Below are 109,491 nucleotides of genomic sequence, written 5' to 3' on the forward strand. Positions count from 1 at the left end.
TTTTTGCAAACCAGGTCTTATTTCAAGTCTGCATTTATTTAGAGTGCTATGTTTAGGATGGCGGCATGGTGGTGTAGTGGTTAGCGCTGTCGCCTCACAGCAAGAAGGTCCGGGTCCGAGCCCCGTGGCCGGTGAGGGCCTTTCTGTGCGGAATTTGCATGTTCTCCCCATGTCCACGTGGGTTTCCTCCGGGTGCTCCGGTTTCCCCCACAGTCCAAAGACATGCAGGTTAGGTTAACTGGTGACTTTAAATTGACCGTAAGTGTGAACGTGAGTGTGAATGGTTGTCTGTGTCTATGTGTCAGCTCTGTGATGACCTGGCGACTTGTCCAGGGTGTACCCCGCCTCTCGCCCATAGTCAGGTGGGATAGGCTCCAGCTTGCCTGCGACCCTGTAGAACAGGATAAAGCGGCTAGAGATAATGAGATGAGAATGTTTAGGATGACTAATTATTAGTCTGGCTATTCTGACTGTTCACATTTTCTTCAAGTTCATGTTCAAAGCTAGTCCTTGCACATCATTTTTATCAGTCAATTCACTGTTAATTGGAGTATTTATTGTGCAAATGCTCTGTCAAAAATGCAACCCAAAACCACCTAATAATCAGCTTTTCATTTTACCCGTTTCCCAGCTTTTCTTGAAATAGAAATTTCACAAAGTATTTTAAAGAAGCACAAGACAATGCAACCATTTTCACTATCAAAAAGTTACAGAAAAACACAGACATATCTACACTGGTACCATTCAATAAAGACACTGATAGCTGTTGGCATGTTCCTTTCCTATTTAATCTATTTTTAAAAAACCCACTGATTAAGTAAGACAGACAATGAAATGCATGAAAAAATGAACATATTTGAAATAGTAACTGGGTATTTTTGATAGTTATGAACATGAAAACTAAATTAACAAAATAACTAGGGTTTTTTTTTAGAAGAAAAACCCACTTCATCCACTTGTAAAGCTATGACAGAAAGAATCTAAACAAATGGTCATCATTCTTCTGTGTTTACCTTGCCATTAGCTTGTTAGCCCTCTGATTGGCCTCACTGATGCGAGAAACGTTGGTCACAGCCTACAGAAAGACAAAGACTGGAATCTGTTGAATGTTGCTTGTTTGACTGAACAATTATCCAAATGATACAGTCTCTTCTGAAAGCATTGGAATGACAAGGCCAATTCTTTTGTTGTTAGTATACACTGAAGACATTTGGGTTTAAGATCAAAATATGAAACAATAGATCAGAATGTCAGCTTTCATTTCCTGACATTTACATCAAGATGTGTTGAACAACTTGGAACATGGCACCTTTTGTTTTTCAAATGATCAAAAATATTAGAACATGACTGTCAGGTGTTCCCTGTTCGAATGACTGTTGAAACAATTAATAGCTCTAAATGCCTGCCCTTGGTTTGAACCCTGGGTTTTGCCTGTGGTGATTGCATTTTTTGTTAAAAAGGATAAACCAATATGAAGACCAGATAGCTGTTTATGAGAGGAAAAACAAGCCATTTTTAAGCTGAGAAAAGAGGAAAAAATTATCAGTCATTGCATAAGCACTGGGTATAGTCAATACAACAATTTATAATGTCCTGAAAAAGAAAGAAAATCACTGGTGTACCAACAGCCAGACATCAAACAGGTCAGCCAAGGAAAGTCCAAAAACAAGTTAGAAGTTAGTGGCAGCACCAACATCCCCCAGAGGGCAGGGATGAAGGTATCACAATCCACCATTTGAGGAAAATTGAGAGCAAAAATATACAGGCCAAACCACAAAGTGCAAATCACTCAGCTGACCTTCTGATTCTTCCTGCAGACATGAAGTCATAAAGAAATACAGAGAAAAAAATAATATAAAGCTCAAAGTGTGGAGGAAAAAAAAGGATCTACTCATGATCCAAAACATACAAGCTTATTGGTCAAGCACAGTGGAGGTAATCTCATGACTTGGACTTGCATGGCTACTTCTGGAATGGACTCACTAATCATTATTAATGATGGAACTCATGATGGTAAAAGCAGAATTAAATTCAGGAGACTACAGAAACATTCTGTCTACCAATTTAAAGAGAAATGCATCCAATCTAATTGGGATTAAACGGGCAGTGGTGGCTCAACGGTTAAGACTCTAGGTTACTGATTAGAAGATCAGGGTTTCTGTCCCCAGCACCACCAAACTGCTACTGTTGGGCCCTTGAGTAAGGCCCTTAACCTTTTCTGCTCCATGGATGCCATATCATGGCTGAACTGTGCTCTGACCCCAACCTCCTAACAAGCTGGGATATGCAAAGGAAAGAATTTCACTGTGCTGTAATGCATATGTGACAAATAAAGGCTTCTTCTTCTGCAGCAAGACCATGACCGAAAATAGACCGCCAGCATAAAGTGGAAGGTTTTAGCCTAGACAAGTCAATCACCTGACCTCAAAACAAAAACAACTGAAAGAAGCTGCAGTACAAACCTGGGAAAGCAATCACAAAAGAAGAATGCAACAATTTGGTGATGTCACCAGTTTGATGCAGCTGCTTCAAGCAAGGGACATGCAGCCAAATATGAAGTGTTATTTACGTTAAGTCTACCTGTTCCGATATTTTTGCTCACCTAACGTTTCATGATCTGCCACATTCTAAGTTGTTTAACACATCAAGATGTCAATAAGTAAGAAAAGCTGAAATTCTGATCTGTTGTCTCATTCATCTTTCGATCTCAAATGCAAATATATTCATGGTATAGCATAAATAATAGAACTGGCCTTGCTGTTCCAATACACTTGGAGGAGGCTTTATATATAATAAAGGAAAACAAAATACAGACCTTAGACTGAATGCGTTCAATCTGTACATTCTGAGTACCAATTTCATTGCCCATGTCAAGTGCCATGCTTCTCAAATTGCCAAGGATGCTGCCTACTTGGGCCAGGTTCTCCTCCATCTCATCCTCCCGAGCATCATTTGTCACCCTGGTGGACACACCCACAAAATCACTGATGGCTGTTCTGTAATTTATTACAGGCAGTAAAAAACAAAATGTATACTATTTGTCATTTTAAGAAAAGTAATATTTAAGGACCTTCTGATGTATCCACCACTCATTGTCATTTTCTCTCGCTCATCCACAATGCGCGATGAAGGCTGACTAGATACCACTACATCCTGATTATTACCCCACACCTTCTTATAGGCCTCACTCGCTTCAAAGTTCTTCAGCCTGGAAAGTTCCACAAGGGAAGACAGTAAAACATCCATATATCCATCATATTACTAAAACTGGAACATTACTAAAATATTTTCATAACAAGAAAGTTCACAAGCTTAATTTTTCTAATGCATGGAAAATATCTAAAAAAAATATTTAGATCACAGAGATGATTCAGTGTTTCATATTTATACAAAAAGGTACCGTATATGTAGTTTGCTCTCACAGACATTTGCCATCAGGCAGATCCTCAACTAGGTAGACTTTTGCTTTTTGACATGGTGCACAAGAATGGAAGCATTTCTATGGTGTATGTCTAATGGAAGTAGCCATTAGAAGATGGGTAAACTGTGGCCATGATGCAATGCACATGGTCAGTAGCAATACTCAAATAAGCTGTGGCATTCAAGTGTTGATTGTTTGGTATTAACAGGCCCAAAATGTGCCTTCACCTCCATCAGCCTGGACTGTTGACAAGGCAGGTTGGGTCCATGGATTCATGCTGTTGGTGCCAAATTCTGACCCTACCATCTGTGTGCCTCAGCAGAAATCAAGATTTATCAGACAAGGATATGTTTTCCCAGTCTTCAACTGTCTGGTTTTGGTGAGCCTGTGCCCACCTCAGCTTTCTGTTCTTGTCTGATGTGTAACCTGATGTTGTAGTCCATCTGCCTAACTTTCGACATGATGTGCATCCTGAGATGCATTTCTGCACACCAGAATGGTACAGAGTGGTTATCTGAGTTACTGTAGCCTGTCAGCTCAAACCAGTCTGGTCATTCTCTGGTGACCTTGCTCATGAATAAGGTGCTTCAGTCCACAGAACAGCTGCTCACTGGACGTTTTTTCCTTATTGAATCATTCGGAGTAAATTCTAGAGACTGTTGTGCTTGAAAATCCCAGGAGATCAGCAGTTATAGAAATACTCAAATTAGTCCGTCTGGCAACAATCATGCCAAAGTCAAAATCACTGAGATCACATTTTTTCCTGAAGCTGCTGACCTGTAGCTGCATGATTTGCTGGCCTGTATCTGCTGATTAGATAACTGCATAGATGACTAGGTATATAGGTGTTAATAATAAAGTGCTCACTGAGTGTATATTGGGTATGATAGAACACAGATTTTCATTCTTTGCTGAAATCATTAGACATTGCCTGGGTCAGTAGGGCACCCATTGTTATGTAAAGAGCATAATTTTAAGAAGATTTAATCTGCCATTCATAACTGATTCGTGTTTTGCATTTGTACTTTGTTTATAAGATATCAAAAGAATTATTAATTAATTAAACATCAGTTGTAACTATAATAAGCTCAACCTATTGGACATGACTCATCAATAAACTCCTTGCAGGGGAAATCTTTCCTTACATACAGAGATGAGGGGTAAAATATTCCTGATTAAATACGAGTACAGGAGCCCTCCCAACAGCACATACTTATCACATGAGCACAGGCCACAACATTTGCCAAGGTCTGTGAGATTTTTCTCAGCTTCCCTCATATCCTGATTGATCTGGTCCAGCCCCTCTTCGATCCGTTCTAGTTGTTCTGGAATACAGAGTTTTGCTTTATTATCAGACAGACACCATCTCATTTGAATGGGAGAGATTTAAAGAACATGAGAATGTGTACATTTCCATATGTACGTATTTCTGAATGTATCTACAGCAGGTCCAAGAAGAATGAGGGCAGTCAATGATTTCACATTTAAACAGAAAAAGCTGTTGTAGCAATGCAAGAACAAACCTTTTAAATAAAAATAAAAAAATAAAAGGAACCTTTGTCCAATTTTGTGTTTGTGGAATAAAATGTTCTCTTGGGATATGGTCAGCTTTACAATTATTGTGAGATTGCACAAAGGGGTACCAATAATTGTGACGTGGTTTTGTTGAAAAAAAAATTTAATCAAGGTTTTTAATTTTCTTAGAATAAATTTACTTCAAATAAAGAGGTTAGATTTCCTGTTCAGTATGAGATTATACTAATTAACCACAAACTTTTTCTTCTGCAAGGATGCCAATGATTTTGGAGCTGACTATATAGCCATTTACAAAATCTGAAAGAGTCAAGTTTTAGTTGAAATCATTAAAAAAAAAACACCAACCTGTTCTGTTACTTCTGGGATGCATTGTATTTTTGAATGATCACAACTGATAATGTAAGGAAAGTGTGTTTGTAAAGACATGTGAAACAGAAATAAATCACTGTCATTACCGCCTTGTTCATCTAGCATGACCAATGTCCTGATCCCTGCATCTTTGCTCTGTTGAATACAGAAATCAACATAAAGCCACATTAATCAATACAATATATTTTCTTACATTAACAGAAGGCTATTAATTGACAGTAAATGGTGACAGGGATGTTAAGAACACAATATGATTTAATATAGTGTTGTTTTATCCATTAGTATAATAATGTGCGTGTGCCTTTATATAGACATCACAGGTGCATTTGGCCAAACAGCCTGTACAAATGAGCCGTTTTATAGGAAACAAAGACGATGAACCATTGCCCATTCAGTTCTATTATGACAACGTGTCTCAATACATAAAATGACATTTCAGAGGCATGATAATAAACCTTGATTACACACAGGAGGGAAATGCTGTTTTACACCACCTTCATTTTCTGTTCACTGAATATAGTAAGCTGAGCTTCCTGTGAGTGTTGAGATGCTTCAGAAAAAGGTTTGTGGTGATGACAAAAATAAACATCATCAGTAAGAAAGGTACCATCATATAGGTGACAGTAGGTACAGTGTGACGATTAATGAATTAGTCCCTCACCTCCTCTAACAGAAGCTTCATGTTTCTGGTGATCTCGAGTGACTAACAGAGACAGGAGAGAAATGAGAAACTGAGTCTACTTAAAATTAATAGTGAAGACTGACAATGTACAGTGATGCTTGGAAGTTTGTGAACCCTTTAGAATTTTCTATATTTCTGCATAAATATGACCTAAAACATCATCAGATTTTCACACAAGTCCTAAAAGTAGATAAAGAGAACCCAGTTAAACAAACGAGACAAAAATATTATACTTGGTCATTTATTTATTGAGGAAAAATGATCCAATATTACATATCTGTGAGTGGCAAAAGTATGTGAACCTTTGCTTTCAGTATCTGGTGTGACCCCCTTGTGCAGCAATAACTGCAACTAAACGTTTCCTGTAACTGTTGATCAGTCCTGCACACCAGCTTGGAGGAATTTTAGCCCATTCCTCCGTACAGAACAGCTTCAACTCTGGGATGCTGGTGGGTTTCCTCACATGAACTGCTCGCTTCAGGTCCTTCCACAACATTTCCATTGGATTAAGGTCAGGACTTTGACTTGGCCATTCCAAAACATCAACTTTATTCTTTAACCATTCTTTGGTAGAATGACTTGTGTGCTTAGGATCGTTGTCTTGCTGCATGACCCACCTTCTCTTGAGATGCAGTTCATGGACAGATGTCCTGACATTTTCCTTTAGAATTCGCTGGTATAATTCAGAATTCATTGTTCCATCAATGATGGCAAGCTGTCCTGGCCCAGATGCAGCAAAACAGGCCCAAACCATGATACTACCACCACCATGTTTCACAGATGGGATAAGGTTCTTATGCTGGAATGCAGTGTTTTCCTTTCTCCAAACATAACGCTTCTCATTTAAACCAAAAAGTTCTATTTTGGTCTCCTCCATCCAAAAAACATTTTTCCAATAGCCTTCTGGCTTGTCCACGTGATCTTTAGCAAACCGCAGACGAGCAGCAATGCTCTTTTTGGAGAGCAGTGGCTTTCTCCTTGCAACCCTGCCATGCACAACACTGTTGAGTGTTCGCCTGATGGTGGATTCATGAACATTGGCTAAATGTTAATGTGAGAGAGGCCTTCAGTTGCTTAGAAGTTACCCTGGGGTCCTTTGTGACCTCACTGACTATTACACGCCTTGTTCTTGGAGTGATCTTTGTTGGTCGACCACTCCTGGGGAGGGTAACAATGGTCTTGGATTTCCTCCATTTGTATACATTCTGTCTGACTGTGGATTGGTGGAGTCCAAACTCTTTAGAGATAGTTTTGTAACCTTTTCCAGCCTGATGAGCATCAACAATGCTTTTTCTGAGGTCCTCAGAAATCTTTGTTCATGCCATGATACACTTCCACAAACATGTGTTGTGAAGATCAGACTTTGATAGATCCCTGTTCTTTAAATAAAACAGAGTGCCCACTCACACCTGATTTCAATCAATGGGATGACAAACACCTGACTAATTTCACCTTCAAATTAACTGCTAATCCTAGAGGTTCACATACTTTTGCCACTCACAGATATGTAATATTGGATCATTTTCTTCAATAAATAAATGACCAAGTATAATATTTTTGTCTCATTTGTTTAACTGGGTTCTCTTTATCTACTTTTAGGACTTGTGTGAAAGTCTGATGTTGTTTTAGGTTATATTTATGCAGAAATATAGAGAATTCTAAAGGGTTCACAAATTTCCAAGCACCACTGTAAAATTAATATTGATTTGAAAATGGTTTTATTAATTTCATGGAAACCATGTTCACAAGTTCATACAGGAGATGACAGGGTCTGTCATATTCCCTGCTGAGCAGGGACAAGATCAGACTGGTAGTAATCTTTACTTAATGGAGCATTAAAGGGGATGTAATTTCTGCTACATTAGTCAAATATACACTAATGAATTAACCATATATTGACACAGTGGGGGAAATAATTGTTGGACACATCAACTATTTCTATTAAACACATTTTCAGTGCAGCTATTCACATAAAATTTTGAGCAGATATCGGTATTAACACAACGAATGAATGAATTTATTTATTTCGAACATGTATAAAAATGTATGTAACTATTTGTACATATAAAAGAAAGAAAACAAGAAATTAAAAAAATAAATAAAATAAAGAGCTAAGACATTACAAAACACCGCACATTGTTCGAAAAAGGAGTGGGAAGAAGTACAATACTTTTTTAATTTCCCACCCCTTTTTAACTACCCCGAAATCCAAACTACATTAATACACCTATAAAAATGTATACCATATATACACACTTCATGAATATCTATATAAACATATAATTACAAAAATAAATATATACTACATACCATATATACACTTCATAAATATCTATATAAATATATAACTACAAAAAAAAATTATATATATATATATATATATATATATATATATATATATATATACACACATACACACACACACACACAATATACCATATATACACTTCATAAATATCTATTATAAATATATAATTACAAAAATAAATATCTACTACATACCTACCCCTGTAAATATAAATATATAAACTATCCCCATAAATAAATATACAATAAAACTATACAGAAAAGGAAATCATAATATTCCAATCCATAAAAGAGTTATGTGCAATAAAGTGGAATGACACAGGAAGAAGTCTTGAACACAGTAAGAAACCCAGCTGATTACACTAATTAGTTCTCCTACCTGTGCAAACTAGAATCAGCTGGGTTAGTACATGTTGGTAGGTTAGCACTTCCACTCTTTGAAAAAGGGGAACTCCTCTCTGAATGCAAGTAAACAAATCATTTGACACCAAGCTGTCATGCAAGAAACATCGCATGATCCGTATAGGCAAAGAGCTCTTCCAAGACCTTCACAACTAGATTGTTGAGCAGCATAACAATGGCCTTGCACAGGAGCTCCTCACAAGATTTCTGTCTGGGCAGTCAGAATGTTAGTCAAAAGAGAAAACCACTGCAACTTAAACCCAACAGAAAATTTATACAATGAATTGAAGGTCATGATACGCAAATTCATTTAAAGACTGTTTGTGTAGAAGAATGAGCCAAATCTCCCACATGAACACAGAGATTAGTTTCTTCATAAAGGAAGTATCTTGAAGTTGTCATTGCAAACAAAAACTTCTCCACAAAGTATTAAATTAATTTCAGTTAGCTTGTTAACTACAGTACTTTTTTCCTGTATCATTCCACTTTATTGCACATAACTTTTCTTATGGATTGTAATATTACAATTTCTTTTTCTATGTGGTTTTATTGTGTAAATACCAATGTCTAGTCAACATTTCATGTGAATAGCTACACTGAAAATATGTTTAATAGAAAAATGGTTGATGTGTCAAATACTTACAGTATTTCCCCCATTGTATCACAATAACATTCATAAATATTTCACTATGGTAAGTTTATCACACTGATCATGCAAAATGCCAAGACATGCAGCACCTTCTCCATGATGTGATAACACACTAGAAAACACCTTTCTTGAATCAGTTTGTCAACATTATTATGGTGAAATTTCCCTATTCCTGCTGGCATTACCTCATCGGTCACCTGGTTGACTCTCCTGTGGAGCTCCGTTACCTCAGATCTATGGGGGCACTCAGCAGCCATCTTAGGCTTCGTGCTACAGTGAAAATAAGTACAAGGGAAGAACAGTTATTCAAAGAGGGACCTTCACAGTGGTTCAGACTGGGAAGTGTAATTGGCCTCTTAGAATGGAGGAGAGCACAGGATACTTGATAAACTCAATGCTTAAGTAAATAAGTCACCAGCAGGTCTAAACCTACTGCAGTGTCTGACTCTATTACAAACAGCAAGACGACTGCCTCCCACTGCAGTTGTCATTTATTAATTGCAGGGTAAACAATGATGTTGAAGAACCACGAAAGGATCAAGCATGGCAACAACCTTTAATAATCTAAAAACAAAAGTGTTGTTGAAAGAGTGTACGGTATTTAAGCAGCCAAAAGAAAACAAAGGGAAGTCAAGAGAGAATATGCTAAATAAAGTCTCTACTCTAGAGAACATTTGTTGCACACATTTGAGGATATACATATTTATATTTATCATATTTTATATTGTTATAAAGAAAGGAATGACTAAATTGGCATGATAATACCCAGTGAGCTGCTAACTTCCTGACCAAAGAATTTCTTTGAATTATATGATCTCACTGAGCTCAAAGCTCATCACATAAAGATGTGTAACATCAGTGCATTTAGTCTAAAATTAAAAACAGTCCACCTCATTCAGTTAAGAACATATACAGACCAGGCTGTATTACATAAGCAAGTGCAAACAGAGGAGCCGGAGAAGCTGTTTCTGAATGCAGGTATAATTACTTCATAATTACAGACTATGCTTTTACCAAGGCAACGTGCTAGGAGGCGGACTTTGTGTTCAAAAGGGCTGTTTATATATGCTTCACCCAGCAGTGATCTAAATACTTTTGTTTTGCCTCATATTCATCGTTTCATTCAAATCCAGTGTACCATAAACAAGTTATATATATATATATATATATATATATAGATAGATAGATAGATAGATAGATAGATAGATAGATAGATAGATAGATAGAGGGGTGGCACAGTGGTGTAGTGGTTATGGTTAGCGCTGTCGCCTCACAACAAGAAGGTCCGGGTTCGAGCCCCGTGGCCGACAAGGGCCTTTCTGTGCGGAGTTTGCATGTTCTCCCCGTGTCCGCATGGGTTTCCTCCGGGTGCTCCGGTTTCCCCCACAGTCCAAAGACATGCAGGTTAGGTTAACTGGTGACTCTAAATTGACCGTAGGTGTGAATGTGAATGGTTGTCTGTGTCTGTCAGCCCTGTGATGACCTGGCGACTTGTCCAGGGTGTACCCTGCCTTTTGCCCGTAGTCAGCTGGGATAGGTTCCAGCTTGCCTGCGACCCTGTAGAACAGGATAAAGCAGCTAGAGATAATGAGACGAGATATATCAGACACATCATTGATTGTATTGTTAAAAATATAAAGTTGAAAAGCTGTATCTGCTTTGATCTAGAAATCCAAAGTTTTATGGCTCAAGGTTGAAGTTTGATTGAAGGGAATTCTTAATGAATTTAATTCTTAATTAAAAAGTTATTAATTACAATTTGAGGACATTTATTATAAAAAAAATCATGAATATAATTGTGAATGACTGATTCAGCTCTGTCAACATGAGACTTCTCAGTAATGTATGTATCCAAATAAGTTTATTTTAAAATAATATTTTTAAAAATGTCTGTAAAAAAGTGTCTGTTCCATATTATGGACATATGATCTACAGGGCTTTGAAATTTCTGCTAAAAAATTGTATCTATACAAATTTTGATCTCTACAAATATTGAAAATGTATGCATCTGATGAACAACTGACAGTCTAGCTGACCCACAGTTCTAAGGTCCATGGTTTAATGCTAAACTCAGGTTATTGTCTGTGCTAGGTTTTCCATGTTCTCCTTTATCTGCATGGATTTCCATGTACATCCATAAGACGTGTCAGTAGGTGGATTGGTGACGTTTGCCTTTTATTAGCAGCAATCTAGCCAGCTGACTGTGATGATTGGTGTACATTTTCCTCCTCAAACAGTGATTCATATAGTCAGTTTGATTTAATGAGTGAATATGTCTGTATATTGATTGATCTAAAGCAAATACTTACGTTTGTATGCACTGTATATACAGTACAACTTATTTACACAGAAGAAGTGCTACTTTGTTTATTTCTAATGTTGTGCACAGCCATAGTGATTTGAATTACGTTGTAACTCTGTAAACAGGGAAGGAACTTGTAGTTAAAAGAGACTACCATGAGTAGATGAGTTGAAATTTCAAGTTGAGAGGTGTTCTTTGCCTTTAATAGGTTGGCGGTAGAGAAGTGCAAGTTGCAAATTTGAGTCAAATGCAGCATAAATTGCTCCAAGGTGTAAATCAGTGAATGGTGCCTTGCAATGGACTGGAATGTTGTTCAGGAAGTCCTGGGATAGGTTCCAGATCCAGTGGAGTCCTGACCAGAATAAAGCTGTTACTTAAAAGAAAAATAATACCCCTTTTTAAAATAGTTATGAAGATAGATTTTGATATTAACTACTCATTCATGCAAATAATTAAAAATAAGGAGTTCACACAACCAAGACATCCATCTCTGAACATCAGTTTCGATGCAGAATGGACAATTTCATGGATGCTGCCATTGAAAATATTTTAACCGCTCAGAAAAATCCCCCCGATCATTTCCGGCAATGTTCCGACCTCATTTGCGTGCAAAACACGGAAGGTCCGCATAGCGAGTAAGACTTAAAGCTGCCCCTGGCTGGAGATTATTTCATATAAACTTTTAATGAAAAAAAAAAAAAAAAAAAAACTTTGAAATTCCCTTTCTCTAACAAAAAAGTGGAGGGGGAAAGATAATACTTATGTTGCTGATAAACAGCGAGGGAAGAGTGAACAGCTGATATACTCCTACGTGACTGAATGGGGGGAGGCAACTTTTCATATTTATAGCCCCGGTACAAGTAGTGCTGCCGTGACAGCCTCATTCTGCAGACTGTAACCTTGCTAGACTACCTACAAACAGATCTGCATACAATCCGACTTCCCTAAATCTGTCGAAGAGGCAAGTGAGCGAGTTTTTCCACGTTCCTGACAGCATAAACATTCATCAGCATGCTCAGCATGCTCTTGACTCATTCATGAAAAACTTCAAGATGTTACCAGGCTAGCTTACCGTAATTACCAAAGTAGACAGTCCAACCCCTGTGGCAACACAGAAAGAGGATAAACAAACACTGCTTTACTATACAGGATTTATGTGAACATTACAGAAGGATACACTTGTATGGAAAAAGGCGATGTGCAAATGGGCAAAAACAGCACATTCACAGCTTGTGTGCTTGGAACATTTTGAAGAAAATTGTTTCACTCAAAAAAAAAATAACACGGTCGCCTCACAGCAAGAAGGTTCCAGGTTCGAACCCAGCGGCTGGCGAGGGCCTTTGTGTGTGGAGTTTGCATGTTCTCCCCATGTCTGCAAGGGTTTCCTCTGGGTGCTCTGGTTTCCCCCACAATCCAAAGACATGCAGTTAGGTTGACGTGGGGTGGCCTTGGGCTGAGGTATCCTTGAGCAAGGTACCTGACCCCTGACTGCTCCCCAGGAGCTTTGGTGTGGCTGCCCACTGCTCTGAGTGTGTGCGCGCGTGTGTTCACTGCTTCAGATGGGTTAAATGCAGAGGATGAATGTCACTGTGCTTGAAGTGTGCATGTGACGAATAATAAAGGTTTCTTTTTTCTTTCTTTTCAACTCGGATGCACTGGCATTAGGAATACTGTACAAGCCAGCGCTGAATCCAGATGCGGTTCCCACAGTCTTCGGCCAAAAAGCAGACAAGACAAACAAGACAACACGGTCAGTAGTCTGCAACAGAGAAGTTCAAAGGGTAAGAAAACACTTATGGCTTCCCTAAGTTTTTATTAAGCATACAGTACCAGTCAAAAGTTTGGAAACACCTTCAAATTTGATGTTTTTTTTCCCCTACATTATAGAACAATACTGAACTCATCAAAACTATGAAATAACAGATGGAACATATGGAATTATATGGTAAACAAAAAAAAAAAAAAAAAAAAAGAGTGTTAAACATGTTTCATCTTTTAGATTCTTCAAAGTCGTCACTATTTACCTTGATAACAGCTTTGCACACTATTGACATTACCTGAACCAACTTCATGAGGTAGTCGCCTGGAATGCTTCTCAATTAACAGGTGTGTCTTGTCAAATGCATTAAGAAGACAAGAAATTCCATTTTTGACACAATCAATCAGTAAAGAGTAAATAATACAGTAAATAGCCCTGTTCAACAACTGTAGTAATCCATATTATGTCAAGAACCACTCAACTAAGTAAAGAGAAATAACAGTCAGTCAGTCATTACTTTAAGACACGAAGTGTCTTTTAGTTCATTAAAATAAAGAAAAAAACATCGAATTTGAAGGTATTTCCAAACTTTTGACTGGTACTGTATGTTATTTTGAGTTCCTTTGGGCATAAACGTAATAATTGCTGATGCAGCTAACCAGCTTGATATTTGTTGTATGATGGAGGTCATGTTTTGATTTAGTGTTGTCAAAAAAGCCTCGGTAATGACTAATTAAAACAACTATAAAATATTGCTCACTTGTGTGTAACTAATTGATATGGCAATGCTTGTTTTTCATGATCATCATCGTTATTCGTGTCATTGTCTGAAATACTCGAGGAAATCAGTGGAGAAATGTCACTGGCGCTGTGGTCCATTTTGTCGAATATGGCAGTGCATTTTAAATGACGTCACACGTTACGGAAACCATTCAGTTTTTAGGTATACAGGAATTTGTTTGTGGAATAACCGACCTCGATCAGTGCAATCTAGTCAAACGTGAGAATTAAACAGTTTTTATGGAGTAAATTCCAAACCCAGTTTTATGATGTGTATATAACCAATTTTTCATCATTTTGGTGCTATTTCTGTCATCTAGTTGTACTCCGTGATAATTACAGTTAGTATATATTTTTTGTTTATGACCATCATTGTGGGCAGCGTGGTGGTGTAGTGGTTAGCGCTGTCGCCTCACAGCAAGAAGGTCCGGGTTCGAGCCCCGTGGCCAGCGAGGGCCTTTCTGTGCGGAGTTTGCATGTTGTCCGCGTGGGTTTCCCCCACAGTCCAAAGACATGCAGGTTAGGTTAACTGGTGACTCCAAGTTGACCGTAGGTGTGAATGTGAATGGTTGTCTGTGTCTGTCAGCCCTGCAATGACCTGGCGACTTGTCCAGGGTGTACCCCGCCTTTCGCCCATAGTCAGCTGGGATAGGCTCCAGCTTGCCTGCAACCCTGTAGAATAGGATAAAGCGGCTACAGATAATGAGATGAGACCATCATTGTTTATACAACGGTCAATTTATTATTGTCTCATACATTTTATCGTTTCCTGCTGTCAAGAGGACCACATTGGAAATAAGTGTATTTTATACTTTGTGTTATCCTCGGTAATATTTATACTGCATCTTTTACATGTATGAATTTTACCAACTAAAATCCATACCATACCAGCAGCTCGGGTGTTTCCGGCAATAGTTCTGCCTTTTTCCGTACAAGTGCATCCTCCTGGAATGTTCACATGAATCCTGTATAGTAAAGAGGTGTTTGTTTACCCTCTTTCTGCGTTGCTGCAGGGGTTGGACTATATTACGGTAATTATGGTAGGCTAGCCTGGTGACGTCTTGATTAGGTTTTTAAGCATGCTAGGCCTTAAACTGAATGCTTCCAAGTTTGAGATATTATCCTTACACAAGTGTGATGATACTAATATAAGCAATATTCCTATTTAAAAAAAAAACAAACAAACAAACAAAAAAAACCACACAGTTAAATATTTAGGAATTCAGATAACCAAGGATCCTAAAGATAGACTGCACTTAAACTTTACAGGAAAAATGGCTAAAACAAAAAAACATTCTTGATTGCAAAGAGATTTAAGTATGTTTGGCAGAATTCTTTTGTCCAAGGGGGATGGACTCATTTTGTATACCCCGCCCTCTCATTATCCATGACTGATAAAACATTAAAGGAGATTCACAAAATCTTTCTGGATTTTTTCTGGAAAAATAAACCTCACAAGCTTAAGAAAGAGGTGCTCACAAAGTAGAGCCAAAGGAGGCTTAGACTTTTTGGACTTCACTGACATGATTAACTCCTAGCGGATTGGATGGATTAAGATGCCTTGTTCAGTCCAAATCCCTATGGTTTTTCATCCCCAATCATATATTTAACTAGACTGGTGGTCTCTCCTTTGTTCTTAAATGTAACTATGCTCCTACAAAACTACCCATTATGATATCTAAATTTCACCAGCAATGTCTTCTTGCCTGGAAATTGTGTTTCATTCATAATATGCTTATTTGAAACAATGCAGATATTACAATTAAAAATAAATCCCGATTTTACCCCAGATGGTTTGAAAATGGCATTCATAATGTTATTGCTTTGAGAGATCTGGCTCTATATTGACTTCTGAACAATTTGTGACGCCATGGCCTCCCAGTCCCATTTAGGGAGTTTAATTTATTAATTAAAGCCATCCCTAAGATATTAATCCAACTAATTAAAAGTCACCTCTCTTCTGGTTTGCCTACTAGCAGTGCAACACAACTTTTATTGAATGGGATTAATGTGGTAGACAGAAAATGTGACAAACATGTTCGCCAGATCTTTCAGGTCAGAAAAAGAATTGCAGCATGGGGGAAATTTTATTGGAGATCTCGGATTCAGGATATTAATTGGAAAAAAGCGTGGCTTTTACCTAACAAATACTGCATTACAAATAAAGTGAAGGAAGTTCATTTTAAGAGTCTTCACAAAATTTACCCTATTAAATGTTCTCATCTCATTATCTGTAGCCGCTTTATCCTGTTCTACAGGTTCGCAGGCAAGCTGGAGCCTATCCCAGCTGACTACAGGCGAAAGGCAGGGTACACCCTGGACAAGTCGCCAGGTCATCGCAGGGCTGACAGACAACCATTCACACTCACATTCACACCTACGGTCAATTTAGAGTCACCAGTTAACCTAACCTGCATGTCTTTGGACTGTGGGGGAAACCGGAGCACCCGGAGGAAACCCACGCGGACACAGGGAGAACATGCAAACTCTGCACAGAAAGGCCCTCGCCGGCCACGGGGCTCGAACCCGGACCTTCTTGCTGTGAGGCGACAGCGCGAACCACTACATCACTGTGCCGCCCCTATTAAAATATGTTACCTTAGCTAAATATACAGACATAAGCACTGATTGTTCTTTTTGTGGGGACATGGACGAACCATTGCTACACCTTTTTTTGAATGTGAAATGACCAAAAAAAAATGTATCAGTGATCTAAACAATCATCTCTTTAGCCATCTCGAGACACCGTACTCCCTTAGTGATAAAGATTTTATTTTTTATTATAAAAATCCCACAAAATCACTGGAATATGTAGTGAACTTATTTTGCAGACAAAATTTTCCCTTCATTTAAAAAACAAAACACCACAGCCTTCCTTCTGTAAGTTTATTTTGGAGTTAGACTCACTCCTCAACTCCCTCCATGTTGTTAAAAAAAAAAAAAAAAAAAAACCACACACACAAAACACAGGCTACTGTGCCTGTTCCACACAGTCCTAAAAAGATAACTGCATTTCCTCGGTTTTGTTTGCTTTTCCCCCTTATATCTATAAATTGTAATTATGTATTATTGTGCCGTTGCTGTGTCATTCTTGTGGTGTTGTTTTATGTTGGTGTTGTGATATGCATCAATTAAAAAAAAAAATGCTAAGCATGCTAACGAGTAGTATAACAGTTTCAGCCTCATTTTACAGGTAAAGAGTTTGGGTTTGTCCATAAATCAGGGTTGCATCTCATTAATCCACTATTTCAGATGTATAGTGGAAATAAAACAAAACTGTCACCTTAGTAGACTTTTCGTTTTGCCCCTTCAGAACTGAAGAGCAACGCTCAACCTTGCACCCAAATGACGTCATGCATCGCCCTTCCAACAGGCAACATGGCAGCCTACTGGTGGCATTAGAGCAATGATACAAAACATGCTCACAACTTTCTCATAAATGGTCAAACATGCCTGAAACTTTTCTTACAGGCTGTCAATATTACAAGCTACCAATCCATGCATGTATTTACATTTTCTATTCTATGAATGAATCTATAATGTATAAACAAATGCCTTGGTTTGCAATGGCCGTGATAGGCAGAGGCATTTTAAAAACCTCAGAAACACTCATGTACCTAATATTTAGTGTATATACAGATATGTACAATCTCTGTTACTTTAACTGTGGCATGATTGTTGGTCCCAGATCGAATGGTTTGAGGATGTCAAACTGTTAATCGCCTAGGAATTTTAAGCACAACAGTCTCTAGAGTTTACACAGAATGGTGCAAAACAAACACCCATACCTTTTCAGATGTGTATTATTTGTATTCTCTTGCATGTGTTGTCTTGCACTCCCCCCTTACCTTAGACCTCATATCATTTGAATATTGTCAAACTATTTAATTATTCATGCAATGAGACACTTTGTTCAATTTCAAACATCACATCCATAAAATTGAAATTGCCTTAATGTCACTACATTAGAGGGGTCGACCGATAATCGGCCTGGCCGATATATCGGGCCGATATTCTGCATTTTTAGGGTTATCGGTATCGGCCATAATTTCCACCAATATGCTGATAACATGCCTTTTTGCAGCCATTTCGTTCCTAACGCGATTGTCACTGCACATCCTTTCCTGCACTTGCCTCTCTGAGTTCAAGAACACGGTCCCGCCCACCACAACCTCGGATTTGTTTGGCACAAGAGATATAGCCAATCAACACACGTAGCTAACCGCTGTGAACTGTTTCAAGGCGGCCGTACGGGCACTCGGGCAGAAGCAGATCCCACTTCAAGGTAAGGACACGCTGCTTTTGCCGCAATAAGTCACAAACACACAAGTTGCAAAAGCACAACATTATATGTTTACATTCTTCATCTACTACTTGTTAAAATTGTCCATTTGCATCTGTGTAGCCAGGCAAACTTAGCTTACGGAAGGAAGCACTTGAATTAGCCTACAACCAACTAGTCTCGCTGAAACTACATGTAATGTTGTCCATAGTAAGCAGTCCCCAGCATAACGCAGGCTGCAGTCATTTTGAAATCCCCGTCTGGAAACGTTGTGAATGTGTCAGTAGTTCTACTCGAACAGCAGAATGACAGACATACAGAGAGGTGGTCAAGAGAAGACGAAATAAAACGTAGTGTTTGTGTTCTGTTGGCTAGCGCAAGCCTACTGGCTATTTGTTATGGTGATGAGTAAACTTCATGACGTGACTCGTGCTCAAAAAGCGCACTGCATTTGTATATGTTGGGTAACTTTATAAAGCGCTATTTGAACATTTAAACACGCCAGGTGTGATATGGTGCTAGTAGGCTATGTTTGTCAGGACGCTTGTTGTGGGCTCAGTAATTAATAGAGTGCTTCGAGATCAGCGCGCACCCGGCGGTGGCCATATTGGAAGTCAAAGCGCGCTGTGTCAGTGCATTGTTGTTGTCCAGCGAAGCAAAAAGGGGTGACAATGCCGAATACGTGTGTCATTGTTGGCTGTAGTAGCCGGGGGAAAAGGGTGGCAAAAGCTTCTACAGACTCCCTAAAGTCGTGACTAACCAGGGAATTGCAGTACAGGAGAAAAGCGAGCGGAGGAGACGACAGTGGCTGGCTGCCATTAACCGATCAAATTTAGGACAACTTGACTGTATCCGGATTTGTTCTGATCACTTTGTGACAAGTAGGTTAATATTGTCTTGAATTTCATAGTTACTAAAATAGTTATTTTAATTTCATAGTTACCAGTAGCATCCAGTATGCTGGCTGTTGTGTGACCGTCGTTCGTTCTTTCCCTCAGTCTCGTGGCCGCTTCAACATAAAACAACAGGGAAGCAACATGGGAGCAACATTCCCCAAGTCCAGCAATGCAGTTGCAATGTGCACACAAAATAGCATGTCTCTTGTCAACTATTATCCAGGGGTGAAGACTAGGCTGGGATAGACTCTGCGAGTGTAACACTTTCCCTCTGATCACTTTTGTCTCTCCGTCTTCAGCAGTAAACACCGACACATCGCGGACCCAACCGGACACAAATCTATCGTATGCTTCCATGCTCTTGTAGTTCTGGAAATCCTTTAGTTCACAAAATGGACTTGGGTGAAACACTAGATAGTTCACAAGATCTATGTATGTTAAATGCGGCAACAAGCTGGGGTCAGCTTTCCATTCCTTCTCACTAACAGTGTATGGCACTGGCGGCTCGTTAATAGGGGCGATTTGGGCGACGCACTCCCAAACAGGGAGGGAGATTTTTTTTTTTTTAAATCACTCCTACTACCACAGCAACATTAATGTCATTGTCCAATCAGGCTAAGGTCGCGCCTGGTGTAGCCACGCCCTTTTGGGGCGATTTCTGTCAGGTTCAGATTTGCCCCAAACTCTCCCATTGACAGTAATGGTACGTACATTTTTTTCGAAAATCATGCTCCCAATGCATTTTCTATTAGGTTTTATGTGCTAGCACAAGCAGCGTGCTTACGTCATACGCCTGTTGCACCGCGCAAGTGTTGCCAGATTGGACGTTTTTAAGTGCATTTTAGCAGGTTTTGAACATAATTTTGGGCTGGAAAACGCAACTTGCGCGGGAAATGTGTTAACATTCTATGAAGATGGCAAGTGTTGAGTGCAACAATACGATAGCGTCTCTGAAAGAAGTTCCCTTTAGTCGTCGTACCAATGAGGAGAAAACGGCAATCAAACAGCTAGAACCTCCTAGACCGAATTTAAACATCAAGCAAGTGTCTACGAAGGGGGAGAAGACCTACTCAAGAGGTTTTAACAAGAACTGGTACCACCGGAAAACTTGGCTAGCTGGCTGTGATGTAGTCAATGCTCTTTTTTGCTACCCTTGCGTTCTCTTCCACCCTGGAAGCAGCACAGCAGACGGTACAGTGATATCTGAATTTACTAGGCAAAAGTTTTTGTGTGTGTGTGTGTGTGTGTGTGTGTGTTACCAATGGAAGTTGTATGGCAGTTTAACATTGCCATGTTTTTGTTTTACCAATGGCAGTTTAACATTGCCATGCTTGGAATATTTCAGTAGCCTCAAGTTCTCTCTGACTTGGTGTAAATTAAGCATATTTTCAGTTTTTATATATTGTACAGTATGTGTTCATTGGAGCCAGCAGCACCTTACCTTTTTTCCAACTTAAGCCAAGTTGCACTGACTACAAAACCTTGTGTAACCTTGTGTGTACATAGCTAAATAACTAAAGCCTTTTGTGTTCATTGACATGCTTGTAATACTTTAAATTTCCTTTTAAGGCATGGCTTTCTGGAGGAATTCTTGGGAAAAAAAACTGCAGAATTTTAGAATTTGTTGTTAAAATGGTGCAATTCCATATAAAAAAAAACAACAACAACAACAACAACACATAAGCTGCACATGTTTGTTTGATGGTTATGCTTTTCTTCATCTTTTTCAAAACTTAAACAAACACTTGTTTTGGATTTATATCCTGCCACTTTAATTGAATTCTTTAGAATGAAGAAATTAGAATATGTTTATAATTAAGAATTTGTGTCTACTTATTACAGAATACTGGAAAAATATGAGAAAATAAATGAGTAATGTAATATTAATTGATTGTGATGCCAAATGTTTTGCTTTGAAGGCTTCACAATGGATCTTCCTTAGTTTTAGCCTGGCAAGCCAGACTAAATGTGAATATTTGCCACTCGTAGGCAAAAATATTTTTGGCCGCTAGGCGGGTGGGTCTAGTTTACTAGGCTACCTTAGTTTGCCACCTTTAACTTGTTCAGTGTTGCCACCTAGTGGAGAGAAGAGATATTGTCGAAATTGATATCTGAATTTACCAGGCAAAAACAAGTTCGGCCAATTGATTTGCTACCTAGGTCAATTTACTTCAGTCCTGTGGACATTTATGGTCCGTGTAGACATAACGGGGGAAAATTGCCCCCCCTGAAAACAAATTCAGGAGCCGCCACTGGTGTATGGATCTACATTCCCAATGAAACGTACCTTCTAGCATAACGCTCCCGTACCTGCTTATCCAAACTTTCACAGTAGTGCTCCATCACTTCAGATATCTAAATTCTTTAAAAAAATCCAAGCTTTAAAGCCCTCTAACGCGGAAACGAATCGGTGAATGTGTACTCTATGATGGGGACTCTATGAGCGCTCTGGAGCGAGTGACTTCCAAGATGGCCGCGCACGCGCAGTGTTACTATTTTTAGCATCATCTCGGGGCCCTCTATTGTGTCATGGATGCACACTTGCTTGGATAAACGGTAATGAACGAAATATATCAATTAAACTCTTGACTTAAATGTTCTTATGCTGCTTCACATTGCGCTGTAATGCACTCCACTAGTATTTATAATTCCTGCGCAAGTGATTCTCCTCGCTATCGCTTCTGATTCGGAAAGCTATATACTCTTAAAGGAGCAGCCGCTCCTTTTAACATGCAGAGCAACTGCTTCCTTCACTACAATATAATCCTCCTAAATTGGGAATATTAGGCTTGGGCATTAAAAGCATTAGAATGTAGATGGTTACTTGTTAAGTTGTTACATAATAGGGAGTGATAGCCTACTTTGTTTGATTTTACTTTTTTAAAAAATGCTGCAGGCAGCTCCCTACACTTGATTTGTTATTTAAAAACTACTTGAAGTTGGTAAGTCTTACTTAGTTCTTAGTGTAGAAGAATCCAGAGTGTATTTTCATTTATTTTCCACTGAAAATGGTGAGCTGTAATATAGTAGGGAGTGATTTTTTTATTGGTGAATATTTTATTATTTTTTCTCATTTTATTCTAACTAATGTTTGACTTTATTGTACAAATGCTGCTGGCATCTCCCTGCACAAAATTTCATGTTCAATTTTACAATTAAACATACATTTCATGGATATGAAGGTCTGTGTCAGTGTGTGCTATGTTTAATTTCATGTGAATTATAATGTTTACATTTATCGGTTATCGGCATCCCAATTCCATAATAATCGGTATCGGCCCTGAAAAAAAAAACATATTGGTCGATCCCTACTACATTATGATGCAATGTAGCTATGATATGTTAGGTATCCATGAATCCATCCATCCAGGGGGAAGCTGAAGCCAATCCCAGCTGACTTCGAGCGAGAGGCAGGGTACACCCTGGGCAGGTGAGACAAACAAACAACAACTCACACTTACACCTACCGTATGGGCAATTTAGAGTAGCCTGTTGACCTAATCCACATGTCTTTGGAAGAAAACTGGAGCACCCAGAGGAAACCCACACAGGCATGAGGAAAACGTGCAAACTCCACACAGAAAAGATCCAGGCAGCCGTGAAGTTTGAACCCAGAACCTTTTTGCTGTGAAGCAACAGTGCTAACCATTGCACCACCATGCTGACCCAGGTATTCATATAAAACTTATTAATTAATAAAACTTGAAACATTAGTTAATAAAAATTATTTCTGATACCCTATGTAAGGCAGGTATGTAAAAACTGGACATTTATACTTCTGGACATTTTTATATCCTGCTTTCTCCTCATACAAAAACCATCTTCACAGTAAAGTATAGTGGTGGTAGTATCAGGCTGAGAGTTAGCCTTGGTCTCCTGGCTGCTTCTCTGACTATTACCTGTTCACAGAGTCAGTGATTTTGGTGGATGACCTCCTCCAGGCAGGACTGAGGTTATGCCATATTCTGTCCATTTTTAATAATGGTATAATGGTGCTCCATGTAATGTTTGTGATGTAATAATTTAACAAAAAAAAAAGTTTGTGATCATTTTTATAACCAAACCAATTTCCAGAACATTGCCCTGGACATTGCTTCAGTTTTAATAGCTCATTGGCTATGATGCTGTTTATGTACACTGCACTGCCCCCCAAAAAACTTGCACACTTATTTGGTTGGACCACCTTTAGCTTTGATTTCAGCATGCATTTGCCATGGCATGGTTTTGGTAAACTTATGCAATGTCACAACATTTATTTCAGTACAGAGTTGTATTAATTTTTTCACTGAGATCTTGTGTTGAGGATGGGAGAGTCAAATCACTGTGTAAAGTCTTCTCCAGCACATCCCAAAGATTCTCAGGGAGGTTAAGGTTGGGACTCTGTGGTGGCCAATTCATGTGTGAAAATGATTCCTCAGGCTACCTGACCCACTCTTTCAAAATCTGAGCCCCAATTTTATACCTGTGCCATCAGGGAAGAAAAAAAAATGCATTGATGTGATAGCCTGTCATTCAGTACATTCAGGTCATCAGCTGACTTCATTTTATTGCCACATAATGTTGCTGAGCCTCGACCTGACCAACTGAAGCAACCAGATTATAACACTGCCTCCAGAGGCTTGTACAGTGGCCTCTATGCATGATGGATGCATCACTTCATGAGCTTTCCTTCTTACCCTGACACACTCGTCACTCAGGAAAAGGGTAAATCTGAACTTATCAAACCACATGATCTTTTTCCATTGCTCCAGCATCCAGTCTTTATGCTCCTCAGTAAATCGAAGCCTTTTCTCCTGATTAGTCTCACTAACAAGTGGTTTTCTTATGGCCACACAGCTGTTTAGTACTAATCCTGCAAGTTCTCATCATATTGTGCATGTGGAAAATGTTCTTACTTTCACCATTAAACACAGCTGTGAGATCTCCTGTTGATTTTCTCTCTCTCATATCTATCACACACGATTCAACTTCAAGCATTTAGATGATCTCGGATCATGGTCTGTCAGGATCTTTTTCCAATCATATTTGTTCCATGAAGTTGATGGTTCACCACTATCCTTCCAGGTACTTTTGCACCATTCCTTCACTGCCTTATCTTTTTCTCTTTATATATTTTGCTGCTGTAACAATGTACATTTCCCCTTGTGGGATAATAAAAGGCTATCTTTAATATGTTGAACAGCTCTTTGACAAATTCCAGTCATTTCAGCAAACTCCTTAGCTGTTTTCTTTGCTTGATGCAGGCCAATAAGTTGACCCTTCTGAAACACAGTGACATTTTCCATGAGCACAGGATACGTCTTCCGACATGTTTGTTGAAAAAATGAGAAGCTACTTACTGCATCAATTAGGGGTTAAAAAAAAAAAAAATCGTTGCCAGCTGAAACACAATCATTGCAGTAGTTTTCCAATCAAATGCTATTATATATTTGCTTTTTTCAATCCAAATGACGACTTTTTTTGGCTGTGCAGTGTATATTCTCAAACAAAATCTCAGTCCTCTCAGTGGTGCTTGAAAGTTTGTGAACCCTTTAGAATTTTCTATATTTCTGCATAAATGACCTAAAACAATCAGATTTTCACCCAAGTCCTAAAAGTAGATAAAGAGAACCCAGTTAAACATATTAGACAAAAAAAAATTATACTTGGTCATTTATTTATTGAGGAAAATGATCCAATAGTACATATCTGTGAGTGGCAAAAGTATGTGAACCTTTGCTTTCAGTATCTGGTGTGATCTCCTTGTGCAGTAATAACTAGAACTAAACTTTTCCGGTAACTGTTGATCAGTCCTGCACACCGGCTTGGAGGAATTTTAGCCCATTCCTCTGTACAGAACAGCTTCAACTCTGGGATGTTGGTGGGTTTCCTCACATGAACTGCTCACTTCAGGTCCTTCCACAACATTTCCATTGGATTAAGGTCAGGACTTTGACTTGGCCATTCCAAAACATTAACTTTATTCTTCTTTAACCATTCTTTGGAAGAATGACTTGTGTGCTTAGGGTTGTTGTCTTACTGCATGACCCACCTTCTCTTGAGATGCAGTTCATGGACAGATGTCCTGACATTTTCCTTTAGAATTCGCTGGTATAATTCAAAATTCATTGTTCCATCAATGATGGCAAGCTGTCCTGGCCCAGATGCAGCAAAACAGGCCCAAACCATGATACTAACACCACCATGTTTCACAGATGGGATAAGGTTCTTATGCTGGAATGCAGGGTTTTCCTTTCTCCAAACATAACGCTTCTCATTTAAACCAAAAAGTTCTATTTTGGTCTCATCCATCCAAAAAAAAATTTTTCCCCAACAGCCTTCTGGCTTGTCCACGTGATCTTTAGGAAACTGCAGACGAGCAACAATGTTCTTTTTGGAGAGCAGTGACTTTCTCCTTGCAACCCTGCCATGCACACCACTGTTGTTCAGTGTTCTCCTGATGGTTGACTCAAGAACATTAGCCAATGTGAGAGAGGCCTTCAGTTGCTTAGAAGTTACCCTGGGGTCCTATGTGACCTCACCGACTATTATACACCTTGCTCTTGGAGTGATCTTTGTTGGTCGACCACTCCTGGGGAGGGTAACAATGGTCTTGAATTTCCTCCATTTGTACACAATCTGTGACTGTGGTTTGGTGGAGTCCAAACTCTTTAGAGATGGTTTTGTAACCTTTTCCAGCCTGATGAGCATCAACAATGCTTTTTCTGAGGTCCTCAGAAATCTCCTTTGTTCATGCCATGATACACTTCCACAAACATAAGTTATGAAGATCAGACTTTGATAGATCCCTGTTCTTTAAATAAAACAGGGTGCCCACTCACACCTGATTGTCATCCCATTGATTGAAAACACTTGGCTCCAATTTTACCTTCAAATTAACTGCTAATTCTAGAGGTTCACATACTTTTGCCACTCACAGATATGTACTATTGGATCATTTTCCTTAATAAATAAATGACCAAGTATAATATCTTTGTCTCATTTGTTGAACTGGGTTCTCTTTATTTAGTTTTAGAACTTGTGTGAAAATCTGATGTTTTAGGTCATATTTATGCAGAAATCTAGAAAATTCTCATGGGCTCAAACTTTCAAGCACCACTGTTTGTTGATCAAGTGATGCTTTAATTGCATACAGGTTGGCATTCAACTAATTACACCATCTCAGATCTCAGCTGGATGCAGATGCACCAGAACTAATTTAGAAGTTTCACAGCAATGATGGGGTGCATAGTTATGCAATCACAATTTTCATGCTTTTTATTTACAAGCAATTTAGCAAACTATATTGTTTAGGTTTGAGTTATTTAATAGATTCAAAACAGATAACCTCAAGCCCATTTCATTTCCAGGATGTAATATTGTAAAATATTAAAAGGGTTCAAGGGGTCTAAATACTTGTGCAAGGCACTGCATTATTAATAAACTGCAATAAATATAAAGCTCTCAATGTTCTATTCAAGACAATATGAACAAGTGTGGTTAGATCAAACCTCTCTCCTGTGCACTGGGATTTCTGCTAATACCGGTACGTATCCATTAGCTATATGGCAATGTGGTGAATTGATTATACCTCGTTATGGTACACACCCATCATCCAGGAGACATATCTTTACCACAAATACCCGAGAGGAAAGGGCAAGGCGGTATTCCTGTGAGTGTTCAGCATTCCCCATGGCATAACATCTCACTGTATTATTTAACAGGCTGACTTGCACACGACTTGAAAGTCAGCGAGACTTTTAACAACGCTTGATCAAACGGTTTTAGTAGCTAAAGACGATGACGTCATAGACTTTTGTGAAAAGTTGTTACAGAATTACGACGAAGAACGCAACTATCAGTGATCCAGGATCAACCGTGACATCTACAGGAGCTGGGATCACTATGCTGCACACCTGCATGTCTTGGGAGATATGTATCCATCAAAGCTTTTGAGACAAACTAAAAAAAAAAAACCTTCTCCAATCAGAGAAAACCAACTCACACGACCATCTGCGGCTTCATATTCGCCGCTTATCCAATTAGCGGGCAATTTCCAGGCTGCACATTAGAAAGAAAATAATTTTATATTTTGCGTCGACAACTTTTAGAAAGAAATTAAAGGCTTACCTCGGCTGGAAACGTGAAGATTGTGCCCTTTCTCTTCCAGTTTACTCAGAGTACAAAGCAGCTGCTTTGTTAAGCGCCTACGACACCTGTGTTTGCTCTGTGATGTGATTTGTAATATCAGCAGCTGGTTTTCTGCTTCTCAGGTAACTCTAAGCCCCGCCCACTTGTCGGGCCATTCTCCTATTGGCTGTTGTGTTCATCCGCTAACGCTACAATTGGCTGATGACGTGTCAGTTACTGGGCCTGATGGGTTTGACTGCTTTTTTTTTCTTTTCTCGGCAGGAGGAGAAATAGCCGTGTGCAGTCAACATGAATCTACAATTCGTGCTTAAATAATATATTCACTAAACACTCAGGTATTGTCTGTAGAGCATCCACAATTCGCTCAGAAAGTACGAGGCTGGAGGCAAACGGTAAGTTATTATTAAAAGGGAAATCCTTTTTGAAATGATTTAATTTGTTACGTTATTAATCTCGTCTTGTGTATGTTACATATGATCATAAATATCTGTAGAACCTAACAGCCTAAAGTAGCAAACATTTGTTCTCAACTCTGTTTTAGTAGTGTTCATATTGCTTTATTTTTGGGTTGAATAGATAATTTCATAAATGTACATAAATAAAATATAATTCTAGTGAATTTGCTAAAAGTTGGACTCTAATTATACACTCTTAGAAGCTATGTGTAGAAAAATCACACTAATTGTGTAGCACTCGACACATTTTGTGTCAATATACAGTGGTGCTTGAAAGTTTGTGAACCTTTTAGAATTTTCTATATTTCTGCATAAAACAGATTTTCACCCAAGTCCTAAAAGTAGACAAAGAGAACCCAGTTAAACAAATGAGACAAAATATTATACTTGGTAGGGCGGCACGGTGGTGTAGTGGTTAGCGCTGTCGCCTCACAGCAAGAAGGTCCTGGGTTCGAGCCCCGGGGCCGGCGAGAGCCTTTCTGTGCGGAGTTTGCATGTTCTCCCCGTGTCCGCGTGGGTTTCCTCCGGGTGCTCCGGTTTCCCCCACAGTCCAAAGACATGCAGGTTAGGTTAACTGGTGACTCTAAATTGAGCGTAGGTGTGAATGTGAGTGTGAATGGTTGTCTGTGTCTATGTGTCAGCCCTGTGATGACCTGGCGACTTGTCCAGGGTGTACCCCGCCTTTCGCCCGTAGTCAGCTGGGATAGGCTCCAGCTTGCCTGCGACCCTGTAGAAGGATAAAGCGGCTAGAGATAATGAGATGAGATGAGATTATACTTGGTCATTGAGGAAAATGATCCAATATTACATTATCTGTGAGTGGCAAAAGTATGTGACCCCCTTGTGCAGCAATAACTGCAACTAAACGTTTCCTGTAACTGTTGATCAGTCCTGCACACCGGCTTGGAGGAATTTTAGCCCATTCCTCCGTACAGAACAGCTTCAACTCTGGGATGTTGGTGGGTTTCCTCACATGAACTTCAGGTCCTTCCATAACATTTCGATTGGATTAAGGTCAGGACTTTGACTTGGCCATTCCAGAACATTAACTTTATTCTTCGTTAACCATTCTTTGGTAGAACGACTTGTGTGCTTATAGGGTCGTTGTCTTGCTGCATGACTCACCTTCTCTTGAGATTCAGTTCATGGACAGATGTCCTGACATTTTCCTTTAGAATTTGCTGGTATAATTCAGAATTCATTGTTCCATCAATGATGGCAGGTCCAAACCATGATACTACCATCACCACCACCATGTTTCACAGATGGGATAAGGTTCTTACACTCTAAAAAATAATGGGGCCAGTACCGGTTCTTCAGGGCGATGCCATAGAAGAACCTTTTTCAGGGCTTCAAAGAACCGTTCATGCAACAGTTCTTTAAAGAACCATTTAAACCATTTGTTTGAGCAGTGAAGACAGATTTGTGTAAACATAGCCTATGTGCATTGACCAGCAAATGGTAAGAGAACGCCAGGCTCTGAAGAACCATTTCCAATGTGAAGAACCTTTCGCATAATGTAATGGTTCATCACAGAGTTTTGACTCTCCATGGAACCATCCAGAGATTTGAAGAACCACTGAAGCACCTTTATTTTTTAGAGTGTATGCTAGAATGCAGTGTTTTCCTTTCTCCAAACATAACACTTCATTTAAACCAAAAAGTTCTATTTTGATCTCATCTGTCCACAAAACATTTTTCCAATAACCTTCTGGCTTGTCTGGCTACCTCCTGTCTTTTTGTCAGTACCACTGTCTCTAAACCATACAATGTAGCTGCTCTTACTACTGTCGTCTTGTTCACTTTCACTCTTCCTGGCAACCTTCTGTCACAAATCACTCCTAACACTCTCCTCCATCCATTCTAACCTGCTTGCACTCTTTTCTTCACTTCTCCTCCGCACTTGCCATTACTTTGTGCAGTCGACCCCAGATATTTGAACTCATCTGTTTTGACCATCTCTATTCCTTGTAGCTGTACTATTCCACTGTCCTCACTCTCATTCAAGCACATGTGCTCCATCTTGCTCCTACTGACTTTCATTCCCCTTCTCTCTAGTGCATATTTCCATGTCTCCAAGTCTCTAATATATGTAAACGTGTAATATTATATTATATACCATGTAAAGCAAATCCGTCTACACACATTGTATTGAATGCTGTGAAGAAATACACGTTTTAAAATGACACATACAGTGGTGCTTGAAAGTTTGTGAACCCTTTAGAATTTTCTATATTTCTTCATAAATATGACCTAAAACATCATCAGCTTTTCACACAAGTCCTAAAAGTAGATAAAGAGAACCCAGTTAAAGAAATGAGACAAAAATATTATACTTGGTCATTTATTTATTGAGGAAAATGATCCAATATTACATATCTGTGAGTGGCAAAAATATGTGAACCTCTAGGATTTAGCAGTTAATTTGAAGGTGAAATTAGTCAGGTGTTTTCAATCACTGGGTTGACAATCAGGTGTGAGTGGGCACCCTGTTTTATTTAAAGAACAGGGATCTATCAAAGTCTGATATTTACAACACACTTTGGAAATGTATCATGGCACCAACAAAGGAGATTTCTGAGGACCTCAGAAAAAGCGTTGTTGATGCTCATCAGGTTGGAAAGGTTACAAAACCATCTCTAAAGAGTTTGGACTCCACCAATCCACAGTCAGACAGATTGTGTACAAATGGACGAAATTCAAGACTATTGTTACCCTCCCCAGGAGTGGTCGACCAACAAAGATCACTCCAAGAGCAAGGCATGTAATAGTCAGCGAGGCCACAAAGGACCCCAGGGCAACTTCTATAGTGGTGCTTGAAAGTTTGTGAACCCTTTAGAATTTTCTATATTTCTGCATAAATATGACCTAAAACGTCATCAGATTTTCACACAAGTCCTAAAAGTAGATAAAGAGAACCCAGTTAAACAAATGAGATAAAAATATTATACTTGGTCATTTATTTATTGAGGAAAATGATCCAATATTACAGATCTGTGAGTGACAAAAGTATGTGAACCTTTGCTTTCAGTATCTGGTGTGACCCCCTTGTGCAGCAATAACTGCAACTAAATGTTTGTGGTAACTGTTGATCAGTCCTGCACACCGGCTTGGAGGAATTTTAGCCCGTTCCTCCGTACAGAACAGCTTCAACTCTGGGATGTTGGTGGCTTTCCTCACATGAACTGCTTGCTTCAGGTCCTTCCACAACATTTCCATTGGATTAAGGTAGGACTTTGACCTGGCCATTCCAAAACATTAACTTTATTCTTCTTTAACCATTCTTTGGTAGAACGACTTGTGTGCTTAGGGTCGTTGTCTTGCTGCATGACCCACCTTCTCTTGAGATTCAGTTCATGGACAGATGTCCTGACATTTTCCTTTAGAATTTGCTGGTATAATTCAGAATTCATTGTTCCATCAGTGATGGCAAGCCGTCCTGGCCCAGATGCAGCAAAACAGGCCCAAACCATGATACTACCACCACCATGTTTCATAGATGGGATAAGGTTCTTATGCTGGAATGCAGTGTTTTCCTTTCTCCAAACATAACGCTTCTCATTTAAACCAAAAAGTTCTATTTTGTTCTCATCCATCCACAAAACATTTTTCCAATAGCCTTCTGGCTTGTCCACATGATCTTTAGCAAACTGCAGATGAGCAGCAATGGTCTTTTTGGAGAGCAGTGACTTTCTCCTTGCAACCCTGCCATGCACACCATTTGTTGTTCAGTGTTCTCCTGATGGTGGACTCATGAACATTAGCCAATGTGAGAGAGGCCTTCAGTTGCTTAGAAGTTACCCTTGGGTCCTTTGTGACCTCACCGACTATTACACGCCTTGCTCTTGGAGTCATCCCATTGATTGAAAACACCTGACTCTAATTTCACCTTCAAATTAACTGCTAATCCTAGAGGTTCACATACTTTTGCCACTCACATATGTAATATTGGATAATTTTCCTCAATAAATAAATGACCAAGTATAATATTTTGTCTCATTTGTTTAACTGGGTTCTCTTTATTTTTAGGACTTGTGTGAAAATCTGATGTTTTGGGTCATATTTATGCAGAAATATAGACAATTCTAAAGGGTTCACAAACTTTCAAGCACCACTGTAAGTAACTGAAGGCCTCTCTCACATTGGCTAATGTTAATGTTCATGAGTCCACCATCAGGAGAACACTGAACAACAATGGTGTGCATGGCAGGGTTGCAGGGAGAAAGCCACTGCTCTCCAAAAAAAAATATTGCTACTTGTCTGCAGTTGCTAAAGATCATGTCCACAAGCCAGAAGGTTATTGGAAAAATGTTTTGTGGACAGATGAGACCAAAATAGAGCTTTTTGGTTTAAATGAGAAGCGTTATGTTTGGAGAAAGGAAAACACTGCATTCCAGCATAAGAACCTTATCCCATCTGTGAAACATGGTGGTGGTAGTATCATGGTTTGGGCCTGTTTTGCTGCATCTGGGCCAGGACGGCTTGCCATCATTGATGGAACAATGACTTCTGAATTATACCAGCGAATTCTAAAGGAAAATATCAGGACATCTGTCCATGAACTGAATCTCAAGAGAAAGTGGGTCATGCAGCAAGACAACGACCCTAAGCACACAAGTCGTTCTACCAAATAATGGTTAAAGAAGAATAAAGTTAATGTTTTGGAATGGCCAAGTCAAAGTCCTGACCTTAATCCAATCAAAATGTTGTGGAAGGACCAGGAGCGAGCAGTTCATGTGAGGAAACCCACCAACATCCCAGAGTTGAAGCTGTTCTGTACGGAGGAATGGGCTAAAATTCCTCCAAACCGGTGTGCAGGACTGATCAACAGTTACAGGAAACGTTTAGTTGCAGTTATTGCTGCACAAGGGGGGTCACACCAGACACTGAAAGCAAAGGTTTACATACCTTTGCCACTCACATATGTAATATTGGATCATTTTTCCTCAATAAATGACCAAGTATAATATTGTCTCATTTGTTTAACTGGGTTCTCTTTATCTACTTTTAGGACTTGTGTGAAAATCTGATGAGGTTATTTATGCAGAAATATAGAAAATTCTAAAGGGTTCACAAACTTAAGCACCACTGTATTAAAGTGGACAATGCAACATCTGCACCATGATATTTCTGATCTTTAAATTAGACATGGTATAAATTACAGTTTGGGTCTTTTAGCTGTGTCCTTTTAGAAATTTAAAAGATTATTGCATCTGAAATCGGTCATTTGATCTTGGATTTGTTCACAGGTATACAAAGATGGCCCAGATGTGTTATTCCAGGAACAAAATTTGGAACTACTGATTGAAGCTACTGTACCTTCCCCCCCCCCAGGTTGAACTCCAGTAATAGGCATTGAGATTTGCAGTCTCACTGTTTCATGACCTAACTCTGTTTTCATTTTTCTATCGTCTTACTACTTTGTAAAAAACTTGATACACTACACATTTTTAAGGAATATAGTTTTATTGGTTTAATACAAGCTGCAGAAAGGAGACTGCATAACAAAGCAATTATCCAAAAAATAATAACTGGATCCAAGTAATTGTAGTGAAGCACTGAAAGCTGAAGTGAAACAATGGAGATTCTTTTTGCTTTAAGAGTACATCGTCAACTGCAGCCACTGTAAATATAAAACAGGGAAAAGGATATAATAATAATAATAATAATAATACATACACACACACACACACACACACACACACACACGTACAGGTAGTCGTCGATTTACGACTGCGTTTGGTTACGACTGACCAGTCGTAAACCGATCTGGTCGTAAGTCGGCCTATGTTAAATGAACGTAAGTATATTGTGATGTGTAATGATATTGTAATCATCTTAAAGTCTTATTTTATCAACATTTTCTTATTTCATTACCTTGGCTCATTATTTGGTTTAAGTCAAACACTGCATACTACACTGCGTACAGTACAATTCGTTTTAATATGTGCAAAACAAAAAATACGAAATACAGGTGTGAAAAATAGAAAACATTTTAGTTTGAAACATAGCAAAATACAAAATTTAGTGACCATTGGCATCACTGGTGCTTGGCTGTGGGTCGTCTACGTCATCATCAGCTGTTGCAGCGCTCGGGCTGGCGGGAGCATTTGCCCGTTTCATAAACCAGGAGCTGGGGCGGAAACTGTATGACTGAGAGCACGAGAGAGACTGCGCGTGTGCCTGGAGCTGGGGCGGAAACTGTTGTACGCGGCAAGAGGCGCTGCCGGGAGCTGGGGCGGAAACTGTCATACGCTCAGCCAGCTCAGCTGGGAAACACTTGCCAGTCATAACCAGACGGTCGTAAAGTCGATCGGTCATAAAGTCGATGACTACCTGTGTGTGTGTATAGACCCCTTCGCAGTAAACGTCATTCATACGAAAGCGGAAATTGCGCGCGCAGCCTGGACCCAAAAAAGACTCAGAAATGCCTAGTTGTTGTGTTGTCGGGTGTCAGAATCGTAGCAGTGATGGGGTTAAAATGTTCAGAATTCCAGCAGGATCTCACCCATTCCAAAAAAAAAAAAAATCGCCGATGTCTGTCTATGACTACAAGCCATCAAACGTGTAGACTGGGATGAAAGCACTATCAAAAATGCGCGGGTTTGCAGCGCCCACTTCATCACAGGTAAGATCAGGCTATTTATTAAATCTTTCTTTTTTATTCTTTCTAGTCTTCGTTTATTGATGTAGCAAAATACTTTGGTAACGTTTGTCTAATTAGCTGGGTCATAGTTACACAATGTAATGAATATTGTTAGCATGTTAACTTAGCTTTGCATGCAATTTTGTTTGTAGGAGAGGTCTCGCTTGACTCAAGCAGTCCAGATTTTGTGCCATCATTATTTGTGTATGCCGAAAATCACAATTTTAAAGCAAGGATGGAAAGGTAAAATTGTGTGCCCTCACTCTAAATGCCAACTTACGTTGACTGCTCTAACCTAGCTCCCGCCCCGTTCAGTTTCATTTCTGCTCTCTGCCTCTCGCTTTTTACGCAGCTCTGATTTCTCTTAGCTGCACTCTTTACACTATCATTCCTTTCATGCCATTACCTCCTGCAAATTGCTGTTTAGTGTTGGTATTTGCTGTTGTAGCTAAAGCCACATTGCCATCACATCACTGGCATAATTTGATTAAAACAAAATGAATATGAATGGCCCATTGTTAATCAAGTTGTACATGCCCGCATATAACATAATCCTATGCGTCTAAAGACTTGTAGGCACGAAGTTTTTTGTGGGTGTACACTGAAGTCTTGTCAATAAGGTACGAGTATATATCTGGCCATTGTATACCAGGGAACTTACTAACATCGTCCATCCACTCTTTAATTAAATACAGATCCGGTAGGCAATGTCCACTTGTTAGAGTTAACTTCTTTATGTAGCATTCTCGATCTTGTAACGACAATTGTTTGGCATAATCTGACCGCTCATAATGCCGGTCTATGGGCAGCGCCATTGTTCCTGGGTCCAGGCTACGCGCGCATCCTGGCAACGGTCGGTTTGTTTACAAACATGCGAAGGGGTCTATATTTTTATATATATATATATATATATATATATATATATATATATATATATATATATATATATAAAAATATGGAAACTACATTTAATTGAAAATAGTACAAAAACAGCATATTAAATGTTGAAACTTGGAATTTTATTCCATTTTATCTCCGAGCATTCCAGAGAGGCTAAGTCTCTCAGAAGTAAAGATGGGGAGGGGTTCATCACTCTGCGAAAGACTGTGTGGGCAAATAGTGCAACAATTAAGAATAAAAAGTTCCTCAATGTAAAACTGCAAAGAATTTAGAGCTCACATCATCCATGGTACATATCATTTAAAAGATTCAGAGAATCTGGAGAAATCTCTGTACGCAAGGGACAAGGCTGAAAAATAGCAATGGATGTCGTCTGTGAAAATAGTTCATTACTGCATCCACAAATGCAAGTTAAAACCATATATAAACAATATCAAGAAACACTGCCACCTTCTCTGGGCCTGAGCTCTTTTACGATGGACTGAGGTGAAGTGGAAAATTGTCCCGAGGTCTGATGAATCAAAATGTGAAATTCTTCATGGAAATCATGGGCCCCGTGTCCTCTTGGCTAAAGAGGAGAGGGACCATCCCGTTTGTCAGCACACAGTTCAAAAGCCAGCATCTGTGATGTATGGGTGTGCACTAATGCACACAGTATGGGTAGTTGCACATATGGGAAGGCATTATTAATGCTGAATGATATACACAGGTTTTGAAGCAACATGCTGTGATCCAGACGACATCTTTTTCATTTGAAAACATTTGGTGCATTATGAAGCACAACATTTTGAGAAAGGAGACCCCTAAATGTTGAGCAGGTGAAATCCTATATCAGGCAAGAATGGGACAACATTTCACTTTCAAAACTATAGTAACTGGTCTCCTCAGTTCCCAAACATTTTCAGAGTGCTGTTAAAAGTAGAAGTGATGCAACACAGTGGTAAATATGCCCCGTCCCAACTTTTTTGAAATGTGTTGTTGGCATTAGATTCAAAATGAGCACATATTTTTCAAACAATACAATTTCTCACTTTCAACATCTGATGTGTTGTTTTTGTACTATTTTCAGTGAAATATAGGATTTCCATGATTTGCAAATCATTGCAATCTGTTTTTATTTACGTTTTACACAGCGTCCCAACTTTTTTGGAATTGTGTGTGTGTGTGTGTGTGTGTATGTGTGTATATATATATATATATATACGCACAGTAAAACTCGGTTGCTATTAGTTACAGAATTCTCCAGGCTGATTTAAATATAGCACTCATACCTCCTTCAAGTTGACTTTGACAGAACCAGTACTGCTCTTGTCAAGTGTCTTAAAAGCACCTGCATATGCACATAAATGACTCTTAGTTAGTCATGTCCATAAAATCCAGATTAAATGTCATTCAATGCAAGAAGACTGACTTACGGCACATTGCATCCAGTCGAACCAGGCACCCAATATAGTTGTCAAAGTCCATGTCGCCGTTGTCATCACTGTATCTGCGAATAATCATCTGGAAGAGCCGATCACTTAGAGGAAAACCTGGGACAAGAGAAGTTGTACAAATGGGAGAAGTTGTGTAAAGTTGTGAGCTGTGATAAATCTAAAATGTAGGCATAAAAACTATTATCAGATACTTCATTCCTGTTGACTGCCATACTAACCTGCTGCTCTGAAAGCATTGGGCAGCTCACTGGCCCCAATCGTCCCAGAGCGATCGGCATCAAAATTCTTATAGACGGCCTGTCCCAGACAAAGCCAAGTTAAACTTCAGTGCCATTCTATACATCTGTAAAAATGTTTTTGGTAGCTTGTACAGTATATGGATTATGGTGCATTGCATATGGATTACTGGATATGGTCATAGCACAATCCACTCTATAATAACACAGCAAATTTCAATCATTTAGTGAAAATAATCATTACATGAAATGAATCAAAGAAAATTAATAATAACTGAATAAAACATGAAGGGGTAACGTAGAACAGTTTAATAAATTAAACAAAATGCAGTACAGAAACAATCAGTGAAAATAAATTAAAATATAGAGACTTGTGGGATTCAGCAAGCCAGCAAAGCAGAATCTTGTGGCGGATTGTGTCAAAGCCTGCACTCAGATTCAAGACAGCTAAGATAAACAGGATATCTAAGCATCCATTCTCTCTCAGGTCATGTATAACCTTGTGAAATGTCATTTTAGTGCTGTGGGTGGCCTGAAGCCTAATTGAAATATTTCATTAAAATTTCATCATTTTAATTAATAATAAATTTGTGTTGATTTAAAAATATTTTAAATCACCCAAACACACAAAATATATCTTGACAACAAATGTCACAGAATAATCTATAATTATTGAGAACTAAGCTGTTCTCTCACCAGAAGCCACAAGACCAAGACAATGTTATAAGACTATGAAAAACCCATGTCATAATGCATTTATGAATATTCTCAGTAAGTCAGAAGATAATGAGTTCATAACTTGCTTTAAAACACAGTAGATAAAAGTCAATGAGAGAGTTGCAAGATCAGCTGCTGAGCAACTGGACTAATTACCTCAGCCAAGGAGGTTATGGGTTTGGTGCAGTTTTTGTCTGTCTGTTTGTCGGACTCTAAGGAGGATTGTGCATAACCTACTGACCCGATTTCCATGAAACTTGGTGCAAGGGAATAGCATGGACCAAGGAACACCTGATTTAAATTTTGGAGCAGATCTGAGTCACAGGGTGGATACACAAATTTAATTTCTCTTTTGCTAACTTTGTGAGATACGGCATTTGACCTTGGCAGAAATCTGCCCTCAGCAATGCCATGTATGTAAAAGCGTAATGTACAGCCTTGTTTCAGAGCACAGAAAAATTGCTTTTTGAAGTTTCACACAGAGCGAAATCTAATTATACGAAATACATGATATGACATGACACACTACATGATACAAACCAACATCTGCATCAAATCCAATATGTAAATATGTTTCAAGATTTTCCTCCCTTTTTGCTTAAGGATTTGTTGACATTTTTAACAAGATTTTGTGATTTTATATTGCTCTCTGAGTATTGTCTGATATGTGCAGTCATAATTTTCTCTGTGATTCTGTACCATTGTTGCACAGCATTGCCCTTAGGCAACAAAAATATTCTGGGGTGTGGGAGAGGGTCCAAACAAATTTAAAAAAAAGTTATCATTAAAATGTCACACAATAAACCAGAAATGTGGAATCATTTTTATCATGTACCTGCAAAATGTATGCAAGAAAGGGTTAAAGCCCAGTAGATGGCAGTACAGTGACAAAACATAGCCAGTGTAGAAATACTATTACTCCATGTCACAATCCACATTCAGGGGTACCAGTCATTAGAGGTCTGCGCAGGACAGAATTTTCAGTCCCGCTCCCGCCTTGTGCAGTCCCGCTCCCGCAAGGAATTATGATTTTCAGTCCCGCTCCCGCCTGCCATATTTTGTCCCGCTCCCGCCCACAAATCCCGCATGATGCAGACGTTCGCGTTATTTCTCACGAAAGTTCTTGTCATTGGCTTGGGGAATTAAACATGCTGAGCTCTCCACTGACCGATCCTTCACCTAGCGCACTGTGAGCTTCACTAGAGGAGCTCTGCTCTTCTGCCATGATCGGAGATCTCAAATACGGAACAGCGGAAAGGAATCGGAAACGTACGCGAGATTAGACCACATCCGCAAATTTAGGCATCTTAAAATGTTTTTATTAATGCCAAATAAAATATCCAGCACAAATTATATATGATAGACATAAATTAATAATTTATACATTTTATTTTAAACACGTTTTTAGTTAGCGGGACTGCAGCTTATCACCTCTCCTGCCCGCTCCTGCATTGTGCACTCCCCCTCCCGCCCGCGCCCGCAACGAGCTTTCAAAATTTGTCCCGTGCCGCACTGCTTTGCGTTGGGTCCCGCGGGAGTGCAGGGCTCTACCAGTCATCCTCTGGGACACACATGTAGGCACATAATTCACATTGTTTTGGAAATGTATCCAGATACAAGTTTGTTGTGGTTGCAGATTTGTAGAAGAGCTGACTAATGTCCTTGGAAGTGCTGCAGTCTCTCATAATATTAATTTAGTAAAATATCATTTTGATAATTCATTAATATTTGCACAGAAACAACAAACTGACTGAATTTTCAGTCAAGCAGTCAGTAATTTGATCGATGAGTTAATATATACATGTTAATACTACTACTGTTTTTACTATTTTACTTTTTGTGATTTTTCAGCTTTTGGTCCACTTACCTTTTATTTCAATACGAAATATTTTGAAAAAGCTTTTAAATAGATTACCAGTCATGTGATGAGGGACATGGATTGAAAAAGACAAATTTTTTATCTGTTGCCTTAATTTGTAACATGTGAGGTAGAGAATCCGCAGTGAGTTGATCTAGCAAGTGGACAGGGAGGGAAAAGGTCCTGCAATATATAGAGAAAAAACAGTCCTCCAAGAGCTTCGCATAATACAGTGGTGTTGAAAGCCATTATAGACCTAGGGCCAATAGGGCAGGTATTACTAAAATTTCAGTCACTGGAGCAGTAAACTGCATTAACTGTGTAAAGCTTCACAATATATGCTCAACCCCACAATATTTTGTTCAGAACACTGGGTCTTACAAAACTACATCATGCACTGTAAATAACATAACACGAATAGAACAATATAAATACTGAAATCAACAAAAAGGTACTTTCTTAGTTGCCTAATTACCCAAATTACTCCACAATGCAGTCATGTAACTTACAGTCTCCTCCCAGTGTTCATCTCTGACAGTTCAATGTCCTTTAGTCAAATTCAATACCAGTGGCGTTGACTGGGATACCATCCACCACTAAAACATCTAGTCTTTCTTGTTACTAATTTGTATACCAGAAATACCCTTAAAATATGTCAAATGTGAAGGAACCTATTTAAGAAAAACTAGTTCAGAGATTAGATTTTACTGTGACCTTGATCCTGTTTGGATCAATTTTAAAATCGATTCAGTTCATCTGCTCATTACAATGATATCAAGCTAATGAGAGTCTCAGATGGGTGAATAGGTAACCTGAAAACATATCACCTCCACCACTCAGTGGCAGAGGAATAAAAATGTGCACATGGCACAGGGTTGAATTTGTAAAGTTGATGGTCAAGTTTCAGAAACTGTATTGATGCTTCCTTTGCTTTTTAGTCAGCTGCCTTTTTTCATCATATCCATTATGTGTGAGCACATGTGAGTGATACTGAAGTACACGTGAAAGTACACTATTATTACTAGTCACCAACTTATCATGGAAATGGTGATTTTATTTTTAGAAGGGAGGTGACACAAAGAACAATCACTCATTAAAATTATTCACAATTATTACTTTATATAATTGTGTTTTTTTTTTTACTTAGACAGAAAAGGCAGAGATTGCCAGATCTGCACAAATAAATCCCTGAACATAAGCACTCCAAATCTGAGAGATGTCCAGATCCTGTTCTTTTTGTCCTCAATCAACAAATAATATATAGATTTAGGCCCTGCCTAAAAGCACAGTTCCCATCTGTTTCTGGGTTGTAGAATTTTCTTATACCACAGCCAGCCTCTTTTGTTTTATTTCTTTACCGGCTATAACACTGGCCACTAGGCGGTGTGTATGACTGGTAATTACTAACACTGGCCACTAGGCGGTGTGTATGACTGGTAATTACTAACACTGGCCACTAGGCGGTGTGTATGACTGGTAATTACTAGCACTGGCCACTAGGCGGTGTGTATGACTGGTAATTACTAGCACTGGCCACTAGGCGGTGTGTATGACTGGTAATTACTAGCACTGGCCACTAGGCGGTGTGTATGACTGGTAATTACTAGCACTGGCCACTAGGCGGTGTGTATGACTGGTAATTACTAGCACTGGCCACTAGGCGGTGTGTATGACTGGTAATTACTAGCACTGGCCACTAGGCGGTGTGTATGACTGGTAATTACTAGCACTGGCCACTAGGCGGTGTGTCTCATCTCATCATCTCTAGCCGCTTTATCCTTCTACAGCAGGGGTGTCAAACCTGATCCATAAAGGGCCTTGTGGCTGCAGGTTTTCATTCCAGCCATGCAGCAGCACACCTGACTTGGCTCATTCAATCAACTGAACTGTCTTCACACAGTCAAATACTTGCAGCCACACCCACCCTTGATTAAAGGGTGGGTGTGTCAGTTGATTGAATAAGCCAAATCAGGGTGCTGCTGCATGGCTGGAATGAAAACCTGCAGCCACACGGCCCTTTATGGATCAGGTTTGACACCCCTGTTCTACAGGGTCGCAGGCAAGCTGGAGCCTATCCCAGCTGACTATGGGCGAAAGGCGGGGTACACCCTGGACAAGTCGCCAGGTCATCACAGGGCTGACACATAGACACAGACAACCATTCACACTCACATTCACACCTATGGTCAATTTAGAGTCGCCAGTTAACCTAACCTGCATGTCTTTGGACTGTGGGGGAAACCGGAGCACCCGGAGGAAACCCACGCGGACATGGGGAGAACATGCAAACTCTGCACAGAAAGGTCCTCACCAGCCACGGGGCTCGAACCTGGACCTTCTTGCTGTGAGGCGATAGCGCTAACCACTACACCACTGTGCTAGGCGGTGTGTATGACTGGTAATTACTAACACTGGTATGGTGGAAGGCACGCACAGGACCGAAACTATCAGAAAACAACTCGATGGGTTTCTTTATGTATCCATGCTCTATGCCTTTGGGGCTCCGCTCGCAGGAACTCCACTACAATAATGCACTGCCATCTTATCTTACCTACAGGACAAATTCACAATATTTTGAACAATTGTATGTTAATCTGCGATATAAAGACTACTTGTGTCCCACTTGTTCTGGAAATAATCACTTCAGGATAAAAGGGAAGAACATAGCACAGCTCTCTTACCTGCCATCTCTTGATATTGTTCCACAGGTATTTGAATTCAGTAAAGCCCAACTTTCCAGAGCTGTCACTCTGTTTGAGGAGTGTTAAGGTAATAAAAAATATATTCACACCAGTAAACAAAGAAATCTTTGCTCACATTGCCATATTCTGAAATATGTATGATACTTCTATTATAGGGTGACTAGACGTCCCCGATTTCTGGGGACAGACCCTGATTTTAATGACCTGTCCCCGACTGCACCTGTCCCTGAAAATGTCCCCGATTTTGGCCGCGAACCCCCGATTCTGATCAAGTGACAGAGGTCTTTGAAAGTAGCCTAGGAGAAGACATGCGTGGGTTGCTTTGACAGTAATCCTATTTCAGAACGACACTGGCTTTCAAGTGCCCCTATAGGTGGATCACGCCATGTGATCATTACATCAGATAATGTTTAATAGCATTTGACAGAACCGCATGCTTCTAGAGATCCTCGTCTTGTTAGGCTACTCGTCATCCTGGTACAAGTTACAGGTTGTCTTCATAGACCGGTAGGTGACTCAGTGGCTTTTCTCGTGAGTGTCTATTTTGCGTTTGTAATCTCTCTCTTTTTTTTTTTTTTCCCATATGACACATGACACAAAAGCATGGCATAGCCTACATCGATTAAATGAAACCAATCCATTCAGGTTGTTCACAAGAAGAGCTTACGTCTTGTCAGTGGAAGGACTGTGTTGTTTGGTCTCGGCATTTTTCCCAAGCACTCATTAAGTTCAATCAAGTCTTGTCTGTTGTAGACAACATAATGGCTATTATAGGTGCATTTAGCCTATGATTTTGCAACCATTGCAATAGTAGGCTACTGGTCAAAATAAGTTTTAAAAGCCACACATTTTCAAATAGACGTTAGTCTAGGGGTGGTCATTCATTCCGGTTTTCCAGCCCTCTGTCTGGATCATGAAATAGGCTAATCCTCATTTTAGGCGTTTGTCTGGATTTCTGACAGTTTCTTAACGCAATCACAAACAATATTTATATATAGTGGTATTGAAAACAATGCGTTCTCTGCGGTCAGGGATCTGCATTTTGGGGGCAACAGTGAACATCAGCCGGCGCAGATGCACACTGAACTGTTGCGACACTTCGGATGCATAATGCTCCGAGTCAGTTTTCTAGTGGGGAATGCTGAAACGTGAAAGGATAGATTGCAAAGTTATCTTATCTTACATATTATGTCACTCTGGGTCTTAACCCACTATCCTTATAAAGGAACTACAGACATTTCTATCCCTTCATCAGACTTTGTCAGTTATACCTGATAGCATGTTTGTTTGTTTTATTTATTTATTTAACAGATTTTAAAGACTTTTATGGAAATATTCTTAAATTACTTATTGTTAAACAGTTATAGCTGTCTGGTAGCCTAATAATTTTGTAAGTTATTTCTTTACATTTTTTTTTTGTTTAAAATAGCTCAAATTGTGTGCATCCTTCAGTGCATCCTCTTATCACCTTCACATCTTCATACAAATGCTGCTGATAAATCAAATAGGCTAACCTTTAATTTCATTGGTTGGAGGGGATGTCATGGTTTGGGATTTAATTTTTTAAAGCAGTTTTTATGAGCGTCTGTGCTGCAGCTGACTTATTTTAAGAGTCATCTCATAGGCCTACAAAAGATTTTGCTTTGCCCAGTTGTGTCTGATATAGGGCTATTCAATAAACTAATCTCATTCTCATTATCTCTAGCCGCTTTATCCTGTTCTACATGATCGCAGGCAAGCTGGAGCCTATCCCAGCTGACTACGGGCGAAAGGCGGGGTACACCCTGGACAAGTCGCCAGGTCATCACAGGGCTGACACAGACAACCATTCACACTCACATTCACACCTACGGTCAATTTAGAGTCACCAGTTAACCTAACCTGCATGTCTTTGGACTATGGGGGAACCCGGAGCACCCGGAGGATACCCACGCGGACACGGGGAGAACATGAAAACTCCGCACAGAAAGGCCCTCGCCGGCCACGGGGCTCGAACCCGGACCTTCTTGCTGTGAGGCGACAGCGCTAACCACTACACCACCGTATACGGAGAGGAAAAAAAAATATACAGGCCTATGCTTCCTATGCTATTTATGGACAGACTACAAAAACAGGAACGCTAAGACCAAAAGAGCAAAAAAAAAAAGCAAAAAAACCTGAGGTTCTAGTTTTATTTTCCCCGCCGAACGCCAAAATGTCCCCGATTTTTCTCCCAGAAATCTGGTCACCTAATTATATTATGAAAGGATACATCCATTACTGCTACCATGCTCCTGCAAGACTCAATAGAGAAACCATCAGTCTTTAGGTCAGCATCTAGAGATGGGGATAAAAAGAAATTATATTACACATTTTGTGGACCATGGCAATCATCTTCATCCTTATAATCAGTAGTGCAAGAAAATTCTCATGTAATTTCAAGCACTTTCACAACTGCTTTAACACTCGTTACATCATCACTCAACCTCTTATCATACAATTCGGATTTAATCTATTTCTACTAATGGAGTCATTCAGCATGACATACACAACACACAACATGACACCCAACAGGCTCCACACAACATACTTTGCCATGCGTAATTATGATAGTGTTTTTGCAAGCTTATAAGTTTGCCCCTGGTAATACTTAATTTTATCCATGATCATTTGCCAATTTTACTGACTAAATTTGGATCGTAAGACTCTCAACTGTTTGCTGTGTCAGATAAATTTAAATCCTGTCTTGCTACACACGAGAATGTTTCTCTCTACTCTTTCCTTTGCAGCAATAGTAATAACTAATAAAAGCTGATATACAGGTTTAAATTGACAATACACTTACGTTTGGTCAGAATCTTGTTCAGAATAGACATCAGCTCATTAGGGCTTACTTCCATGTCCTGGAACAAGAAAAATGAGGAGTAAATATCAAGCCACACGAAGGGCAACTACTCCCTGAAGACACTTGTTGTTTGGTGAATCACTTATTTACGACAACCTCAGTTCCAAAAAAGTTGGAACACTGGGTAAAATGTAAATAAACTTCTTTTTTGTGGTGAGGTTTCCATCATACGGACCCCAGTTACGGACCTCTGGAGACTCGCTCGTTCACAACAACAACAAACTTAGTAGAATTTGTGGTCAACATTTCTCTTATTTTTTATAAGATTTGTTTATAAGATTATCAAAAATCTTAATTTTTGCCAGCATTTCTCAGAATAGCATTAATTTTACATCATGGATAGTGATAACAACAGTGTTCACAGCGAACCTGAGGAAGAAGAAATAAAAAAACATTTCAGGAGAAAGCTAAAAACCTCTAACTTGCTAACGCCGAGCAAAAACATGGCTGAATCCTGAATGAGTCAATTTTGTATGAATAGGGGACTACATAAAATGTAGTTTGTTTTTTTTTTTTCCTGCCATGGAAGTGCACTTGTATACCGATGAGGAAGCAATTTGCATTACAGCCGTGAATGAGGATTCAAAATGGCGGCTCGGCTCGGTTTTCCCTTTCGGGCGTTCTCGTTTTCTGTTAGAATTTGATAAAGAAAAAAATAAATATGTTATTTACCAGCTTAAGGTCAGTCCGTATGGTGAAATACCGTCACCTCGGCCTTGAATACTGACCTCGGCCCAGAGGGCCTCGGTCAGTACTTTCAAGACCTCAGTCACGGTATTTCACAATACGGACCTCCCAGCTGGTAAATAACATATATATAATCTTGGAAACCCTGTATTTCATTGAAAATAGTACAAAGACAACAGATCAAATGTTAAAACAGAAATTTTGTTGTTTTTTGTAAAATAAATGAATCATTTTGAATTTGATGTCAGCAACAAGTTTCAGAAAAGTTGGGACGGGTCAACAAAAGGCTGAAAAGGCTGTGTAATGCTTAAAAAAACAAACAAACAAAAAAACTAATTAGGTTAATTGGCAACAGGTCAGTAACATGATTGGGTATAAAAAGAGCATCCCAGAAAGGCTGACCCTGTGTCCAAAAATCGCTCCTTACTCACTATATAGGGCACTATATAGTGGGGACCCCATTTTATAGTGCTGTCCAAAACAACAGTGAGGATTATTACACCTTATACAGTACACTCAAAGTATCCCACAATGCATCAGGAAAAGTAGTGTACAATCGATGGTCACTAGCCAAGCAATTATATACCATCATGCATTGCAGTCACGCTGAAAAAAAAATCTAATTAAAAGTCTCAAATTTAATTTAATAAAAGGCAGCAGCAAAGAAGAAAGTATTCAGTCTTGATTTAAAAGAACTGAAAGATGCAGGTACTTTTGTATTTATTAATGTGGGAAATATGCTCAGTATAATGTGTATTTATCATAAAAATACTAGTGCATCTCAAAAAACTAGAATATTGTGAAAAAGTTCAATATTTTCCATCAGTTATTTAAGAAAGTGAAAATGTTATATATTATAGACTCATTACACAAACTAAAATATTTCAAGCATTTTTCCATTTTAATCAGTATGGCATACAGTACAAAAACAAAAAAAATCTCAAAATATTAGAATATTTCATTTCAAGTTTGAGTAAAACAGTATGAACACAGTGTATCTCTTGGTCTTGTTCAGTACACACAACCACAATCATGGGGAAGACTGCTGACTTGATTGTTGTACAGAAGATGATCACTGATGCCCTCCACAAGGAGGGTAAGCCACAAAAGGTCATTGCTGAAAAGGGTGGCTGGAAAAGGTACACAAGCAACAGGGATGGCCGCAGTCTTGAGAGGACTGTCAAGAAAAGTTGATTCAAGAACTTGGGAGAGCTTCACAAGGAGTGGACTGAGGCTGGTGTCAGTGTATCAAGACCCATCATGAACAGACATCTTCAAGAAAGGGGATACAACTTTCTCATTCCTAATATCAAGCTACTCCTGAGCTAGAGATGATGTCAGAAGTGTCTTATCTGGGCTAAGGAGAGAAAGAAATAGACTGTTGCTCAGTGGTCCAAAGTCCTCTTTTCAGATGAAAGTACATTTTGCATTTAATTTGGAAATCACGGTTCTAGAGTCTGGAGGAAGAGTGGAGAGGCACAGAATCCAAGGTGTTTGAAGCCCAGTGTGAAGTTCCCACAGTCTGTGATGATTTGGGGTGCCATGTCATCTGCTGGTGTTGGTCCACTGTATTTTATCAAGTTCAAAGTCAACACAGCCATCTACCAGGAGATTTTAGAGCACTTCATGCTTCCATCTGCTGACGAGCTTTTTGGAGATGCTGATTTCCTTTTCCAGCAGGACTTGGCACCTACCCACAGTGCCAAAACTACTACCAAATGGTTTGCTGACCATGATATTACTGTGTTTGGCCAGCCAACTTGCCTGACCTGAACCCCATAGAGAATCTATGGGGTATTGTCAAGAGGAAGATGAGAAACGCCCGACCCAAAAATACAGATACACTGAAGGCCACTATCAAAGCAACCTTGGCTTCAATAACACCTCAGCAGTGCCACAGACTGATCACCTCCATGCCACACCGCATTGATACAGTAATTAATGGTAAAGGAGCCCCAACCAAGTATTGAGTGTATAAATGAATATAATTTTCAGAAGTTGGACATTTCTGTATTGTAAATCCTTTTTTTGATTGATCTTAGGGAATATTCTAATAATTTGAGATACTGGATTTCTGATTTTCATGAGCTATAAGCCATAATCATCAAAATTAAAACAAAAAAGGCTTTATTTCACTTTACATGTAATGAATATAGAATATATGAAAGTTTACCTTTTTGAATTAAATTATGAAAAAAAAGGAACTTTTTCATGGTAATCTAATTTTTTGAGATGCACTAGTACATGTATGTATTTATTTTGAAAACCCACCAGCCGACTGATCTGGCACGTTTTAATTGTGCAAAACCATATTCTGTATCCATAACAAAGGCATTGCTACAGACCTGCTTGCAGTCCAGACCTGTCCCCAATAGAGAATATGTGGCAAATTTTGAAAGGGAAAAAAAATAAGACAACGACAAGCCCATACTGTTGTACTGTTTCACACCTTAAGACCTGTTTGCAGGAAGAATGGGACAAAATAACACCCAAAACGCTTCATCACTTGGTGCCTTCAGTCCCTGAACATCTTTTAAGTGTTGTGAGAAGGAATGGCAACATTATAAAGTGGTAAATGTTTTACTGTCCCAACTTTTTTTGAAATGTATTGCAAGAATCAAAATTGAAATCAGTGTTTATTTTGAAAAACAATACAATTCATGAGGTAAAACATCCAATAATGTGCTACTGTATTGTTTTGAATGCACTGCAGGTTAAAGATTATTTACAAATCATTGTTTTCAGTTTTAATTTCACTTTGAACATACTGTCCCAGCTTTTTCTGATTTGAGGTTGTAAATTTATTTAGTGGTTTATTTACGATTAAATCACATTTTAAACCTTAAATATAAAATCACAAATTAAGTTTTTACACATATGCCTAGGCTTTCCAGTGTGTTTGTACGTTAAAAAAAAATCAATCAATAATAAAAAAAAATTCCGATTCAATAAATTGATGACAGGCATTCGATACCAAGGCTTCATCACACACAAACCCATCCATTTTTTAACAACAAAATTCTCAGCGTTATTAAATTGCTCTTTGTTACAGTGGCAGGAATGTGCTACACAGAAGGAACCAGTCAAGCTTCATAACCACAAGGGTCACTGAGTTTTTACATACTCGTCACTCCCTTTGTTTCTAGGATGAAGATCAAAAAAAAAAAAACTTAGAAACAAACACAAAAAGAATGCATAAACATGTGGTGCACATCAGTCTTTTATGGCCCTTTTCCACTACCCTTTTTCAGCTCACTTCAGCTCGCTTCAGCTCACTTCAGCCCGACACGGCTCGCGTTTCGACTACCAAAAACCAGCACGACTCAGCTCGCTTCAGCCCTGCTTAGCCCCTAAAACTCGCACCGTTTTGGAGTGGGGCTGAAGCGAGCCAAAGCGAGCCGACTGAGGCTGGGGGCGTGAGCAGACACTCCCCTGTGCACTGATTGGTGAGGAGGAGTGTCCTCACATGCCCACACACGCCCCGCGAGCGCGCTGGGATCTGTAAACACCGCAAACCCGGAAGGAGAAGAATTACGAATTACGAGAATTTCTGAAGCCTTATGCGCCGCCTCGACTCATCTATACGCTCTTGCCAGTATCTGTTGGCGTTGTCGGTGACAACAAGCCACAGCACCAAGACCAGCAACACTAACGACTCCATGTCCTCCATGTTTATTGTTTACTATTCGGGTTGTGAGACTACCGCTTAAAAGATCACTGATGTCACTGTTTGCGCTGCTTAACGACATCACGTGACGTCCACCCACTTTCGCTAACTCCACCCAATGTGTCCACCCACTTCCAGCCAGCACGGTTCAGCGCAGTTGTAGTCGAAATGCAACTCCAACAGCCCCGCTCAGCCCGACTCAGCACGGCACGGCTCAGCCCGACTCAGCCGCGTTTGTAGTGGAAAAGCGGCATTAGACACCCCCCCCCAAACAAACCAGGAATGAATGGCGCAACATTTGTACAACCCCCATTCTAACTGGGACAATGTGTAAAACATAAAAACAAAGTGCAATGATTTGCAAATCATGGAAACCCTATAATTCATTGAAACTAGTACAAAGACAACATATCAAATGCTGAAACTGAGAAATTTTATTGTTTTCTTAAATATATTTGCTCATTTTGAATTTGATGCCAGCAGCACATTAAAAAAAAAAAAAGACAAGGGCATGTGCACCACTGTTTTGCATTATCTCTACTTTTAACAACACTGTAAACGTCTGGAAATTCAGGAGACCAACTGCTGTCGTTTTGAAATGGAAATGTTGTCCCATTTTTGTCTGATATACAATTTCAGCTGCTCAACAGTTCGGGGTCTCCTTTATTAGGGCCCGAGCCCTATGGGCGAAGGCCCTATTGTTCTTGTAAGAGTTCACTATTATTATTCTTCCGTCTTCTTCTTCTTCTTCTTCCGTCTTCTTCTTCTTCTTTATTTTTCTCCGCTGTTGGGCCATTTTCGGGGCGCTTGCCATGGGCGAAAACGCACGAAATTTGGCGCCAGTTCCGAGAATTGCCACCGCTACTCAGAACCAGAAGCCCAAACTTGGCCGGGGCTCAGGGCCTCTATAGCGCCCCCTAAGTCGTTGTGATTTTGGCCTCCCGCATTACGGTGCCTGGGTGCCATGTAGTTTGTAGTGGTGGCATGCCATTTGGTACGCATATGTATCTCACTAAGCCGGACAAAAATGTAATGCCAATGCATTAGCCACGCCCAACAGGAAGTGAGGTAATTTCACTTTTGTGCGAAATGCATGGCCACGAAGACGGTGCAACTCCTCCTAGACCGTTCATAGGAATGTCACCAAAATTGATACACATCATCTACAGACATGGCTGACAAAAGTTACTAAATACGTTTCACGTAGGATAAACCGTTCAGAAGTTATACGTCAATCAATTTTCACTTCAAAATTTTACATGCTTAAAAATTCATAACAAATCTTCTGATTGCTCAAAACTGCTCATACTTCACAGGCTAATCACTCATTGGGCTTCTGACATGTTACCCAATTTCTGTGACATTTCGCCACTGGGGGCGCTATTTTTGGGCAAAAAATCCAATCTTTCCTCAAATTTGGTCAAACTTCACGGCCACCCTCTTACTACCTCCCATGTCATGTATACCACATTTTGGAAATTTTCGTCCATGGGGGGCGCTGTTTTTGGCCGGCGCAATTTCTCCAAAATGGGTTTTTGGTTAATAATTCCATAATGCTTTTCCTTCACACCACTACCTTGTGATAGTACATTGCTGTTGTAGACACTTATTTTTCCAACTCATAATCGCTCATGTACAGCATAGCGCCACCTACTGACATGGGAAAAACCAAAAAATTTATTCTTCAAAAATCTATATCTCATCTTCTATTTACTCAATTTTCATCACACTTCATAGGCAAACTCTTCATAGCTCACCTGACATATACGCCAAATTTTGTGCACTTTCGCCCCTGGGGGTGCTGGTTATGGCAGAAATGATATTGCAGCTTCTGATTTGTCAACCTTGGCAAGCAAACTCTTTACAAGACCCTTATTGGGGCGCTTGCCATGGTCGACAACGCTCGAAATTTGGCTCCTTTTTCTTAGACTGCCACCGCTACTGAGAACCAGAAGCCCAGATCCAGGCGGGCCTCAGGGCCTCTATAGCGCCCCCTAACGTGTTGTGATTTTTGCCTCTCGCATTAAGGTGCCTGGTTGCCATGTAGTTTGTAGTAGTGGCATGCCCTTTGGTACGCATATGTATCTCACTAAGCCGGACAAAAATGTAATGCCAATGCATTAGCCACGCCCTACAGGAAGTGAGGTAATTTCACTTTTGTGCGAAATGCATGGCCACGAAGACGGCGCAACTCCTCCTAGACCGTTCATAGGAACGTCACCAAAATTGATACACATCATCTACAGTCATGGCTGACAAAAGGTGCTAAATACGTTTCACGTAGGGTAAACCGTTCAGAAGTTATACGTCAATCAATTTTCAATGCAAAATTTTACATGCTTAAAAATTCATAACAAATCTTCTAATTGCTCAAAACTGCTCATACTTCACAGGCAAATCAGTCATTGGGCTTCTGACATGTTACCCAATTTCTGTGATATTTCGCCACTGGGGGCGCTATTTTTGGGCAAAAAATCCAATCTTTCCTCAAATTTGGTCAAACTTCACGGCCACCCTCTTTCTACCTCCCATGTCATGTATACCACATTTTGGGAATTTTCGTCCATGGGGGGGCGCTGTTTTTGGCCGATGCAATTGCTCCAAAACGGGTTTTTGGTAAATAATTCCATAATGCTTTTCCTTCACACCACTTCCTTGTGATAGTACGTTGCTGTTGTAGACACTTATTTTTCCAACTCATAAACGCTCATGTACAGCATAGCGCCACCTACTGACATGGGAAAAACCAAAAAATTTATTCTTCAAAAATCAATATCTCATCTTCTATTTACTCAATCTTGATCAAACTTGATACGCACACTCGTTACAGGTCACCTGACATATGTGCCAAATTTTGTGACCTTTTGCCACTGGGGGCGCTGTTTTCAGGCAACAATTTATATCTCGGCTTCTGATTGGTCAAACTTGATCAAACTTGAGAAAACAACTCTTCATTGGTCCCTTGACATGTATACCAAATTTGGTGAACTTTCACCACTGGGGGCGCTCATTGCGCTGTAGCAGTTGCAGGACAGGTGTTTACAATCATGAGGCACCAGGAGTATGTTGTTTTGGTTGCCTTAAACACACATGACTTGTGGGGAATGGGTGGGCAGTCGGGAGCAAGTGTTGTAGCGTTACATACAGACTAATAGATGTCTAACAGAAGACAATCCTATGTAGCTACAGCTTGGTGACTGATGAGGTAAATACATTAATTTGGTTGGGAAGCCATGGCATAAAATGTTCTGTCCATGACAACATCTCAGCGCACCGTGTACTCTGTGTCCATTTCTGTGCTTTGTCGCCATTGTGGGAGTAATGTCACTTGCCGAAGAAGCTGTGGAAGGTCTTTCGCGGGGACGCATGCCCCCGCCCCCCCTTGGCCGCTGGCGCGAGGGCCCGTAGAGGCCGCTTGCGGCTTTAATTGTATTTTGCACTTCATAATACACCAAATGTTTTAAATGGGAGACAGGTCTGGATTGCAGGCAGACCAGTTTAGCACCCAGACTCTTTTACTATGGAGCCATGCAGTTGTGATATGTGCAGAAAGTGGTTTGGCATTGTCTTGTTTAAAGAAGCAAGGCCATGGGTAGTGCCAGAGATTTTCTTTTACTGGTGCCATGGGGTTGCTTGACTCTTCAGTGAGGGTGTGCTGAAATTTAGGGCTTCCCATTAATCAGACCCTCCAGGATTTCACGATGTTGCGATTTGCAACTTCAACGCAAATTCAACCAATCCCCGCGAATTCAGGGCGGTGTTGCAATTATATCCAATCACCGCAACTTTCCCGCAAATTTGACCAATCATTGGCGTCGTCTTGAGGTGACGTTGACAAACTACCTTCCGCGTTACAGTACTTCAAGTGTTGCCAGATTGGACGGTTTCAAGTGCATTTTGGTGGGTTTTGAACATATTTTGGGCTGGAAAATGTCAGCAGTATCTGGCAACACTGCATGATGTGCGAGTCAGTGTTTATGTAGGCTTAAATTCTGTTACTGAAAGTGTGTTATGTTTACAGTGAAGGACTGTGTGCACTTTACTTTTTTTTTTTTAACTTAATGCAAGAAATTAATGGATGCCAACAGTTTTGCCAAAATGGTATTTTATTTTCCATTGTTTACCCTGGTGAAAAATAAATGTGCTAAGTGTACTAAAATTTAGCATACTTTTGTGTACTTGAAGCCACACTAATCATCAATATACTTCGTGTGTTTATGATTAGTTAACTTGAGGCATGCTATTTTGGAACAACTAATTTTGTACTAAATATATTTTAATTGTATTTAAATTGTAGAAAAGTGCAACTTGAAGTGTATTTAGTGTACTTTTATGTGCTAGTGGAACAACTTAAAGTATATTTTGTAATCTTTAAGTATATGACTTTATATATACTAATATATGCTTAGTCAAATTAAAGTGTACTTTGTTTGTATTATAGTACACTTTAGAAATTAGTACACTAAGTACACTTTAGAAATTGCACATAACTTTCATTTAAAGTATATTTTAGTATAATATTTCTATAAAGTGTAATATAGTATAATTATTTTAGTGTGTTAAAAGTGCTAGCATGAAAGCGTGATGTTAGTATACTTTTTATATATTTACAAAAAGTACAATTTGTGTAAGTACATTTTCAGTATACTATTGAAAATATGAATATACTTTAAATACAATAAAAGTACTTTTTTTTTTTCGCCAGGGTAGGCAGCTTCAGCATCATACTGTGAGGTTCTGTTCAAATTGTTTTTTTCTTCTATGAACCCTGAGCCATTTATTTTATTAGTTTATAATTATTGTTTAATTTAGTCTTCAGGAGAGACTGCCTGCACACAGTACTAGTATTAATATATTTTTTTTCTTACATGAAAGCTGAATCATTTATATTATATTTTAAGGTAACTTCATGTTGTGCTGTGAGGTTCTATGCACTTTAACTTTTGAACCAACAGGTGCATTTGGATAAGTAAAGCCTATTTTTCTGCATTTTTGTAGTCCTGGTAGTCTTTTATATTGGTAAAGTTGTTTATAGGACCATTTCTCAGTGTCTGTTTTTTTTAATCAATAGTTTTTCAGTAATAACTTCATATTTAACATACCACTCAATTTTAATCACACAAAGAGAAAATCGCAACAATTTCTCGCAACTTTCACTTCTTCCCGCAATGTAATCGCAACAAAAACCTAAAAAACACCGCAACTTTCATCGCAATTTTTTGGAAAAAACCCCGCAACATCAGACATTGTTGCAGGCTAAAATCACAAAAAAAGGCCCGCGAAATCCTGGGGGGACTGATTTAATGTGTCTGTTGACACAGCTTATTTACCTCTGCCAAGGAGGTTGTGCTTTCGGTTTGTTTGTTTGCCTGACTGTAAGCAGAATTACACAAAAATTGAGTCAGTAGTTTTCATGAAACTTGGGGGGAGTGTAGCATGGGCCAAGGAAAAACCCATTCAATGCTAACAGCATTTAGCTTTGGCAGAGATCTGAGCTCTCAGAGTGCCCTTATTGAAACACGCCCAACACATGTACACATACGCAGTACAACAAATACACTGCCAATCTGTGTTAAACACAAGGCAAAATATTCAGCTCACAGGATACAGATGTAAGGTTCACAAGAGAGCCGACGTAAACACAACTTTGAATCTAAAATTTCAAACATTTAAGCCATGGCCAGGGCTTTAGCACAAGCAGCAAGCACCAGACACAGGTTTGTGCACATTTCAGCCTCCGATTCTGAGATCACAACCTCATGCAGCTAATGAATGAACAGTATTCGGTTCTATAGACCTAATGTTATCTGAATGAGAATTGCACGGAAATAACTATAAGGAGTCAGAATTTGTGCCTCAACCGCCAAATGCATTAAATTCATAATTGACAACAGAGGGGGGAAAATCATGCACTTACAGTGGTGCTTGAAAGTTTGTGAACCCTTTAGAATTTTCTATATTTCTGCATAAATATGACCTAAAGCATCATCAGATTTTCACACAAGTCCTAAAAGTAGATAAAGAGAACCTAGTTAAACAAATGAGACAAAATATTATACTTGGTCATTTATTTCATGAGGAAAATGATCCAATATTACATATCTGAGTGGCAAAAGTATGTGAACCTTTGCTTTCAGTATCTGGTGTGACCCCCTTGTGCAGCAGTAACTGCAACTAAACGTTTCCGGTAACTGTTGATCAGTCCTGTACACCGGCTTGGAGGAATTTTAGCCCATTCCTCCGTACAGAACAGCTTCAACTCTGGGATGTTGGTGGGTTTCCTCACATGAACTGCTCACTTTAGGTCCTTCCACAACATTTTGATTGGATTAAAGGTCAGGACTTTGACTTGGCCATTCCAAAACATTAACTTTATTCCTCTTGAACCATTCTTTGGTAGAATGACTTGTGTGCTTAGGGTTGTTGTCTTGCTGCATGATCCACCTTCTCTTGAGATTCAATTCATGGACAGATGTCCTGACATTTTCATTTAGAATTCGCTGGTATAATTCAGAATTCATTGTTCCATCAATGATGGCAAGCTGTCCTGGCCCAGATGCAGCAAAACAGGCCCAAACCATGATACTACCACCACCATGTTTCACAGATGGGATAAGGTTCTTATGCTGGAATGCAGTGTTTTCCTTTCTCCAAACATAACGCTTCTCATTTAAACCAAAAAGTTATATTTTGGTCTCATCCATCCACAAAACATTTTTCCAATAGCCTTCTGGCTTGTCCACGTCATCTTTAGCAAACTGCAGACGAGCAGCAATGTTCTTTTTGGAGAGCAGTGGCTTTCCCCTTGCGACCCTGCCATGCAGGGCTGGCTCTAGGTCTTTGGCTGCCCTAGGCGAGATTGAGTTTTGGCGCCCCCCCCCCCAGAAAAAAAACCCTCTAATAACATCTAAATAACACTTTAATCTAATCACTCTATTCTATTACTATTAAACAATGTATGGTGCATGGACAATAAACGAAGTCATTTTTTATCTTTTTCATTATTGTTATTATTGTTATCATTATTCACAAAGTGTCAAAGTAAAATGACCACACACATTTCAATACATATCTCCATATAATGGGCAAAAACTCTTCCGCACCCTGTTCAAAGTGTAGTGCATGGACAATAAACAAGAAATTATTTTTAGTTTCTTTTTTGCTATTAAAAGTTAAGTCATCTCTGAAGAATTAAATTAAATGAATAAAAAATTCTACAATTCTAAATTGTGCAAACTTAAGCACCCTGTTAGGACATCAATGGGCTGTATTTTCAAACAAAAGTGCTATTATGGGTACTTTGTTATTGAAGTAACATTACAATGGGACTCGTCTGGTCTTCCTAATGGCAAATTCCTTGATAATATCATCAAATGATATTTCTCTTGAGATCTCTTGGTTGATGCTCATTAGAGCAAGCCCATTCAGATGTTCTTGACTCATTGTTGACCTTAAGTATGTCTTCAGCAGTTTTAATTTTGAAAAGCTTCTTTCAGCAGAAGCTACTGTCACAGGTAGTGTAACAGCAGAGGTAAGGAGTGTGTATTTCTACATCCCCAGCCGCATCAGAGGTGTTGTAAAAAAGGTTTTCAACCTTTCATGAGCCAGGGCGCACTTTTTTCAATGAAAAAATCTCAAGGCACATCACCAATAGAAAATGTTGACTGAAACTAAAACGCTGTTGCCAATATTTACAATATACAGTCATTCTATAATTTTCCATGGTACACTTGGTTATCTCTCACAGCACACTAGTGTTCCGCGGTACTAGAGTTCGGCAGCACAGTGGTTGAAAACACTGTACACCACTGATGCACTTGGTAACATCTCCATTCAATAACCCATCCCTCCTTTTTGGTGGGGTTTTGGTTGCCCTTGGCGCCCCTGGGCACACTTTGCGCTCTAGACAATTGCCAGCGCTGGTAAAGAGAACACATCTGAGTGCTTGTTTCGTTTCCCTGCAGTCTTGACGCACTGAGATTGTTTCTTGTTTTCAACGCGTTTATTATATTTTCCTCCAGGAAGCTCTTCGCAACATGGTTGCTTGAATGAGCTGCTAAACTGTCATTTTAATGAGAACACAGATCAACAAAGCAACTTTGTTTTATTTAAAAAAAAAAAAAGTGCCAGGCACCACTGGAATATCTCGCTGCAAAACGTGTTCGGTGCATAAAAGACCTTTACTTCAGCCCAGACTGCTCAACGACACCGACAGACTGCTCCAAGTGCAGCCATATTCAAAACAAGCAACAGATATGTCAGTTATCTACGTTATGCAAAAACACTCTTTAGCCAACAACACTTAGGCTATTACATGGCCAAAACAGAGAACAGCCGCGGATGCGCACTTGAGCACTTATTGTTTCATGATTAACAACCACCACCACACCCCGCTTTTTTTGACAAATCGCACCCTGACTACATGCTTTGCTGTACAATTAAATTAGGCTAAGACATTATAATGCTGACTCGTTTTCAGAATAGTGGAAGTCATAATTTTTCCTCACCCCGTTTCTGCGCCCCTGGATGGACGCAGCGCCCTTAGCATTTGCCTATGCCACGGGCCGGCTCTGCTGCCATGCACACCATTGTTGTTCAGTGTTTTCCTGATGGTGGACTCATGAACATTAACATTAGCCAATGTGAGAGAGGCCTTCAGTTGCTTAGAAGTTACCCTGGGGTCCTTTGTGACCTCGCCGACTATTACACGCCTTGGTCTTGGAGTGATCTTTGTTGGTCGACCACTCCTGGGGAGGGTAACAGTGGTCTTGAATTTCTTCCATTTGTACACAATCTGTCTGACTGTGGATTGGTGGAGTCCAAACTCTTTAGAGATGGTTTTGTAACCTTTTCCAGCCTGATGAGCATCAACGCTTTTTCTGAGGTCCTCAGAAATCTCCTTTGTTCGTGCCAGGATACACTTCCACAAACATGTGTTGTGAGGATCAGACTTTGATAGATCCCTGTTCTTTAAATAAAGCAGGGTGCCTACGCACACCTGATTGTCATCCCATTGATTGAAAACACCTGACTAATTTCACCTTCAAATTAACTGCTAATCCTAGAGGTTCACATACTTTTGCCACTCACAGACATGTAATATTGGATCATTTTCCTCAATAAATGAATGACCAAGTATAATATTTTTGTCTCATTTGTTTAACTGGGTTCTCTTTATCTACTTTTAGGACTTGTATGAAAATCTGATGTTGTTTTAGGTCATAAATATGCAGAAATATAGAAAATTCTAAAGGGTTCACAAACTTTCAAGCACCACTGTACCATTGGATATATTCATAAAAAAGAATGCATCTATTGATTGAGTCTTCACACATGGACATTTATGAAGTGTAAAAAAAAAAAAAAAATTGTGATATCGCTGATGCTAATTTACAAAAAAAAATTGCTCTCTGGTTCACAGGAAGTGAATGTACCACAAGGTCAAAAGTTCAGTGCATGCTGCACCCATTGGCTGAATCAGATCACCTGTGTTGATTGTTATTTAGTCTAAAATAATAGGTTTGTTTTATTAATGTATTTATTTTTCAAAATAAAAATTATAGTATTCACACATTAAAAATTCTAAATAAACCACAGAAATTTCTTGGGGGCGGGCTAAAGGGGTGCTATGGCTAACCTAAGGGTAGCTACAGCACCCCTCATGAGCAAGGCCTTCCCTGAAAAAGACACTGTCTTGATGGCAACATGTTGCGTCAAAACCTTTATATATCATTCAGCATTAATAGTGCCTTCCCAGATGTACAAGCTACCTATACCATGTGCACTAATGCCCCCATACCATCACAGATGCTGGTTTTTGAACTGTGCACGGATAACAAGCCAGACGGTCCCTCTCCTCTTTAGCCTGGAGGACATGGTGTCCATGATTTTCAAAAAGAATTTCAAAGTTTGATTCATCAGAACACAGGATAGTTTTCCACTATTCCTCATCCATCATAAATGAGCTCGGGCCAAGAGAAGGTGGTGGTGTTTGGTGTTTCTGGATATTGTTTATAAATTGTTTTAACTTGCATTTGTCAAGTCAAGTTTATTTGTACAGCGCTTTTAACAACAGATATTGTTGCAAAGCAGCTTTACAGAAAATTAAAGACTTTAAACATGAGCGAATTTTATTCCTAATTTTTCCCTGATGAGCAAGCCTTTGGCGATGGTAGGAAAAACTCCCTCACATGACATGAGGAAGAAACCTTGAGAGGAACCAGACTCAAAAGGGAACCCATCCTCATCTGGGTGATTACAGATAGCATGCTTATAAATAACTTGCTTCCATGACTGTGTCCTATATAGTTACAAAGAACAACTGTGTAACCAGGAAATTCATTATAGTTTTAACATGAAGAAAATTTTGTTGAAGTTATCAATTGTTCATTGATGGAGACTCGAGTGCAAAACTGTTCATGATAACTGCAGTCCTAAGGTTACCATGTCATTTGTAGTCCTCAGCCATCATAGCAAAACTGTAAGTGTCCAGAGCCATCTTTCAAGTGCGACTTTCGACTGTCCATATGGGGCCATCCTCCCCCATCCCGCTTTAACAGGCCAGCTTTGCCCATTTGTAGATACAGTGACAAACTGTGTTCACAGATGATGGTTTTTGTAACTGTTTGAGTCCATGCAGTGATTTTCACTACAGAATCATATATGTTTTTAATGCAATGTCACCTAAGGGCCGGAAGATCAAGGGCAACCCAAGTTGGTTTTCAGCCTTGTCCCTTGTGTACAGAGATTTCTCCAGATTCTCTGAATCTTTTAATGATATTATGTACCATGGATGATGTGAGCCACAAATTCTTTGCGATTTTACATTGAGGAACTTTATTCTTAAAGTACTGCACTATTTGCCCACACAGTCTTTCACAGAGTGGTGAACCCCTCCCTATTGGCCCTTTTCCACTACCCTTTCTCAGCTCACTTCAGCTCGCTTCAGCTCACTTCAGCCTGACACGGCTCGCGTTTCGACTACCAAAAACCAGCACGACTCAGCTCGTTTCAGCCCTGCTTGGCCCCTAAAACTCGCACCGTTTTGGAGTGGGGCTGAAGCGAGCCAAGCCGTGCCGAGTGAGGTTGGGGGCGTGAGCAGACACTCCCCTGTGCACTGATTGGTGAGGAGGAGTGTCCTCACATGCCCACACACGCCCCGCGAGCGCGCTGGGATCTGTAAACACCGCAAACCCGGAAGAAGAATAATTACGAATTACGAGAATTTCTGAAGCCTTATGTGCCTCGCCTCATCTATACGCTCTTGCCAGTATCTGTCCGCGTTGTCGGTGACAACAAGCCACAGCACCAAGACCAGCCACACTAACGACTCCATGTCCTCCATGTTTATTGTTTACTCTCCGGGTCGTGAGACTACCGCTTAAAAGATCACTGATGTCACTGTTTGCGCTGCTTAACGACATCACGTGACGTCCACCCACTTTCGCTAACTCCACCCAATGTGTCCACCCACTTCCAGCCAGCACGGTTCAGCGCGGTTGTAGTCGAAATGCAACTCCAACAGCCCCACTCAGCCCAACTCAGCACGGCACGGCTCAGCCCGACTCAGCCGCGTTTGTAGTGGAAAAGCGGCATAAATTTACTTCTGAGAGACTCCGCCTCTCTGGGATGCTCTTTTTATACCCAATCATGTTACAGACCTGTTGCCAATTAGCCTGATTAATTTTTTTTTAACATTATACAATTTTTCCAGTCTTTTGTTGGCCCTGTCACAATTTTCATTGAAACGTTGCTGGCACTAAATGCAAAATGTGCAAATATTTTTCAAAAAACAATAACATTTCACTTCTGTTTCCAGTTCAGAGTATGCTGTGCATGTATTGGCTGCTGCTTCTCCCTGGAGCATTTTCTTCTTCTTTTCCCCCCTCTTTTTTCTTTCTATGTTGGTATGGTTTAATGTTTGTTCTTTGTTTGAATGTTTTGCCTGCCAGTTGTGGCGTAGCTCCAGACCCAGTTTTGGGCGTAGGTTTCCTCAGGCCTTGGTTCACCGTGGGTGATGCATGTTCTGCTCGCTATGGACTGCAGTGAACTCCGTGTTCTCTTTAACATTGGAGTTGCCCAGCGCTCTGTGTGGCCATGCTTCTGTGCTCGCTTTCTGGATTTGTCCACAGTAATTGGCCTACCAAGGCTGTTGCGGTTACTCTGCTTTACATTGTTTTCTGGATCCATGGCACGGTGTTCTGAGCGCTGTTGCCGGGTGGTGTCGTGGCAGCTGTGCAGGTGGTGTGGGATTTAACTTTGTGCATTTTTTGGTGGGACTGTGGCCAGCTACACCATTGGAGTTACATCCTAACTTCTTTTGGTGGATTTTTTTTTTTTTTGGCACTTGTAAAGCAACCTTGGGTGTGAGAAAGGCGCTATACAAGTTAAACTTATTATTATTATTATTATTATTGTTGTAAGATTTTTCAGTTTCAACATTTGATATGTTGTCTTGGTACTATTTTCAATTAAATATCTGGTTCCTATGATTTGCAAATCATCACTCTGTTTTATTTAAATTTTACACAGTGTCCCAACTTTTTTTGGAATTGTGGTTGTATTAAATATCATAAACTTTACTGTTTGAATATGTCAAGGTAAGCAAGTTGTCTTGTTTTTATTTAACAAACCGTGAGTCTTGCCTTTACATGCATGAAAATTAGCAGCCAGGCTGTCTCTGTGTGGTTTGAGGGCATGTTAACACATGCAGTTGATGTGACTACGTAGGCTGATAATTGCATATAGTTCTATGAAATTAGGTACGTATACTTGGAAACAAATTCTAATCCCTAAACAAAGGCATGAAGTACTTACATCTCCAGCAAGCTGCTGAAAAACTTTGCGGAACTGCCTGTCTTCATCGCTCTCATTCACAGAAGCCTGAACAGATGTTATGGGTCTTCGGGGAGGAGGCTGGGACACAGGCAGGAAAGCCACAGTAAAAATCACATATACACTCTCTAAGATTGAGTCGGGCAAAAGACAGGCTATTTGCTTTACTTAAGTAAATAAGTGACTTTAGTACTGTATTATAAGGGTGTATCTGGGTTTAGACTAAATGGTAGATTTGCAAATATGACAAACTAAAGATGAGTAAGTCTATGATCACTTACTGGAGCAGAAGGAGTAAACTGGGAAGGATCAATATTGCTGTGAAATGTATGTTTGGAAAAAAGTTTTGTTGTTAGACTGAAATGCGTTAAAGAAGAAATGACTATCAGAGTATGAGTTTAAAATGCATTTATGGTGAAGGGTGAAACCTCAAAACATGCATGCTGACTTACCTCACAACATCCAGAAGGCCTCCTATGAATTGTTTGACCGAAAACATGGTGGTGAAAGTAGCAGTTCAGGAGCAAATCTGGACAACATTCATTAATTAGTATTTCTAAACCTGTAGTGTTGGTGGTTTCAGTAAATGAACTCAATGACGTCTAAAAAAGTCAACAAAACAAAAACTATCGACAGTCTGTTTTCTGTCCACTCTGAACATTTCATTTCCTGTTTTAAAGGGGGCGCGAATGTAACAAAGTAGTTAAATATACTGCTGCATCGGGGACGTTTAAACTCTATTATGGCCTTGAAAAGAATAACGGACCGCATGTAATCATATCGCATTAACTAACCAACTAATTAACTGTGTTCAGCTCAGACAAACATGAGAAACCACAAGGCACATAATCGAAACACTCTGTAAACGAATGTAGCACAAGCTTTTGTCATAATAATCCAACTTCCTGTAACGCAGCGACGACAAAACAGAAAGCAGCATAATAAAGTATTAAAGCATTTGTATTTCACATTCATGTAAAACTTACTGTAACAGACAAAGACGAGCTCTTCCACCCAGCCTCGTGTTGTGCTGTTTCGTGCCTGTCTGGTGAAGAAAACTAGCTCACCAAAATCTACCCCACCCTAAAAAAAAAAAATTCTACAGTGAGGGAAAACCAGGATCCTATCACCACACACTCTCAACAACAGTTCAGTACTCTCCTGTACAGACTAAGTGAAGGCTATGAGCTGAGAAAATGTAGAACCTTTCAGAGATTTCCAGTCAAAGGTTTTATGTAACAACTGAGTGTTGTGCTGTTAGGATCCAAGAGGAACCATTTTTGGAAGCTAAGGATGGTTAATTATCCAACCCAGCCATCAGTTGTCAAAAGGCACTGGCGCCTGTCCCAAGCCTGGATAAATGGGCTTTGGGACCTATTTATCCGGGCTTGGGACCGGCACCAGCACCTTTCGACAACTGAATGAAGTGAAGAGGAGGGTAGACTCTGGGTGGAGGAACTGGAAGAAAATGACGGGGATCCTGTGTGACAAGAAAGTCCCAGGGAAAGTTAAAGGGAAGATCTACAGCATGGTAGTACAACCAGCCATGCTGTACGCAATGGAGACTGTATCCCTAACAGGAAAACAAGAAAAATAACTTGGAGTAGCAGCAATGAAGATGTGTAGGTGGGCATGTGGATGGACAAGATTGGACCATGTGAGGAATGAGAAAGTGTGAGATGTGTTGGGAGTGGAGAGTATTTTGACCAGATGCAGAACAGCAAGGCTACGCTAGTATGGCCATGTCGAGAGAAGAGACAATCAGTATGTGGGGAAACAGGTGTTGTATATGGCAGCATTTCTCAACCTTTTTTCAGTCACGGCACCCTTCAGAAGTATGCAAATTCTCAAGGCACCCCCATATAAAATGTATGCAGTCACGCTGACCATACGCTGACCCCGACAGTGACAATGTGACATGGGAAAGGGGGTCGTGAGACAAATTTTGATGATGCATGAGGCAGCGATGATCTGCATTAGTGTAACTATCATTTTTTGGAATTTTAATTCTCATCTCATCTCATTATCTGTAGCTGCTTTATCCTGTTCTAGAGGGTCACAGGCAAGCTGGAGCCTATCCCAGCTGACTACGGGCGAAAGGCAGGGTACACCCTGGACAAGTCGGCAGGTCATCACAGGGCTGACACATAGACACAGACAACCATTCACACTCACATTCACACCTACGGTCAATTTAGAGTCACCAGTTAACCTAACCTGTATGTCTTTGGACTGTGGGGGAAACCGGAGCACCCACGCGGACACGGGGAGAACATGCAAACTCCGCACAGAAAGGCCCTCGCTGGCCCCAGGGCTTGAACCCGGACCTTCTTGCTGTGAGGCCACGGCGCTAACCACTACACCACCGTGCCGCCCGGAATTTTAATTCATTTTATTTATTTCAATGTTAGAATATATCATTTTTTGACGGCACCCCTAACGAAGCCAGACGGCACCCCGGTTGAGAAAGGCTGGTATATGGCACCACCAGGAAAGAGAAAGAGAAGGAGACCCAAGAGGCAATGGAGTGATACTATCAGAGATGATACAGAGGTCATTGGAGCGGTGAAAGAAGACACATTAGACCGCGGGCATTGGAGAAGACTGACTGCTGCAGCAACCCCACAGAGAAGCGGGAGCAGTTAGAAGAAGAAGGATGTTTCATTATCCAACAAACCCTTAAAGAGCACACAAAGAGCCATTTTCCTCTATAAGAGTGTATATACTAGGCTAATCTTCTTAACATTTTAAAATTGAGTTATATACAGTGGTGGAATGTAACTAAGTACTTTGCATCTAGTAATGACTTTATATTTTCAGAAGGTTAATAACCTTTTTAGCTTACACTAATTTCACACTGGGTCTTCAAGGTTCATAGGTTTTACACCGGATGCCCTTCCTGACGCAACTTAAAACTACTTAAGTTTTAAAATGTTAAGAAGCTTAGCCTAGTGTCTACCCCAGGGGTGTCCAAACTGATCCATAAAGGGCCGTGTGACTGCAGGTTTTCATTCTAGCCATGCAGCAGCACACCTGACTTTGCTCATCAATCAACTGAACTGTCTTCACACAGTCAAATACTTGCAGCCACACCCACCCTTGATTAAAGGGTGGGTGTGTCAGTTGATCGAATAAGCCAAATCAGGTGTGCTGCTGCATGGCTGGAATGAAAACCTGCAGCCACACAGCCCTTTATGGATCAGTTTGGACACCCCTGATCTACCCTCTTATAGAGAAAAATGGCTCCCCCATCTATCTGGCTTGGGACCAGCACTAAGCATGCATTGTCTTGTACAAACCCAGTGGCTGGGTATTTTATCTAATCTGCATGTCTTTGGACTGTGGGAGAAACTGGAGCACTTGGAGGAAACCCATGCAGACACAGGGAGAACATGCAAACTCTACACAGAAAGGCCCCCGTCGGCTGCTGGGCTCAAACCCAGAACCTTCTTGCTATGAGGCGACAGTGCTAACCACTACACCACCATGCCACCCCACACAAGTATTGTACTTAAGTACAAGTTCACAAATTTGTACTTTATTTTCATTTTATGTAACTTCTACTCCAGGGGTTCTCAACCTTTTTCTGCTTTGAGACCCACCTATTCATACTTGTACCGAGTCGGGGCCCATTAAAAAGATCCCCAATTATTTTGGCTCATCTATTCTATTAGAATTGAATAATCTATTGTAAAGTGTATTAATGGGATGCAACATCACTCCCTCTTACAGATGGGAATTTAAATAAATGCAATAAATTTTTTTTTAGATTATAGGTATTGTATTTAAAACTGTATAGATGTGCCAGAAGCCAAACCATGCATGCAAGGCATTCTCTGTCAAAAGAGATTAATGATTTAAAAGTAGAGTCTGGTCCATTAACGCAAGAACTTATTGCCATGTTTGTGTACAGAAAACAAGCAAGTTATTAAAACCAAGAAGTAAGTACACTCAAAAGAAGCGGCTATAGAAACTAATCAGTGGGATAGATCCTTACACGCCAACAAAGAAGGATTTTTCCTATGAAAGTAAAAATTACTAGCTAAATTTGACATGAGTAGAATAAATTTTGATCCTATTGTAGCCATAACTAAATACAAAGACAATAGTTATGTATACTATTAATTAACTTAATATGAAGATAATTAACAGATAATCAACAGATTTAAATTTTTTTTTAAAGATTGTGGATATTTTTAGTCTTTTGTATTTGTAATTATTTATATCTGTACGTGCACGACCCCACCAGCTCTGCTGATCAACTTATCATGTTTAAATATTCATTCATTCATTATGAGTTGGAAAATTATCCATCCATTGAGTTCCCCGAGGGCGGCACGGTGGTGTAGTGCTTAGCGCCGTCACCTCACAGCAAGAAGGTCTGGGTTCGAGCCCCGGGGCCGGCGAGGGCCTTTCTGTGCAGAGTTTGCATGTTCTCCCTGTGTCCGCGTGGGTTTCCTCCGGGTGCTCCGGTTTCCCCCACGGTCCAAAGACATGCAGGTTAGGTTAACTGGTGACTCTAAATTGACTGTAGGTGTGAATGTGAGTGTGAATGGTTGTCTGTGTCTATGTGTCAGCTCTGTGATGACCTGGTGACTTGTCCAGGGTGTACCCCGCCTTTCGCCCGTAGTCAGCTGGGATAGGCTCCAGCTTGCCTGCGACCCTGTAGAACAGGATAAAGCGGCTAGAGATAATGAGATGAGTTCCCCGACATCTCAGACTACCTGGTGCTGCAGACATTGTTCTACACGGACAGACAGATGAAAACCTGGAAGAGCATGGAGGCGTACAACTTTTTGTATGTACCTGGGTTAAAGATCTGGGGATCAGGACAGTACAAGATTTGCCTGGGTAAATCTTGGAGTTTCTGGGCTTTTGGTCCCCGTCTTTGTGATGGTTGCTAGGACACTACAAGTTTTGGTATTGGATGTAAACAAATGACAGCCGCTCGATTTCCAGTCCTCCCTGCTCTTCTTTTCCAGTAGGCATCACATACTGTATCCATAGAATTTACCCAAAACGTATTTCTGTGTGCGCATGCGCGTGCGCTCACGCGAGGGTTAAATGTAGAGGAGGAATGTGATAAAAATAAAGGCTTGTTCATCTTAATTTACCCACAAATGTATTTATCCACTTGAAAAGTGTTTGGCAAACCAGCTACCGGATTTTGGACACTACAACATCCTGAACTATTTAGTATTTGGCTTCAAACTTGAAAAAAATTTGCAGCCCAGTGGTTGAGAAACTCTATTCTACTCTACTATACACTGAGACAAATCCTACTTTTTACTCCACTACATTTGTCTGACAGCTTTTTGTACTACTTTTCAGATTACAATTTTTCCTCGGCCTGCCCTTCCTCTTCCAGCGAAAACATCTCCAAATATGGTTGTAGCCCTGTGGGACTTATTTGTTTTGACTATGTACATTGTGGGTGGTAGAAAAGGGCAACTGGACTTGCTTGAAGATTCTTGAAAACGTTTCACCTCTCGTCCAAAAGGCTTCCTCAGTTCTGTCTGACTAATAGGGAGTATCAGATATTTATCCTCTCCTGGCTCAGAATCAGAATCAGAATTCTGATGACCAGCTCATCTAAGGTGTCACTGAGGCATCATGTTGGTGTGGGTCGCTGGAGGCTGGGTGTGAATGGCGAGTCATTAGGGTGATCAAAGGATTGCCCGTTAGGGTGATCAATGGCAATCTGACTCTCTCTGTCCTCCTGTGAGTCCCCGAAAACAGCTGGGTCCTGGCGTACACCCAGCCGTCTGGGAAGAGTGTCCAAGACCACCTTGTAGATGGTTGACAAATGATGTCTTAGACCCCCACCTCTGTTCAGTGATGGCCGTTCCAGGTTTACAAAAATGGCTTCTTTGACTCCTCGCTCATACCAACGATCCTCTCTGGCTAAAATGCGTACGTCACAATCCCGAAATGAGTGTCCTTCATTGTTAAGATGAATGTAGACAGCCGAGTCCTGGCCTGAGGAGCTGGCTCTCCTGTGTTGGGCCAAGCGCCTGTATAGCGGTTGCTTCGTCTCCCCAATATACGAATTTGTGCAATTCTCACTGCACTGAATTGCATACACTACGTTGTCCTGTTTGTGTCTGGGTATTCTGTCCTTAGGGTGGACCAGTTTCTGCTTCAGGGTGTTATTGGGTCTGAAATGTACTGGAATGTTGTGTTTGTAGAAGATCCTCCTGAGTTTCTCAGATAGACCAGAAATGTAGGGAATGACAATGTTCTTGCGTTTGTTCCTGTTATCATCCTTGTCAGTTATGTTCCTTTTTATGCTCTTTAGGAAAGCCCAGTTGGGATAACCGCAATTCTGAAGTGCTTTCTTGATATGGTTCTGCTCCTTCTCTTTTCCCTCTAATGTTGTAGGAATGTTCTGAGCCCTGTGTTGCAAGGTCCTAATGACCCCCAATTTATGTTCCAGTGGGTGGTGAGAGTCGAAAAGTAGGTACTGGTCTGTGTGTGTGGGTTTCCGGTAGACCTCGATACTAAGGCTTCTGTCTTGTCTAATGTGTACATCACAATCCAAGAAGGCTAGATTATTCCCACTGACATCCTCCCGAGTGAAGTTGATGTTGCTATCCACTGCATTGATGTGTTTCGAGAAAGCTTCCACCTCCTGGAAGAGAAGGAGCAGAACCATATCAAGAAAGCACTTCAGAATTGCGGTTATCCCAACTGGGCTTTCCTAAAGAGCATAAAAAGGAACATAACTGACAAGGATGATAACAGGAACAAACGCAAGAACATTGTCATTCCCTACATTTCTGGTCTATCTGAGAAACTCAGGAGGATCTTCTACAAACACAACATTCCAGTACATTTCAGACCCAATAACACCCTGAAGTAGAAACTGGTCCACCCTAAGGACAGAATACCCAGACACAAACAGGACAACGTAGTGTATGCAATTCAGTGCAGTGAGAATTGCACAAATTCGTATATTGGGGAGACGAAGCAACCGCTATACAGGCGCTTGGCCCAACACAGGAGAGCCAGCTCCTCAGGCCAGGACTCGGCTGTCTACATTCATCTTAACAATGAAGGACACTCATTTCGGGATTGTGACGTACGCATTTTAGCCAGAGAGGATCGTTGGTATGAGCGAGGAGTCAAAGAAGCCATTTTTGTAAACCTGGAACGGCCATCACTGAACAGAGGTGGGGGTCTAAGACATCATTTGTCAACCATCTACAAGGTGGTCTTGGACACTCTTCCCAGACGGCTGGGTGTACGCCAGGACCCAGCTGTTTTCGGGGACTCACAGGAGGACAGAGAGAGTCAGATTGCCATTGATCACCCTAACGGGCAATCCTTTGATCACCCTAATGACTCGCCATTCACACCCAGCCTCCAGCGACCCACACCAACATGATGCCTCAGTGACACCTTAGATGAGCTGGTCATCAGAATTCTGATTCTGAGCCAGGAGAGGATAAATATCTGATACTCCCTATTAGTCAGACAGAACTGAGGAAGCCTTTTGGACGAGAGGTGAAACGTTTTCAAGAATCTTCAAGCAAGTCCAGTTGCCCTTTTCTACCACCCACAGTTTACTATGACCTGGATGATTGAGAATCTTCACAGACTATGTACATATGTTTATTTTGTTTATTTTTATTCATGTGCACGCAATTCATGTATGTTGTTCATGTGTTAAAATGTTTTAATAATACATTTTAAAATATAAAATACGTTAATGTTTTACATTCAACCGGAAGTTAAAAAGATGAGCCAATCAGATGTTGGAGAAGGAAGGACAGGAAACGGAAGGAGAGAAGAACAACACGAGGCAGAAAAAAGGGTTATGTTAGAGAGAGAGAGAAAGAAAGAAAATGTAACTTTGGACGCACACCGGGTTATGTAACAGCAAAGGTTAAGAGACACAGAAAGTGACTTAAGAGTTGTTGCTGAAACTGTTAGTTTTGAGGACTTGTGGAGACTGGCTCAGACTCTACAACGCGCGCTGTTGGCAGGTCAGCCAGCTGAAGCATCTTTAAACGGTAGCCAGCACGGTTGCTGTATGAACTGCTAACGGAGCCGAAGCGGAAAAAACACCATTGCCGTCCTCATCCTCGTCTTCTATGGCACGGACATCGCTTTCCAAACCCACGGACAATGCTTTAATCGGGAAAATTCGACCAGACCTGCACCTAAGAACTCTAACATAGGGTTGGGTATTTATTGTATTTCATTTCCTTTAATGTACTTTTTTATTTTCTGTGCCTTTCAGTGCAACTGTACATTTTAAGTTAACATTATACTTGCCGGTGTCACGGTCTGAATTTACCACCAGTCTGAATTTACCAGTTAAATTTAAACTGTAGCAGCCATGGTCTGAATTTACCACAGTATAAATTTACCAACTTGGTATAATTGGGCCTAGTCTGAATTTACCAGCCTAATATGAGATTTATGAGTTCATACTTGAATTATTTACACTTTATCTTGATGAATATTGATTTGTTTAAGTAAGACTCCTTATGATTATAATAACTTAGTTATTCTCTCAAATTTACCAACTTGGTATAATTAGACTGCTGTCATTGGGCCTAGTCAGAATTTACCAACCCAATTATTGAGAGATTTATGATCATACTTGATCCACAAATTATTTTCACTTTATCTTGATGAATATTGATTTGAGTGAGACTCCTCATGATTATAATATAGTTATTCTGTCAAATTTACCAACCTGGTATAATTAGACTCCTGTCATTGGACCTAGTCAGAATTTACCAGCCCAATATGATATGGGATTTACGTTCATTTACGTACGTGGGATTTACGATCCACAAATACATTTTCACTCTATCTTGATGAATGAATGCTACCCGTGTTTTAGTTCCAGTTTATGCACCAAGTAGGCTGATCAGGAGCAGCCAGGAATGATGAACTTTATCTTCATGAATATTGATTTAAGTATATATGAAAGAACGAAGTCAGAATGTAAAGTGTTTTGAACAACTTTATTAACTTCATTTACACACATACTAATAAAATTCAATCCAAACCATTCTTGTCTACTGATAATCAAATCTCACAATTGTAGTCACAATTCGCGTTCTATTAGTCCACAAATGTGCTGAAATGCTCGGTACAAAATCGTAGCAAGAAATGGTAAATTTAGACTTCCCGGAAGTTGACCGGGGAAAAAATCGGTCTGCGCATGGTAAATTTATACCAGCGCACGATCAGACCGTAACACCGGCTACTAATCCAGGTTTTCCAGTAGCTTGTTTGAGTAGGGAAATGAGTATTTAAATGTCAACGGACGTTGAACTGAAGTGTAACGCTATTGTTTCACGAGCGTGTATTTTGTTTTATCTATGTTTTTGTATTTGCACTGAAACTCGTGTGTGTATATTAGTAAAGAGTTCATATTTTTGTACTTCTGTTGAATTGCGAATTTTTTAGACTTGACGTCAAAGAACCTGGGGAGCGCACCCCATATTACTGCCAGGCGAGCAAGGGGGCGCTACACGGTGATTTTTGAATGTGTGAGATAAACTGAAAGATTAAGTGTTCTTTTATAGGTTGGGGGTTAGGTGCCTTGCTCAAGGGCACTTTAGCCATGATACAGAGGGAGAGGAAGTATTGTTCATTTGCTCAACTCTCCTCACGTTTTTCCTGCCAGTCCCGGGAATTAAACCGGTGACCTTTGGACCCAAGGCTGCTTCTCTAACCTTCAGGCCACAGCTGTCCCCAGAGCTCTGTGAACTTGTTACGAATTAAAATGAATTGTGTATTCATATTTCTTCTGTTACATATGAAAAGTATTATGTAATCTACTACAGTATATTGCATTATATTACATATTAAACATAATTGTAGTATAATATATACTTTAATACATATTTCATTATCATGTTCTATGGCATTTTTGATATCTAAGTGAACTTTATTACATTTTAAGTGTACACTGCAAGAGATTTAAGAGCTGTATCAGAGTTACTGTCAGCTGCTCAACATGGATGAGACAAATTATATAAAAAAAATAATAATTTTATGCCAGGGTAATAACAAACAAGTTTTGGTTGCGAATTAATAATGTCCTGACTAGTTTATAATAAAATATAACACCCAAAACTAGGACTTTTGTCCTACTGTTTTGCTTAATAAATTTGAGTGTCCCAAATGATCCCAGTATAAACACAGTAAAAGTAAAGATGGACAATTGTGTTTGTTCATTATTTCACAGAATTCACACTTCTGACTCAAATTAAAATTAAACCCCTTCATCCTGTTTCATTGGGTAGATTCTGTCTAGTATTTTTGAAAGACACTTCTTTCACATTATCAATGAAGTATCTATTTGTAATTGTCCAAGCCTTCTTTGTGTACTGTTATTAATGATGATCAAACAATGTTGTTGAACACAATTAAAAAAAAAAAAACTTTCCTGGGTGAACTACTGCTTAATTCATGATATTCCCACAGAGCTTGAACATTCTGCTGAGATCACTAGATTGTCATTTGTGCTCTTTTACCTTCAAAATAGTCATGGCATCTATGATGATGCCAAATTCTTTGTGTTTTATGGGAACATTATATTTTCTAAGGAGTTCTGTATACACTCACTGAGCACTTAATGAGGAACACTTGTACACCTATTCAATCATGCAAATATCTTATCAGGTGATTGTGTGGCAGCAGGGCGATTGCATAAAATTATGCAGATATGGGCCAGCATCAGAATGTAGAAAAAAGTGATTTTGTTGAGTACTTCTATAATTGCTACATTTCTGGGATTTTCACACAAGTCTTTAGAGTTTCCTAGGAGTGATGCAATTAAAAAACAAAACATTCACTGAGTGGCAGAATCAGACTGGTTTGAGCTGCCAGCAAGGTTACAATAACTTGGATAACCATTCTGTACAATTTTTGTGAGCAGAGAAACATCTCAGAATGGATGACACATCAAACATTGAGGCCACGCCCAGTTCCACTTCTGTCAGCCAAGAACAACCTTGTTTTTTTTTTGTCTGAAACGTGTCAGTTATGTAATATGCTGCTTACTTTACTGACCTGCAAAACTATCCATCTATTATCTGTAGCTGCTTATCCTGTTCTACAGGGTCGCAGGCATGCTGGAGCCTATCCCAGCTGACTATGGGCAAGAGGCAGGGTACAGAGAGAGCCACCAATGAACCTAACCTACATGTCTTTGGGGAAAACCGGAGCACACCCACGCAGACAAGGGGAGAACATACAAACTCCACACAGAAAGGGCTCGAACCCAGAACTTTCTTGCTGTGCGGCGACAGTGCTAACCATTACACCACGGTGTGGTGTAGTGTAATGTAGACGTCATAAAATAAAATCTATAGCAAAGCCCAAAAAATTAGCGTGTCTAAGACCTTTGTACAGTATTGTAGTACTTTATATGATTCTTTAATTTCATGGACACCCAATGACAAGGAAACATAGATGGATCGGATCCTGCAGCACTTCCGCTTGTTACACTCTCAAAACAAATGACCCGCCTACTGACTGACGTCACAATAACCACTATACCACACAGGAAGTGATAGTAATACTCGGTGAAGTTGTCACTGAAATCTAACAGAAAATGGCAACTTTTAAGACCCACTGTGCATTCTCACCAAATCGGAGAAATGTTTTCCTTATGCTGGCTTTCATTTTAATATCCATTCCGCGGTTTAATGCCATATTAGAGCGGGGGCAATGGAGACTCGATGTGGACAGCGTAAGTTGAGGAGCCTTCCTGACTCTACTAGCCAGAGGTTTGCTACATGGAGCTAAGAAACTAGAGAGCGTTTTACTATAGTGTTATATTATAGGTTTCAGTAATTCGATGTACGTTTTAAGACATTCAGACTAACAAATAATTTCTACAATCAGTTGTAATATCAAACGATTTCCTGATACTAGCAAACTAGCCTGCTAGTGTGGGTTATCTGTTTAGCAAGCTTTTAACTACTGGTGCTAATTATTTTAATGCGATGACCTATTACTGTTTAAGTTTGACACGAAAAACAACTCCAGCTACTAACTCTCTTATTTTATTGCATTTCTTATATAATGGTTTACGATGTGTTTTGTTCGCGAACTGGCAGCTGAGATGGATCTAATATTTGTAAAGTGAACTTATGTACAGTTGTGGTCAGAAGTTTTCATACAGTAACATGAATGTCATCTTGGATATGAATATCATGGCAATATTTGGGCTTTCGGTAGTTTCTTTGAACTATTCTTTTTCTGTAGCAGGATGTATAGCATACATCTTTAATTAAAAAAAAAACACTAGCAGGGCTAGAAGATGCAAAGCTAGCAGATGTACACAACTCCAGAATGTCTCTTGGAACCATTTCTAAACAACTGCAAATTCCAAGATCAGTTCAAACAATAGTATGCAAGTTACTGGGAGGTGTAGTCACTTTGCCAAGCCACTTTTTGCTTCAAGAAAATACAAACTGTCACCCTCAGCTGAAAGGAAATTGGTTTGGATGGTCAGGAACAACCTGGGAACCACCATGGCACAGCCCTGCCATGAACTGGAAGCTAATGGATCACTCTCTACAGTTCAGATCACCATGGCCTAAGAGGCTGCTATCCAAGAAATAATCCCCTGCTCCAAAATTGACATCAAGCTTAACTAAAGTTTGAAGCTGACCACACGGACAAAGAAAAAGCCTTCTGGAGGATAGCTGTATAGTCAGATAAGACAAAGATTGAGTTGTTTGGCCACAATGATCACCATGTACAGAGGGACACTGTACCAGCTGGTGGTGGTAGACTCCTCATGCTCTGGGTCTGTTTTGCTGCCAGTGGAACTGGTTCATTGCACAAAGTGGATGGAATAATGAAGAAGGAGGACTACCTCAGAATTCTTCAGCATAAACCATCAGAAACTTGGAACACAACTTGGGAGTTATAACAAGACAATGAACCCAAACACATATCAGAACTGGTTGTGGAGGATAAAGCAGGCTAACATTAAGCTTAAAACAAGCCCTGACTTCAAACCTATTGAAAATATATGGACCGTGCTTATAAGTAGTCTCTATACCAAGGGGGAAAAAAACAAATTTAATTGAACTCTACCAATTCTACCATGAAGAGTCATGAAATATCCAACCAGAATTCTGCCAGAAGCTTGTTCAGGGTAAACAAAAATGTTTGGTCAAGGTGAATCTTGTGAAGAGACATTTTACCCAAATATTAGGTGTGTTGTATGTATATTTATGACCCTGTATGTATAATTTTGACCTGTACTGATTTCAGAAAACCCAAAGAAAATTAAAACTTGTCCATCAAAATTTTTTTTAAATTAAAGATATATGCTGTACATTCTGCCACAGAAAAAAAAAGTTCAAAGAAATTACTGAAAGCCCAAATATTGCCATGACATTCATGTCACTGTATGTAAACTTCTGACAACAACTGTAGCTAGATAAGGAAGTGCTGGTGAATCTTTTTCACACCCATATTATTATCCATATCCCTGGCATGCTAAAGTTTTCTCTCTGTCTCTTTCGCTCTTTGATTTTCACTTTGCAGGAATTGGTAAAGAAACAAAACTACTTCTATTTCTCAAAGACAATGTTTAATAACACCCTGATTGCAATCAAATGTAAGTATACAATTAATATGGTTTTGCCTTACTTCAAACATTTTTTCCCCCAGTAAACAGTCTTAATAATTTCTGGCCTTTAAAAAATGAAGGTACTATTTACACAGACAACATTTGAAACTAGGGTAGGTCACTTTTTTGTTATATTTCTTGAAATTCTGTTTACATCCCAACAGCAGTGAATAAATCAAATGCTCTGACAATAAAAAGGAAAAAAAGTCAGTCGTGGAAGATGCAGGGCTGTAAAAAAGCTTGTCTAATCATTCGGTCCGAATGAACTGGGGTGGGAAAGCCTCTTAACGCTAAGAGCATCTTAACTAGGAGAGAGTGTTTTTATTGTGCTGCTCGCTCTACCATTTAATGATGATCTTTGTGCTGCAATACTTTTGGGAAACTCAGGCCTGATTGGATGATGTACATGTCCATCAACTTACTTACCTCTGTACATTCTGCCTGTGCACTCATTGCATGTGACCAGAGACTTCTACAAGGCAAGGCAGACATATTGCTAAAGCTAGCGAGTTAGTTGACAGCTGTAAGTTCTAACATGTTCGTTGTTTACATTCATTATGAAAATTTTAGGTGTTTTCTTACATTAGAATGAGACATAATTTAGATGGATATGACCAAGATGTGGTACGCTCCCCCCCCCCCCCCCCCCCCCCCCCCCCAACGTGCTCTCTCGTCGACTCGTCCTCCAGCAGTAATCGGGCAGTGCGTGTTCATGTGTTTTTGAGGAGTGACATTGAAGGGAGGGGATGGGATTTTTCAGTTGGATTCTTTCAAAATCTAGCTTATTCTTGGTTTCTCCATAATGACCTACCCTAAACTGTTCTTTCATGCTGTTTCAGGGCTTGGAGAAGAATGCAGTCCTCCTGTAAACCTGTCTATATCCTGGTATCTACGTAGCTGCCGGTGCTTTGAAGAAGCATTTGATCTGAATGTCAGTATACTGCTTTATTTGTTGGTTACAGAAAGTTTGATGCATTTATTAATACTTTTAAAGTATGTCTGTATGAATTTGCTTCTGTGATTTGTGTCTGACAGCCTCAAAGAGCACAAGCGTACTTCAACAGTTCTGTAGTGTCTAAGAGTGGCGATAGTGGTTACTATATTATTCACAGCTATCAGATTAATTGCCACCAGCACGTGACGAAAAATGAGGTATGCTGACTTTTATTTTATGTGAAGATTCAAATATTACTGCTTTCTAAAATCTCAGCAACATGATAGCTGATTATTAATGATAAGCATTTTGTTTGTAGTAATAACAGATCAGTGTGCTTAGGTTATATGATGGGGTACTGAGTGTGCATACAAGATGGGCTGTCTCTTTAATCATTTGACTCATTTGGCATTCCTTTTTTATGTTTACTTATTACAGTTGGCACTGTCGGAGTTCATTTTGCCTATAGAGCTGAAAACTGAAGGGGTGAGATGTATATGTTAACTAAATAGTTGTTTTATATGATAAAAGAAACTGTACCTTATTCAGTCTTTTTCAGATGAGCTATTGAATGAATACTTTGTTTTTATAATACACAAGGGAAGAAGGAGGTAAAGGAGTTGAATGATGGCACAACATATCAAATAAGAGTGTTCCTGATGATAAAGTTTTTACTCTGTGTATGCTCAGACCACATTTTTTGAATGTAACGGTCTGAATGTATTAAGAGGGCAGAGACAACTATAGTTATCTATAATTATGATTAACAATTATTTGCTGAAGGCAAGGTGAATAATAACCGAGAAGATGTCTCGGTTGATATTCACTGAGCCTGAGGCGGATAATTGTTTTAGTATAAATACTACATTTATTTTTATTTATTTAATTTATAAATTAAATAAATAAAAATAATGGATTTATTTTTTAAAAAATCGTATTAAAAAATAATTTATTTTAAACTTCAAAAGTGACATAAAAATGTAAAGCATGCAGGCTTGTCACTTATCTCTGCCGACTCACATAAAATACTTTGTTTTGAAATAAAATAAATAAATCACAGTTCCACCTTACCTTTTGAATAGTTTTAGACCAAACTTTGTAGCATCTTTATTGTGTTTAGGAACAGCATTTTCTTTCATAATTTATTAATTCTTCCTCATTTGCAGTGACGGTGATTGGCAGCCATTTTTATGAGTCACTCGAGGTGATTATCAAGAAATAGTCAGAATTTCTCGATCATTTGGCGCGCAGTTTTCTATAATCACCTCCGTATTTATAGTAGAAGTAATTATAATGTACTTTATATTCAGGGGTTGGCATATGGGAAAATAAAAGTACTTTTTCATGATATTTGGAGTCACATACAGTATGGAGGTGTTGTGGAAGAAATGAAAATATTTGCTTTATGCTCAGAAGGGTGTATTGCAACATTATCACTTAATTGCAGTTATGTTTTTTATATTTTGATTTCAATTAATTTCTAGTTTCCCCAGTCATCTCTATCTGTCTAGTCATTAGGCACAATATTTATTTTCAGTTAATTCATGATCAAATCATGGAGTTGTTACTTTGACACACCCATTAAAATACACTGTAATTACTACTTTGATGTTAATTATTGTAATTAGTAAATTTGTACACTGTTGTACTGTAACTACGGTGTATTTCAGCTGTGTGTGAAAAAAAATTATTTAAAAAAATATATAAAATTTTACATTTCATAAAGTATTGATGGATATTGTTATTCTTAGTTGAGCGGTTCTTGACATAATATGCATACATGTCAACCTTTGGTCAATCAAACCTGTATAACCAACCTCCAAAATCCTTATTTCCCTTATAAAATCCTTATAAGATGCAAATGAAAATAACTTACCTAAAATTTGAATGATAATTAACAATGATATATCCCAGTTACTTTTAATTCAATATTAATAACAATAAACCTTCAGAATGAATACAAAGCTCCAATGTTTGACAAAAACACAAATGCCGCTTTTCCACTACAAACGCGGCTGAGCCGTGCCGTGCTGAGTCGAGCTGAGCGGGGCTGTTGGAGTTGCATTTCGACTACAACCGCGCTGAACCGTGCTGGCTGGAAGTGGGTGGACACATTGGGTGGAGTTAGCGAAAGTGGGTGGACGTCACGTGATGTCGTTAAGCAGCGCAAAGAGTGACATCCGTGACAGTGGCGGAACAAGTCAGAGTCGGGCCGGGAGCGGGGCAAATGACCGGGCCCTTTTATTAAAGCTTATCATAACATCATTTTAGGCTACAAAATGTCCGCAACTGCGGTGTTTACCAATTTCAACACTACCGGGTGCAACTATGTTATTTAGTACATCAAGTCCTTCAAACGAACATGTAACTCAGAAACAAAAAACATTAGGATACTGTACATGGCTCATAATAAAACATCAATAGCCTATACTGCGCACATTATTTGAAGGGCATACGAATGAGCGCTCAGAGGTTGCAACGGTGACAGGAAGAGTCAGAAATAAAAGGAGGGCGGTGCAAACCTCACTGAATGCACTGTGTTTACCAATTTCAACACTACGGGGTGCAACTATGTTATTTTGTACATTAAGTCCTTCAAACGAACATGTAACTCAGAAACAAAAAAACATTAGGTGACATACTGTACATGGCTCATAATAAAACATCAATAGCCTACTGCGCACATTATTTGAAGGGCATACGACGAGCCTTGCGCTCCGCGAACTCGTCCACGATGCTCTGTATGTCACTGATTCAGTGATCTTTTAAGCGGTAGTCTCACGACCCGGATAGTAAACAATAAACATGGAGGACATGGAGTCGTTAGTGTTGCTGGTCTTGGTGCTGTGGCTTGTTGTCACCGACAACACGGACAGATACTGGCAAGAGCGTATAGATGAGGCGAGGCGCATAAGGCTTCAGAAATTCTCCTAATTCGTAATTCTCCTTCTTCCGGGTTTGCGGTGTTTACAGATCCCAGCGCGCTCGCGGGGCGTGTGTGGGCATGTGAGGACACTCCTCCTCACCAATCAGTACACAGGGGAGTGTCTGCTCACGCCCCCAGCCTCACTCGGCTCGGTTTGGCTCGCTTCAGCCCCACTCCAAAACGGTGCGAGTTTTAGGGGCTAAGCAGGGCTGAAACGAGCTGAGTCGTGTTAGTTTTTGGTAGTTGAAACGCGAGCCGTGTCGGGCTGAAGTGAGCTGAAGCGGGCTGAAGTGAGCTGAAAAAGGGTAGTGGAAAAGGGCCAAAAGTGTCACTCTAATGTTCTGAATTGTACTCCATGACAGCTTTTTTAGCAGTCTGCACCAATACCTCACTAGGCTGCATGTCACAGCAAGTGTCTGTGTTGATCTTACACTGCAGTAGGCCAGGTCAGTGTGTCTGCATTCAGGTTCTTTCTGCTTTCTGTGTGTATCTTCCTGACTTGAGAGAAAACTCTCTCACAGTCAGCATTACTGTGGGGTAAACAGAGCACTGCCTAACTTGAACTAAAACGCCCACTACCTTGTGTTTTCTGTCTTTTCCGGTTGTTGGCATATCAGTTTTTGAGCGCGCAAATACTGTCATCAGTGGCTGATTTTGCCTTTGGCTTGCATTCCGCTGATGTAGTTTCGATTTGAAATGTTCTTTCACATCATACACTCCTGATGCTGCAACTTTGATGTCACGCGCACGCAGTGTGTGTATTCTTCGTTTTTGGAGGCTGCCGGTTGGATTATGCCATTGAAAAGGTCCTTCCATTCAGGGAGAAACCTACCGCTGTATTGTGTTTTGAGTTTCTTTGCCGGAGTGCCCATTCAGAATCTTTTCAGTCGCTATTGAAAGTCGCTCAGGTGTAAATACGCTTTTCAAACAAAATGTTACTTCATGGTTGGCGGGATTCTCGCAATGCGGTGTGCGCATGATCAAAAGTGGAACGAAGTCTCGCTACCACAAGATAACGCGATTTCATAAGACTCTTTACTGGCTGGCTGTGCTTTCTGTGGTGTACAGTACGTTTGTAAATGTTATGCGCTCTTTTATCATCGTGGGAATTGATTATAGCTCTAAATAAATATTGAAGTTTTTTTAAAGAATCCGTATAACTATTTGTACGCCCGTATACTACGTTTATTGAATCAAATCCGTATAAAATATGGACATTTCGTATAGGTTGACATGTATGAATATGGATTACTACAGTTGTGGAATAGGGCTATTTACTGTATTTTTATTATTTACTATTTACTGTTGGATCTCAAACACATTAAGAAGTCAAGAAATTCCACTAATTACCTTTTGACACAGCACACCTGTTAATTGAAAAGCATTCCAGGTGACTACCTCATGAAGCTGGTTAAGATAATGCCGGTAGTGTGCAAAAGGTCATCAAGGTGGTTACTTTGAAGAATCTTAAAATATGCAACCTTTTTTTTTTTTTTTAAATAAACACTTTTTCATTTCCCACATAATTCCATACATGTTCCATAAGTTATTTCATAGTTTTGATGTCTTCTGTATTGTTCTACAATGTAGAAAATAGTCCAAATACAGAAAAAGCTATGAATGAGTAGGAGTGTCCAAACTTACTGGTACTGTAAATGATTTTAAATTGCATTTGTGGATGAACTGTGTACACAGATGATGGTTTTCAGAAGTGTTCCTGAGCCTGTGATTTCCACTATGAAATCGTGTCTGTTTTTAATGCATTGTCACCTGAGGGCCCAAAGATCACGGGCATCCATTGTTGGTTTTCAGCCTTGTCCCTTGTGTACAGAGGTTTCTCTGGATTCTCAGAATCTTTTAATAATGATATGTACCATAGATGATGTGATCCCCAGATTCTTTGAATTTTACATTGAGGAACTTTATTCTTAATTTATTGTATTGTTTGCCCACACAGTCTTTCACAGAATGGTGACCCCCTCCCCATCTTTACTTCTAAGAGACTCAGCCGCTCTGGGATGCCTTTTTTTTTTTGAGACCTGTTTCCAATGAACCTAACTAGCCTTTTTATGAACATTTACAGAACTTTTCCAGTCTTTTGGTGCCCCTGTCCCAACTTTTTTGAAACCTGTTCCTGGCATAAAATTCAAAATGAGCATTCAAAAAACAATAAGATTTTTCAATTTCAACATTTTTATATGTTGTCTTTGGACTATTTTCAATGAGATGTAGGGGTTTCCTGATATGCAAATCATCACATTCTGTTTTTATTTACCTTTTTACAGTGTCTTAACTTTCTTGGAAGTGGGGTTGTACAATGTTCTAAATTACTGATCTATATCTTTTCTCTGAGTCTCTGCAGGTCTCAGAAACCAAAAGCAAGAGTCAACCAACTGTCAGAGATTCAGTAAGTTAGTTTAGCGCAGGTCCAGAGCTTTCTCTAGCCTTTAATTCAGAGTTTCTTGTTATATAACCCATTTTTCTGTTGTTGTGCCAGAAACATGCACGTGACGCAGTGGCAGAGACATGGGAGGACAGTCCTTACATGTTCATTATCCACATAAGAAATCCAGGCACAGAGACAAAATGGAGCATTACGTGTAAGATGTACAAAAGATAACTGTGGAGTAATAGCACAGAGGTACGTGAATTTGGTTAGATTTTTTGCTGAGTAAGTTTACTCTGTCCACAGTGGAAATCAACATGTATGGGCCTCATCAGTATATCTCAGCCTCAGAGTGGCCTCTGATGATTGTAAGTCTGGAAAATCATTCTTTTGCCTGGCATAGTTGTTGTGTTCATCCTCATTGTATTATAACATCCTTGTATTTTATGGGATTCCTCCTTCAGTTCTACATGGTGATGTGCATCATTTATGTGTTGTTGGGGGTGCTGTGGCTTGTTCTCTCTGCCTGCTACTGGAGAGACCTGTTGCGTATCCAGTTCTGGATCGGAGGCGTCATTTTCCTAGGCATGCTAGAGAAGGCTGTCTACTATGCAGAGTTTCAGAGAGTCTGCTATGATGGCTTCTCGGGTAAAATCTTGTCATCCATATTTCTGATGAAAAACATTAGAAAGCAGCAAGTCCTCATTTCTTTCAGACCATGTTCTTTTGTCATCCAAACTTCACATTAATGCAAAGAAGAAAAAAAAACAACTTCTTCATATCAATGTTTAAGTAAAGCATTGAAATATTATCTAATTTTTACTGGGTCATTCCATGTCAATTCAACCAAATTCCAAAAAGTTACATCAGTGTCTTCAAATTACTTCAGACTTATTTTAGGTTAAGACTGAAGTTTGGTGGAGAATAATGGAGAATTACCAAGTAATGCTGATCAGATATTGATACTTCACAAAATATAGCCAGTTTTATATTGGGGGGTTGCTGTCTTAATTTCTACAAAAGATGCTTTTTCCACTGTTTGTTGGCTTTTATTTGAATGTTCCAACAAAGCTGTGCTCTTGTATTTTGTAAAAATTTTCTAGTCAGAGCTGAGATACTTCTCAGGGATACTAGATAAGGTCAAAGCTCTATCTGTCTTTATTGGAAATCTGGGCCCTTCAAAAGGCCAAAAAAAAATATTCACTTGAAAAAATAATTATGAAGCACAATTCAGATGGTCACTAAAAGGGCAATGTTCTACTTATTGACTTACAACTAGCTGGACACTTGCAGTAGTTCAGTCTGATGCCACTGATACTTTTATGGATTCCAAATAATGCTTCTACTCTGAGTTATAATTTTTCACATTTTAAAGAAAATCAATTGTACTGCTTGTGACTAGTGTTTTGAAAAATTAGCAAAACATTTCCTTACTATATAGTATACCTTAATTTTCTTTCTTGTAGCTTGTATTATGTCATGTGTAATGTATCCACAAAGTTTCATTTGGAAAGTGCTGCTAGGTTCACAGACTGCATATATGACTGAAATTGCTAAAATTGGGGGGGGAATTTTGAGAGCCATAAAATCCATTTGACGAGTAGCTACGGACCTGAATTTGTGCATGCTTAACCCCTTCGGACATAATGTGTACAATTGTACACATGAAGTACCATAGCAATTTTTTCCTTGTGTCTGAAGGGGTTAAACTTTTATCCTAGTACTATACGTATGTCCCCCAACATTTCATTTGCCAACAGGTTTAATATTATGAAAAAAAATTCAAGATTGTATGTGTAAAATGGCAGTGTTTATTCACAAATGTGCATTTAATTAACAAAATCTAACATGAAAGTACTGAAGAAGCATTAGTGCAGAGTAGCAAGTGGCATCTTGGGCATAATTTCATTTCAGGTTTTATAGCTGCATTTGTTCTTTTTGCCAAAAGATCTGCTAGTTCAGTTGAAGCATCAGTGTCCAGTCTTTTTGTGTTTTGAAGAGATGACTCATACTCTTCAAATTGTTTGAGATAAATCATTCTGTGTTAAATGCTAATGTCATCTTTGGCACCAAATTTACATAAACCTGTAACTCTTTTGATGAGCTTGGTAGTGTAGGTAATTGTGGAGAAACCAGCAAGAGTAAACTAGATTTTTAAATTATCCAAACAAAAATCCCACTCCCTCCCTTCAACCCTCGCTCCAAAGTCACCACTCCTCCTAAACACATGAATGCACACTGTCTGACTACTGCTGGAGGACGAGTCCATGAGGGAGCACATTGGGGAGGAGGAACATAGGGCAACATTGTCATATCCTGCGTCATGTTGCATTCACATGTAAGAAAACGCCTGACGTTATTATAAAGAATGTAAACAACAGGCATGGCTATTGTTAGTACTCTCGACTGTCGACTAGCTTGCAAGCTTTAGCAATATGTCTGCCGTGCCTTGTGGAAGACTCCAGTCACCCGCAATGAGTGCACAGGCAGAATGCATGCAGGTAGGCCTAAATAAAATGATTGGACAGGCTTTCTATAGCTCTGCAACTGCCACAGATTTTTTTTTATTTCATTTATCTTTTGTCAGAGCATTTGATTTATTCATTGCTGTCAGGATATACAGTGGTGCTTGAAAGTTTGTGAACCCTTTAGAATTTTCTATATTTCTGCATAAATATGACCAAAAACATCATCAAATTTTCACACAAGTCCTAAAAGTAGATAAAGAGAACCCAGTTAAACAAATGAGACAAAAAATATTATACTTAGTAATTTATTTATTGAGGGAAATGATCCAATATTACATATTTGTGAGTGGCAAAAGTATGTGAACCTCTAGGATTAGCAGTTAATTTGAAGGTGAAATTAGAGTCAGGTGTTTTCAATCAATGGGATGACAATCAGGTGTGAGTGGGCACCCTGTTTTATTTAAAGAACAGGGATCTATCAAAGTCTGATCTTCACAACACGTTTGTGGAAGTGTATCATGGCACAAGCAAAGGAGATTTCTGAGGACCTCAGAAAAAGCATTGTTGATGCTCATCAGACTGGAAAAGGTTACAAAACCATCTATAAAGAGTTTGGACTCCACCAATCCACAGCCAGACAGATTGTGTACAAATGGAGGAAATTCAAGACCATTGTTACCCTCCCCAGGAGTGGTCGACCAACAAAGATCACTCCAAGAGCAAGGCATGTAATAGTCGGCGAGGTCACAAAGGACCCCAGGGTAACTTCTAAGCAACTGAAGGCCTCTCTCACATTGGCTAATGTTAATGTTCATGAGTTCACTATCAGGAAAACACTGAACAAAAATGGTGTGCATGGCAGGGTTGCAAGGAGAAAGCCACTGCTCTCCAAAAAGAACATTGCTGCTCATCTGCAGTTTGCTAAAGACCACTTGGACAAACCAGAAGGCTATTGGAAAAATGTTTTGTGGACGGATGAGAAAAAAGTTAACTTTTTGGTTTAAATGAGAAGCGTTATGTTTGGAGAAAGGAAAACATTGCATTCCAGCACAAGAACCTTATCCCATCTGTGAAACATGGTGGTGGTAGTCTCATGGTTTGGGCCTGTTTTGCTGCATCTGGGCCAGGATGGCTTGCCATCATTGATGGAACAATGAATTCTGAATTATACCAGCGAATTCTAAAGGAAAATGTCAGGACATCTGTCCCTGAACTGAATCTCAAGAGAAGGTGGGTCATGCAGCAAGACAACGACCCGAAGCACACAAGTTGTTCTACCAAAGAATGGTTAAAGAAGAATAAAAAGTTAATGTTTTGGAATGGCCAAGTCAAAGTCCTTACCTTAATCCAATCAAAATGTTGTGGAAGGACCTGGAGCGAGCAGTTCATGTGAGGAAACCCACCAACATCCCAGAGTTGAAGCTGTTCTGTTCGGAGGAATGGGCTAAAATTCCTCCAAACCGGTGTGCAGGACTGATCAACAGTTACCGGAAACGCTTAGTTGCAGTTATTGCTGCACAAGGGGGTCACACCAGATACTGAATGTAAAGGTTCACATACTTTTGCCACTCACAGATATGTAATATTGGATCATTTTCCTCAATAAATAAAATGACCTAGTATAATATTTTTGTCTCATTTGTTTAACTGGATTATCTTTATCTACTTTTAGGACTTGTGTGAAAATCTGATGATGTTTTAGGTCATATTTATGCAGAAATATAGAAAATTCTAAAGGGTTCACAAACTTTTAAGCCCCACTGTAAAGAGAATCTCAAGAAATATAATGAAAGTGCTTCTAAAAATTACCTAAACTAATATTAAGTTTAGTTGTTCCAACCTTATGGGCATGACTTAATTTGTCTTCTTCAGAATTTAGAAGTCTGTCAACAGAGCAAGGCAAAAATAGATGGCATGATTGCTAGTGCGCTAGACGAAATGAGAACTTCACAGACACAAGTGTGGGCAATCCCAAAGTTCTTGGGGCATCAGTTCTATAATTAAACAATACTTCTAAGTAGCAGAAAGTTTTAGTGATAACTGGTCTATGGAGCATTCTAGGACCTTGGGGGTATTCGCATTCCTTCCAAGTTTATGATGTCAGCAATATATTCGATATATAGGTTGGTGCATGGCAATTTGGGTTCTATTAGTACTAGAACTATTGCTCATGCACGCTAAAATTCACATCTCTAGCATCGTGACCGCTGACTTTTGATGCTTTTTCAAATTGTACATTTTTTTTGTCAGCAGTATTGACTGACAAAGTATTGAGCTTATGTCATTGGTTTTGCTCTCCACATAGCACAGTGCAAGATAGAGAGAACAGAGGTATGTAGTATAGCGAATTCTCCAATTCTTCAAAATACTAGTTATGAGTAGTAAAATAGATTTTCTTACATTTGAAACCTTAAAATAAGAGGAGAAGCAATATCCGGTGTCCATAATGATGACAGTGTTTGTCAAACCCAACTTCTGCAATAATGCAAGTTTCAAATCTCACAATAATGATCTTTCTGAAGTACTTTTTAGATGTTCAAAGAATAACAAGTAAGATTCAGATAAAATAATAAACAGCAAAAGTGAGTGAATGAGATGCTCTGCAATGTCGGGTGACTAAAATTACTAAGTGCCAACTACATAGTTTGCATGCCTGCTTGGTAACCATTTTGTTAGATTAATTTACAGTTATTTGCTGAAGGTGAAGTGAATAATAATTGAGATGAAGCTGAGGTTATTCAGGTCAGATGAGCCTGAGGCGGATAACTGTTTTAGTATAAATACACAGGTGATTTTTATAATTAAAAAAATAATTTATTTTAAACTTCCAAAGCGGCATGCAAATATAATAGCGCAGCACAGGGTTGTCACTTTTATATACTGACTCACACAAAATACTTTTGTTTTGAAATCATTAAAATAAATCAGTTCCACATCATCTTTGAATAGTTTTAGACCAAACTATGTAGCATCTTTAGTGCTTTTAGGAACAGCATTTTCTTTCATAATTTGTAATTCATCCTCACTTACAGTGATAAAGCGATTGGCCGCCATTTTGCAGAGTCATTCGAGGTGATTGAGAAATGGTCTGAATTTCTATAATCACCTGCATATTTATACAAAAGTAGTTTAGTAAGCTGACTGATTAATATAATGACCTGTAGCAGACGTGTAAACATTTAGCTAATATTAAAATACTTCAGACAGCAACATTTTTTTTTATATTGTTCAGTTTTCATTCGACAGATATGAGTTTTTCTTTCTGGGTAGTAGAAAACCTTGGAGGAGGTGGGTGTGGTTCTTGGTTGTGGTATGCAGCTTTACAAGCAGAGCAACTGCAAGATTCATGTTCATGACACATCAGCAGTTGGCCAGCATTCACTCATTAATTGCAATCTCTGAACAAGTTCAAAGCTAAATTTCTGAGTGGGTGATGGAATGTAGGGTAGTCAGAACACAAAATCTGCCCTAATGTTAACACTTGACCTCCTTTGTGACTTCCAGGCCCTTTTCAGCTAAGTACATTTAAGATCTTGTAATGACGAGGTTCTATCACAGTCATATAATTTGAAGATATTGATTTTTAATAAGGACAAGTTGATTTGTAGTGTGTCAGATAATGCACCCTGATGCAATTGCTCTGAATCAAAGTTTTGAAACAGGGTTTCCTTCTAACCCAATGGTTTTTCTTTATTTTTATTAAGACACTTCATGCCTTAAAGTAATGATGGATGTCATTTCTTTTTACTTAGTTGAGTGGTTCTTGACATAATGTGGATTTGTTTTAGGGATATCTTCACCAAGTACAGAAACTCACAATTATTTGATTAAAATTCCCAATCCTGGTTCATTGAGCAATGGATCCTGTCCAGTGAAAGAGCTAGTATTTATTTTGTTTTGTAGTCCAGGGTGCGGTGGTGTTTGCTGAGGTATTTTCTGCTGTGAAGAGAACTCTGGCTCGAGTGCTTGTCATAATTGCCAGCCTGGGTTATGGTATTGTCAAGTAAGTGGCTTAATTTTTTCACAGTCGTGACACTTCTTGGGGTTTGGGTTTTTTTTTTGAGCATCTTTTGTTAACTGTTTTAAGTACATCACTGATCAATTTGGAATATATTCATTACCAAGCTTCAGTAATAATGGAGCTCATCAAAGCATAACCCTTATTTAGTGATATTTCGTTTTTGCAGACCAAGGCTTGGAGCATTGCTGCACAGGGTGGTAGGAGTAGGACTGCTCTATCTCGGCTTCTCCGTTGTTGAGGGGATTCTCAGAGTCAACTCGGTAAGGAGTGTCTCAATCAAGTGACTTACAATCTTTATATTTCAGAATTCCCCTAGTAGATACATTACTAGTTCAAAGTTTGGACACCCCTACTCATTCATAGGTTTTTCTGTATTTTGACTATTTTCTACATTGTAGAACACTACTGAAGATGCCAAAACTATTAAATGACATAGATCATATATGGAATTATGTGGTAAACAAAAGAAGTTGTGGGTGCATTTGGGTAATTGAGTGATCAATCTCATTAAATCTGAAGGTTAATAATTAAAATTGAATCAGTCTCATTTGAATCGTTTTCAGTGAATCATTCATTGAATCAGTCTCATATCATTAAATCACTCATGGAATCAGTCTCATTAATACCATTAATTTTGGTGCTTAATAATAAATTACCAAACAGCTAAATTATGGTATATTCCAAATTATTATGATCACTTACCATATTACATAAATCATATGCACCTTTTTGAATTCTTTGGGAGATTGGGCAACTTCAGAAATATTGGAACACAAATAAATACACACAGTTTCAATAATAATGGAATTTATTATAACAAAGATAAAAATGGATAATAGCAGATGGAATCATTATATACAAATATGATATGGTGGGTGTGTGAGTGTGTTGTGGTGAAAACAAAAGATTAGCTTTGTGTGCCAATTAAGATGTGCTTGTGTGTGTCAGGCCTGGTGAGGCCTAGCTTGGTTGCTAGCTAAGGCAAAGGAATGTTATCTAAGTAAAACAAAGAATTAGCACGTGTTGCTAATGTGTGCTTGTGTGTGTGGCCTGTGTGTGTGAAAGGCCCTATGGCCTGAGCAGAAGGCTAGCGTGGGATGCTATCTAGGTATGTGTGTGTGAGTGTGTCAGGCCTGGTGGAGGTGGTCAGGCGTTGTGGAGGTCTCCGTGAATCGATTCCGTGGAGCAGAGAACTTCTTGATCCGACGCGTGGTCGCTCGTGATGAAAAGAGAGTCTCTGATTAAACAATGTGCACAGCTTTTGAGTTAAAAAGGATCCAGTCGCTTTTTAACTTTAAAATAACTGCCTGGTTGCAGTGTTGTACGCACTTATAAGGAACAAATGAAAAACTGGTTGTAAACTCAAGCTGAGTTTGAAATTGTGTGATCTTAGAGTCTACCGTGGCCAAAGGTAAACAAGGAAAAGTGCGAAACTCTGATTCTTGCAAGAAAGAAAAGACGTCTTTTTGGGTTTGCTCGCGGAGCGAGCGATTCCTCCTTGTGTCTGTGTTGAATCACGCCGCCAAAAGAGGAGGAGCTAGGAGTTCCCGGGTTTCTTATGCTTTCATGGAGGATGCGGCGTTGGTGATCCCGCCCCCGCGTGACGCAGGTCAACGCGGAAGCTGGTGATGAGAGTTGTACTCCTTAAAGGGACTGTTGTAGTTCTTAAACGGACTGTGTATTGTACCTACAAAGTGTTAAACTTGTTTCATGTTTTAGGTTCTTCAAAGTAGTCACCGCTTACCTTGATGACGCTTTGCACACTATTGGAATTATCTTAACCAGCTTCATGAGGTAGTCACCTGGAATGCTTTTCAATTAATAGGTGTGTCTCGTCAAAAGTTAATTAGTGCAATTTCTTGCCTTCTTAATGTGTTTGAGATCTAACAATAAATATTAAATAATAAAAGTACAGTAAATATCCCTAAAACAATCCACATTATGTCAAGAACCACTCAACTAAGTAAAGAGGACCCCCATCATTACTTTAAGGCATGAAGTGTCTTAATAAAAATAAAGAAAAACCATTGGGTTAGGTGTGTCCAAACGTTTGACTGGTACTGTGAGTCACCTACTACCCTAATCATATCATTTACAACTGTAAATGTGATCAGCAGTTCACTTCCAATTTTCAGCACAGCAAGGAAGCGCATGTTCTACACAATCAATTGATGGATTTTTTTTTTTCTTTCATGCTGATCTCTGCTCAATTTCAAGAATTTAAGGATACTAATATGGTTCTGCTGTTGAAGTTGTTGAAAGCAAACATGTCTTTCTCACAGGAGCAAGGGAGCTCCAGCAGACTACTGTGTGACATTGTTCTGGCTGTCACTGACTCTTGCATTGTGTGGTGGATATCCTTTGTGTTAGCCGTCTATTGAATCCATACTGTGTGTGGGTGGGGTTCCCCCCCCTTTTTTTTTATCTTAATTTTTTTTAATGCAGAGCCACTGCACAGTTGATATAGGATCAGATATGCAGTAATTCATTTAATGTTTAAGAAGACTTGGCTGCTATTTTTTATTACACAATGATCGAAACCTTTTACGACACTCCCTATAATTTCAAAGGAATGGAATAATGTTAGCGCGATTAGTACCCGGTTGGGCTGAGTGATATGTCAATATAATACCAATATCATGGTAAATTATGTTACAGTACACTGAGATATTGTGTATTTATTTATTTATTTATAAATGATTGCAAACTGACTGGAACTGGTTGATCTGATAGTGTGGCTGAATTGTTTAAATTTATTTTCTGTGTATTTTAATATAAAAATTGAAAATGCATTTATTATAGATATGTTGTTAACAAATTCTTCAGTATTTATAACACTTATGTAACAATACTGTATTGCTGCCCGTTTGTGAGCAAACCTATATTTTGTGATGCACATCATAGGTCTTAGAAATATCTTTGGGAAATGTGACATGATATTTTTGTCATATCGCTCACCTCTAGCAACAGGTACTTTTGGTAAGTAAGTGCCACGACTCATCGTTGTAAATTATCTACCCACACTATAAATCAGTGCAGTGCTAATTCACACAGTGCGTATACAGTTGTTTTGTTTACATTTCTGTGTAGAGAAAATCCAGGACATATTATGACAAAACTAAACCATTAAAACCATAAAAGGAGACTGAGCAGGAACCCAGCAATTAGTTCAGATCAGGTAGTCAGTTTATGTGTAAGGCACAAGGGAACACACACTGAGGTTCTTCCATCTCAAACCCAAGGAGTGAAATGAATACTGCTTATCAAAGCAGCAGCATCAAATCATTTTACAGTTTTGGTAACGTATACGCATATGTTTTTTTTCATATGATTTTATTTTTGAACAGTAGTAAGTGCACTAATAATGTGAAAGTCAATATTTCACTTAAATATTATATAGCTTTGTAATTTTTGAAAAAAAAAACTTGTCATTATTTGATGTTATAGAAGATAAAAACAGGGCAGCATGGTGGTGCAGTGTTTAGCACTGTCACCTCACAACAAGAAGGTTCTGGGTTTGAACCTTACAGCTGATGGGGGGCCTTTCTGTGTGGAGTTTGCTTGTTTTCCCCGTGTCTGTGTGGGTTTCCTCTGGGTGCTCCAATTTCCCCCACAGTCCAAAGACATGCAGATTAGGTAAATTACCCAGCCACTGGAGTTGCACAAGCCAGTGCATACTTAGTCCCGGGCTTGGGACCAGCCCGGATAGATTGGGGAGGGTTGCGTCAGGAAGGGGATCCGGTGTAAAATTTATGCCAAATAAAATATGCGGAACCTAACGGGAGCAGCCAAAAGATGGTGATTTAGAAATGAATTGCAAAATCTGAAAAACACACATTTTGGGGGGGATGGCACAAATTCCTTTGGACCCTCTATCCTTATTGTGAGCTGCATCTGTTTTGTTGGCATCTAACTTTGTAATGGTGGTTTATCTTTTCCTTTGAGCTTACTTTGCAAACTGCACACTGCTTACCTGTTGGCTTGGTCTGAACTGTGAGTGTATACACAACTGTGGTGGTGTCATGGAGCTGCCCCTCTTGTTTTTTCCTCTTTTTCTCCCTTCTCCATCGTTCCTCTCTATTATCCTGCCAGGCTGAAGATGACCTAGTGTTGCTGGCTGCCATTCCACTGGCTGTGCTCGACTCTACCCTCTGCTGGTGGATATCCTGCATTGCACTGTCTGTGTTTCTCTCCTCCCCCCCCCCCCCCCTGAACTTGCTCCCTCTCTTAATGGCTATGCAATGCTGCTTTTCTGTATGTGAGTTTCTAAATGGTCCTTTCTGTTCTTTTGTTTTTGCTCCATTTTGCTATCTCCTTCTTTTTTTCAAAGCTTACAGTAAATGCATAGAGTGTTTTAGGCACTTTCCTTTTGTGGTGATTTTGTTCCAGAATCTGAAAGTAAACAGTGAGTTATAATATGCATCTTATCTCAACTGCATATTAGGTTTATTTTGAGACTTTCTGTAGGCTTTGCAATACCCAATGGCCTCTGCAAAGCTCTGCTAGGAAAAGAGTGTAGTATTAGTAATGTGTGAATGTTTTTTGCACTCAGGATTATATGTGAAATGTGTGATTTAATTTAACTGTAAGCTCACGATTTTGTCCTTGACACCGAGTCACATATTCATAAGCTTGGGACAGACCATGAAGCTTTTGCGGCTTAGGAGAAATGTGGTTAAGCTCTCCCTTTACCGCCACTTCACCAACACTCTCATCTTTGCAGTCATAGGTGAGATCCTTTTGAAACATTGTGATTATGAATTAAAATGGTCCATTCAAATAAAATACTTAAGAAATATTCTTTTCTTGTTGTTGTTTACATTACAGCTTCAGTCATTTTTATCATTTGGACAACAAAGACCTTCAAGTTATCAAACTGCCAGTCTGTGAGTGTAATTTAATTATTTTCAAATAGAGAAGGATAATAACTAGACATGCTCGTATCGACAAATATTTTACAGTATTTTTATTTTTCAGTATGTCTAACCAGTTGCATGCTTCATAGCAAAGATTAGACCATTCATAGAGAGCATGTTCATACCAGACAGTGGGGTCACATTGTTGTATTAAACTGCACAGCAACAAGTAGCTGATTGGATGGTAACCTCATTGTGCTATTATCATTTTTAACCAGTTGAAATGTCTCTCATTTTCATGATCTATTTTATTTATTTTGTTACCAATAGCTTTTTTTTTCATAACAATACTAACGTGACACAACTGTTGTCCTGTCCTGCATTGTCTGTTCTCTTGGGCGCTTTTTTTAAATAAATATTTTACAAACATTTTATTGTGATATATCTGTGTATTAATGCTATGTTGCTTATCCTAATTGTTTATGCATCATTTTGTGGACTATTCTTTAATGATCTGTGCTACTCCGTACTGCATGTCTCCTGCAGGACTGGAGGGAGATGTGGATAGATGATGCATTCTGGCGTTTTCTCTTCTCTACTATCTTGCTTGTGATCATGTTCCTGTGGAGGCCATCTGCCAACAATCAGAGGTGAAGCACGCAACAATGTTTTCACAAATTCTAAAAGCAAACTTGAACTATAGCTTTTTAATCTGTTGGGTTTTTTTTCTTCTGCTATATGACTGGAATGTGTGAAGATCCTCAATCAAATGTTTGCATGGTGTGTTTTTGTCAGATCTTTGATATCTTATCAGAGGGTTACAAAATTTGTTCTATTGCATTTAGAATTTTGCAGTTTTTGTGTCAAAATATTTTAAATTATTTTCAGCGGGGGAAAATGATAGTTTAGTTGTCAGACTGTAAAACATGCCTCTTCACCAAGTCTGAAGAGACTGCAGTCAGATGTTACATTACTTCCTTGTGTCACTTAAGGGTAGAAAGGGCACAATTTAAAATAAAATAGCTTAATGGACAGCAGTTAAAACTAACTAGGGTAGTGCACTCTGACTTGCATCATGATATAAAAAATAATGACAACTGGGATTTGTCATCATGCAAGCCCATATTTAATAATTTTATGATTTAAAATGATTTAAATGATTTAAAATGCAGTCAGCTAAGATGGCTGTATAAGTGGGCTGGTTAGTCCAGCTCCATAGATTAAATTGTTTAAAATGGATGACCTGCTTATTTTAAAGCTAGATTTACGTGGACTTTAGTCTTAAAATCATTGAGGCTCATTCATATGTGGACAAATTTTGCATAAACGTCCATATACAGTGTCTTGCAAAAGTATTCATCCCCCTTGGTGTTTGTCCTGTTTTGTTGCATTCCATGCTGGAATTAAAATGGATTTTTGGGGGGTTAGCACCATTTGATTTACACCACATGCTTACCACTTTAAAGGTGAAAATTGTTGTTTTATTGTGACACAAACAATAATTAAGATGAAAAAAACAGAAATCTGGAGTGTGCATAGGTATTCACCCTCCAAAGTCAATACTTTTATAGAGCCACCTTTTGCTGCAAGTCTCTTAGAGTATGTCTCTATTAGCTTAGCACATCTAGCCACTGGGATTTTTGCCCATTCCTCAAGGCAAAACTGCTCCAACTACTTCAATTTAGATGGGTTGTGTTGGTGTACAGCAATCTTCAAGTTATGCCACAGTTGGATTGAAGTCTGGGCTTTGATTAGGCCATTCCAAGACATTTTAAATGTTTCCCTTTAAACCACTCCAGTGTAGCTTTAGCAGTATGTTTAGGGTCATTGTCCTGCTGGAACGTGAACCTTCATCCCAGTCTCAAACCTCTGGCTGACTCAAACAGGTTTTCCTCCAGAATTTCCCTGTATTTAGTGCCATCCATCCTTCTTTCAATCCTGACCAGCTTTCCTGTACCTGTAGATGAAAAATATCCCAACAGCATGATGCTGCCACCACCACCATGCTTCACTGTAGGAATGGTGTTCTCAGGGTGTTGGGTTTGTGCCACACATGGCATTTCCCATGGTGGCCAAAAAGATCAATTTTAGTCTCCTTTGACCAGAGAATCTTCTTCCATGTGTTTGGGGAGTCTGCCACATGCTGTTGGGTAAACTCCAAACATATTTTCTTAAGCAATGACTTTTTTTCTGGCCACTCTTCCATAAAGTACTGCTCTGTGGAGTGTACGGCTTAAAGTGGTCCTATGGACAGATACTCTAATCTCCACTCTGGATCTTTGCAGCTCGTTCAGTGTTTTCTTTGGTGTCTTTGTTGCATCTCTGATTACTGCCCTCCTTGCCCGGTTTGTGAGTTTTGGTGGATGGCCTTCACTTTTCAGGTTTGTAATGGTGCCATATTCTTTCGATTTTCCTATAATGGGTTTAATGGTGCTCCCTGGGATATTCAAAGTTTGGGATAATTTTTTTATTTATTATTACTATTTATTTATTTATTTATTTATTTATTTATTTTATAACCCACCCCTGATCTATACTTCTCCACAATTTTGTCTCTGACCTGTTTGGAGGCTCCTTGTTGCTTGTATGTCACTTGCTTAGTAGTGTTGCAGAGTCAGGGTCCTTCCAGAACAGGTTGATTTATACAGACATCATGTGACAGATCATGTGACACTTTGATTGCACACAGGTGGATCTTAATCAACTAATTATTTGACTTATGAAGTGAATTGGTTGGACCAGCTCTTATTTAGGGGTTTCATATGAAAGGGGGTGAATACCTATGCACACTCCAGATTTCTGTTTTTTCATTTTATTGCTTGTGTCACAATAAAGCCCAAAAAGCATATGTGTCACAATAAAGCAGGCCCGGCGCCAGGAACAGTTTACTAAGGGGGCAATTAGAAATCACAAGGGGGCAAATATTTTTCATATAGTGTGTAGTAGTGATGGCGGTCTGACAACGTGTTTCAAACAATTAACTGCGCCAACCGCAAAACCACGGCCCCGAAGGTTGCTTTAGTACGGGAAAATCATGTGACATATTACCAGGGCAGTTGTGCTTTATCAACTCCCGTGCCCACCTGTTAACCCTCCCCTCCGATTTTCTCACAGACACGCGTTACAACCGGAAAGATGCCAAACATAAAACAACACACACAAACCTACAGGCAAGTCCTTTAAATTTAAAATACATACAAATAGCTCCGCGGCATGAAAACAAAATGTCAATGCAAGTCTAAGGTACTTGGCTCGGCGGCCAAAATCATAATTAAAAAAAATCAACAGACCCCGCGGCTGCACCAGTAATAGCCTTCCTGACTCGCACCGAGTCAACGCTAACCACTTAATCCGCGATCCCAGCTTAGGCGTGTAGGGGACAAAACACTCTGAAGTGATGAATTTTCACCCCCGCTGCATGGGGGGTGACGTCAACGACACATATTCTTACGCTATTTGCGCACAAAGTGGACCATATATGAACACATATACACTAACATAAACAGAGATAAACTTAGCCTACAAAGAAAGAAAATGGATTCACAATATTGTGATTGAATTCGTTTAATTCGGTGGGGGAAAGACTACTCCCGTAAACTTGACTGCATATTACAGGATATTGCAGAGACAGTGCACTTGTAAGTGTACATGTAAAACCCCCGCCCGCACGACCCCTCCCCTTGTCCTTATCACAGGTCTGTGTGTGCGCGGCTGTGTCAGCATTACATATCTATGTCTAAAACGGGTGATTTATGTGAAATGTATTTTTGTGCAATGCGCAACCACTTAATATTTCGTATTTGAAAATGCAAATTATTAATACGTCTATAATACATTGTATTTTCATAAGAAAACAATTAAGTGATCTGAGTCTCCGTTGAGGGGGCGGGGCTGTAGCCACGAGTGGGTGACGCCCCCTTTCGCCCCCCCACGGCGCCGGGCCTGCAATAAAGCCCAAAAAATTAAGATTTTTTTTGGGCTTTTTCCACCTTTATTGGATAGGACAGTGTAGAGACAGGAAATGAGCGGGAAAGAGACGGGGAGGGATCAGGAAATGACCTCTGATCAGAATCGAACCCAGCTCCCCGGATTTATGGTATGGCGCCTTATCCACCTGAGCCACGACGCCCCATAAAATAACAATTTTCACCTTTTAAATGGTAAGCATGTTGTGTAAATCAAATGGTGCTAACCCTCCAAAAATCCATTTTAATTCCATCTTGTAATGCGACAAAACAGAACAAACACCATGGGGGATGAATACTTTTGCAAGACACTGTAGAAGTAATTACAATTAAACAGTGTAGATTGCTGTGTACTTTATATACCACTGGTTTATTTAAATCTTAAAGACCAAAAGCAGTCTGAGTATTTGATGATTCCCTTACAGGACTAGAATAAATCTGGAGAATATGATGTAGCCTTTTTACTCCTATGAAAGATTTTTGAAGATCAAGACCTTGATATTTAAAATCAAAACTATGTAGGCCTTGTGAAGACAGAGTGCTAGATATTGAGTTATGCTCTTTTAATTCCTCAGGTATGCTTTTAGCCCACTGGTGGATGAGGTTAGTGATGAGGAGGAAGCAGAGCAACTGGTGAATGAAGCCTTTGGTAAGAATCAAAACATGTTTCCTGGCTTTTATTATAACATAATACAAACCTTCTGTATCATATTTATACCTGTTTTTGTACTTTTATTAGCCTTGTAGGTAAAATGTGAACTGGGTAATTTCATGGATTTGTCACTGTCTCATTTTATGTTGTCATCTATTTCCACCTTTATTATTATTCACAGAGGGTGTAAAAATGAGGGGTTTTAAATCGGAGACCAATGGAAGTGCGAAGCCTAGTAAAGTGGTAAGAAACTTTTCTTACGTAAGCCCAAAAAACACAAATCTGATCTTGAATATCATTACACATAGGCTGCATTACTTAGATGAACATTATGGGCCTTGACCAGTGAATGAATAAATTAATAAAAATAAATGTGGTTTCCTCAGGATGAAGATCTGAAATGGGTTGAGGAAAACATCCCCTCTTCAATGGCTGATGTGTAAGTCTTATGAACACCACAGATGATGTGATCTTGGACATGCACATTTAATGTTGTATGTATTCACTGTGCCTTGATTCATACATTAACATATGTCAAAGTAGTAATGCATTTCTTTTTATACATTTAAAATTAAAGTTGTCAAAAATCTATCTTGTGTACTTTTTTTTTTTAATGTAGTGCACTGCCCCCTCTGTTGGACTCGGACGAGGTATGTGGGACTTTATATATACCTGCCACGTGAACGAATGCTTTTAAAAAGGGCCTAAATACTTAATTAATAAAATGTTCTTTGAGTGAATACAAAAGTCATGTGTGATTTATAATGTGATACACGTAGGTCAGTAAGAACAGCAGTACACTTTGGGTCACATTAAGGAGTGGTCTTCAGCTGACATAGGAAATTTTAAATAAATGTATATCTGTAATTTATTTCCCGGGGGGAGAATGTCAATGGTGTATTAAGTCTTGTGAAGGCTAATGTTATTTGCCTTCCACTAGTTATTCAATATACAGTATATTGTGTAATACCATGTGAGGCCAGATGAGGGCGAACTCTGCATTCCTAACGTAGAGTATAAAGAGATCAGCCAACCACATCACGTCACTTAACCTTGCTCTCTCCCGCTTGGTTATTTTCTTTCTGCTGAGAAAGAACAATGAAAGCACAGAAGCTTTGGTCCTGTTTGTCTGACTAATAACAGCTTTTTTAAAGCTTGCATTAGCGGTACTCCTTGCTATTACTAAGTCTGTAAAGTCTTGTCTGTCAGAAGAGGAGAATGCACATTGCATAGTGCGAATAAACACTATTCTCTGGGGAACAGTGCATTTATGCAGTAATGTATGCACTATTGTGTAATGCTAATCAAATATACCATGCACTGAGAGGCTCCGGTTGAAATTATGCATTCTCTGAGGTGACTAGCATAGGATGGCGTCCTCAGGAAATAGTACTATGCCAGTCACCGAAGAGAATCCATAATTACCGATGCCTCTCAGTGTATGGTATATTTGATTCATATCCCTCATCAAAAAATTACAAACGAAAAATGTTAAGATTGAATCTCGGTGCAAACTTGATGCGTAGATCCACACACACAGAAATGCTTGCGGAGCCACAGCTGTGACTTGAGTCGGCTGTATAGCTTGAAATTATGATGTCAGTTCATGGTATATCCAGGACATACCATGACTGACTCACACCATATCCCTTTTTTTTTTGGGGGGGGGACATCAAGAGATACATTGCTTAATGGATGGTGGAACTATTTTTTGTTATGTGAACCATCCTTGGCCAATCCCTGCATGGGAATTTTTTTTTGATGAGGGATATAAAGTTTATTATTCCATCCAGATTCACTGGATATGAGCAGTCGTGTGCTCTGATTGGCTACTCTACTACTAGGCTATCGGCTCCTATACTGTGAGTAGAGATAAACAAAATGGCGGAGTGTGTTGCTGAACCAACTGAGGACGAAATAAAAACTCTACTCAAAAACAACCCCCCCCAAAAAAAAATGCAAAAAAGCAACAAAATATGGAATAAAAGTATTTGATGGTAAGAATGTATCTTTTTGAAATTATTTTTCAAAATTTGTATTATTATTATTATTATTTATTATTATTATAGCAGCATTTTTCACAAATTCCTACTGTCATTTCACCAGTTTGTTTACGTTCTAAGTGGAAATGGTTTTATCGGCTGTTTGGTATAAATTTTTTATATTTATCAAATTTGTAAAAACAAAAAAATGCTCTTTCTCAAAATCCAGTGAATGAGTGGAATAACTGTTGTTATATCCACAATCTTGTCGTACATGGCTTATAGCCGACTCTGCACTATGTGCCTCGTCGGCTATCAGCTCATGTACAACTTGATTTTGTGGCATGACTGTTATTCCTTAGATTCCATGTTAAATTATATAATACTTGTTTGAACATTTTTGTCTTTTCCAGAAAGTTTTTAATAATGTCCTTGTGTCCTCCTTTTTTGCAGGAAATCATGACTACAAAATTTGAGATGTCAAAAATGGAATAGAATTATGGCACGTGTATGTTGTAAATATTGAGTGTCTGTGACCTATACACGCTTATTTTATCTTGAAATATAAGTGATGTATGTAAATATGTAGGATGTGAATAATGAAAGTACTAGACTGATGGACAGTTATTGTTTTGCTTGTATTGCCTGTTTGTATTTATATTTTCATTGGAAAGGTGTTTTGCTTCTTCAACCCAAACTCTAATCATATTTGACATTTGTTTACATATCTGAAATACAAAATGTGATTAAAAGCCACTACTTTATACTTCTTAAGATGAGTATATTTTCCACACTAAATGCCACCTTTAACATACAGAGCACACGAAACAATGGCTTTGCTTAATGTATTTCTAGTTAACATGGCCATTAGTGTCATCTGTCTGGTCTCAAACTGATCGCTTTTCAAGAGGATTTTATCTAAAGCGAGTTAAACATTCCATGAATTATAGCTAATACACACTTTTTTTTGTTCCAGGGTATCTGAGAATAACAGCAGTAGATATGTTAAGCTTTATTTCAGTGATGCAAAGGTCTGAGCTTGCCAGCATGACTTGTCTATTTTTTTTTTTGTGTGTGTGCGCGTGTATGCAAAAACTGCATTACATGAGTATTTGACACTGATTCGGCTAACTCTTTTTGCCCTTTTTTAACCTACTAGTGCAGGGTTTTTTTTTGTTTGTTTGTTTTTAAATCTGTGGGTACATTTGTATTTTAAAGCTGTGTTACAAATAAGTAGGTCAGAAAATTGGCCTTCAAGGGCCCCTGAGTGTTAATGTAACAAAGCATCAGCAGCTCAATTCAAATTCATTGTTTTGCTGTCAATATATATTGATTTTTCTAAGGTTCTTCACTCATTAGGCATCAGTCTGTTTTGCCAATATGCAGTGGTTAAATGCAGCCTGTTTGCCAATATGCAGTGGTTGTTTTTATAGTTATCCTTACCATTATTATGAGTTGTCATTATTTATGATCCTTCTTCATTCAGACAGGTCCTTATTTATGATCCTTTGGAAGTTATCAGTCTTGGACTTAACAGCCTTCTGGGATTGTTTTGCTGTATCAGATACAGCCCACACAAATTGCATTATTATTACTACTACTACTTTTAGACACACTCTTTGGCCAAAAGTTTGTGGACACCTGACCATCACCGCCATATGCGGGCCAACATCAAACTGTTGCCACAATGTTGGAAGCCAGTTCTATAGGATGTCTTTGTCAGCTGTAACATTAAAATTTCCCTTTACTGGAATTGGAGAGCCTAGCCAGAACATGTTCCAGCTTAACATCACTGTGCACAATGCAAATTCCATGAAGACAAAGTTTGCCAAGGTTGAAGTGGAATAGCTTGAGTCTCTTGCACAGAGCCCTGACTTCAACCCTAGTGAACACCTTTGGGATAATTTGGAACGAAGGCTGTGCCATGAGCCTCCTTACCTAACATCAGTGCCTGATGCCACAAATCCCCACTCTCAGTGGAAAGCCTTCACGGAAAAGTTCAGGCTACAACAGCAAAGGGAAGACTGAATCTGGAATGGGATGTTCAGCAAGCACACATGGGTGTCATGATCAGATGTCCAGAAACTTTAGCCCATATAATTTTTTTTTAAATTAGTAATGGTATCTTGAAACGCAAACACAAAACTGTATAGTGTTAGAATTACATGAATGTAAGCTCAATTCTAAGATAATTTGAGAGTTTAATTTTTGTGTTCTAATACAAAATATGGTAGCATAATCTATTTGGTGTTTACATTTATGGAAACTCTTATCACCAAAATTTAACATTTGAAGTTCATGAATTTATTTATCTACATAAAGATAAAAAAATGAAAGAGGCCCAGAGAGTGAGCTATGGTTTTATGGTGGTTTATTCATGTACACAACATAACAGTCTAAAAACAAGCACAGAGATTAGAGCACATTCCGTATTGAATCCACAATGGGGCAGTCTGGAGTTATCTGAAATGTATATCACATTGATATTCCTAGTGAAATGAAAGCTACAAACAGACAGAATGGCAATTAATATAAAACTAACAGTCTTTTTGTTCACATGTGATCATTGAGATTTAACAATTCAAAGGAATGTCATTTTTGATAATATAAAATCTCACTAGAAGACAAGCAAAACATTGACAGTAACTGAATGTGCTGATTGATGACTGAATTATTGCTTTTCAAGTTTTTTTTTAGCTATATGGATTGCATTTCTCACCATGGTGAATCGTGAAAAACGTGTGATTACTTCTTTTTGGGGGGAGGGGGGAAGGGGAAAAGCTCCACGCTGAACGACTCCCATGGAGATCTAATCCTCTTTGTTTGGCCTCACACGTTTCCCGCCATTTTTTCTGGTGAATGATAACAGAAGAGATTAAATATATTACAATATATATTCAAATACAAAATGCATTTTAAATTTGCACTTACATTATAAGAGATTGGTTATATATTTTCTAAAATAATTTTAACACTAATAAAAATACCACAAATACCATTTTGAATTGTAGGCCTAACTCAAAACATTTAAGTAAAAGGCCTCCTTTAATTGTTGCTGGCTTAACACGAAAATACACATTTGGCAATGACATACAATTATGGTTAATTATATTATTTAGGGCTATTCTCTATCAGACATATTAAGAAGCATCACTGGTGTTATAAAGACAAAAATCTGATGAAACCACGTTCCTTCTCACCAATAATACAATACGCAGCAGCAAACAAAGGGTTAGGAGTGTAGGAGTGTTTGGGGTTTTACAGGTTAATGGCTTTTGAGTTGCAAGAACACAGTTACATACATAGTGATGAGAACTCTTATTACAAACAACCAGAATAAATAAAAGGGCATCTACTTTTTTTGTTGACTCTTCAATGACAGTAACCAACATCAACATCTGTACAATTGCCATAGTTTGTTGTTTGAGAGAATTTTGGATTACTGTCCAGGAAATCCTTCTCCTTGACTAACTGGTCAGTGGCTTCCAGTAAAACAGTTTGAACGATGGAAGTTGCAGCCTGATAAAACATCCTCTTCAGGGTCTCTTCTTGGTCGTCTGGCTCATCACTGTTTTTTGTTGACTCAGAAAAGGACCCTCCCTCAGAACTGCAACACACCCCAGTCTCTAACTCAATACTAGCACCTAATTCTACTATAGAATCTGTCTTCCCAGGTTCTGTCTTGTCATTGGAGTCAAGTGTTGCTTCAAACTCACCGCTTTCAGCAACTGCGTTTTCAGTACCACAATTCCCATCTTGATTCAGAATCTTCCCATCCTTTGCACACATTTTGTCGCTAGAGTTGATGTCCTTCTGGTTTGTGTCTTCTTCCTTTACAACATCGGCCTGGACAGGAGGATCATTATTATGTGCTGTGGTGTCTTCTGTTGCAGCACCTGAATATCCGTTCTCACCATTGGTCTTGGGTTCCATATTTGGCTCTGTCTGGTCTCCTCCTTCTGCTGATAAGTGAGGTGTGTCTGACTGCTCACCAGATGGTATGCTTGGGAGGGTCTTATCCTCTCCATCAGAACTTTTGTGCTCATCTACCACCTGAGCCCCGATGTTGCTCTCACTTGGTGCGGCAGCCTGGTCTTCTGATCCACCCTGTGGGAGGTCAGTTGCCACAGCTGTGTCTGCAGAGCCATCCGTGTCTTTAGTTTCCCCTTTATTCTCTTTCTGTAGTGCTGAGCCATCCCCCATATCCATGCTAGTACTCTTCCCCTTACGCAGTATGAAATTCTTTAGTGAGACAGCACGGTTGAAATGTGTCCTTTTTGACTTGGCAGTCTTGCCTGAGTCTTTACCCGCCTGTGGTTCTTCAGCCTGTTCTTGTTCACCTGTTGGTTCTTCCTCTTCTCCACCAGCATCTGCTGCCTTCTTTGACTTGGGAATTACTCGCTTTTTAAATGTGGTCCAGATATCATTTGCCTGCTGGTCTACAATTTTTGTATGTGTTGTTGCAGTTGCTGATGCAGTTGTCTCTTGCTCCTCTTCTGCATCTGCATGGGTCTTCTCTTGAGTTTCTCCATCACCTGATACCTTTGAATCTTCAGAAGTTTGTGTGGCCCCCTGATCTGCCTCTAGGATATCCTCATCTTTGAGATTATCTGAAGAGTCTTTGTCCTTTGGTTTGTGGATTCCAACAATTGATGGGTCCCTCTTTAGACCTTGAAAAGTCCATGATCTCTTCAATTTCCACCTTTTTTGCCCAGTGTGCTCTGACTTTGTAGTTGAGTCCAGTGTCCCAGTGTCTCCTGCTATATCTGCACTACCACCCTCTGCTCCTTCTGCATCCTTGGCTTCATCAGTGCTTTTCTTGTGACTCTTCGGTGCCATAAGCTTCTTAAAGGAATGCCAGCGTTTCATTGGTTTTGTAGTTTGGGAAGTTGACTTATTTGCCTCTTCTGGTGATTGTGGGTCCTCATTTTGTTCCACCACAGCTGTGCTGGTATCAGCATTCTCCAGCCTATCAAGAGATTTTGACCGAACTTTTCCATGTTTTGATAGTTCTCCTGAGCCTTCTTTTTTCTCTGTGCTTTTGTGGGAGAAGATTTTGGCAACAGGCTTGCGAATGAAATCACGTACACTGGACTTTTCTCCTTGTTTTGGCTTGGCACTGGGTGCCTTCTGCTCTTCGACAGTCTCATCATTGTCTGGTACTTTTTCAATAACTTGGCCATCCGTTGCTGCTTCACTTGCTGGCTGACTAGTTGACTGATCTTTAAGATCTGCTTCCTCCCCTTGATCATTCTTATTTGTGGCTGAGGCCTTATCTGGGTCTTCTGCAAGAACCTCTTCAGCTACTGTACTATGCTCTTTTTTCTTCTTCCCTCCCATAACTTTTCCGAGCCCACTTTTGTTCAGAAAAGAGTCCCAGATTTTCTCTGAGGCTGGCTTGACTTTATCTGTTGATGGCTCTGTGGTCTGGGGTGCATCAGTGGTAGACTGTGTTTCCTCAGTTGGAACCAGAGGTGACTCTGCATTTGAAGGCTCCTCCTCAGCTTTGCTCTCCCCAGCATCCACTTGGACTGGTTCTGTATTGGCCTCTGTTGCTGCCATATCAAAAAGTGCTCTTTGAGCTCCTTAAACACTGTTGTTTTCTTATATTATTTTTTTCTGAATACAGTTCATTGATAACCAGCAGTGCTAGATAACATTCCCACAAGAAAGAAAACTCTGCATCCTATTCCATGTGGAGAAGTTGGGTCTCAAATCTGGAGGGAGGAAAGTGAAAGTGTATCAAATTAATTGGCAGTGCAATTTTTCCCATTCTACCAGAGATGCTAAAAACATGTCAGATGCTTTTCTTATTCAAACTGAGTTTGAATAAATATCCTTAAAATGACGATGAAATTAGTGAGCTCAAGTTATGAATAGTAGAAAGAGTAGATATATCATGATGGTTGTGTGAAGGGGAAGTGGAGTATACATCAGATAATTTAAATGAAATTTTTAGTTTTTAGTACTGTCACCTATGTTTAAAACAATGCTATTCAGTGATTTTGTTTGGTATTCAGCACTGTTTTGAGAGGTATAGCTGGTATCCTATCCTATCCTATCCTATCCTATCCTATCCTATCCTATCAAAACCCAATAGCCTGGCATCAGACAAGAGTAAAGGGGTTAAGGTTAGGAGTGAATCTTCCACTATTAGTTAGCCAATAGACTGGTTAATAAAATTCATCCACACTATTAAGGTCATGAAGAAATGTTCTTTACTGAGCTATTTATGTTTCAAGAACCTTTGCACATGGTTCTCTGAGGTACTTTTAAAAGTTCAGCTGGTGAGAATTTCTGCATATTCCATTTCTTTGTGATGGTCTAGGTTTCCATAAGGCATACAAAATCCTATGTAAAAATAACCTTTTATATTAACATGAGGATGAAAGAGTTTATTTTATGAATGAACGCTTCATCGGGGGTCACGCTGTATTGCCTTCTTAACACTAGGCTCCTCAGTCCACTGAGGCTTCTTTTATATTTCAGTATCTTAGCTTTCGTGAGTCTCTTCTGAAGCCTGAATCAATTTCAAGCTTTTTCAAGTTCATTCATTCATTCATGCTCTATATCGCTTATCCATGGTGGGTCACAGGTGAGCTGGAGCCAATCCCAGCTGACACTGGGCGAGAGGTGAGGTACACCTTGGACAGGTCACCAGTCTATCCCAGGGCTAACACAGCCAGCCAGCCAGCCAGCCAGATAGACAGACATTCATACCTATAGGAAATTTACAGTTGTCAGTTGACCTAATTTTTGTCTTGCATGCCTTTAGACTGTGGGAGGAAACTGGAGCACCTGGAGGAAACCCGTTTTTTTTTTTGAAAATAGATAGCATTTAGGTTAAGTGGTAGGATGAAGCTCAAGACAGACACACAGGCGTACAGTAGATTATAATCGCTGGGGCCTTTGATTGCTTATATCAGGTCGGTTTTTACCTTACAGCAGCCAAAAACAGGTCGCTATCTGAGTCTGCTGCAATTTTAATTGAACTGCGCCGCCACTATATGGATACCATGGGCTGCGTCTGAGCTTTTCTATCTGACTGACACACGGACAATTAAACCTGGACGGTTTTGTTCTCTCTTTTCATTGACAAACCATTTGGCCCCTTGCCTTTGTTATGATAAAGCGAGCAGGGAGAGGGGGGCGTCTGCAGAAGCTCCCGTGATTTGAGCTCAACTGTGGACTCAAGCCTCGCTGCAGAATTTGTTTCTGTGTGTGCGTGTGTGTGTGTGTGTGTGATGGGGCAATGCAAATGCTCGAGACAGCAGGTGTCCGTGCTTTTTTTCAAAAGCTTATTTGCAATTCAAATGTAATTCCCAACCCCCTTCATTTTGTATAAAAAGCCTGTCATTTAATAGGCTACAAATACCAAAATAGACTACTTATAGCGTTTAAATTGATGACGTAAACGAGCAACTTAAGTCAAAACGTCAAGAAGAGACAATGAGTCATGCTTCTCTGGAAAACATCTTGAACAATGAGCAGATGCGAAATCGCCGACTCCATAAGATAATTCAGCTCTCTGGACTAAATATGCTCTTAAAATATAAGCTAGCATTATAATACATGTAACTTCTCTGTTCTGCGGTAAATAAACAAGTAAATTATGAAATCAGTATTCAGCAGGAAAACAACAGCAACTTCATTCACACACACACACACACACACACACACACACACACACACACAACCAGTCGTCTCTGGAGCCTAGACTGTTGTAGAAGGCACAGGTGAAGCTACTACATTGTATAAATTTGCAGTGGTTGAGCAAACAGCATTCAGAAACGTATATATATATATATATATATATATATATATATATATATATATATATATATATATAAACCCGAATGCATTTGAATCGTATCGCGCGCGCAATCCTTTCCAAATTCACACTTGAGTGACTCCAATTATAATGTGCCAGAAGACAGTCTGGCGCGCGCTTGGCGAAGTTGACCGAATGAATGATGCCGTCTGCTTCAGCAAACAAAGCCATAAACAGATCCTCGGTTTCCAACCGAAAATATGCAAAGTCCAATAGGAATAAAATCCAGACCTGTAATTCCACAGTACCCTCAGCGCGGTTGATTCAAAATAACGACGCATTCATGGTCAGTGTTGTTGTAATCATTTCCATCAATTATTATAAACACCTGTCCTTTTGATGTACGTCGCAAGATAGATAGATAGGTAGGTCGCAACTGTAGCTACCTATATTGCTGAATTACTGAAATGCGCACATGCGCATGTTTTTATCAGTCATCATTGTGGAGCTGCAGGCAGAGAGACAGACAGACAGACAGACAGACAAGCTGCCCCTTGTTCCAAAAACAACAACTGAGCTATGAGTTACACATGTTTTATGAAAAAACAAGCATTTCAATACACAAAACCCACCGACTATTTTAAGTTATTGTTCATCTTACCTTGTTTTGGGAAGCTAAATCTGTTGCTGGGTGTTAGTGAAGAGGAATAATCTGCTACAGACTGGAAAATCCAGAGAAACTAAATCCCCGTTCGCATCCTCCCCGCGCCTCACTACAGCCAAGCAGCCAACCCCCGTGTAGAGAAGCGCGCGGGGACTCGAGGGTCGCGGTGGCGTCACACGCACACATACACACACACACACACACACACACAGAGCAGCCAGCTCATCCCCGTTACCCCTAGCAACTAGTTACCCCCCTCCCCCCTCCCGCCCAAACACACCCTATTGCAAACGCACCCCTTTGGAACTGAGATTGTTTAATTGCTAAAAAAGACCCGTTTATAACTTTGATTGTCTTGTTGAGACGTCATTCTATTCTAAAGGGGGAAAAAAACCCGATTTGCTCTAATTTGTATAAGGGATGATAATGTCGTTAGGATATTTCACCCGCAGATTTATAAAGACCAGACTGTACACACTGCCTTGCTTGGTCAGCGGCAGTCATGAATACATCACTGGAACCAACTGTGACTCTGGGAATTACTGGCCACTTACAAGAATGGAGCTTGAAGAGTATCACATAGGCTACGATGTACCATTTAGGTCTGATATACAATACAATATACACTGCTTTTCAGGAAGAATTAACAGCCATCTGGAAGGAAATGGAGCTATTTCTCAGATTTTGAGTGAACTTCAGTTAGATTAT

At 39.5% G+C, this 109,491-nt stretch overlaps 4 protein-coding genes and 1 long non-coding RNA gene across 8 annotated transcripts; 2 read left to right on the plus strand and 3 right to left on the minus strand.

Annotated features, from left to right (window-relative positions):
• Positions 1-879: 879 nt before the first annotated feature.
• On the minus strand, positions 880-27,586 carry zgc:101731 (SNARE_SNAP25N and SNARE_SNAP23C domain-containing protein). 2 transcript variants are annotated; one of them, XM_060898084.1, is made up of 8 exons: positions 27,495-27,586; positions 9,552-9,636; positions 5,988-6,029; positions 5,413-5,461; positions 4,635-4,746; positions 3,071-3,208; positions 2,816-2,960; positions 880-1,075 (listed from the first exon to the last, which is right to left on the minus strand). In XM_060898084.1, the coding sequence occupies exons 2-8, from the start codon at positions 9,621-9,623 to the stop codon at positions 1,010-1,012; spliced, it is 624 nt and encodes a 207-aa protein (XP_060754067.1). In that variant the 5' UTR covers positions 9,624-9,636; positions 27,495-27,586; the 3' UTR covers positions 880-1,009. The 2 variants fall into 2 exon arrangements, with proteins under 2 accessions (XP_060754067.1, XP_060754068.1); XM_060898085.1 differs by having other exon boundaries at positions 993-1,049.
• Positions 27,587-33,417: 5,831 nt separating this feature from the next.
• On the minus strand, positions 33,418-63,633 carry capns1b (calpain, small subunit 1 b). Its single transcript, XM_060944071.1, has 11 exons — positions 63,524-63,633; positions 62,990-63,066; positions 62,819-62,855; positions 62,520-62,618; positions 45,290-45,347; positions 44,717-44,781; positions 42,445-42,513; positions 37,171-37,249; positions 36,932-37,048; positions 36,788-36,846; positions 33,418-33,593 (listed from the first exon to the last, which is right to left on the minus strand). Exons 2-11 carry the CDS (start codon positions 63,034-63,036, stop codon positions 33,567-33,569), a joined length of 657 nt encoding a protein of 218 aa, XP_060800054.1. The 5' UTR covers positions 63,037-63,066; positions 63,524-63,633; the 3' UTR covers positions 33,418-33,566.
• Positions 63,634-70,307: 6,674 nt separating this feature from the next.
• Positions 70,308-72,388, plus strand: LOC132864671 (uncharacterized). The gene is made up of 2 exons (XR_009650242.1): positions 70,308-70,721; positions 72,086-72,388. It is a non-coding gene; the product is annotated as an uncharacterized LOC132864671 (long non-coding RNA).
• A 1,652-nt stretch (positions 72,389-74,040) lies between these two features.
• On the plus strand, positions 74,041-101,117 carry zgc:162698 (Transmembrane protein 87A-like). Its single transcript, XM_060944072.1, has 20 exons — positions 74,041-74,259; positions 76,074-76,146; positions 76,998-77,089; positions 77,194-77,310; positions 77,531-77,578; positions 82,381-82,425; positions 82,516-82,618; positions 82,711-82,772; positions 82,869-83,052; positions 88,776-88,875; positions 89,060-89,153; positions 92,986-93,054; positions 93,514-93,622; positions 93,721-93,779; positions 94,296-94,399; positions 98,290-98,363; positions 98,548-98,609; positions 98,753-98,805; positions 98,986-99,016; positions 100,802-101,117. Exons 1-20 carry the CDS (start codon positions 74,122-74,124, stop codon positions 100,841-100,843), a joined length of 1,659 nt encoding a protein of 552 aa, XP_060800055.1. The 5' UTR covers positions 74,041-74,121; the 3' UTR covers positions 100,844-101,117.
• A 1,585-nt stretch (positions 101,118-102,702) lies between these two features.
• Positions 102,703-108,927, minus strand: si:ch211-137a8.4 (A-kinase anchor protein 12). 3 transcript variants are annotated; one of them, XM_060898088.1, is made up of 3 exons: positions 108,781-108,927; positions 104,065-106,065; positions 102,703-103,200 (listed from the first exon to the last, which is right to left on the minus strand). In XM_060898088.1, the coding sequence occupies exons 2-3, from the start codon at positions 105,908-105,910 to the stop codon at positions 103,178-103,180; spliced, it is 1,869 nt and encodes a 622-aa protein (XP_060754071.1). In that variant the 5' UTR covers positions 105,911-106,065; positions 108,781-108,927; the 3' UTR covers positions 102,703-103,177. The 3 variants fall into 3 exon arrangements, with proteins under 3 accessions (XP_060754071.1, XP_060754069.1, XP_060754070.1); XM_060898086.1 differs by having other exon boundaries at positions 103,705-106,065; XM_060898087.1 differs by lacking the exon at positions 108,781-108,927 and adding an exon at positions 108,411-108,481 and having other exon boundaries at positions 103,705-106,065.
• Between the last annotated feature and the right edge of the window lie 564 nt (positions 108,928-109,491).

This window comes from Neoarius graeffei, chromosome 17, assembly GCF_027579695.1.
Source record: "Neoarius graeffei isolate fNeoGra1 chromosome 17, fNeoGra1.pri, whole genome shotgun sequence".
Classification (NCBI taxonomy): Eukaryota; Metazoa; Chordata; class Actinopteri; order Siluriformes; family Ariidae; genus Neoarius; species Neoarius graeffei.

What these genes read in the sequence shown, in the direction of transcription:
- si:ch211-137a8.4 (XM_060898086.1), bottom strand. Translation starts at nt 105,910, where the DNA reads ATGGCAGCAACAGAGGCCAATACAGAACCAGTCCAAGTGGATGCTGGG.
- zgc:101731 (XM_060898084.1), bottom strand. Translation starts at nt 9,623, where the DNA reads ATGGCTGCTGAGTGCCCCCATAGATCTGAGGTAACGGAGCTCCACAGG. An exon ending in CATGCTAGATGAACAAGGCG is followed by an intron (nt 4,747 to 5,412) that starts GTAATGACAGTG and finishes TCTGTATTCCAG; the next exon opens with AACAACTAGAACGGATCGAA. An exon ending in GGCCTGTGCTCATGTGATAA is followed by an intron (nt 3,209 to 4,634) that starts GTATGTGCTGTT and finishes GGAACTTTCCAG; the next exon opens with GCTGAAGAACTTTGAAGCGA.
- capns1b (XM_060944071.1), bottom strand. Translation starts at nt 63,036, where the DNA reads ATGTTTTCGGTCAAACAATTCATAGGAGGCCTTCTGGATGTTGTGAG. An exon ending in GCATGGTAGCAGTAATGGAT is followed by an intron (nt 42,514 to 44,716) that starts GTATCCTTTCAT and finishes CTCCTCAAACAG; the next exon opens with AGTGACAGCTCTGGAAAGTT. An exon ending in TCGACTGGATGCAATGTGCC is followed by an intron (nt 36,847 to 36,931) that starts GTAAGTCAGTCT and finishes GTGCATATGCAG; the next exon opens with GTGCTTTTAAGACACTTGAC.
- zgc:162698 (XM_060944072.1), top strand. Translation starts at nt 74,122, where the DNA reads ATGGCAACTTTTAAGACCCACTGTGCATTCTCACCAAATCGGAGAAAT. An exon ending in CTGGGTTATGGTATTGTCAA is followed by an intron (nt 88,876 to 89,059) that starts GTAAGTGGCTTA and finishes TCGTTTTTGCAG; the next exon opens with ACCAAGGCTTGGAGCATTGC. An exon ending in ACTCTACCCTCTGCTGGTGG is followed by an intron (nt 93,055 to 93,513) that starts ATATCCTGCATT and finishes ACACCGAGTCAC; the next exon opens with ATATTCATAAGCTTGGGACA.